The sequence below is a fragment of the Oryza glaberrima genome, chromosome 7 (assembly GCF_000147395.1).
Source record: "Oryza glaberrima chromosome 7, OglaRS2, whole genome shotgun sequence".
In the NCBI taxonomy this organism is placed as follows: Eukaryota; Viridiplantae; Streptophyta; class Magnoliopsida; order Poales; family Poaceae; genus Oryza; species Oryza glaberrima.
In genome coordinates, this window is record NC_068332.1 from 17,084,764 (window position 1) to 17,225,251 (window position 140,488).

Here is a 140,488-nt window from a genome sequence, read left to right on the forward strand (position 1 = left end):
CTCTTTAAAACACAAAAATACTACAAAATCCATATGTTACAAAGAACAAGTACTTTCTCCATCCTTAAATACTAGTAATATACACGTGCTAACGCCACGGCAGTATTTGATAATTCAATCAAATAATAGAAAAAGATATATGTTTGAGAATGAGATATATACTCAAGATTGATTGAAAAAAGGAACAATATAGAATTTTTATACATTGTTAATTACATAGCAAAGCAATATGCATGTGCTAACGCTACGACAGTATTTGATAATTCAAATCAAATAATAGAAAAAGATATATGTTTGAGAATGAGATATATACTCAAGATTGATTGAAAAAAAGAACGATATAGAATTTTTATACATTGTTAATTACATAGCAATTTTTTTGTCTTTCAAAACCCAAGCTGTACTTCTCATGGAATGTGTGTTAGGCACTCGGAAATTTTATCCACTGCAATGGGGACAACTCTACAAGGGGCTCAGTTGCTCAGAACAACTTCCTAAAACCATTATATTGGCACTTCTCTCGGTCACGGAATATATTTGTGAGTTGGTTCGCAATACTGAGAGCCAAAGCACGGTGTATACTCTTCTCCTGCTTCTCCTGCATGAACTAAAAATAGCAGAAATTTGATGGGATTCATAGCACAAAAACAAAGGAAATCCTCTTATCCCATATGCCATCGTTTGTAAATATACTTCCTAATTAATCAGGAAACATAAATAAAAATTATTCCTGCTTGGTTTGTTTAAGCTGTTCTTAACAACACGTGATGGACAAACATATCTAAGTATGATATGCATTTGTAGTCTCATTAGAAGTACTATTAGCTTGCATGCTAAATAATTGTAATTGCACTAATAACTATAAAGAAATAATATATGGGCTATCACAAATGCACCTATTTCCATAAAAGTAATTTCCATCTAACATAGCTTGAATATATTACCTAACCAAGGTGTTCAAAGAAGCAGCCTGGTTGCTGGCAACGCCCTTCGAGTCGATCACCTTGTTTCTCAAACACGCTGTGTTTCACCATCATCGACTATGCTTCTCCTCCACCCCAGTCCACACATCTGTCTAGAACATCCCATTGAAATCGCAATTAGGGCACCACTGCAACACAACATCATGCTCAACAAATATTTGGCACTGAAACAGAACTCCAACAGCAAAAAAAACTATAGTAACTTTGACTTGAATAATCTACAGTAATTTGCATCAGACCAGCATCCCAAGCCTAATAACAGATAATCCATTGTTCACAATCTCATCCTGCAGAAATAAATGACATGGATCCAACATCCCAACCATATGTACCGGACAAGGAATAAACCTCCTGAGGCGGTGTGTATTGACCTAAATGAAGGCCTTGGCCCCCGCCTAGGTCTCAGCCAGCACAATCAGTATGAGCATTACAGTGTACTGATAAGGCGTCAGGGATAAGGATGGACTGATATAAGAAGGAATCAAGATTATTGGCCAGAACATACGTCCAAACAATATAGTTATCAAGTAAATTTTCTGTTGCTTGTCCATCAGAAGAGTTCATTGCATCATTATTTACTTGATTTATTGATACACCAAAAAAACCAGATTGTCAAAGTTAATATGGTACCAAGATGAATTTGCAATACGGAGCAATAACTTGGCAACTTGCCTGACCAATCAAGCAACAAGGACACATGAAAAAATAGCTACATTTTTTCCATTCGTAAAACAGATATGCCGTAGCTTCTTAGCCAAATTTTATTCAGCACATAAATGACCTAAACTTATCCAAAGAATAGGCCAATGCTAACCTCTCTCTAAGTCTGAACTGCCAAAAATGGACAGCCTTCCGCGTGGATTCAGTCATCGTGGAGCAATTGCAGGAGACTACCATTCTACTTGATTCCATACACGCACCAAGATCATGGCAAATTGGCAATTTGATGGTGTCCATTTGCACTACCAAACATGCAAGAAAACCATCTTAAATAAACATATCAGGATAACAAGTGATGCTGTATCCATTATGTACACTTCACTACCAAAAATACATTGCTTAGTTGCTTATATAACCATTTTTCTCCATCCTGATGTAGAGAAAAAAACAGTGGTTCAAAATTCATGCGTATTTGGTAACTATATTAATGCACAGAAGAGGGAAATTTGGCATATCTGGCATAAAACCATAGGATATGCCCAATAACCCAATACAGCACACAAAGCTTTGTGTTGTCTACCTTTAAACCCAATGGCTGAAAATGCTTACAAAGTAAATTTGCCGTTCACATGTAGTACCAGATGAATAACATAACAAAGAAAAGGAAGAAACATAATTCAATGTATTTTTCAATAAACACTAACCTTAACCCCAATAAGATGCACACCAACTGCTCACGCTGCACGCATGTCCTTGCAATTGATCCAATATTTCCTAGGATATATGTTGTACAATTATAATGCAGTGACGACCAATGATTCTCAAGTATGCTATCTACTCTTTACATTGCAGAATATAAAATATAAGCATCCAGTAAACTGAGTTATTGACTAAATACACAAAAAGCATCTGTGTTCCCTCCTGCTGTTCATAATGAGAAGAAGCTGGACATCGTTAGTGTTATCTAAAATTTTTCTACACACATAAACTCCTAACTTTTTTTTCCAAACTACCAACTTTCCCCAAACTTCTCATCAATTTTAGAAACTAAACACAGCCGAAATGGCGGTTGATATCATTCTTTTTCTCTACTCTTCTTTCTGTTACGTGGTGATGCCTTGCCTTGTCTTCTGGTAACATGAAGCCATCTTTCGCAGTAGATCTTCAAAGTGAGCTTCAAACGGTTGGCGATCAATTTTTAGCAACTCTCCATAATCTACTCTACTAATATGTATATAATATTTCTACAGGGAATTAATATGCACGATAGAATCACTAAAATATTTGATCAAATATCAGTTTTTAAGAACTCTTTTAGGATATTTAACCAGCACAAATTATGACCATCTAAACTTACGGGGAGACACATATTAACATGCTCAGAATTTTAGATAGAACATTGAGAGGCATTTTGTCAAGCAGTTCATGAGCAGCAAGGCATTTTGTAGCATTAATACAAACCACACAATGCTAGCAGTGAACATGTACACCATGGTGATTTTCATCATCACAAAATTCAGAAAAGCCACCTTACAATCCGATTGGATGAGTGTCAAGCATGCAAGGAATGTCAAAAGCCAGAAACATTGCAGGCATCAAGATGCTTGACTCCGTCAGAAGCACTCAGTTGGCAGAGGTGATCCTATCAGGATTCAAGACATACAACAAACTGAACGAACTATATTTTCAAACACTCAATCAAACTCTGCAGTACCTTCCAGAAATATTTGGTTTGCACTTCTTCATCATTTAAGCAGCAATTGCTACACTACAACCAAACCATGTGATACCAAATTAAACAGAATTTGCTCACCTGGCGCTGAGGGTAAGTAGCACCTGTATGCTGGATTGGGGAGACCGTGCACTGGACGGATGGCCGGTGGTGCCCTGAACGGAGGACCCGCGACGCCCTAAATCATCGATGGGACGCCAGGCCCTGGGTGGAGGGTCGCCAGCGCGCTGGATGGACGGAAGGACGGAAGGGAAGACGGGGGGAGGAGGGGGGGGGGGGGGGGGTGTGCTGAACGGAGGGGATGGCAGAGGCGGCACGAGCGAGGAGATGACGCGGAGGAGACCGGCGCAGAGTAGACCGCCGAGGCTGCCGACGGTGTTCTTGCGGTGGAGATAGGGGACGGCGAGGTGAGCGACGATTCGCGGCGGTCCCGAGCGGGTGGAGACGGCGGAGAAAGACCCGAGCGACGAATACGGTGGTGGCGGCACGGGACAGCGGTGCGTCGGCCCGGCCCTGAGCAGCGGAACGATGGCGGCGGTGGCGAGACGGACCCGAGCCGCAAGCTTCGTGGGGGGCGGAGACGGCGCATGGTGGCTCACGGGTCACACGGCGAAGAGAGGGTGCGGTGGGGTGAGGGAGGTGGGAGCGACGTGGGCCGTTGGATTGATACGGAGGGAGCTGCAGGAGAGGCGCGATCTGCGTGGGAGGTGCGGTGCCATCGGATGTAATTCATCGGGTGGTTTTAGATAGTTAGATGTGTCACATAATGAATATGAACTATATGATAGATTAGATATTTCGGACCTCTATATTTTACCTTGAGTTTAGAGTATATTTATTGCTCATTGATAGTTTGCATCGCTAGGAGTAATCTATTTTTGGTTAAGTAAATTCTGAATAGCATGAAACTAATTTCACCTTGACCTTAAATTCTGCTAAATAATTTTGAGCCCATTATGTATGCAGATGGATGGGTACTAAATTAACGTTCTATAGGCAAACGATCAAATCATGCCTAATCTCACAGCCACGATGTCTCGTCCCTCTCGTCGAACTTTCCGCCGCCTCATCTCACAACCACGACGGAGGCGTTTCGTTGTCCAGTGTTTTGTGTGTTCATGCGGTGGCCGCTTGATGGCTGCCATCGGCTTCCATGTGCGTTATGCGGCTATATTTGCATGCATGAGCGGCTGGTTTGAAATTCAGTTTCCGATATCTTTCGCTTTGGTTCGACGTCAATTATAGACGGTGATGTGTGCAAGTTCTAATCAGTAGAATGATTGGACTCTAATTTTGAGGAATTTGTTTTTCACTACTAGAAAAGGCATTTTTGGAAGCGGCCAAAACTCATTTTTGCAGGCGAGAGAGAGGTCCGCCTGCACCACAACGACTGCGCAGTTGGGGCAATGGCCCGCCTGCGAAAATGAAAGGAACGAACAAAAGAAAATCGCGCCAGGAGCCGCCGCCGCCGCCGCCCGGCCCGCGCCGCCACCGCCCGGACTGCACCGTCGCCGCTCCATGCCGTTGCCGCCGCCGCCGGCCTCCCCCCTCCCTCCTCCGGCCAGATCTGGGAGGGAGGGGGAGGGGAGCTGCCGCCGCCGCCCGGACAGCGCCGTCGCTGCTGCCGCTCCACGCCGTTGCCGCTGCCGCTGGCCTCCCCCCTCCCTCCTCCGGCCAGATCTGGGAGGGAGGGGGAAGGGGAGCCGACGCCGCCGCCCGAACTTCGGCCGCGCCGCCCTCCTCGGCTGCGCCTCCTCGCTGCCACCGCCGGGAGCACACGCCACCGTGCCGCCCTCCTCCGTCGCCCTCGTCGGCCGCGCCGCCTCGCCTCCTCCGCCACCGCCCGCCGCCGCCGCCGGGAGCACACACCGCCGCCTCCGGCCGGCGGCTGGGGAGAGGGGAGAGGAGGGGAGGAGAGGAGAGGAGGAGAGGTGAGGTGAGGGGAGGGGAGAGGAGAAGATCTGAGGGGACTTAGAAAAAATTTAGGCCCGCCTGTCTATTTATATTAAGTCTATTTTCGCAGGCGCACCACTTAAGCGGCGCCTGCGAAGTGGTCCGCCTACGCCGCTTAAGTGGACTGCCTGCGAAAATATTTCACCCCGATTTATATTTTTGTAGGTGGTTATTTGGCTCTGAGGGTCATGTCCGTCTTCGAAAATAAGATCCTCTATGTTAGGAGAAATGGTTTTTATAGTAGTGTTTATATTTGAGGACGACAAACATATAGTGTTGTCTCTGTCTTTAGGTATCGTATTTGAGGAGGACAAACATATATAAGGTGTGTTGCAACCCTCACTCCATAGCAAGTAAAACGAAGAAGCGTTAAGTCCATGATTAATTCAGTATTAATTAAAATAAATTTGAAAGGTAGATTAATATGACTTTTTAAAGTAACTTTTATATAGAATTTTTTTTTAAAAAAATACCGTTTAGCAATTTGAAAAGCGTGCGCGCGGTAAACGAGAAAGGTGAGTTAGGAAAGTAGAGGTGTGTTATCTTTGTATGTCTTTAGGATGGTGTTTCAATTAGGTTTCTTATGATCCATAAGTTGTGATAAGTAATAAGCGTTCGTTCAAACTACAAACTTGGTACTCCCTCCGTCTCAAAATAAGTACAGCCATGAGTTTTTTTATCCAACTTTAATCATTCGTCTTATTTATTATTTTTTTGAAAAAACTAAAAAAAATAGTCACGCATAAAATACTATTCATGTTTTATAATCTAATATCAATAAAAATACTAATCATAAAAAAATTTCAAATAAGACGGACGATTAAAGTTGAGCACAAAAACTCATGGCTGCGCTTATTTTAGGACGGAGGTAGTAATAACGAGTTGTAGATTGGATGAAATAAAGGACATAATGAATTCTATTATCTTTTTTTTAAAAAAGAAGTCAAATCATGTGCTTGAACAATTGTAACAGTGAAAGGCAAATGAAACCCTGGAAGAAATGACGTCTTCAACAGTTGTGTCCTTAACTTCATTTCCTTTTCAAAATTCTGTAAAACATTGTGGCCAATTATATGATACGCATGCCAGGAAATGCTTGCCAGCTATGCATAAACTGTTTGGATTCTATTGACGCTTCAAAACCCTCTCGTGGTGATCTAAATTTTGGTTAGATTGCCATCTACATCAACTATTTGATTTATTGCGATTTGGATTTGCTATTATAAACCGTCTCTATCAAATGAAAGGCTACTAGAGTACAGCATAACTACAAGTTGGCTGGACCTTTAACATCAGAAAAAGAACAGAATCCAATGGCGATAAAGGCCATCAGAGTGCGGGACAAAATTTGCATTCCTCAACATGAATTTCGTTTGTTTGTCGGAGAATCTACACTCCTAGCCCAGGTGAAGGAAAAAACTGGTATTGATCGTAGACGCAAAATTAACCAAATCGTTATCGAGATTGTTCTGGGTTACTCCTTATGAGATGAAGGGAATTAAAAAGAATTAATTTCACACCTCGATGGATATATAATAAATCTTTCTCAATCTTTTTACTTTTTTAATGAGGAATTAACTAAACAAAGGTGGGTTTTAAATCCTGATTTCCGCGCTTGAATGATTGAGTTAGTTCAAGTCATTTGAATTCTCTTTTGTCGTAATATAATACTACGAAGAAGATAGGACTCAAAATTGAACGCTGACAGAACGTGGGACTTACACTCATGCACATAATGACACACTACAATCTGAACCGTGACCCCCACGCTCTAATATAATCTAAACTAGTCTAACATCATTTGATGCATTAGTTAGCTAATTTAATTTTCTTTCGAACTAAGTAGTTGGTTCTTATTAAAACCTACAAAATAAATAGCAAGTGGTGATGTACGTACATGCATGGTGCCGCATTATTGATGTGTAAAGTATCCTTATCTGTTTAACTAACTAATTAAGCAACGATGGCTTGAGACACTACGCGTATTAATTAGTGTGGGTATAGAAAGATCAAAACCAAAATTTACGATATGTGACGGAGCGAGCCTGTAAAAAGCATTGGCTGAAATTTCATGGACATATAAAAAATATATATTATTTGTTTGCTTATATATGGTGAGCATTTCATACATGCAATGAGGTGAAGCACAATCATTCGAGAGTATAACATTACATTTATTCTTTTTTTTTTAAATGATGGACATACACACACATCCACACACACCATCAAGCATCTCTCGCCAATTAAAACATTTGTCCACGCCTTCTTCTGATGGCAATCCTAAGAGTAGATACAATAGCAAACTACTATAAACTAACTATAAATATATTTTAAAAAGATAAAAAATACTCCCTCCGTTCCAAAATATAAGACACAACCACCCTTAACCTAAAGACCAAAAATAATTAATATCTCATTGTTGTCATGAATCACCCCAATTAATACAATACATGCAACTAATAGAATTAAGAATCTTGTGAGTATATGATTTAAAATAATAATAATTTAGGGGAGAGAATGTGCTAATTAATTACATGCATGCATACACGCCCTATATTATGAAACCACTTTAAAAATTAGTTGTGCCCTATATTTTAGAATGGAGGGAGTAAGAGAGAAGAGCAGTGGACTACATATTTATAGCCAGCTATAGCACGGACTACAAGATATAATATGTATATAACAGGTGGAACCAGATATTAATAGTATAATATATGTTTATAGGTAACTATTGTATGAATTAACTATTAAATTAATTATATATGTTTTAGAGCTATTAGTTAGCTATACTATTAAAATTGATCTAAGTCACCCATGGATGTAAATTAAACCGAGTACCTGGATCCCAACTCCCTAAGCTTTAATTATTTTGTGGATATATAATAATTTCATAAAACCTCTGAAAATGCAGAGGTGATGAGATGGTTGGCAGCCAATACGTGTCAAAAATCCCGTCATCGGTTGGGACGATTAGGAGGAAGATCATAGCCGGCCGGAATCGATTAATATTAGTAGTACATGTTTGATTGTCTCCTTACTTATTACAAAAGAAAAGAAAACACTTGAAAACGACTACTCGATCGTGACCCTGCACTTCTCGACGCCACTTCGACCCAGATTTTCGCTTGTAGGGCGTTTTCAGGCTAGAACAAAGATGCCGACCTGATTAAATTGCCGTGTCAGCATAACTCTATGATGATGATTAAGCTGGATAAATCGTAAACTTGACACAAGTGTTTGTAGCTCGTATTTACGGTTAATTATTCTTTTAGTGATAGATGATATACCCATCGATAACAAGAGGAGACGTTTATAATGTTTTTATCAATCGTAAGATAAACCGATCTAATCTCTTGAAGATGTAATATATAAGGGTATGGTGTATATTTGAGCGTTTCTAAGGGTTAGTATACTATCTGTGTGTATATATGCAAGTTGTGAGCTCGTTTGAACAGTGTTTTAAAGAAAATTCCGGTTCTTGTTTGCGAATTTTGTGCACAAAATTTCTGTTTTTGTGCGTAGTTTGGACGTTTCCTTTTTGTAAATTAATGACGTTACAGTACTAATTAATCAGTTGGTTTTGTGGAAGACAGCAATTGGATTAGCTGTGTTTGTGCCGTGCTGCTTAAATATTCGCGCTACGTACTCTCGTACGCGACAGCGTGTCGCTCTCGATGCACGGCAAAGCTATACTTGTCCGTCGTTGGTGCAGCCATATCTCTATCTCACTCCTCTTATCTGCACAATTAATGATCATTTAATTAATGGGCAGTAATTCCCAAGAGAATTTTCTACCGGCCGCAGTGCCAATATAATATTATTGTACGTTTTTATTTATAAGAGCACCCGTAATGGACATGTACATTTCAGCAATAGACTAGATTAATAGTAAACCACATCAATAGTATGTCTATATGGGTATCTACAGCTTTCTCATCCATTGCCTCGTTTTTCTCTATAGACTATCTCCAAGTTAGTAGATAGCTTTACTCTCTCTCTTCATTTAATCTGTTCCAAGTAGGAAAATATAGTGACATGGATATCTTGTAGAGAGCCTATAGATAACCATTGCGGGTGCCCTAAATCCTTGACAAGCGCGCATTATCCATACCACATCGTACTTTAATTTTTAAAATCAACAAAAAGATTTTGACCAATAATTAGTTACTTCCTCCATTTCATATTATAAGAATTTCTGGCATTGCCTACACTCATATAGATGTTAATGAATATATATATATATATATATATATATATATATATATATATATATATATATATATATATATATATATATATATATATAGAGAGAGAGAGAGAGAGAGAGTAAATTTGTTTGGTGCTCCATGGTGCCCGGGCACCATGATTGAAATTTACTATATACTCAATTCAAATGAGTATAAAACTTTTTCAGATATCTAGGTATTAACGTTAACTACTTTACTAACTAGTTCAAAGCAAGTTTGAACTAAATTCAAACTTGCTTTTGTTAGATTTTGATTCTAGGTATATAGCATCCAAACATATAATTAGTTAGGTATGTAATAATGGATTGTGAAATAAAGTTAAATTTGAGTTATTTTGTTGCTAGGTATATGCATGAATCGAATACTTATAACTAGGTATATACTCATAATTTGAAAATTTTGAAAAATTTGAACGAATTTGTGTATTTCATACCATGGTGCCCGGGCACCATGGTGCCCCATATGAGTGTCCTATATATATACATATATATATATATATACATATATATATATATATACATGTATATATGTGTGTGTGTGGGCGCGCGCGCGCTCGTTTAGATTCATTAATATCTATATAAATGTGAGCAATGCTAGAAAGTTTTATAATATAAAACGGAGGGAGTAGCATATAAGTACTAGTATATAATATATAAAAAATTATACAATTAGGTTCATACTCCTTTCATCCTAGTAGTAAAATATACTCATTCCATCCAAAAGTCTAATGCTCATTTCTTTAGTTACCAAGACCAAAAAAAAATGAAATCATTCACCATGTGATCAAATAACTATATGCATGCATACAATCAGTTAGTTTTATGATTGTTCTTTTGGGTTCTGATCAATAACTTAATTTAGCACATAGAGATTACAATTATACCTTACTCAAAAACCAAAAATGATATATGTCTTAAACTTTTGGATGGAGGGAGTACGCACTTTTTGACTTTTTTATGGATTTAGGAGATAAGTGAAATTAAATGTGGGGGTTGTTATTGGGACGGATGAGGGAGTAGCTAGAGAAACTAAAAGAGAAATTATTGTGATTGATTGAGATAAGAGAGTACGTCAAAAAATTGTTATATTCTGGAACAGATTTGAAAATGGGGAAGAAGTTATTATATTCTTTAACAAATTTGAATGTTTAAAGGTGCTATATTTTAGGATGGATTTTACACAATATTAGCTTTATCGCTATTAGAAATACATTATATGATGCATTAATGATTCAAGTTTAGTCCTAAATTTTTTTTGAGGTTAAAATACGACCCTCTGAATAGATATTTAATGTTTAGAATATGAGCTGGTCATATCTTTTGAAACTTTGAACACAAATAATTTCTCAAATGCTTACTATTTTTTAAGAAAAAAGGGTATGCGTAGAATCTATCTATCTATCTATCTATTATAAACTAAAAGTCTATTAAACTTTCTACAAACGCTCTCAAGCTGCCATGTAGCACAGTCTAATCTTACTGTCGATTTTCATTTAAATTGGTGGACCCATTATTTTATACCGTTAGATTAGATCTATACATGCCGTCGATTTTCAGTTAATATATTATATCTATATATATATATATATATAATAACTTTCTCTGTACTGTTTGCCGGAGGAATAGAACGTATGTACGTACATACGACAACCAAAATAAAGCATACATGCTTAGTACTATCAAAAAAGCAAATATCGCTCTACAATATAAAGATATATTGGCCCACAAATATACACATGCAATTGAACGATTTTCGATCCATTATTTTATCCATATATGTTATCGATTTATAAATTATTGGACCTGTTATTTTTTACTATTAAATATGTAATACCTTTCTCATGTGCATAATGTTTGCCGGAAGAAAAAATATATATGCACGTACTTACTATAAGCCAAAATAAAATATAAGTACTTAGTACCATCAAAAAAAATCGACGGTCTTTAAAATAGAACTATCAACGATATAAAGATGAAATATATTACTTCATATATAGATGCAGTGTTAAACTAGATCTATAATATAAATATCAAATCAACCATCTTTAAATGTTCATCTTTTCAAATTATTTTTAAATTATATATCCAATTTATGATCTACAAAACAGTACTAAGTCTTCATGTGGCGTTCCTACAAATACTTCTAAACCGCCATGTGGTACTATATAATCTCACTGTCGATTTTCATTTAAATTAGCGGACCCGTTATTTTAAACCATGAGATTAGATGCATATATATACTAACCGTGAAAAAAACATAAGTACATATACAAACGTACGTTAGATTGAAAAAGAAATAAAGCTTCGGTACTACTATTCGCAGCAAGAAAAACTATTATATACTAAACGTTCATTAAACTTTATATGAATACTCCTAAGTCGCCATATGACGCTGCTACAAATGCTCCTAGACCATCACATGGTACTATATAATCTCACCATCGATTTTCATTTAAATTAGTGGACCATTATTTACCCTCTAACGTGGCATACAAATGGCCCAGTTGAGTGGCTGTATGATGCCATTGAATTTTGATATGACATCTTACCATTTGTATTAAAAAATATAAATGATATTTGTTTTACCATGACTTGTTTTATGATCAACAATCTATAATCTCAATTTATAATTTTACATTTTTATACAACTTTTTAATAAGATAAATGGTCAAATGTTATAAGAAAAAAAGAAAGTAATATATTTTAGCTTTCTCTAACATGGAGTATCCTAATTCAAAGACGGTTGAATTTTCTTTTCCAATCATACTAAGGAATATATATAGTGACATGGACAAATCTCATGTGTTCATTGTCAGATCCAACAGTAGTTCTAAGGTTTCCATTACTTATGTGATTTGTACTATATATTTTCCAACATCCTATATATAGGTATGTTTGTTTTGAGTTTTTTTTTTCTTTCGGCTGTATCTTTTTCCCGATGAACTGTACGTACCTGGTGAACTTTATGTACATACATTTTTCCTAGTGAACATGACGAACGTATGCATTTTCTCTCGCACGTGGATGGGGATTATGACGGGAAGACAAATTACATTTTTATTTTTTTAAGATCTAATATAATGGTATAAAATAATAGGCCCATCAATTTAAGTAAAAATAAATACTACATATTATTTTTTTCTCCGAATATCTATGATTTTCTCTAATTTATTATAGCGTCATGTGGTGATGTAGGAACGTTTGTAGAGTACCACGTGATGGCGTAGTAGTAGGAAATTTAATATATTATTAATATATAATAGATAAATTATAATATGTGCTTCGGGCTGATCTTGAGAGGACACAGCTACCTAATTTTTAAGGTAATAGAGAAAGAAAGTATCTACGGCTATGACCGGCTTCACCCGTTAGTGATATTTTTAGAATATTTATATGTGGATTTGGAAATAAGTGAGACATAAACACTTAGCTAAGTAGTGTATTAATGATATATTAGGCTTATTTTATTATGCGCAATTTCATGTATTGATACTTAGTGAGCTTTTAAAATAGTGATAATGAGTTGTTACGATAATAGGAGAATTTATATGTAATCGTGACAAAGTGTTTTTAATTCTGGGAGACGTTCTTATAATTTAAGTATATTGAAGTCTACGATCTATCTCACGATGGTGAGATATGACTTCTTTTAGCACTATTTCATAAAACAATAAATAAAATGCCCGCGCATCCGCGCGGGCTTCCTTCCTAGTTGCTTGAAAAGTGCTATCATAATATTACAAACTTATTAGTAGATTAAATAACTTGTTTAATATAAAGTTGTTCAAATTTTTCAAAAGTTTGATAGAATCTTTGTCCTCAACTTTCATGATGAGAGGGAGTGTTTTTATTAGCATATAAAAAGTACTCACTCCAGTCATAAATGATTAAATTTTAGATAAGATTTAGTCAAACTTATATATTTTTTTATTATTTTTTTTCCCCGCAAAAAAAACTTTTATATTTTTTTTATAAATTAAGCACTTGAGAAGTTATCTATGGTCAGAGATCAAATCTAATTTTTAACATCAAAATCAAATATTTATGACCGGAGTTCCAAGAAGTACTTTATCTTTTCTAAGGTAGTAAAATGCATTAATTATCATACCAACCCCAAATCGTGATGGTTAGCTCATATTTTTAGCGGCTGTTTATCATGTATCTTTCTTAATTTTAACATCTCCCAGTGGGCAATTTCATGTAGTACCTTTCTTAAATTTAACATCTCCTAGTCCCATTCGAGTTGTAGTAATCACCAACCAATGCAGGCTCAAGTTTAAGCTGCTAAATACAGCTGAAAAACATATATATCTCGATATATATACAGTCGAAAACTCAAAATGAGCCTTGCACAACATCTCTCTGTATCCTGAGAGCAGGGAGAACAGTAGTTCACGACATGGTCAAGATCAATCAGGCTCGAACGGAAAAAAGACATAGAAAAATTAGGGAGTTTCAAATTTATATGAAAAAAAATTCCTAAAAGCATATTTGAAACAAATAATTAAATCATCTCCTTTCCATTGAAACTCTAATATAATGGACGATACTACAGAGATCTTTTTTCTAGGGAAAATACTACATAGATTTTGGAGGAAAATTCGTAAAAGCTACAACTTTAGAAAAATTTCCCTTGAATCTGTCTTTTTTATTTAATTATGTCAGTGTCAAGGATAAGACATACCTCCTATACACGGATTCATGGAATACCGCAATACCATATACCTGATTATATACGACAATGTATCATTTGATTAGGAAATACGACAGATAAAGAAGAAAATTACCTTATCGGAATAGAATGTGTTAGAATCCTGTCGGAGGGTGAACTCCTCAAGCAGGGGACAGTGAGAGCCCCTTGTTGGTTCGGCCGGGGGCAGCAGGTGAGACTCAAGGGCTCGGTGGATAGTTCAGTGCAGAGGGGGTCGGGCCCCTCAAGGACGATAAGACAAGAGGGGTTTATATAGGTTCGGGCCGCTGAGAAGCGTTATACCCTACTCTTGTGCTTAGCTAATTGTGGGAGAAATTACAAGATCTCCTTGTTGGAGTAGAAGGTGTTAATAATGAGGGGTAGGAGAACTCCTCAAGTGAAAAAGGGCTCAACCCCTCCCTAAGTAGGCCTGGACCTCCTTTTATGAATAAATGGATAGAGCCTGGCTCCAATTCTGGTGAAACAAAAAGCAACGAGCTTAACTTCTTAATTGGAAGAACTCCCTGATCTAATTAGACGTTAAAAATAAATTAGTGCCTGATATAGGGAAAGGCTGATTTTCCTATGAGTAACCCAGTATCGAATACTGGTAATAATATCAGCAAAAGAACGTTCTCCCGTGCTTCCAGACACGCTGAGCTCCCCAAATTTTTGTACGTTCAGAAAAGGAATTGATGCCGTAAAAGATGGGATCAACCAGTAAATAGAAAATTACTGATATTTCATCCTTGTGAGATTATCAATTTTGTACCAAAGGTGTATTTTGAGTATAACGAATTAGATATGACCCAAAAATAACAGGGGCCAAGGTCGGCCAGTGAGACGATGGGGGATAAGCTTTATCGTCGAGAGGGAAACAGCCCGGATCACCAGCTAAGGCCCCTAAATAACCGCTCAGTGATAAAGGAGGTGGGGGTGCAAAGATAGCCAGGAGGTTTGCCTAAAAGCAGCCACCCTTTAAAGAGTGCGTTATATCTCAAGGGGTTACCACATGGGCCCACCGAACCTATTCAGGGAGGATAATCACATTAAATGCATGTCTTGTTGCTTGCCTTAGAAGTCTCTGGCATGCCTTGCTGTGGCGTGGGGCCCGTCAAATCTATCAGTCTGACACGGGGACACGCATGTCATTCGGCATTTAATGAGTGAAGACTTTTGGGTCTTCACTTGCGCCGGGAAACGGAAATTCTACCCTAACCGGGTTAGGCAAGCCGTCTCCGGTCTTGATGAGAGTCTAAGCAGCCTCTCCACATCACGACGTGACGGGGGGTGTCAGGCGGCACACCGCCTAATATGCAACCAGTGCGCAGGCGCACTACCCTGGCCACATCGGTCATTCGACCGGTCACAGTCCAGTCAGGTGCACCATGCGCCGCATTTAAGGCGGTGTGCATTTAATGCGCCATGGTGTGCTCGCTCATACCGCCTTAAATACGGTTAGGTGGGCGCTGGGGGCGCCCACCTATCCCAGCACACGCGGCACCACGCGAAAGGGTGTCGAGGTAACCCGACCCCAAGGCATGGAGGGGGCGGTCGCCACCCTGCCTTGGGCCCGACCCCCCCCCCAGGGGGAGGGCCACGTGGCTACTGGGGGCAGCCTCCTCTCTATGGCCCTGATACCCCTGGACCCATATCACCGACAAATCCTATTCAGGGAAAAAGATGATCTACACTATATATATACAAGACCCCCGTATTCAGGGAAGGGCATCGAATTACAAGCCATAGCCAAAGCTACATTGAGAAGCAATCCAGAGGAAGGCATAGCCGTATTCGCCGAGTAGATCTCCTCGGGCCGTCCTCGACAGTTTCTAGTCGGCAGATTAGTCTAGTCGTGAAATTCCTCATTGTAATCTTGGTGATATTCCATCCATAAATCCATATAATCTAGATTAGGGTTATTACTATCCTTGAGGGTCCAAACGAGTATAAATCTTTTTCCTTGTCTGCTCGATCCGATCTCACGTCTGCAGGTTCCAACGATTCCCATACTCTACAAATCCCGTCTGCGGGTATAGCCCGTCGACAAATTCCTACTTTTCTTTCTATACAGTATATTTAAGCACTTATTTTTTCTAATTCCTACTCTTTTACACATTATATTCAAACATTCGTTTTTTATTTTTCTGTATTTTGTAATCTGCATATTTATTGTTAGAATTAAATGGGCTAGCTCTGATTTAATCATACTAATTTCAAAGGCACACAATTAATGTTAAAAGATTAATCCCACCTTGGAACCAATGAGAATGTATATCAACTTAAATAAGTTGCTAAATGAGAGCACATGTCGAGTAAGATGGTGGTCGAACTGCCACCGCGCGCTCGTGCGCCGAGTCGAGCCAACCGGGCCGAGTTAGCGGAGCGGAGCAACGGGGCTGGCGAGCCAGCCGCTCGTTTTCTTGTCTTTTCTGTTTTTATGAGAAAGCGGAACCGATAGACAATAAGCTCTCTACACTGCTTCCTCTACGCCAGGTTCTTCTTCCTCTACGTCGAGCAGCAATGGAGGAGAAGACGCCAACAGCAACGGTCTTCCTCTACGTCGACTAGCAATGGAATGGAGGAGACGCCAATGGCAACGGTAGCGACAACACCAACACCATCGCCTTTGAATCCGGAGCGTTCTCCGCATATCACTCTATTCACTTTAGTGTTAACATGTTACTAGATGATATTATTCTTGTTATTAGCATGTTTATGTTTAGTACTATCACTTGATCATCCTCCTGTTATTCACATGTCATGTTTAGTATCTTGTTTTTTATTAAAATATGCCGAATCTATCTATCTATTATATTATTAAAACAGCTTTAAAAGTAGCCACCACGTTCGCTCTGGGAGCTAGAAATTCTCACATTAATCGGAAAAAAGAAAAAGAAAGAAAAGGAGAGTTCAAGTAGAAATACAATTTAAAAATAGTTGAAATTAGGAATTAAAATAAGCAATATTGAAAGAAGTTTTCATATAAGAACCCAATACGAGATTAATCAAAATTCGAAATAAAAATAAAATAAAATCCAAAATTAGAAAATAAAAGGAGAGTCTAAGTAAAAATACAATTTAAAAATAGCTGAAATTCGGAATTAAAAATAAGCAATATTTAAAGAAGTTTCCATGTAAGAACCCAATACGAGATTAATCAAAATTTGAAAAAAAATAAAATAAAATCCAAAATTAGAAAAGAAAGGATAGTTCATGTAGGAATACAATTTTAAAAAAGTTGAAATTCGGAATTAAAAATAAGGAATATTAAAAAGAAGAGTCCATATAAGAACCCAATACGAGATTAATTAAAATTGGGAATAAAAATAAAATAAAAATTCGAAATTAGCAAAAAAATAAAAGAAGAGTTCAAGTAGGAATACAATTTAAAATTAGCTGAAATTCAGAATTAAAAATAAGCAATATTGAAAGAAGAATTCATATAAGAACCCAGAATAAAAAATAAAATAATATCCAAAATTAGAAAAATTAAAAGAGAGTTCAAGTAGGAATACAATTTTGAAACAACTGAAATTAAAAATAAAAAAATTAAAAAAATTAAAAGAACACAATATGATATTAATTAAAATTTGAAAAAAAATAAATTCTGAAATTGGAAAAAGAAAAATAAGATTTCAATTAGGAATAAAATTTATAAATAACTAAAATTTGTGATAAAAATAAAGACTATTGAAAGAAAAGACCATCTAAAACACATAACGAGATAAATTAAGTAACATACCTATAAAGGAGTAGAGTGGTGGCGGTTGATACGACATATAAAAACTGTTGATAAAACACGTAAGGGCCAGCCTATCCAACTTTCAGGCATTAGGATACGTTTAAGGCGTGGATGATTATCATAAGAGATTCCCACCATATCATAAGATTCGCGTTCTTTCTTGAAAATCGGCACTTCTCCAAATCCAGAAGACAGATGGGATTCTAGGATTATCCTTTTGGGCAAAGACTTTTATGCATACTTCTTCTGGGTTATCTATACCATACTGTATTCTCGTAAGATGATACACGCTAGCTAAAGATCCACCGGGTGCGACGTCATAAGCACATTGGGAACGTAAATAATTGTAACCATATACATATAAAATGACAGCAATGGAATCCCAATCCTCTGCTTTTATTTGTAAAGTCTCTATTCCTCGATGATCGAAGCCCAAAGATCTATGAACCACCTCATGTTTGACTAGCCAATTAGATAACCAACCCTGCTGCATTATCTTGATCTCTCCTCCTTTGAATAAATATTTCGCAGTTCGAATGCAAGTTTGAAATATTGCCCTGCTCTTTCTTTTTCTGCATAAAGAGCCCCTCCTAATTCACTAATTTGTAGGAAGATACTGGACTTTTGGATTTTCAAAAAGTTGAAGAAGATATGTCTAAAGTAGATGGTGATTGATAGAGCAATTCTTGCTCGTAAGTTCCAGTATGAGTACTGCGCTTGTGACTGGTAGTAAAACATCGATTTCTCTTTTGAGATAGAGTTCGATCCTCAACTATTTCTCGCGATATCTTCTTATGAAGTTTATAGATCCTAATGACGATTAAAAGGAGGGACGACCGGCAGGCCATGAAGCAAACGAGTAAGGCGGTTGCCAGGACTTCTAGATAGTAAAAAAAAATAAACCCCACTGATTATCATATTCGATTTTTAAAATCTCAATGACTATAAAAAGGAGAAGCAACGAGCGGGGTGTATAGGAGTATAGTTGTAGAGCAGCCAACGGTTGACAGGACTTCTAGAAAATAAAAATAAATTCCAACGATAGTTATGTTTGATTTCTAGAATCACAATGACAATAAAAAGTAGGCGGCGGACGGGCCGTAGAGGAGCATAGTAGCATCGTTTTACGGGACTTCTAAAAATTATAAAAAATTATAAAAAATTGAAACCCTACAAGAAAATAAACTCTATAAACTACTAGGTCTAATTTTTAAAGGTTCGGAACTTCTAAAATGTAAAAAAAAAACAATGATAATTATGTTCGATTTTAAAATCTCAATGACAATAAAAAAGAGAGGTAGCGAGCGAGCTGTAGAGAAGTACAATGGCAAAGCCGCTAACGGTTTGGCATGACTTCTAGAAGTAAAAATGAACCCAAACGATAATTATATTCGATTTTTAAAATCTCAATGATAATAAAGAGAAGAGATAGTGGACAGGCCATAGAGGAGTATAATGGCAACGTTTGACGGGACATCTAGAAATTATAAAAACGAAACCCAACGTGACAATAAACTTTTAAAACTATAAGATCCAATTTTTAAAGGTTCCAAAGAGAATGAATAGAAATAGTGGTAGATCGAGCAAGCAAGTAAAGGAGGAGATGACATAAGTGGTAGTAACTGGTGTGACTTTTAAAACTATATAATTAAAAACATGGGGATGATAAGGTTTAGTCCTTCGAAGTTTTAAGACAATTAGATAGCTATTTAATAAATTTTAAGTAAAATCATATTAAAAAAATATATGATTTTGTTTGGGTGCTACCCGCGCAATTGCGCGGGTCACCCAGTTAGTTATGATTATATTTTCAACATTTGCACTATTAAGGGCCCCTTTGAATCGTAGGAATGAAAAAACGGAGGAATAGAAAAAACATAGGATTCTGACAGGAATGTAAGTGTAAAACAGAGGATTACAAAACACAGGAATGATCGTTTGATTGGACCACAGGAAAAACACAGGAATCAGATGAGAGAGATAGACTCAAAGGATTTTTACTAAGAGGTTGGACCTCTTGCTAAGTTTCCTCTAAAACCTATATGCAACAAGCCATTCCATAGGAATTTTGTAGGATTTGGAAAACTTCAATTCTTTGAATCAAAGGGCTACGTGAAAAAATTTCCTATAGGATCTCAACCCTATGAAATTCCTTCATAATTCCTTTGATTCAAAGGGGCCCTTATCATTGTTAAAATACTGTATTTTTTTTCTATTTCTCAGTTTTTTTTTCATCAAACCCTTATCTCGCGTGAAAATGCCACATCGAAGCCTCCATTTCTTTCTTCTCCCTATTGAGACGCCACACCTTTCTTCCTCTCTCTTTTTTTTCAAGTATTTATTTTTCACACTCCTTTTGTACTCTCCAACCTCGCGGTTTTAAATAGGCGAGGTAAAGGAGGAAGAGTAGGAGGAGGAATCCAGCGGGTCGGGTCTCGTGTATCGCGCCGCCTCGCTTCCTTCCGGCCGCGGCTCGTCACGCTTCTCGGCCTCCTCCGGGAGGTGCGTGTGCTGCTGCTCCACTGCTCTTCTTCTCTGCTTGGATTCATGTCCTGTTCGTGTGGACTCTGCCTTCGCTTCTCCCATTTCTTGGTGATTAATTTGTGGTGGAGGGGAGCGTGTTCTGGGATTTTTGGTTTTCTTGATGAAATCTTTCGGGTTGATTTGGGTGGTTTTTGAGGTGAAAACGATATGCAATGCTTGTTCTTGGATTGGCCCAGTACGAGCTAATCCATCTGATGGTTGTTTTCTGTTCATTCTCCATGGATGGCAGGTAGGATGGTTTCTTTCTTTTTTTTTTCTTTCTGTTTTTGTTTCTTCTCTGATTAGATGTGGATGCATTGGGTGAAATTTTGGCTCTGAATCTCTGATAGAGTGATAGGTCTTGGTGCCGGGATGGTAATTTGGTAGGATTTGTAAACTTTTTTCTGGGTGAGTTCGTCGCACACTGATAAACTTCTGAACTTGAGCTGAATTTCATGTCTCGATCAAGGAGGTTTTGTCTCACGGTCACTGGACTGTATCAAGTTGACTTTTTGAAGGCTTTTTGATTGTGTTCTTGGACGGACAAAAATACAAAAGCTGCAACAAAAATAAATCCGTTTCGTCTCCTTTTTTTCCTTTCTGTGTGTTTGGTTTCTTGTGCGACCATGAACTCATCGAATTCCTGCTTTATTAATATAAGAGGCAAAATTTCTTTCCTTTTTCTTCAGAAAAAAAAATGAACTCATCGAATTTGGATTGCTGAATAGGAAGACAGTGAGATAAGCAGAGAGATTGAGGCGCAGAAGCATCGGCATTGAGCCGAATGGTGTAGAGAGCTCCAGGGATGGATCGCCGGAGCTGGCTATGGCGGCGGAGATCGACGGAGAAGAGCCCGGCCGAGACCGAGAGCTCGGTTTCTTCTCCATCCGAGAGGCTGTCTGATGAACAGGTGAGAAAAAAAAACAAGTCACTCTCTTTCTTCTTCTCCCTGTATACTGCATTCACATTTCGGAAGTTTATACATATTTGCACAATTTAAAGTCAAACAGTAGGTACTACTTGCAATATTAGAATATCACGATAATTGGGCAGTAATCTTTTCCTACCAATCCAAAGACACGCAGCTCTTCTGCTTGTTCTCGGAAAATAAAGTTCATATTTTTTTTCCGAAATCGCGGTCATTTCTGCATGTTTATCTCACATTTCTCAAACTACCAATGGGTCCAAGGAGCAGGAAAAAGTAACTGGGTAACAGTAAAAGAGGCTCAAATGTTGAAGAATGATAATACCTGTCTAGTGTCTAGGAGTGTTGTGCAAGCATGCTCAAACGAATTGATGATTGTCAATTGACTTTGTGAGCCCTACGCTCCTTCCATTGAACAGATCATGTAACATGTGCAGTACAGAGAAAATAAGGGTCCATCTGATATGGCAAACATGTGAGGTTTCATCCGGTTTCAGATCTGTAGAGGCTGGAAGCTTTGGTAATCTACCACCATGTTGCAGATGTGAACTCTTTAAGATTTGAAGCTCTGATGGCATTAGATAAAGATTTTGATGGAGGATCAGAGTTCCTCTGCATAAAAACAGCTCAGTTCTTCCTGACCAATCCTAGTTGTACCATGTAGGGTACAAGAATTATTCTTTCTGTTTGATGATTCATCCATCCTAGCAGGTTTATTCTCTTGTCTGGTGATATCGCGAAAATCGCGCGTTTGCAACATCCTCGTAGACATCCACATAGCAGCTCCCAATCATACTAGCCACATGACAAAATGAGGGGACTGTAAGATAGATTCAGTTTCCCTTCCTTTGTTTGGTAGGTGACACTGGCAATTAGTCCATGATCATATGTCACAGTTTTTGGGTAGGCCTGTAAACTGAAGGAGAGAATGAGAGAGAGGGGTCCTGTTTGTTTCTATACCGGGAAGGGATTATAGGACAAGCCTTACCTATCCATGGACAACAAGGATGTGATGTTAGTTGGGACTAGCTTTTCTCTGCAGGAATTATGGCTTGCATGAGGGCAAGATGCATTTTCTTTGGTGGCCACTCCATCCATCTCCATGTGCTGCAGCATCACCCTTTGGCCCAACCCAAATGCCTCATAATGTGTCTGCTGGCACAGAGCAATCAAGATGCCTCTCTCTCTCTCTCTCTCTCTCTCTCTCTCTCTCTCTCTCTCTCTCTCTCTCTGTGTCACCTCTGTTCATGTGCAACATTTACTTGTGAATTCCTGATCTTTGACCATCAGCTCTACCTGTACCTCCAAAGAAATGTCTGGAATTCTGATGGAGTTGTGCATTTAATTAGGGGTGTCCTATTGTATAGAAGTTAATATGATGATGATTATGGAGTAATGGTGCTCAAAGTCCTAAGAATCCCCTTAATCATTGTGCTTCTCTGAGCATAATGTTGGGAATCATGCAAGAACATGATCTCAGAAAGTACCATGTCGTACTTCACGTGCTCATTTGCTTTTGTCCAGAAAAAAAAACAGTATTTAATACTTTGATAATTGATTCTTCCAAATTTTCAGATGCATCCAATAGAGGTTTCTTATTGTTACTTCAGCCACTCCCTTTGTTCTGCAATACTGTTGCATGACTAATAGCTGAAGTTCACAAGAAATTTTGCATGAATAGCCTCCTAATTTTGCACTTTCTAGTCAGGACAATGTTTGATCCTGTTTGTTCTTGGTTAGGATACTCCAAAGAGTTCTCCAAGCTCAGTTCAATCACCGGAGATCTCGTCGAAGGAAGCGCAGGATGACAATGTGAAGGTGAAGGTGTTGAGCGAGAGACTGTCATCTGCAGTTTTGGACATACGTGCAAAAGATGATCTTGTGAAGCAGCATTCAAAAGTTGCGGAGGAAGCTGTTCTAGGTATGATGTTAAACATGACTGAATCGTACAGTTTCAGTACATGAAGCAAAAATTCAAACAAATTATTGTTTTTCGCTGGGCCAAAAAATTTAAGAAATGACTCTGTTTGGACCTAGATATACTGCATATGCATATGCAGATATGTTCCTTGTCTCTTGCTTTTAATTTTTTGTACTGATCATGTGGTCCAAGAGCTCATTTGTAGTTTTATCAATTCCCTGACTTAGAAAAAGAACATTCTTATTCTAAGGTCCTCTCAACCTAATCCTTAAGTTTTATGTACTAATATTTTTTTCACGAATAATGTACTAATGATTTGAAGCAAAAGCTTAATCCCCTAGAAAGAGTTCTTTTTTTAATCTGATCCTAGAAACAGTGTTATTTCTACACATGCATAAATAGAACTGACAACTGACAAGCCAGATCTTCATAACAAAAACCTGCAATTCTCCTACTAGGATGGGAGAAGGCCGAGAAAGAGATAGCATCACTGAAGACCCAGCTGAACGCTGCAACTGCCAAGAACTCAACACTGGAAGACAGAATCGTTCACCTCGACGGCGCCCTCAAGGAATGCGTCAGGCAACTCCGGCGTGCCAAGGAAGAGCTGGATCATGGCATCCAGGACGCGCTAGCGCAGCAGTCGCGAGAATGGGAGTCGGAGAAGGCCGACCTCGAGCTGCGAGTAGTCGAGCTGAAGGCGAAGCTGGAGGCGAAGTCCGAGTTCTCGGTGAACGCTGAAACTGATGCGAGCTCAAGGCTGGCCTCCTTGGAGAAGGAGAACTCTGCTCTCAAGGTTCAGCTGCTGGCCATGTCGGAGGAGGTGGAGCTCAGGACCATCGAGAAGGAGCTGAACAGGAGGGCAGCAGAGACGGCCAGCAAGCAGCAGCTTGAGAGCATCAAGAAGATAGCCAAGCTCGAAGCCGAATGCAGAAGGCTGCAGGTAATGCCATTTCCTCTTTTTTCCCCCAACAGCTCTGCATTTTGGACAGTTCCCGTTCTTTTCTGATCAGAGATCGTTTTCGATCGTTGGATATAACAATGCCCACCCTACCTAGCTAGATTTAACGATCGAAAATGATTTAGTACCGCGAGGAACCATGCACCAGGACCGAAGCAAATCTCTTCTGATTAGTACGTAGATTCTACCTTGGTTTCCGTTAGCATGCTTTTTAAACTGCTAAATAATACTTCCTCTGTTTCATAATGTAAGTCATTCTAGCATTGCATTCATATAGATGCTAATGAATCTAGCTACACATATATGTCTAGATTCATTAACATCTATATGAACGTGGTCAATGCTAGAATGACTTACATTATGAAACGGAGGAAGTAGGATATATTTTGCACGAAAACTTTGTATATAGAAGTTACCCTAAAATGTCAAATAAATCTAACCATGCGCTAAGAGATTTCTTGTTTTCCGTGCCCTTACTTAATCTTCATTTTCATTAGTTTCACGTACCAACTCAAGGCCCATGAGTCCGCTAATAACTCTCTCTAACACTAACATCTGTGAGAATTTTTGGCAGGCCAATGCACGGAGAGAACTCAAGCGTGCACCAAGCTCGGTCTACGCCGAGTCAGTCACCGATTGCCAGTCAGACTGCTCGGACTCATGGGCCTCGATTCTGATCACCGAGCTCGATCAATTCAAGAACGACAAGAGCATCACGAGGAGTGCGAGCCTCGCGGCTGCAGACATCGGCATGATGGATGACTTCCTGGAGATGGAGAAGATCGCGTCGGCGAACAGCCCATCCAAGAGCGAGGCCGAGGACGCCGCTAGCGTCCAGCTGGTGAAGCTCGAGGAGAAGATCAAGAGGCTGGCAATGGAGAAGGCGGACAGGGAGAAGGCGCTGCACGAAGCTCAGCGAGAGCTCAGGAACACCCGGCATCGGGCGATGGTGGCAGAGGAGAAATCGGTCGAATTGCAGAGGCAACTGAACCTTGTCAAGGGAGTGAAACATTCCATGGAAACCGAAATGGAAGCCATGGAGAACAGGAGGAATGAACTGGAGGGGAGAATTGAGCTCGCCCATGGCGAGATCACGAGCTTGCTCGACAAGGGCCGCATTCTGGAGGAACGGCTCGAGTCCGAAAAGGCGCTGACGCTGGAGCTGGCTGCTAAGTATCAGCAGATGGATGCACTAGAGGCAGAGAGGAGAGAGCTGCGTGGTCACCTGGAAGCATCACAATCTGAAGCCAAAAATCTCGGTGATAAGATCACTCTTCTAGAGAAGAAGCTGGAGGAGGAGAAGGCGTTTTCAACCCGGCTCGCAGTGAGGTGCCATGGAATCGAAGCTCTGGAAGAGAAGAAGAAGGGTACAGAGCATGAATTGGAGTCGGCACGAGAGGAAATTGCATCTCTGCAGAAGAAAGTTAGCATCTTGGAACTGAAAATCCAGGAGGAGAGGGCACTGTCTGAGAAACTCGCGACACGGTCTCGTGATCTAGAGGCACTGGGTGTGCAGACAAATGAGCTCAGATCTCAGCTCCAATCTGCAAACTCAGAAATCGCTGGCCTGAATGAGAAGGTTAAGATGCTTGAAGAGGCTGAAGAGAAGCACAAGCCATTGACTGCAGGATTGGAGTCCCAGCTCAGGTTGGCACAGGCTGAAGCCATGCGCCTGAAGGATCATGTCAGTTCGTTGGAGAAGAAGCTGGAAAGCCAGAAGAACTTGTCATCTGCCTACATTACTGCATTGGATGCTTCTGAAGCCCAGAAGAACAAATTCGCCAGTCGGTTTGAGCTCAAAGAGGCGGAAGCGGAGGAATTGCGCAGGAAGATCCGTTTGCTCGAGGAGGAAATTCACAAAGAGAAAGCACAATCTTCTGAACTTGGAGTGCAATGTCAGAATTTGAAAGAGCAATTTACCAGCAGAGCTCTTAGCCAACCAATGAAACCTATGGCAAGTAAAGAACTTCACATTAAAAAGGTGAATTTCATAGTACTAATTGTACATTTATTCAGTGATTTATCATATATATTGCAAAATCAAGCCTTGTGACAAACACTAAAACTTTTAGTTTGTATGCTACTAATGAGATGTCACCACTTTCTGCAGGAGAAAGAGCTAGCTCGTGCAGCAGGGAAACTGGCAGACTGCCAGAAGACAATAGCTTCACTGAACAGGCAACTTAAATCGTTAGCAGATTTTGATGAGTTTGTCCCCGGATTCGAGAACGACAGCGTAATAGCTGAAGGCTGGGAGGAAAATGGTCTGAAACTGTTGAACTCTGCAAATTATCCAGCACAATTGGGATGTTTGGCGGTCAAATGATTGCTGTTGTTGCGAGAAGACTGCCATTGTTTTTTGTTCTGGCTGTCATATGATCACATGGTTGTTGTGATGAGGAGATTGCCAGGATCCTTCTGAAGATGCTATATATATATGGAGATAAGTTAATAGTTTATAGATAAGCAAAATGTTCATACGGAAGCGATGTTAATAAAGTTATTCAAGCCTTGAAGGGAACTATGTAAAGATTAATTTTGTTCCCCTTGTACCACTCATGGAAATGGGCAATTTTCTTTTCCTGGCATTAATAGTAGGAAACTGGCGTGCATCAGATTTCCACTAAAAACTTTACAACGAAAGAGAGATTAACAAAGTTACCATTGGTGTCTCGCTATCAACAAGTATATTATCTACCACTGAAAAAATAATTAGCCGTAAATACGAGCACACATATCAAATATAGGATACTTAGGTGGGTAGTTCCACCGCAAGGAACTTAACCAGTTCAGCTAAGCTCATTTCACTCCACTAACTACTTCCATGCCATTATCGATTGGAAAAACTCCATATTTAATCCCTTGACCGCTCGGTCCAAATTTAGTCCTTCACTATGAATTCGTTCAAGGCTTCAGACCATCTTTGAAACAAAGAAAAAACCACATGAATTTGAAACAAAGGAAAAACCATAGTAATACTGATTTTATCCTATCAAACCCTTTAAAACAAAATTGTTTCCTATCCATTCCTTTAAAATTTTTATGGAATGGATCATTCTAGAGCAATTTTAGAGAAAAATAAACATGAGGTCTCACCACATGCTTTCCTTTTCATGTAGAATTTTTGGGTTTTTTCTATGTGCTAATCAAAGACAATTTGAAACTTTCCTATGCTTCAGAATCTTATAGGAATTCAATGAGTATGACATTCTATTCTTACTTTTTTTCTACTCCTATGTTTTTTTAATACTGCGTTTTAGAGGGTCGTCATTATTGATCTCTTTCAAACCACCTCATCTTTCGTAGCTTTTGGTGATGTGGCTCCGTGTGACATGACAATCTTAATTAGAAATTTCTTAAATAATATATAGCTTCTTTCAAAAAGAAATAATTTGAGATATGGGAAAGGAAAAGGAGGCAAGGTTTTAGTATTTGTTCAAAAAGAAATAATTTGATATATGGGAAAGGAAAAGGAGGCAAGGTTTTAGTATTTGTTCAAGTTTTTGTTTCACTGTCGTTCATTATGGTTGCTATATTCATACCGTTACTATTTGCTCATGTGGACCCAACTCAAGCGCCATGTTACCGTACCCCCAGTTTAGATGTAGGATGAAATGTGGACTGTTCCAAGAGTCAAGGAACTATAATGAACGGTTTTATAGCTTATGGACCAAAATTGGACTAAATGTGCACTTCTCTTATCAATTTATATAGAGTAAGGAAACACTATGATCAAAACTAAACTCTTCAGCTTGATAAGAAAGGACGGACTAGCACACAAAAAAGGGGTGATAATACACCATTTCTTTTATATTGCTCAGAAGGCATAGTAAAATACTTAATTGGCCCGGCAAGTATTTGAAGAATTGAGAATCCAAATAAGTGCTATTGTTCGAGTTCGAATAAACTCTAATACAAATGATATTCATTGTACAAAATCGAGTGAAGGGCAAAGCACCTTAGTCAAAAAGTCAAAACTGGTCAACACTGACTCCAGTGTTGTGTGTCCTATCTATGCGACTTGCTGCTTCTTGCTTTTCTTTTTCATTCCTTTGCTTTTTTCACCAGATTTTTTTCTCTTTGAGGTGTGCATTTCAGAATCACTGTCATCATGGTCGAGCATTCTAGTTTCGTCTTCATCCATTTCACTCGTTCTGTTCTTCTTTTCCTTTCTTTCCTTTCTAACTTCTGCCCCAACTGGATCTGGCTGCTTGGATTTAGTCTCCTCAAGTTCTGAACATCCAACAAGAGCGTAAGTAGATGAACACGTGGAATTCTTCATGAATCAATTCGATATGGCAATGAACTTCGTTTCAAAAAGTTTGAAGAGTAGCACTACATCTTGGGCTTTGGGGTCCTAGGGCTGAAAGATGTAGATTACTATCTTAACTAGCCCTTCTATTCAAGATAATAGAAGCACTGCTCTATTAAGTCTCACTATTATTTAAGGTGATGTGTGCTGGAATTACATTGGTAAACAAAGAACAGTAATAAATGGAATGGTACCTTCAGTGGAGAAATGTGAATCAATAACCACAGCTGTCAGGTGCTGCTTGAGGAAGACCTGTTACGAAACAGGACAGTGAAGAGCATTAGATCGTGCAACTACAAGGATAAAATGTTTAAACCTGGACACAGTTTCAAGTTGCACAAGAATCATGGTACATTATAACTTCACTGTGAAACACGTAATTTCCGAAGGGAGATATATCTTAATTTTAAATAGAATGCAACAAACTAGCAAAACAACCACCAAAAGGCAATTAACTAGACAGCAAAAGGGTGGCCAGAAGAAAAATCAATACCAATACCAATACCAATACACTTGCGCATGCCAACCAGTAAAAGAGTACCCCAAGGTTAAGTCTAAAATGTTTGACTAGCCCATGATGTCTTCATGACCACAATAATTCACTTATATGGTATGTCCAAAATGAAGCAATGGCAAATAAAAGTAGAACTGAAACAGTATCTGTTAATTGCATGGAAAATATAGTATTTGAATACTATGAAATTAACTGTTAAACATACCGCAGAGAGCAGCTGCCTTGTATTTGTGTCCCAGATGCGTAAGTAACTGTCCAGTCCTACAATAGTAAATTGGTTTCCTGAGTTAATGCAAACAGAATAACCTAGACTAGTAAAGGTGTGCAAGACGAATACATGTAACCAATAAATTTGCGCTCAAAATAAATGAATATGAAATAATTGGAAAAATATTTTTTCAAAATATGCAGCCTTACCACAAGATGCTATCAAAGGTAGCTCTGGATGTCTAACTATAGATCTAATACTTCCACTGCATTTACCAACAAAGCAACCAAGTAGTTTTCCTGGGAAAAGGGTGCAAGCTAAAGTTAATTCTGTAAATAGATACATTAAAAAGAACAAAAAAGTGAATACCGATCGCAAAGTGTAAGGAATTTACATAGAATATAATCTAGAATGTTGTAAGCATACAATAATCAAACATCTTTTGATATCTGATAAGGGACATGAACAAGATATCTTTCTAACGCCTGAATTGAAACCAATTTATCTGGTATTTCAATATCACTCACTGATAGTTTAGTAGTCTCAAATCCCCTGAAAATTTGTTGGCATATTTGCTCAGGTTAGTACAAGAACCATAACAGCACAACTTTATTCATGCTATAGTTGAGGGATGTACACAGGAATCAATTGAGGAGGTGCATTTTTAGCAAGAATATTCAACCGAAGGTTTCGATTCACAGTTGATGTTCCTGGAAACCCACAGAGATGCATATTTGTTTTCTCTGTTCCTCCAAAAAAGTGCATGATGCATAAGCTCATTGCAGAATATTAAGTTAAATTTAAATAAAACTTCTCCAGGCAGTTAAATGTATCCATATAGCACATGATGAACTAACTATGAATCGATCAGGAAAATAAATAAACAACCAATGTTGTACCACCTATGTAAGCATCAGAGCATGGTAGCCAAAAAATAGTACAATGAAATACACATGCCAGAGTGAACTTTAGAGTACGAAAATGAAAAGAGATTTTTATTTGAGCTATAGTATACTAGATACAAAATTCAAACTAAGCTACAACTCTGAAAATATAATTCAGAATGTATTTTGACTTCCAAGTGCCATCAGCAAGAATTATCACACACCAGCTACTATCATATAATACCTGTTCTCATGTCAAAGGAAGCAAGGTCCCCTCTTCCTGTACCAATGTAGACAGCATGTCCATTTGGGTCCTCAGCAACTGCCTTGATTGGTGACTCCCTAAAATCAACTGAAATTACAGGCCTTCTTTGGGAAGCAGTGTCATATAAGCGAACCTAACAATCAGAAGAAGCACCACAGGTACAAATATTGAGAAAACCTCATCAATGCAGTGTTATTTTGAAAGATGAAAACTGATGTATGAGAACATCCTATTTAGCATAATCCAGTATCAGTTTCATGATTTATTATACGAGGAAACTATACAGCATGACAACTAACTGGCATGAAAAAACTAATCAATTGCAATCATTCTGCTTTGCCATTATAAAGTTGGATCAGTTTCAATGAGACAACAATACAGAAACAGAGCAGTTTGACCAAACTAGTTGAAAATGGATCTTTTTTGTTAGCATATCAGAAATACCTGATGATTATTTGTGCAGGCTACAATTTTACGATGGTCATCCTTGCACAAAAAAGTTCCAGCAGTGAACCAAGGTGCAGTGAATATCTGAAGACTGTTGCCTCGAGGCTTCAGGTAAAAAAAAGAATGAAGTAGTTAATGCGTGGCAGTCAGATATAACATCAGATAAAAGTGCAAGTAGACCCAGAAAAAGGATAAAAGGTGTGAGTCAGTGAGTGCTTACAGACTTGGCAGACCATATCTTACTACAAGATGTGATATCCCACAAATTGACTTCTATTCCTTTCCTAAAATGAAATATTATTATTAGCGCCTCAACCTTCATAAAAGCTACTCATGTTTCCAATTGAGTAGTTAGTAATCAGAAGCAATATTTTTTTATAGTACACTTAGATGCTACATAATGAATATAAAGATTATTGTAAACCCACCCTCCGAACATCGCGTAGCTTTCACCAGCATCCACTGAAGAAAATTGCACTGTACCCGAATTGCTCACATCCCATGAGCTTGATGGCCCAACAGCCATGTCAGAGGATGCATTTTCCTTTGCGACAGACTTGACATATGCTTTCCCCTTCTCTGTACAAGCAAGAAATGTGCCTAACCTGACATATGCAATGAATACATCATAAGTATGCCATTATCTACAAAATGAAAGAACACTAAAGCATGGAGACCACAAATGCAGGTGGATTCATAACCCATATCTACATGGCAAATTGAGTGTACACAATAAATTGCCAAAGAGCATCAAATGAAAATTACATGGATGAGTCCAGCGCATGTCTTCTGAAGAGATGCAGCGTGGCTAAGGGGTCCTCTTCTGCAGAACTATCAGCCGGTGCCGCCCGCCCAGCAGCAGCGTTGACGCCTGCGAGAGTCTCCCCATTCAGTGGATTCAGCAGCTCAACCTACACACAAAACCCACAGCAATAAACAACCAGCACAAAAATGCTCAACGAGTGCTTCAGCTCTCCAAATGCAAACGCGTTGCTCACCACGCCGTTCTTCCGCGCCACGGCCAAAACCTGTAGAAGAAGAGAAGAAGCGAGGAACGCAGTGAGGATCATGCTCTGACCAATTACCGCGGGGAGGAATAACGGGAGGTCGCGAACACTCACGGGGTCGACGGCGCGGTCGGCGAGCGAGGCGGCGAGGACGGCGCGGGGCGCGTCGGGCGCGCCCCACGTCTCGACGACCTTGGCGACGCCCGCCGGCTTCGTGCGGGCCTCCACGACTGCGCGGTTGAGGATGAATACCACAAAACATGATCAGCCCTCTCACCGGAGGAGGCAAACCAGCACGCCGCCGCCGCGGCGGCGGCGGCGGCGGCGGGAAGGGTGGGGACGGGCTACCTTTGATGAGGCCGAGGATGTCGGTGGTGAGGGCCCGGAGCGGCGGGCAGCCGGGGCTCTCGACCACGCTCGTCCGCGGCATGCCTTCTTCTCTCCGGCTAGAAGCGGCCGCCGGCGATGGAGGGGGAGGAGGCGGAGGCGGCAACGTCGGGAGGAGTGGAGAAAGGGCGGTGGTTTTTTTAGGGTTTTCGACGTGCGACACGGCGCCCTGTTTCTTGGCCCGCGCGTATTCTAGTCCTGGGCCAGGTTTGGCCCAATGGGCTCTACTGCGGCATCGACAGAATCGATGGCTTTTTCAAAAAAATAAAATTGTATTATATACTTCTTCTCTATGGAAAAAGTGTACCGGAGGTCCTGAACTTGTCACCAAGATACGAAAACGTCCTCCAACCGCAATACCAGATATGGGGGGTCCCCTAAGTATGCAATACCGGTCACCCGAGGTCCCAGGGCAGGATTTCTCCCCGATTTGTCCGACGTGGCAGCGGTTTTGTCCATCGTGGTGCTTTGACCTCGGTCGTCGTTGCTGACTCAGCAGCCCGGTAGTTAGGATATAATGAGGGAAATGTTTGGCGCGGTTTGCTTCTCCCCCAAACACCGAAACCCTAGCGAGCGGGCGGCGGCGATTTGTAGAGCGGCGGCGACTTGGCGAGTGGCGGTACAGAGATGTCGAGCTCGATGAGCGACGGCTCGTCGTCTTCCCATTAGTGGAAGCCTTCTCCCGTGCCTTACCGGGTTGGTCCTCTGGATTACCAACCCGCGGTGATGTGCCGATGCCGATGCCCGGCGAAAGCGGCGAGGTGGATCTCGTGGAGCACGGACAACCCTAGGCGCCGATACTACAAGTGTCAACATGCTAGGGTAAGTGAGGGCTTTTGGTTGATCTGTTGTTGAATTTGGATTTGGACGGTTTGGGGTTTGAATGTAGAGTTGTGGTTTCAGGTTGGGGGGTGTGATTTCTGGGCATGGTGTGACGACCCGACTTCCAGTTTCATCAGTGAGCTATTGAATGACTTGCAGGACATGGTGAATTCGTTGAGGAGGGAGAAGGAATTGTTGCAGAAGGAAGTTGAAGACAGTCGGGCTAAGGGGGAGCGAGAGAGGAGAGAAATAGATGATGTGAGGGCTATGGTTGCTGTGAAAAAGGAAGAAATTAGAAGCTTGAAGGCTAGGAATCAAAAGTTAGAGAAGGAGAAAACAATCCTTGTAATCTGTATGCTGTCATGTATTTTTATGCTGTTTGTGGTGTTAGTTGGGAAGGAATGAGACATGTTGATGTGTGGACTGATGTGTGGTGTTAGATGTGTGTTGTCTATATGCTATGTGGACTGAATGGTGTGATCAAGTCTTTCCTTTGATGTGTCAAAATATGTATGTATCAGTTGTGCACTTGTGCTATCCAGTTGGAATTAAATTTGTGAATGAGTGGGTGTTAAGAGCAATATGGAATCTGAAAGAAAATCAGCATGCAATGTGTATCAGGTTGTGCAAATTTTGGTGTTTGTTCAGGGAAACAAAATCAAGCGGTGTATGGAAAATCCATTTGTGCAGTGAATGAAACATGTCAATTTCTGCAGCAAATGTCCATGTCAGCAGGAAATGAAACAAATACAAACAGTGTATGAAACCTGCCAATTTCTACAGCAAACCTCATGACAATGCAAAATGTGACTCCATATTTGGCTTCCAGCAGTAACAGATAAGCAAACATTCATTGTCTGACATTCAAATACACATAATAAGTGACATAGCTAGCCTAACAGTCTGGCATGACAACATAAATAATTTGTCTTACATCACTGATAAGAGAGCCAAATAGCTTGGCATCATAGAGATCACATAGCCAAACATTTTGGCATCACAGATTACTTGGCTAAATAGTCTGCCATTACATCACAAAAGAAGTTCAAATATTGCACTAACATTACTGACAATGGCACATTCAAAGCTTCTTTGCTTCCCAGGGCAGAAGAATAAGTGATCCTCCAGCTCTCTTCTTTGGCTTGTTTTTTGTAGGCTCTTGAGCTGAGACAGTGACAGTTGCCTTGCCAGATGTGAGCCTCACAGATGCAGTAGTAGAGCTGTTTGAATGGGGAACTATTGCTTGAAGATCTACTCTAGCAGATCCACCCTGAGCTGTTGAAACCTTGGCCTTTGCAGCAACCCTGACCACTTCCTGGCTATCCATTGCTGCCTGTAGTGAGAAAGTATGGCAATTAGGTAAAGTTAGCGAAAGTGAAAATAGTGAAAAATTGTTGCCATTTACCTTGCTCTTTGATTGGTTGCTCTTGGAATGTTCTGTGGTGCTTGTTGTAGTAAGGCTGACAGCTTTCCTCTTCCTGCTTTGAGCAGAACTGCCTGGTGTGATTGATAACACCATCTGTTGACTTGGTGATGGAAGCTGCTCAGAACTGCCTAGGTTGCTAGAACTTGCACCATGATGCTTTGCACAGGTAGATTTGTTGTGCCCAATTTGCTTGCAGCTAGTGCATCTATTGACAGTACCATACTTGGACATTTTGGTAGGCTTGGGTGGTTCATACATCTCCCTCCTCCTTTTAGTTCTTGGCCTTCCTGGCATCTTTATGTATCCAGGAGCATTGAGTGCTTCTCTATCATCCTCCGGCCAAGCACTCATTCCCTCTACTGGCTGAAGGCAGTGCACATATGTGCTTCTGAAAGCATCCACATAGTAACAAGGTGCTATGTACTCATCTAGCTTGTTGGTTCTATAGTAAATGCAAGATATTGCATGAGGGCATGGTAGTCCTGATAGCTGCCAATACCTACAAGAGCATTCCTTTTTGTCCAAATGTATTGTAAACCTATGGTCATGGTGCTTAACCTCAAAACTATCACCTCCATTGCAAATTGCATGGCAAAAGGCTGACTCAGCTATGTAAACATTTAGTTTTTTCTCAATCCCTGGCATACAACATTTGTCCACTTTGCACCATTTGATTTCTGATCACTAATCCTAACCATGACCTTTCTCCTAATAGTCTCAAGCATTGTGATGATTGGATAGAATCTAGATTCTAAAATCCATTTGTTGAAAGATTCACACATGTTATTGTTTACTGAGTCACAGTTAGAACCTAACCTGAACCAGGCTCTACTCCAATGCTCAGGGTGTGTGTTCAGTATGGCTTGAGCTCAAGCTTGAGTCACCTGAGCAAGTTTTGCCCTAGCAAGATTGAATAACATCCTGCAGGGAGCCTTTGCACACCTCCAGAACTTTTTCTGGAATTGCTTGTCAGGAAAATGCCTCTTCCAATTGGCATAAATGTGCCTAGCACAGTTCCTGTGCTCAGCCTCAGGTAGGGGTGGAAAAAAAGCTCGGGCTCGTGAGCTCAGCTCAGGCTTGGCTCGAGCTCGCTTACCTCGGCTCGGCTTGAATGCCAAACGAGCCAAGCCCAAGCCTCCTTTTCAGCTCGTTTCTAAAACAAGCCAAGCCCGAGCTGGCTCGCGAGCCGCTTGATTTGGCTCATGAGCCTAGGCCATCATATATTTATATGGATGATTTTATTTTGTAGTGGAGTTATTACTTGTTAATATGTAATTTATCGTCTAGATCTTGATGAATTGAATATATAAAGTTATTTTAATTTTACATGTTGATGATTTGTTATTGCTTTTCTTAATGATTACAAATTATATAGCTTCAACGGAAGGCTTGCAAGCTAGCTCAAGCTGGCTCGAGCCAAGAAACGAGCCGAGCCGAGCTCATGTTTTAGCTCGTTTCCCTAACCGAGCGGAGCCAAGCCTAGCCTAGCTTGTTGCGAGCCATTGCAAGCCGGGCCGAGCTAAGGTTAGCTCGGCTCGGCTCGTTTCCACCCCTAGCCTCCAGTGCCCACTTCTCAACAGCATTTAGGATACCCTGCATGGAAATACAAAAAATAAAGGTTCAGTGACATGTGATGGAAATTTACAAGTGAAAAAAGCAGTTTGTAATGATATTATCTTCTGCTGATCTGAAATGAATACCCAGCTTGCCCCTGTCCCCACTTTCAAGTCCCCACAAAGCAAATCAAGAAACCAATCCCATTCCTCATTGTTTTCTTTGGCAACCACTGCCCAAGCAATAGGGTACATTTGGTTGTTAGCATCTCTGCCCATTGCACACAGCAGCTCTCCATTGGTTGCCCTCTTGAAAAAACATCCATCCAGTCCCACAACTTTCCTACAGCCAGCTATGAAACCTTTCTTCAATGCATCCAAGCATATGTAGATTCTCTTAAAGACTGGTGGAACCATGCCAATCTCTCTGTTGATAACCACAGTGCTACCAGGGTTGCTTCTGAGAAGCTCTAGTTGATACCTATACAACTGCTGGTATTGCCCCTTAGTAGCCTCAAACTTTTTCTTTTGCACAAGCCATTTTGCTCTCTTCAACTTAGCCACAGAAGCATCTGCAAACATTTCCTCTTGTACAATAGCTTTCATGTGAGCAAGTAGCCAAGAAGGATTAGCAGCTATGAAGTTTCCATACTTCTCTGCTATTCTAACAGAGGTAACTAGCCTACTATCCCTCCTAGGTGGACAAGCATGCAAATTTTCAAATGTTACTATTTACCAACTGTTGGACCTAGAATTTTTGGATAGCAAACATACCCAGGGACAGTTATGCCAATCACACTTGGCCCTTACCCTTTGCCCATCATCCTTAATAAAGTTAATCACTTTCTTCTCTGCAAGAGCATATTTTGTAATAGCCTTCTTGAATTGCTTCTTACAGTTGAACTTCATCCCTAGTTCAAACTTAGGCACACCTTCACTCTTCTTGTACCTTGGTTCCTTACTTCTCTTAGTCCTCACCTCCCCATCACTACCAATCTCATCTACTGAGTCCTCCTCATCGCTGTTTGCATAAGGGGTTTCATTCCCTGCATCTTCAACACCACCATGCACACTTGGTTGTCCCCTCTCTAGAAAGAAGTCATCCAGGTTCTCTAGCTCAGCAGCCTCTTCATCTTGACCTTCACCTTCACCTTCACCTTCCTCTTGACCTTCTGGTAATGTTTCTCTATCTCAGCAGCCTCTTCATCATCATCTGACTGAGCTTCATCCCCTGGAATATAGTCACTGTCTTCATCACTATCAGAAGGTGGATCGTTAGCTATGGGTTCAGTGTCATATGTTGGCTGATTTGGAATGGGTGAACTGTCTAAAGGTTCATGGCTAGCTTTGGGAGCACTACTAAAAGGTTGATGGCTAGCTAGAGGTGCTGATTCAGATTGGTACAAAACTATCCTCCTATCAGTTTCCTCCTCTGCTATTGCTTTACCCTTGTCAACTTCTTTCCCTTTACTTTACCCTTGTCAACTTCTTTCCCTTTAGATGCATCTACATGTACATCCCCTTTTCCCCCATCTTCTTCACTCTCAACTTCCAATTCCATCTCTACCTCATAATCACTCTCATCATCAGACTTATCACACAAATCCACAATTTTAGGCTCTTCAACATACACATCTGCCACCTCCAATTCTCTAGTACAATCACACATCAATTTGCAAGCCTTATCATCACAAAGAGCCCTTAGACCTGTTTGCAAATCCCTACCAGGAAACAACCAGTGGAGCATTGTCCCTGACAACATATTGCAATGCTCCTTCAGGTGTCCAAATAACTCCGACAAGGAAATCTTATCCCTATCTACATATGACAGAGCCTCAGATCCACCGCAATACTTCTTCTCACTCACATCTAACAGAAAAACCCCATTCATATGAAACCTAACCACGAGAGTGTCCAACACGTCCATCCCCCTCATGCTAAACAACATATAAAACTGATTTAGGGTATATTATAATTGACCTACACATGCATACCATGTCCAAATCGAAACTTTTGCACAGAGGTAAGCCTAAATAACCTCTAATCAACTACATACCTAAATAAAAAACTCCCAACTTACACCAAATCCCAGATAAAAAAGGCATCTCACAATATAAAAAATTTCACTTCCCAAATCCCACTGGTACCATGCAAGCACACACAGTTAACTACGAAAGGTAATACTTGCCAGATTCGGATTCCCGATTGGAGGGGTACTCGCCGATGCAACCTCGAGGTCGCCCAAGGTGGCTGCTGGTCGCCGCGCCTAAGCCGCCCCCATATCCACCTCGAGCTCGAGGTAGTCGACGGCAGAGGCACGCCGGTCACCGCCTCGCTTGCACGACACTCCGCCCGTCCGCCGCAGCCTGCTCCGAATCGCCTTCGTCGCCAGCTGCGTCGCCCTCGCCGATCTAGGGTTTCTAGAGGAGGGAGAAGTGAAGTGAATGCCCCTTCAGTGCGCCACGGGTTGTCCTAACTACCGGGCTGCTGAGTCAGCGACGACGACCGAGGTCAAAGCGCCACGGTGGACAAAACCGCTGCCACGTCGGACAAATCAGGGAGAAATCCTGCCCTGGGACCTCGGGTGACCGGTATTGCATACTTAGGGGACCCCCCATATCTAGTATTGCGGTTGGAGGACATTTTCGTATCTCGGTGACAAGTTCAGGGACCTCCGGTACACTTTTTCCTACTTCTATACTCCCTTTTTTTCCACGCTAGTGACTAGTGTGGGACCGTGGGTTCTACACTCTCTTTTTTTTCACGCATATGCTTCCTAAATTATTAAATGGGGACACGACTACGTAGCACGAAGTCGCTTCGTTGCCTAAACACGCAACTCACTCTTCTCCTAATTAGCATATGTACGAAGGCGCGCCTCTTTCCAAAAAGGGTATCTCGTAGTTACTTCTATTGCAGAGCTAAGTTACTTCTACGATTCAAGTACTTCCTCCGTTTCATATTATGAGACTTATAATATGAAACGGAGGAAGTAATTATTTAAAATGTTTGGATATATTCAATATTAGACTCGTTTTATCGTATATTTTGAGTAGAGCATAATGGTACAAACTAAACTAAAATAACAATGCTAGTGTAGCCAATCTTTAGTTTTGATGATTGGTGGTGTCCTTTGTAGCAATACTGGACGCTATACAGATTCCTCACTTTGATGCCATTGCAATGGAAGCAATCGTGTCTCTCCAACAGCACGAAGACACGGATGGACGGCTATAACATGCGTCGCGCGATAGGAGGAAACCGAGAGCGCTCTTGATTTAACTTTTTCAATTATTAAACATGTGTTTTATGAAAAAGTTTTCTATAGAAATGTTGCTTGAAAAATCATATTAATTTATTTTGAAAAATTTTAAGCATATAATTAATTAATTATGCGCTAATTCACAGTTCCGTTTTATATGTTGAAGGGGAAGGATTCTAACTCCCTTGCTGAACTCAGCCTTTAAAGCCACTCTAAATTTGAATTTTTTAGTTTTTTTATTATAGTTTATTTTTCACCGTTTACTTTTAAATTGCTAAAAGCATATATAAGTCCTATCCATAAAATATTTTTTGTTTGCTGTTTTAAGCCAAACGTTGTGCTTACATTTAGACTCAGCTGGTAATCCTTAGCTAGTTCCCCATGCGAGCATTTTTTTTTTCTTCAGGCCATTCAATTTTTGTTGCATGTTTGTGTTATGCATTTGTTTCAGAATTGAGATAAAAAAATTCAGCAATTTATTTTTTTTTCGCGTTGAGAGAATTTTGATAAAGAAAAAGTGATAGGGCAAAAGGAATTAATGAACCATCCACTGGAATTGTAGGGATAATATATGAACATGTCCCATTGGGGCATTCAACAATCGGCAATGTTCGACAAGACTTGATCCATTTGCGGACTTTTATTCCCAACAAGAAAAGATTAACCAGAATATTCAACAAAAGTAACAACACTGAAACCATCAGATGGTAGCAATTGTACACTTGTATGAGACTCTGTTTCTGCTAGCAGAGGAATTTTACAACGATGCAGGAGATGTCGTCTTTGCTTTTCCGGTTCACGGCCTGCTCCGTTAGATGCTTCGCAGCTGCCTGAGCATCCTTGAAGTCCTTGATTTCATCCACCGCCTCTTGGTTGGACATCACCTGGATATGTATGATCTTGAAATTATAATCGTTGCATATGATAAAAGAACGTCGCTAATGCAACTTAGCAGCTCATTAAGGCTGGGAACCCCTCCTCCCCGGCACGCAAAACGAAGCACGTACTATTGCACAATTAATTATGTATTAACTTTTTTTTTGAAAAATGGATTAATATAATTTTTTAAAACAACTTTCGTATAGAAATTTTTTACAAAAAAACACACCGTTCATGCACGTGGAAAACGAGTGAGGTGAGTTGGGAAAACTAGCATAAAAAGAGTAAAGAACTCAACTAAAACAAAAAAAAAATAATCATGCAATAGTCATAGATGCAGCTTAAGAAAATAGAAAAATCAATGTTCGCAACTCATGAGTCAGGATGTGCTTATGCATGCCAAATTACATACTTCATTCATCCCAAAATATAAGCATTTTTAGAATAGTGCCAAATCAAACTTTTTAAATGTTGACTATTAATAGCAAAATAATGAAAAAGATCAATCATGTAAATTTGATATTGCTAGATTTATCATTAAACAAACTATCATAATATGCAACTCTTTTTATTTAAAACATATTACTTTTATAGACATTGTTGGTCAAAGTAGCATCTCGAAGACCGTGTAGATATCTAAAAATGCTTATATTTTGGGACGGAGGAAGTAGCTGAAATGTAGGAATAAGCACTTTCACCTGTTAGACAAAACTCAACCTCCAGTACCTCATGTTCAAAATTAAATAATGTAGTGCATGCATGTATGCATATTCTGAGATTTGGTGTGTATATAGAATTAAATAAGGTAGGACATGGTCTCCAGTTTGTTGAGCTTAGGTTAGGTATGCATATAGAATGCAAAACAATAAATTTAGGTGTAATCTATCATGGATGGTTGGTATGAGCTTTATAGGCATCACCTTCCATAATCCATCACTTGCAAGAATTAGAAAATCAGTATTCTCGTCTATAGGTTCCTCCACCACATCTGGCTCTGAGCTGAGGTGCTTCTTTAGGCTCCGGTCTCCAAATGCCCTTGCAACCGCAAGCTGACCATCAACACGCGGTACATCTCCTGCAAGTAAAAAATTTTTGGAATTGAAGCTCGATAGATTGCATCTCATATGCTGTGACAGTAACAGCATAGAAGCAGTTAAGAGTAGGGTCTGTGTACGCCACTGCTGGTAATTACTAATGCAATATTGGCATAGGTATGCTTAGTGTTAGGGTGTATCCTGGACCTAGGATCTGATGCAATGTCAACCAATGAAACGGGCTCAAATAGATGGGCAGTATTGAGGGCCACATGGCTAGTATATAGTCATACAAGGACATAAATCCAAATAAGAAAGCGGTGTGGAACTAAACATTAGATACACTAGATTAGCAAACAAAAAAACCTCAGTAAAAAACATCTATAACTTTAAACTGTTAATTACAATGACTAAACCCCCCCCCCCCCCAAAAAAAAAAAAAAAAAAGGAAAAAGAGTTGACAAGAAATGGTCATTTACCTGGTAAGTTTGAAACAAAGCCACCTTTTTTCTCGATTGAATGCCGCTCCTTGTTTGGTTCATGATCAACCGAAAGCTGTTTTGCTACACCACTCTTGCTAATAACTGCTCGTGAATCTCCAACATTTGCAACTACTAGGTTCACAGAATTTTCACTGCTTATTAATATGGCAGTAACAGCAGTGGAGCCTCCTCTGCCCAACTCAGCTGCGCTTTCCAATATTTTTGCATCCGTAAGTTGATATGCATTTCGAATTGCAGCTTGTGGGTTGCTCAAGAATTCTGGCTGAGGTTGAAGGAGTCAATAAATAATCAGCACAGTTGTGAATTCAGTTGACTATCTTCAATTGCATAGACATTATCTATATATTTAGGTCACTCCATAGTTATTCCTAGCATGGTTCTTGCAAGTAGATTGTAGAACAAGCACAGATAACACTTGTAAGCGTAACAGAAGTACAACTCTTCTTACCCTGTTTATAGTTTACCATATGCATTATAGATTGACTTGCTCTTTCTGTGTTCTTGAGGATAAGTATAATACCTAAAAGAAAAAGAGTATGATGCTGGTGGTAAATCGCCACCCCACTAACTCCGCCTTGTTTTTCTTTTCTCAAAATGCTTCCTACATTTCTTTAATATTATGCAATCTTCATTCCATATATTCTAATTCCATTTTTTTAAACCTTCTAAACTCAGAATTTAACACATAAAAGTACATAGCGAATGGGTTATTTTTACTGTAAGTACAGACACTGTCAGATGCTCCTTAAAACGACAAAAAAAATGAATGACACAACTATTTATTGTGAACAGCATTAGAACTTGGATGGTTCATTTTTATCCATAGTAAATCAAAGGACATGTAGCTAGTAAAAATACAATATTGGAACAATTGACGCATGATGACAAAACAATCTTACTATCTGAGCATGTAGGCAATGCAGCAAGTATTGAGGCTAAGCCTATTAACAGGACATTGAATTTGAAATATTACCTGCTTTAAGATATTATCAAAGAGATGTGAGCGCAGGAAGTCTGGAACAGTGTGGCCCAAATGCCCATCAAATATTGCAAACAGCCCCAGATCATGCTCTCCTTCTTGCCTGTACTCTGCCACTAGATAGTCCTCCATCGGATGATTTGATTTTCCCTTCACAAGATGGTAACCATGCTTGACACGCTTGCCTGACAATTTTGTTTTTCCTTTCCCTGTTTCTGGTCCTGACGAACTAAAAGCATCTTTCACCTGTTAAACAAAACATAATCGTTCGTCAAGCATGTTAAGTTGCTAATAGTACAACACTAAGCAAAGCAAATATATAAGCTTGCGGAAAACATCCAGCACAATGGAGCAAAAAAACAGTTTTCGCTTTTTTGACATTGGTTGCATCACAGCAAGAATAAACACAAAGAAGGTGCATAAGGTAGTCTACCAAAATGAATTTAGTCTGGATTTAGTGATGTGTGTATTCTACATTGAGTAGAGTATAACATTTCAAGATAACTTCTAGTTTCCAGGCTGCAAACTCTAAAACTCCCAAGGAACAACGTCAATCAAACGAGTTCTTGAGTTCCAAAAGCTTTCATAAAAAAGAATATCCAAAAAAATCTAAGCATAAAATAAAATTCATGCTTAACCGGCAAAAGCCGGAGATCGTGTTCTTGAAGTTTTATGGTGAAATGGACCAGATTCCCATAACCAACATATTGAAATGCTTGTCTCTCTACTGGTCTAGACGAGTTATGTTTTGTTTCCTCAGTAGTTATTTTCTCCACTGATACATGTTTCCTGCTTCTGCTAGTTGGAACGAGAAACATGATAACTCCAAGAATCTAACGTCAACACGGAGTTTCATGGCATCGGGACTCATTATGTTTATAGAACCACAAACCATTGGATTGTCGTAATTAAGCAACAGATTTGGCCCAAAATAAATAAATAGACACCATAGCCTAGCATCATTCCAAGATTTTTAAGACATGTTCAGACTTCTAGCCTTCGCCATTTCAAGATCCCCTCAAGCTAATATGAAAAGGAAAAGATTCGACACAACGGTGCACCTAAATATTACCCCAAAAATAGCACAGGAATAGCAAAAAAAAGAAAAAAAAAACAATAAACATGAAAGGGAAATGGAGGCCAAAGGAAGAACAAACAAGAATCCCCATCCTCCAGTCCTCCATTACTCAGTACCTTGTCCTTCATCTTGTGGTAGATTTCCTTGCCAGCCATTGTTTCCCTCTTACAAAACCTCCAATTCCGACTTCTTTAGCCTCAAATTCAACAAGCACCAACCCGGACAGCAGCAGCAGCAGAAAGATGGTCCCTTTCTTGAAAATTCAGAGCCCTCCCTCCCCCTTCTGCACCTCTCTGCACCACAACCAAACTTCCCTTTCTTGGATCAGTCTGAAGCAATCAGCAGTAGTTGTAGGCTTATAATTGAGGGAAGGGGGTTGGTGGGGAGTGGGGCTTGATTGGGTTTGGATGGAGCTGCTTTTGGGAAGAAGATTGGGGGGGAACAATGAGGCTCGAGGAAGGAAGGAAGGAAGGAGAAAGGGGGACTGGATCTTGGATAGAATCGGTTGACCTGAGAAAGGGGAGATAGGGACAAGGACTGGTCAAGTAGGGACAAGTGAGAAAAAGGAAAAACAAAAGTTTTTTTTTCTGTTTTTCTTTTTCTATTCAGGATGGATTTTTCTTTTCATATATCAACTGTGGACAGAGATGCGACAGAACTGACAGATGACCCTGTGAAATTTTCCATCTGAAAATTTGAAGTTTCACGAGAATAACTAAAATCCAGAGTAATTGAATTATGTTTTAATAGCTAGTATTGCCTATTTTCTTATTTCTTTTTTTTCAGAAAGAGAAAGCTTTACTGATGAGAATAAAGTTATTACAATCGTTGAGAACAAGGCCTTGAATGCAGGTGGGAATATGCTCCCACCATAGTGCACAATGCTTCGTTCTACTAGTCAGCTGCACTAACTTATGAGTACCATATTGCAACCTCTTTCGACATGACGATATTTCACCTCTGCTAGCAACTCCTTTGTACTTTGCACATCGGCGATAATGTGGTACCATTGGGATCGGTTCTCTTGGTATGGCTTTAGTGCATTAACTACAAACAAACAATCAGTCTATTTTCTTATTTCGAGTTTTTATGCTCTCTTCCCCGCTCTCTGGTCATTATACTTGATGTTCATGTAAGATTTGGATAATTTTTTAAATCTCAACCATCTGAAACGCTTAATTTTCAAAATTAAAAGAGGTGCACTTAAATTACCTCAAAAATATTACCATAATATCATAATTCTTTTCCATCTGAAATTTGAGGTTTCATGAGAATAACTAAATAAATCTAGAGTAATTGAATTACTTCATCCGTTTCACAATATAAGTCATTCTAGCATTTCCCACATTCATATTGATGTTAATGAATCTAGACATATATATCTATAGCTACTATTGTCTATTTTCTTATTTCAGATCTTTATACTTTCTCTCCGCTCTCTAGTCATTATATTTGATTATTGGGCAAATTTTTAAATCTCAACCATTTGAAACACTTAATTTTAGAAAGTAAAAAAGTGCACTTAAATTTACCTAAAATATTATTCATAAATTTATTAGATTTTGTAAAAACTTATTTTGAAATTTCAAAAGTTTGACTAAAGTGTCGAATATTTATGACCGTATGTTATTAAAGCAGTTCGATGATAAATCTAATGATACAAATCTATAGTAAAAAAAAATATGAACCGTCGAACTTTTTCATTGTTTGCTCGTTGCCTTACCGGTCTTTTCGAATTTGAGTTGTAGAACTTAATTTATAATTGATCATGGGTTGTTTCATTATTTTCTTTTTTAAGCCCTCTTAAAATTACTTTCTTGGATGATTTCTCATATAAGAACTAGTTCTCGCCCCTAGTTCTCATGTATCAGAAACTTCTATATGTATTAACTATTTAGTACTATTATATTATGGATTTTAAAGAGAAAAACACGTGCACAAAGCATTTCCTCAGAACCTGTTTTTTTCTATCCCACTACTATACACACGAGTACTACCGCAGGACGACGACGGCCCTACTGCGCAATGACGATGACTAGCGCCGGCTGCGTCGCTAGCTCGCTGCCCCAACCCTCCCCTCCCAGATCCAGCCGGAGGGGGGAGGGAGGCGGCGGCAGCCACCCCATACAACGAAGGAGTTCGCCGGCGACGACGACGTGTTTTTTTTTTAAGTTTACATGTTCATTGATGTTAACTTGCTGTAGATTTGAATCCAATGATTTTGTGTTGCAACTTTACAATGTTTGTGATTGGATTTTGTTTCTTGGATGAGATTTGTGAGAATTTGTGGTTTGTGATTTGAAGCCCCTAGGGAGGGGTGGGGTTGGCGGGAAAATTTTTTTTGGCGCTGAGGGTATTTTTACAAGCGGGACTACTGTAGCACCTACAGCGTCTGGGAAGATTCAAACTGCCGCCTGATTTTTACAGGCGGTGCTTTGGTCCACCTATAAAAATTGGGGATTTTTACCGTCGTTTGGATATAGGCGGAAGGTTTTGCCGCCTGTGAAAACATGTTTTGACCGCTGAAAAAACATTTTTTTCTAAGTAGTGTCAGTAGCAAATATTTGCCCTCGTTAAATTACTATTGAAAGCGCAGATAGTATTAAGTCTTGCACTCATGGGTGACAGCTTCACCGGTCACCACTACGCCTACTTTTCCCATAGAACCCATTTTTATTCTTGTTAAAAGGTGGCTAGGCATGCAAAACGTCCATAAGTTAATGAAATGATGGGCAATTTACATCTTAAATAGAAGCCGACGACAACCATGATAGCTAAGGTTAGTTGCCACACACGAGATTCTGGTCGAGCTACTTTATATTAATGGGAAATGCACACAAGCACATCAACACACATGTATATAACAATTACATATATCCGTAAATGTGTGTTTTTTTAACGCATTAGATGGATGGAGGGGGCCATGGATAAATTCGTGAACCCCATTGAAACTTCTACACAAAGTGAACTCATGGTCCCATGTGTTCTTAATTGTGGGGATCAGAATTTGAACCGAAAAGGAAGAAAGATATCCGTGTCACCCACGCACAGGCGGCTCGAAGCGAAATCCTAGCCACCCGCCGCCGTCCCTCCCACCCTCCTCGATGCCTCGCCGCCACCGGAGCTCACCGCCTGGAAAACCGGGCGACAAGCAAGGATGGCGGCGGCGGGGCCAAAACCCGACGACACTCCATCTACAGCGCGGGGCAAGCGACGCAAAGCTCAAGAAGTTGTCGGTGAACTTCGGCATGGGCGGCGTTGGCCTCAGTAGAAGGCCGACGGCTACAGGCCGACAGCGTCGACGGCTGCGGGACGCCTGCGTTGGCGGAAGTAAGAGGCCGGTGCTGGAAGCTACGACAGCGGATGAGAAGGAGGTTGACGCAGCCGACTACAGCGGGCAGATGACGACATTTGGAGTAGGAGGCTAACGTGACGTGGTTGGCGACAAAAGCAAGTTGCGGCCAGCAAAGGCCGATGCGACGCAAGCTTGGTGTGTCCGGCGGTGGCAGGAGGCCGGCATGGTGACGAGGTTGAGAGCAGCGAGGCACAGGCCGGCCAGCGGCAGACTGAGCTGGTACGGTGCATGGCGAGGACAAGGTGGCAGTGATGCGGATGGGCGGCCTGAGGTGACGCTAGCAGTCTAGCTGTGGCAGTGACAACGGTGGCCTTGTGAGGTGTGCGTTGCAGGCCTACCATAAGAAGGCCACTTGTGGCGACGCCACCATAAGAAGGCCTCGTTGGCAGATTAGTGCAGAGAGGAGATCCATTCTTCTCTCTCGCCCTCCAACCTAACCGTGTGGATGGATTTGGAATGTGTCGGATGTCGAGCTTCTACTCGATGGCCAGCTGGCAGCAAGATGCTGGCGCGGTGGCTGTGCGTCGAAGGAGTGTGGTTGGTGGTGTTCTCTATGACCAGCAGAAGATCTTGACACGAGGAAGTAGGAAGATTACAAACGAAAGCCTAGCCTCTTTGAGCTAGCAAGGGCGACGCTTGCGGGCGCCACTTTTCCCCTTAGGGTGTTATTGAGTGATCTCTTTTGCCCCTTGATGGATTCCTCTAGGTGAAATGTCTTGAACCCTAGGATGGACGGTGCTGGCATCTCAGTGTCATATCGTTCTTGAAGTCGTCGTTTGGAAAATCCTTTTCCTTCGAGATGTCGTGTTACTATCTCATTAGTAGTTCATTAGTAGTGGGGTCTGATTGTAAACGTGTGATGTGGTTGCTTTTTTTTTCCAGGCTATAGCCTCCCAAGGCTATATTCTTGTTTTTTTTATTGTTCTATCCATACGAAATGTCGCACTATACCTATATGTGTTGTTTAAGAAAAATTGAACCAAGTTCACATGAATCAACGGTGCTTCCCAAGCTATAATTAACCCAACTAAATTTAAGTTTAATCATCCCTGCAAAAGAAATATTAAGGTACCATGTTAAAACAAAAGAAACATTAAGGTTAATTACCCGGACTGCCTTAAGGCTTAACGTTGAACCAAACGCGGTTTGGACGAAGTGCTATCACCTCCGTCTGATAGTAAGAGGACAAAAAGGCACAAAACGTAAAGGGATATATTTTGTCCGAAAGCATGTGGCTTTTCGAAAGAAAAGTTTGACAAAAACAAAGCGAACTTTTCGCATAGAAAGCTCAAGCGCATGAGCGGATTCACCTATATTTTCAATCCAAAGAACATGTCAAATGCTAGGGATTATAGTATCATTATTTTCTGCTACACATGCATCGATCAATCTTGGAAATGGAGAGAAATACTAGAATTACACGGATGGGATTTGTGTCCAGATCCAGACCACCGGCCTATCCAAATCGTAGTATCTTTGGAACGAGTCTACGCTGCTGAGTGGATTGATTTCGTAAACGAAATCCCCCATTGGTTTTGCGCAAGTCAAGAGTCGTCGGCTCGTCGCCCGTCAGCAGTAGTTGGGGGAAAGCATGTGACAATGTGATTGACGTACTATCAACGAACAGAATCGCGAACCGTATTCTGGGAGAAAATTTAGATGAAATACGGGCATGTGTGATCATGCATCTAAGTTTTTGACCGGTCATTTTTACATGATTCATGATGAGAAGGATGTGAATTTGGTGGACAGGTTTTCACAGGATTCGTCAGATTTATTTGGTCCACATATTTTCTCGGGAGAGTTTTTCAAATGCCCAGATTTCTGCTTCCAGCCGCCGTCCTTAACTCCTTACATATTGTTCAACGTTGATAGAAATCTGAAATGATAAACAAAATGAGTACAACTTCCATATGTCCAAATGAGTAAAACGTTGATACTCCCTCCGTTTCGAAATGTTTGACACCGTTGACTTTTAAGCACATGTATGACCGTTCGTCTTATTCAAAAACTTTTGTGAAATATGTAAAATTATATGCCTACATAAAAATATATTTAACAATGAATCAAATGATAGGAAAAGAATTAATAATTACTTAAATTTTTTGAATAAGACGAACGGTCAAACATGTGCTAAAAAAGTCAACGGCGTTAAACATTTCGAAACGGATAGAGTAGAATGCTAGGTTGTTGACATGAATCAGTTTTTCTTGGTACATATGTTTCTCACGAGAGTTTTTCAAGTGCCGAGATATGAATTAGATTATTCAACATCGACAGAACTCCAGGATAGTTCAGAGATGATAAACAAATAATGAATACAACTTGCATTCGTCGAAACAGACGAGGAGGACACTGACAGGGTGTCATCCTATTGTCGTTCATCGAACAGCACACACACACAGCACACAAACTGAATTTACAATAATGCAGTCAAGCATCAGCAGAACCCTAAAGGAGCATACACACGCCGTCAGCTGTGTTGACTGACTATATAACAGGATTGGATCGGCCTATTTATGTATTGGTCAGAAAGAATCGCTGCGAGAATTGGGGATGATCTTGACGTCAAGAACAGAAGAGAAAACAGCAGCAGCCAGTGGGTAACCGATAGACGACAACAAGATGAGCCGGAGAGTTGGATCATCTGATGAAGGCGTGCCTTCTTGCCCCTCTTTGGTCGACCTGAAGCTGTGGGGACTTCGGCCTCGTCACCTGCTTGGTTGATCTGTGTGCGAAACAACGAGTTCACGTTTGTGAGATGAAACGGAAAGGTCGATGACATTGTAGGCAAAAATCTTGGCCGTTTCTGCTCTTACCTCTGGGGACGAAATGGTCTGTCAAACTTCGGGAGAGGCCGTGCTTGTGGCACCAAGGTCCTCCTGAGCTGCTTCAACGCTTTCTCTTCCTCAATCTTCACATGAAAAGATCACAGCAAGTTAGTTGCCAGAACAGATGAAAATGCATCCAACAATGTAGGGATTTTGAGAAGAAGGCATAAGAAAATAATAACCTTTTGTGCGAATTCATTTTCCTCTCGCAATCTCTTGTAAGTTATTTCCTTTTCCTTCACCTGCACGACAACGAATTGCTCAGTAAATTCAGCCAATTTGGCAGGCTCCTCCAAACCAGATAATAGAACAAGCTTGCTTTGCTGACCATATTGTCAAATTCTGATCTTTGGACCGCCCTTTCATCAACATGTAACTTAAGTGGTTGAACTTCAGTGAGAGGCTTCCTCTCTTTCTCTGGAAGAGGAATGGGATCCCTGCAACAAAATTAACAGTATTAATATGCATCTTATAAGGGAAACCAGGAACTGTTGGGACAAGAGAAACCGTAATGTGAAGGCTTACTCTTTCATTATGGGGTGTGCCTTCACTACTCTCCTCTGGGCCTCTTCCCTCTCCATCCTCTCTCTTTCTTCCATTATCCTCTGTTGCTCCATCTCATGCCTCACCAAACTCTCTAACTGAAAGCCTTCTGGCCTCGTGCATGGTTTTGGTTCAGGCTTCGGTGGTATCTGAAGAGAGAGAAAATGTTAAGGCTAGCAGAATATGAGATGGTCAGCAACCAGGACATGTAATATTCGGTATGTTACTTTGCACGTACCACTGGATAGTCAGTTGTGTAGGGATAAGGATTAGCCTTCGGAATCCTGGCTTTCTCTTCCTGTAATTGCTTTTGCAGCAGTTGTGCAGCTAGCTGCCTCTCTTTCTCATGCCCTCTTTCCTGTAACATGGATAACAAAGTTATTTGCCTGCAACAGATAGGTAAATGCAATGTGTTGGGAAAACAAATAACTTTCATACTGCTTACATCTGTATGTAAATTGAAGGGGTTTGGTATTGTCAATCTGGGCACATCTTTCTTGCTATGATATGAAGATTCTGAGCAAAGAGAGAGCTACAAAATAGAAAAGGACTTAGAAGAAAGGTTTCTGGAAAAAAAATAATGAGCTTACTAGCATGACTTAGAACCCTCACCTTATCAAATAGATCCACAACTGCAGGAGGACCCAAGCGATCATCGGTAGAGAAATGGAATTCCTTGGGGGCTGTTGGTTGAGCCTTTAGATGTGGAAACACACCAATATCACCCTTGCTCTCGAGAATCTGCAAGAAATGATGTTCAGACTGGATGTTTTGAAGCACAATGCAATCAATGTATCAAATGTACAAGCTTCAAGAAGATAAGGAGACCTTTTTGTTCAGTGGCTTTGCCTTGAACTTGGGAGCCTTTTCTAATTCTTCTAGTTCCAATTCCTGAGAACTTTTCACCCTGCAGAAAGATGATGTTAGAGTAATCGAAAATAATCAATAACATAAAATGGCTTGTTTTCTGAATGATGCAAGTGGCAAAGGGAAACCTTGGTGGTCTAGCTCGTAATGCTGTCTCAAGTTGGGGTGGTTTTGGCGCTGTCAAGGTCAGTGGCTTACTGCTCTGACTCTGCAAGATTTGATTAAACTTTCAGTAATGCCAAGAATTTTAATTTTTAGGAGACTAATAAGAAGAAGAATTTACATACTGATATTAGCAACCAGGTTAAGTGAAGGGAGCTTACCCTGATAGTCCCCACGGAAGAAGCTTCGGAACAGGTGTCTGCATGTCGTGTAGCTCTCTCCATCGTTTTAAGATGAAACTCCTGTAGGTGTTGGAAAGGAATAACTGAATCAGCCAAACAAAGCTGTGGAGCTCATAAATTTCTGAATCAGCCAAACAAGACGTACATTAAATTCAGGAAGCTGTGGAGCTTTCCTTGGAAGAGGAGGAAATGAAGGGGCCTCCGCAATCTGAAAGGAGAAGCAAACAAATAGTTAGTCTTCAGATCCTGGATTGAGCAGTTAGTATAATCAAAACCAAAGCAAACAAATTTCTCACTTTTTTGTTAAACGGCCGTGCTCTGAACTTCGGAATTTTGGCTAGCATCTCCTCCTCTAGCTCAGCAGAGCTTTTCACTCTGACAGCACGGACCCTGTGGGAGGTCTGGAACTCAGGTTCCTTTGGCCTTGTTAGCATCAGCTTTGTTCTTCTTTGTAATGCGGTTGCTGCATCCTCCTGCATTGTGCACAAATTGCAATATGTCAAAATTCTTAGTACTAATAATGATTTCGTCGTCAACGGTTCAGATGTAATAACTGTGCAATATTTGATATGCAGATATCAGTATCACAAAAAGGACATCGGTCTTTGTATGGAACCAAATACCCACAACAAGACTGAGAAGACATGTATATTAATAAAATTGGAGAAATGCACACAATTTAAAATTAATAATAAAGGGAACATGAGTGCTAACATGAGAAAGCGATCTGTTGTGAGGGATGGCCAACTCTCTAGTCCCAGACTCGAACTTCTTTACCATCTCTGCTGCCGATATATAGTGAGTCACTTCCTGCACATGGCAGAAACAAAAGTTGCTAAGTGCCAAGCTCACAATAACAAAATCACATTATACTTGCATTCTCACAAGAAACATTACAATTAAGTCTATCATTTAAGAGTCAGAAGAGCAACTTGGGAGCTACCTTGAGAGAGTGTGAATCGTCACGGTGCTTCCTCATGGCCGACAGGCTCATCTCGGTGCTTCCTGCTAGACCACCTCCTCTCCCCTTGTGAGGCAGGGTCCTTGTCTTCACGTTCAGTATCTAACCACGACGGCAAACACAATGTTTCTCAGAAATCTCGCGCAACGCAAACACATGTATTTGAAGTGCCATCTTTAATCTCATCCCAGTATTACCTGTCTTGTCCTCCCATCATCAAGCTTCTGTCTCTTGACAGCTTGATTTTCTTGTGCGATTTCATTCGCAGCAGTAGCGGCCTTCCCAGCCAGCAACTCACGAGGGCATCTGAAAAACCAACAATTCAGACATTAGTAAGAAAATAATCTCCAGATTAATATTTTTTTTATGAGTGAGCATGACTCTTACTTGATCACACTCCTCTTGACGCTCATCGACTGCTTCAAAGCAGATGGATGTGCCCTTGAGCCAGTCAAGGGTGCAAGACCTCTGGAGGAGTTCGTTGCCTGCACCTTCGGAGTGAAGGCTTCTGTCTTCACTGTCAGCTTGGGACAGGTAGGCACCGTAGTGACAGCTTTGACGGGTGGAGGCCTCTGAATCTTCGGTGTGCTAGAAGCAACATCTGCTGCTAAAGCCATGCAACATTGATATCAAAATCCAGGGATCAGAGTTCTTCCCCACTGCCATTGCTCATATATAACTAGCAACTTACATTTTGCATTGGAAGGGACAAACTCGAAGGATTTTGGCGATTCCTTCTCATCCTCCTCTGCTGGTGGCGACTCCAACATTGCATCACTGCCCAAAACAACCAAATTAGTCATTCACATGCCAAAACCAGCAAGAAACGGAATGAACCAACAAATTGAGGTCTTGAAATGCACCTTTCTTGGTGCTTATGATCGCCGTCAGTGACACAATTTTCACTGGGATTTGCTTCATGGACCTGAAGAATTCAGGATGTGAGCTGCTAGAAACCCAACACTAGTACTTACTGAAACTGAGAACATAGAAAACATGAAAACATCAAGAAATCACGTACAAGTTTGATGGAGCCGTCCTTATTCTGTTGCACATTCCTGAACATCCAAAAGTGAAGATGAAAAACACACGAGAAATCGATTAACTTCATCAGATCACAACGAATCATCATAAACAAATTCTTTAGTTCTCCAACTCTTACCCATCAGAATTCTGCGAGGGATTGGCGGCGCTTCCTGCTGCCTCCTCCACTGCTACCTCCTATCATGACGAACGCAGAGGCCAACGGACAATAAGAAGGGGGGAGATTTACAGAAATTAGGGCAAAATTGTGGGGTTATTCCCGCAGCTTTCTGCTTCGTACCTTCGGAATCGGCTCCGCGTCGGTGAAGTCGCAGAGGCTCTCGATCTTGACCTCCGCCCTCGACTCCTTGATCCTCGGAGCGAACGCTGCAAGCAGGTAAAAGAAGAAGAGCCCTAATCAGCGCAAAAAAAAGCAAAACACGGGAGAGGGGGGGGGGGGGGGGATGATCGAGGCGGCGGGGTGGGGATTGGGGAGCGTACGGGAAGGGGCGTGGCTGGCGGAGGCCTCGAACCAGCGCTCGGCGGCGCGGATTTCCTCCTCCGTCTCGTCGCAGACGAAGTCGAAGAACTTGGGCGCGCAGAACTCGTAGCCCTCGTCCACCTGTAACTGCGGCGGCGGCGCCGCCGCCTCCGGGTTCGCGTCCGGCGCCATCGGTGCTTGGCTGGATAGCGGGCGAGGCTTAGGGTTTCTCTCTCCCTCTCTCTCTCTCTCTCTCTCTCTCAAGTGCGTGGTGGTGGCGTCGAGCGGAAGAGGAGGAGAAGAAGGTGGTGGTGCTTGGATCGGGGGAAGAGGAGACGAACGTTGGGGGGATAGAGGGGGAGGTGGCTCTAACGGTCGGGAGAGTTTTAAACTGTTTAACAAAGGGAGGTGTGCGGCGCTTGTGTGTGAACGGGTCGGCGGCTCGGAGCCGGCGCGGGGTCGCAACGGCTATTTTTGTGGGGTGTGACTGACATGCTAGGCCTAGGGAGATTAGTGCCACTGTGGGGGAGAGGCGAGTCTTACTAATTACTACTCCTACCTGTCATGTTCTACATTATCTCAAACTGGAGTCAGCTCACATTCTCATTTCGGTAAAAACATTCTCAATCAAATCAAATATTATTCTTATAGCTGAGAAGAAGAATCTTAAGTTTGGTCTGTTTAAATAAATTATCTCCTCTTCGTCCTAATATAAGTGCGGCCTAACATAAATGTGACATTCAAAGACAACGAATGTGCCATATATCTACTTAATTGTACAAAAATACATTAGATTCATCTTTCTATCTCTTCTATATGATAAAAGTTTTACATTGGAGAATAAAAATCTTACATGCCTTATATTTTAGGAGGGAGTAACAAGTTAAATTGGAAAAAGTTTAAATAATTTCTTTTTGGAGGAATAATAGTTTTCAAAGCGTGACACAAATATTCCGGTTCTTGCCAGCCTGTTGCCTATTAAACAGGGCCGAACAGATATAGGAGGCCAGATTAATTCATAAATTCTCGGGCATCAGAAAATGGAAAAAAATTGATGTGTTATTAATGTTCCTCAGGTGATATACAGGTACAGTGGGTGCAAAGTTACATTATAAAATGGGTAGAAAATGTGTTATTCACCGCGAACACAAACAAATGAAACCGGTAGCAGCACAAGCTGCTGAGAACAGCTAGCAACAAAGAGATTTCTAACCATAGCGTTATGTACACTCAAAATTAATTATACATTGAATCATGACGGGTTTTTTTTTTTTTTGTATTGTCTTCAGACGGAGTTAAGATCTTGGGAAACTTGGTTTTGCCACCTGCACCAATGGCATCAACTCACTCTTTGTTGTGGGAAAGCAATAATATGAAAAGTAAAGGGAAACAATTTCTCTAAACAAACCTTGTAAGAAGGAACCTCGCCAAAGGGCTTACGGTAGGGGCAGCCAAGGAAGGTGTATTAGCCATTTTCTTGTTACTTGGAGGTTCAGAGGGAGGTTCAGATTTTTTTGCGAAAACTGATGTCGCCGTCTCTTGAAGACTTTGCAGCGAGGACTCCTTCGAGCTGCAAACAAGGAGGTATCATGAGCTACAAGCTGAGCACAGAGGTAAGGTAAGCAGAGGAGAGCACAGGGGTAAGGTAAGCAGAGGAGCGCATAAGAGAGAACACAAGTGAAACTCAGACCTCCCTAGCCGATGGAGCATTCTGCCAATCAGCACCTCACAAGATCCAGGTAGCTCTTTTTCGAGATGCATCAAGGAATCAAGGAATGTATGAACAACTGGTCCGTTAAACTTGTCACCAGTAGCCTGCAGCATGTCATCAATACAGTGAAGAGTTTGGCATGTCTCGAGTTGTACAAAGATCAAACTGATAAAATGTGGTGATGACACAACTCATTCGAGATTGGATTATCCAATATTAAGGTTAAGGCTTCATTCGTTTCAGAATGTTGGCTGAAACTTTCCCCCGTTCACTGTGCGCATGCTTCTCAAATTGCTAAATGAAGTATATAGAAGTTTTTCTTTAAAAAAATCATATTAATCCATTTTTCAAGTTTGAAATAATTAATGCTCAATTAATCATGTGCTAATGGTTTATCTCGTTTTACATGCAGCTGAGTAGCTAAGCACAAATGTCCTTCAAATTCAGCCTAATTCTTATAAAAAAATGTTAAGAGCGTAAATAAATGTGTTTTTGGGCTTATAAAGAATTTTCAAGAAACAAATGTATAATGAGTAGTGTCAATGTAGCAACTAATAGCAAACACAGTAGATTGAAAAGGGAATGAGTTAAATATACTGTACCTCTTTTAGAGAAGGAATTATCAATGACGAGAGTGCAGGTGAAGATACAGAACCAGAAGCTTGAGGAGCTGATTGTCCATCATGTATCTGGCGTGGTTTGCGACCTTTTTCCATGTCAGCATTCTCACTAGGATAAAAAAAAAAGAATCTGTTAAGAAGCGTTACAAGTAATGGACAGAAAAGTTTCCCGAGTACAAAACAAAACTAAAACCAAACTAGCAATACCTTGGGGCATCATGACTGTTTACTGCCGAAATTCTGGGTTCATGTGATTCCTTTTCATGTTTGCTGATAACATGTCTTTCACGAGCATTACCCTTTTTAAACGCAGCCTGGAGAGCAGCCTTTGCCTGCATTAATTACCCAAATATATGAATAAGTATCAACCATTAACCACAATTGAGAAATTTGCCAACAACATTCATGTGCATCACCTCTGCAAGGTTAGTTGCACTGTCCTCCAGTGAAGCATTTGGTGACTTTTCTTGGATTCCCAGTCTCGACCTTGAAGATCGTGGAGTTTCTGGTTCTTCAATTTGATTCCGAACGACTGTCCCACTGATAGACGTGTCTTCATACGAGGAGAATCTACTGGGAGGCTAATAAATAAGATGTATCAGACGTTGTTGCTTACTCCCTCTGATTCCAATATTAAGTAGTTTTAGACTTATGCCAAGAATGAAGGAAACAGCACAGATGACATTATTGCCCTTCATTTACATTACATTGAAAAGACTAGTCATTTATTTGTGAGTACCATTTATTTAGCATCTGTAAATAAAGAATCTATATAACTGAAAATGTTAGTAGTTGTGGTGTCCATTCCCACACCACCCCTACCACTAACATCTGAGCACTACAACAAGTCCTCCCCCATTTCACTATTAGCTTCCCCTATGTTTCAAAATCCTACTTGTTCAATAAGAAAAATAATAGTATTACTTGGACTAAATAAGTGCTTATAATTGATTTAATAAGCTAGAAACTCAATTTGTTTTCTGTTGCAACGCATGGCCTCTAGGCTAGTAAAAGATGAAAAAGTGCTTAAAAGTACCAAAACAACATACATTTAGAAAAGAATTGTGAAGGCTAAAATGACCTATATTCGGAATCGGATTGGGAGGACATACTTATCTGTCTTGTTTTGGGGGAAAACTATGACATTCATATTAGGAATCTAAAACACACCTTGGAACTGTGGTTAGTAGCTGCAGGGTACACCTGAGATGCTCTTGGCGAGCGCAGTACAACAGTTCCAGACCCACTTATAGATTGGTCATTCTGGAAGATAACCATTAGTTAGAAACAACACTAACAATTAGACAAATAGCATATCTAAAAAAGGTCTTACATCTTCTGTAGAATTCTCTAGTCTTCCATATTCACTTTGTGCATCTCTCTGCGACGGGTTTGTTGAGATCGACTCTTCAGACCCCGTCCATGATGTTCTCCATTGATTTTCTCGATCAGCTGTACGTTTTGGTGTGTTTGGACTATGAGAAGCATCGGATCTACTATCCTTGGTGGAGGTGACTTGTGATGGCTTTAAACCACCTCGAACAGTTCCTGTGCCCTCTGATCTGTCTGGAAGATTCCAGCCAGCAGCTTTCCTAACAGTTCCTTGACTAAAATAGAATCCCAAAAAAATAATAATAATAAGGCACAGGAAGACAAACACGATAACGCTTACAAGTTATTTTCTAAATTCACCTTGAAGGAGAGACTACATCCCTTGTAGCCCTCTCAACCTTGATAGTACCAGTACCATCATCTTCTTCAACATGTGTTCGACCATTTTGTGTGGCATCCGCACTGCTTTTTACTGGAAACTTCGGTCGCTCTCTGCCAATAACAGCAATTGAGGAACAAGGGAATCAGATAGGTGTTGAGATGTCTCAATTATCAGCAAAAGACTGCTTTTAACTCTTCTCTCTGTTATGAACAGAAGTACTATACCACATACCTTATTCTATCCAGAAGCTTTGGAGATTTTCTAGCATTTCTTACAAAGCGGTGCTTAAGAAGATCCTTGGCACTTAGCCTCTGTGAGAAAGTTATAAAGGGAAGGCGTTAAGGGCAAGGACTTAAAACACAATTTTTTGCAGGTTAGACATCAATAATTATCAAATGAGATTGATAAAAAAAGCATAAAGCATTAAAATTTCCCCCAAACATTACAATATACCAAATTTGTTGGAAAAACGGGCATATGATGTTTTGTCCACAATAGCATGTTAAATATCCAGAAAGCTGTTGTACTGTCCCTGATACTCATTCTGTACAACATATCATAAGATTTTCTTTCTGTTCCCCTTCTAGTCACAAATCATGATCTCAACTATGACAGGTGGAAGTCCAAATTTAATTTAGTATCAAAAGGAAAACATCGATACTGTGTATGTTTCACTGTAATCAAGTCCTACGACTAGTCCTAAAGTCAGTCAGGGAGCACGACTTGACTTATGGGCAGAAGATGCAATGCAGTGGAGCAAAGGCAGCAACGGTAAGGCAAATCAGGTAACAGTTGGCATCAACATTCTTGTTTTCATGAATATCTTTGGGAAACAAGAGCAAATGACGTGATTAATGGAACAGGTAGAAGCATGAAAGAAGAATATTACCTCTGCTGGATTCTTCTTTAAACATAGTGACACAAACTCCTTCATCGGTTTAGAGAAATGCTCATCAAGCTGCATGTTTTAAAAATTAATATACTATATTCTAGTGGATCAAAGCAAATGCTTTGCGTATATTGCAATTAAGCATTAAAGAACAGGGATTGAAGATTAACCAAGTGACCTGAGGAGGATTTTCACGAGGTATCATGAAAAGAACTCTCATGGGATGGATATCTGCCAAAGGGGGTTCACCTTTTGCCATTTCAATAGCAGTTATACCTAACGACCAGATATCTGCCTGCATCAGGACACAGACTTGGGTAAAAAGTTCAGTAAGCGGCAAACTGTTTAAAGAAAAACGCACAGCTACCTTTTCATTGTACCCGTCAGAGTTTTGAATAACCTCAGGTGCCATCCAAAAGGGAGTTCCAACAAATGTCTACACAATTCAAAATTAAAAGCCATTAGCAATATTACCTTCCAAAAGCAAAGGTTTGTCCTTGAGCTAAAAACACTACCGAATGATACTAGCAGAACAGGGAGCTTCCATCTTAATTAATACTGATAAGTGCTTATGGCTGTATAATTCAAATTTTGAATTGCGCTAAAGCATAAATAATAATCTTGTGATATGCTTGATTAGATTTATCACCCTCCAAAAGTTTTCCATTTGAGTACAAGTAACGTATGCATATAGCCAAAATATGATTGTAGATGAGTCACTAGGTTCCTGGTGCACATATACAGCAATATCGAGTAACTTGACATTGAAGAATCATGGTTAAGATCGCACCTTTCTCCTTGACATTGTTTTAGTCAGCTGCGCAGAAACACCAAAGTCTGCAACCTATGGAATAAAAATATAAACGTTTGCATAGATATTGTAAGCTAAGAATTAATAACAGAACTCAGGACCATCCTGACAATGGAACATAAAATCATTGAGAAATCGTAGAAAGGTTATACCTTCACATCTCCACTTTCAGTCAGGAGGATATTTGCCGCTGCAAAATATCACAGAATGTGTATATTAGAATGTGTGGTATACTTCACAGGTTCACATTAGTAAAATAGGAAAGAAAATAAATGAGTCAAAGATCATCAATATATCAGGACTAATCAGTAGTCACACAATAGTGGGGTCATTCGTTTATGTTCAATCAAATGCTATGAAAATACTAGCATCAAATGTATTGGTATGTAGTGAAGAACAATTTAAATGTGCAACCCATACAACTGCCTGCTAACTCTCCATTATCTTTTCATACAGACTCTAATGGTAGACCTATTTGACCCTATTTGACAGTGATCTTCCACATCATTGTACCTGTGGAAGTGTGGAAAGGCATTGCAGACTTTCCAGCACTCAATCTTATGTTTAAGATTATGCAAGGTTTGCTGGGGTTTTGTTCTCCCTCCATATCCACCAGCAACACTAAACTTTTCAATTCATCTAGCGCCAATACTAATGCAATGGCGAATGAAGGTTTTCACCAGCCCTTACATCTTAATCTGCCAGATTTTAATTAAACAACAGCAAATATCTAATTGTTCTGTGTATCTGAGGATTCCCAAGTTAGTGAAAAAGAAACTTCACTTTAATAAAAAAACAGTGAGTGACGATTTATCTTGATAGAAAATAATAGGTGTAAGTATGCAACGTAACAATAGTGGATGGGGTGAGAAAGAGGTGTCGCCTCTTGAACCACATCCTACTAAACCATCCAACTTAAAGATGGGATAAATCAAGAATAATAGTATAATACTAGTAACATGATATAATTGACCTTTATCAACATCTTTTGAGTTCTGACAATAAAGATAAATGTGCAATTGGTATTAACGCATTAGTTCTCAAAGAAAGGAGTGTTAGCCCTGTCCAGAAAGCCTCCTTTATAATGGTTTTGTGGATATTGTACTTGGTGGACAGGACAGTAGATATGAGGGTTATCTGGCCCGTAGTTATTAGGAACACAGCACAACCAACCAGGGGTTGAGGTACTGCAGTCAGAATATACCAGTATGATAACAAATGCTGTACAAAGGGAGGTATCGACTGTAGAGTTCTTCAGGACATGTTACATGGCCCCAATTTTTCCAGTTTGATGACCCAAATGCTTTATTAAATGCTCATATTCAATATAAATCCAGCAATAAAAAGGGAAAGGGAGAGAAATAATCAAGACCTTTAATGTCACGGTGAATCTTTCCTTCTGAATGAAGATATTCAACTGCATGTAACAAGTCCCTCAGAATGCATGCAATAGACAATTCATCTAGAGGAGGGCCAGTTTGGAGCTACAGATGAAAACAGAAATCATACCAACTTCAAATTTTGAACCAATTGAATGATTCTTGAAACTGAAATGATTTATTAACTTGTATGTAGATAATATAAGATTTTGCCGTGTCAAATAAAATATAAAAAATAAACACATACTAGGTCAGCGACAGAACCACCAGCCATATATTCCATTACTATCCACAGTTTCGTTTGATGAAGATATGAGCCATAATAGTCAGTTATATATGGACAACGGCATTGTGACAAAACAGATATCTCCTGCAACATGAAATTAATCCTATTAGGAATTAGGAAATAAATTATCCACATTCAATTTGATCTCATCATATCCTGTAATTGATACAGCGTATAAGGCGAAAGAACAACCTTTTGGATGTCTTCAATGTCATCCTCACTGCATAGAATTAAAGGACATATAAGTAACTAATATAAAATTCTGGTAGTGTAGAAAACTATATCAAAAGAACCAGGCAAATCTAAAAGAGCAAACAGAATACACCACTTTGTTACTGGTACAAGAAATATATTAGCACCAGTACACAATACACCTTTTCTTCTTGCAATAAGCCAATAAAAAAAGGATATCATGATTGCAAATGGCAAGAAACATGTTGGCTTATATGCCATAAAACCTGATATAATATGGTAAATAAGGAGTCAGAGGGAACTTCAGTGAAGAGACTCACGCTTCTTCTAAATCGATAACTTTTATTGCAACTTCCTTATGCAGTTCCTTGTCAAACCTATAGAATAAATGACAAGAAAACATAAAGTAAGAACTGAACTTTACTGTCACAGAAAAAGAGGTTAGATTAGAAGAAAGGTCATGGAGAAAATATAAGGTAAATCTTTAATCTTTAAAAAAGCCATGCACAAAATGAGGCATGAGTTAGAGCATCATCATCACATTCACTCCTGATCGTTGGATTCGAACACAACAATTGGGAGTGCAGAAAGAAATGTACTCAACAAATCCTATGTAACGACTATAAAAATATGTCAGTAAATCAAACATCCTATAAGCTAGTACTTACTATAAAAACGAGAAAACTAAAGTTCCAAGTATATTGTGTGATTGAAACTTTCCACGCTAAATTGCACAAACAAATTACATCAGCAAGGCATGGAATTGATCCCGGTATCAACTGATATGTGGAAGAGATAAAGATTTAAGTGCATCTCAGATGTAACCCTCTATGTGTGCACTGTGGTACCAACACAAGTTTCTTACTTTGAGATGCTTACAACTCAGGAAAGAGATTTTTTTTTTAGTTCGTCCCATACCAGATTTATGTACTTAAATTAAATAGCATATAAACTTGGCCACATACCTATCTTAGCCCAAGCATCATGCGAATAACAAATTTTTCAGGATAATCCATATGATATTTGGCATAAGTATCATGGAGATCTGTGTCTCAAACAATAATAATCAGTGTTGTATAAGTCGGAATACTGGTGTCGAACGGGCAAGGTACCACTAAGCAATTAGTCATAATACAGATAATTATTCGGAATTATACCGAAATTTAACATTCATCTATACTCCTTTAAAAGAAGAGGAGTGGTGGTGGCAGTGAATATGCCACCCCATCTACTCCGATTGTAAATTTTGCAAATTACCCCCTTGAATACCCCTTGGACTTCTTAATATTAGAAAAATCAAATCTAAACGGATAGTCACATATAAAATCAAATTAACGTCAGTATTCCCTCAGCAAAAAGTTGGGTAGCACATTTCATAGAAAATATATATTTATTTTAGGGAAAATTATAGTTTATTTTATTTTATTTATAGCAAAGCACAGGTATTTATCTAGTACAAATAAAAATATATATGTGCCCAGTTGTTCATTTTTGGAGATATTTAAAAACATTGTGTTGAACTATACATTTGTACGGTGACAAATCAAATAAGGAAATATCATCTTTAATATGTAACTAATGATGATTTCAGTAGGTAGACATGTGGATCATACATTAGCTTTGCAACCTTCTCAACTGCAAAATTCATAAACAAGTGTCTGCTACACATCATGCTATCATCGCATACTAGCATACAAAGTGGAAACTCAAAAGCAGCACCATATACCTGAAACAAAGTGCAAACTAGACATGGAAACAACGTATCTGCAAGCATGAACTTAATTGGGCCAACTGCAAGCTATGGGCACATGCAAACTAGAGAAGATTTGTTGGTATTAACACAAGATTGAGCAGCTCAATCAGATAATTAACCATTAATTGACCAATTAATCGGTCCAGCCGGCCGTTTTAACGTTTGTATAGCAAAAAACCATACCCAGTTACATGTATGTGATACTTTCCTTTCCGTGTACATATAAACGGATGATTATACAGCCGGATCATAATAACACATAGTCATGATACAGATTAGTATACCTAAGCTATCTAGTCTAGTTCCTCGTTACTAATAAGATTCTGACCAGTTTTACCACCAGAAAATACAAACTTTCCACGAGGCTGGAAAAAAAAAACAAGTTCCGGTCAAGTGGAAGGAACTACCGTAGCATATTCCCTACGCGGACATCTTTTTGCACCAGATATAAACCACAAAATCAAGGTATAGAACTCATGGCACGAACCCTGCCACTCAGCTAACACGGAGAAATTAAAACAGATTTATCTCATTTAGGCACTAAACTAGCATTTCTTTTGTTTCCCTGCCACACACTCGAACCGCATACCTTTCCTCGCAGATCCTGATCGAACAACCAATGGCACCTAACTAGCCGCGACACCCAAATTCCCCCCCCCCCCCAATGAAATGCGGAGAAATGCAGAATGCTACACCGTCTCGAAGCACCCCAAGGCTCGAAACGCCCAATGCCGCTCGCCCCGAGAGCGAAACAAGACGCCACCATCGCCCCTCCCCACCTCCTCCCCCCAACACACATCATCGTCCCGAAATCCGCGAGCGTGAAACACGAGAGAGAGAGGGAGAGGAAGGTAAATCCGCGAACCAACCCTTTGTAGACGTCGCCGAAGGAGCCGCGGCCGATGAGGTCGCGGCCGCTGAACCGCGCCTCGATGGCGGCGGCCATGGACGCGGAGTCCGACATCCTAAGATCTGCACCCCCGCCGCCGTCGCCGCCTCCTCCCGCCGGGGCTAGGGTTTTGGGGGGGCGGAAGGCGGAGGAGGAGGAGGAGATCGAGGGATTCGGCGTCCTCGTCGGCGGCGGTTGGCGCTAGGGCTTGGATTGGATTCGGGGAGGGTGGTGGTGGCGTGGAGCTCGCGGGTTACGCGCTACTCTCTCCGCCCCATTTCCGTCTCGCGTCGCGCTTGGTTTGCTGTTGTTTGTTCATCTGGGCGGCTGGACGGAGGAGGGGGGGGGGGGGGGGGGGGGGGAGCGGGTGCAGGTGGTGGGGGCCGCGTGGGAGATCTGGAAGACTGGAAGGGGGTGGGCCACGGGGATCGGGGGCAGGGAGGGAGGCACTGGGGAGTAGGGACGGCCTAATGTTATGCGGGACTCCTTGTGGCAAATGAAATGGGCTCCTCCCATGTTGATTTTGGGTAAGGTAATTTTACAGCTGTTTCACTCCCTTATCTAATGTTTTCATTTTCATTTAAAAACATATATGTTTGCTAATTTTACATATTTGGAATATCCTATGTCCTCTTTTCTTCAACTTCGGTTTCCCACTTCCACCGCTTAAAGCTTGATGGATAAAGTGGCGGTCTCTCCTAATTATGTTTGTCCATCATGCCTACTAGCAACTCAGCAATAAAATGCGTCAAAAAAGAAGGAAGTCAAACTCATGAGCCACAAGAGCATAGGTGAAGATAAATGGAGCTCGAGCTTGAGATGGCACTCTAGGCAATGCAAATAGAGATCGAGCTCAGGGTCGTATCGATGTCATTAATCTTAGTGCATGGAGCGGATTTGGAGGACAGATGAGTAGAAATGTAAGATGGCAATGACAAGCTCATGAAGAAGCATGAGCAATGTGGTGCAACCATCTCTAACTCCAACTAAACAGATATGGGTGGGTGGATAGCGCCGATGTCTCATGTGGAGGCGAGTAGGATGGCAGCAACCTTTTTCGAACTCCAACCAGCTGGATCTAAGAATTAAATAGGAACAACATGGCAACACCATAATTTGTGGAGACTCTCGGCTGCAAAATTCGAGAACCCGTCGTTGCTTTCCTTTATGGAGAAGCTTGAGCTCAAGCCTTGGGTGGCACTGGCAGAGAGGCTCGAGCTACAAGTATGGTATAGGTAGATCTTGAACTTGATCTTAGGGGAGGTGATGAGTAGATTAAACTTGATCTTAGGGGAGGTGATGAGATGTAAATGATGGTGGTGGTGCTGCATAATTGGAGTTAGAGAAGAGAGATGGATTAAGGATGATCATAGTATAAAATTGACAAACATACACAGCTTGAAGTAATATCGTTAAATATGGGTGGTTCAAAATGAACATTGGTAAACATACCATAATCAACCAAACCTAAGGGGAATTAGAGGTGACTTTGACTCAAAGTACCTCTTGCAAATTTACAACTTACACTCGCAGCATAAAAGTTCGATATTAGATGGAGGCTCTAAAAAATGATTCAATGTGTATATTAGTATATTTTAAACATTAGCATGCCAGGAGGCACAGGTGGCTTGCCCCCCGAAAGTGCTTGTACAAAAATCCATTAAAATTATATGAAGAAGATTGGCTAGCTCGATCGGTGGTTTGGTTTAAAAATGCTCTAGTAACAACATTTCCTTTAATCAAATTAAGATTTGTTGATTTTTGGACTGGATCGGTTCTTTAGCTCCTTTCTGAATTTGGTCTCAACTAATTGTATAGAAAAAAAATGAACCAAACTAAACCATTTCAAGCAAAGGTAAAGAAAAAGTGAAGCTGACTTATCATCAACCCCTTTAGATACTGAGTAGTTGGATTGAATTTTGAATTGTACAATGGTCCTCCTTTTGTGGCTGGACATAAATTGCACCTTCAATGATGGATTTCTATTTTCCAATCCATCCTATAAGGTGGTAAGCAAACAACAATTCCAAATACAAGTTGAGATGGACTCAAAAGCTAAGATGTGATTACATGACTTCATGTCTATATATCGTGGTTGTGCATCTAGCTTATAAAGATTCAAATCCGATTTACCACCGGTATATATCAATAATCTTTGAGTAATTACACAAATGCATGTTTGGTAGGTGAGTACATGTGCCTCAAACAATATTTAAATGTGTGTAAATTACACGCACGACACATACGTGCGTGTATATCGTACAACAGCGTTAATGTGATTACAACCGTATAAAATAACTCCCTCTCAAGGGAAAAAGAGTTGAGGAGATACAACAAACTTAAGGCACCTTTGGATTAAAGAATTTTCATATGAATTTTGAGAATCCATATCCTTAGAATTTTTTCTTATCTAGGTTGTTAACGTAAGATTGAAGTATGGAAATTCCTTTGAATCACATTCCTATACGTCAATTCCATATGAATTTAACCCATGACCTCAAACCTCATTTTTATTTTTTCCATTGATTGCTTTTCTTTTTCTAATCTCAGGTTTCCTAGTATAAACATATCCTCTACTTTTCCTCTGTGATGTTTTCTCTTCCACATCTTGTGTAGCTGCAAGACGCGGGAGATGGGCCCCGGCCGCGGACGGGGTGCCGGAATGAACGAGCGAGCGTGGGCCCCGGCCGCGGACGGGGTGCCGGAATGAACGAGCGAGCGTAGGTGAGTGCCGATGACTACCACTAGTGGAGCTCTTATTGGCTGTGGTGGAAGAGTAACATGAGGGATTGTGGCCACCACCATCCACACTAAAGTCGTCGCCCCATTTGACCGAGAAGCTAGCTAGCACGGTGAAAAGTAGCAACTTGATCGATCAGTCACCTACACCCACACTAGAAGAAGAATGGCAAGAACGAGTGAGCTATATATGTGGGAAGGCGAGAGCCACGATGCCGGCCATCACGACAGTGTGGGGGATACAGGTGTGACGTTGGGCAAGGCGGCGTGGTGATTGGGTTTGGGTTTGAGGCTGCCCCGGTGTTGACAGCAATGACGGAGGTCGGGATCGACTGGAGCGACATTGAACTGCCAGCTGGGACGACCGGTGTCGATGTGAGAGGGCGGGCGTCCAACGTCGATCTACTGAAGCCGAGGCAATGATTTTTTTTTCGTACGCCAGAGGAGCGAAGAGGATGGCGCACATCAGGGGCACCCATCTTGTGTGCGCCACATGTGGATCTGGCACAAGGGCAAAGTGAGACGAAGCACATGGGATCAAATAGGGGTGATGTGGGACCCACAAAACATGTTTTTAATCGCTAGTACTGGCTGCATGCAAGTTGTTTGACATGTGAAGTTGTGCTACCGCCCGGTGCCAGATTTATAGCTCGCTCTCTTCTCTTTCCTTAATTATCTCTCCCTCCACCTAGGAATATGATGACATTAAAGTTTTTGGAGCCTGCTGATTCAGCTTATTGTATATGCTCTTAAGAAGTCAATTGCGTCTTCTCTCTGTCTCTCTCTCCTTTAGAATCAATCCAAATTCAAATATTATTTTTCTGTTAGTCATTCAAACACATGATCTTTTGAATTATCAGGTGTTATCAACAACTATTGTTCCTGCAACAGTTGAAAAATAGCTATAACCTACCACGGTGTTCAATTGATGCAGTCGCAACAACAATCCCGGTCAATCAAGCCCACAATGTTTTAGATTCTTATGAGATTCGCTAGCAAACTACTCCCTCCATCCCAAAATAAACTAACCTCATACTAGAATATGACGCATCCTAGTATAAACGAACATGATGTCCACGTCCTAGTACGAAGTTGGTTTATTTTGGGACGGAGAGAGTAGCATTTAAATTCAATGCTTATTTTATTTTTAAATCTAGCGTAGTCATCAAATCCATAGTAGTCAAATCAAATGCTACATAACCTGAATTCAACGATCAACGACATACATAGGAGTAAGTACCAGTACCAGAGCTCTTCGACCGTCTGCCTAAGCCTAACACACATGACACATGGACACCGAACACAACCGTAGTTCACTGCAAAGGTAGCACTACTGGTAGGCTAGTAGCAAAGCTGATGAGAGCAGCGGCCGCAGATTCACAGCACGATGGGGTCGGACGACTGCGAGCCCTTCCCTCCCACGCGCCTGAACCTCTTCGCCTGCACGCAGCTCCGGCTGCTCCGCCGCACCGCGCCGCCGCCGCCGCCTGATCCCTTCGCCGCCCCGTCCTCCTCCTCCCGCCGCCGCCGCCGCCGCCACTTCTGCTCCTCCTCCTCCTCCTCCTCCTCATCCTGCTGCTGCTGCTCATCAGACCGCTCCTTCGGCAGCACGGCGTCGTCGTCGTCGGCGTCGCCGCGCACGATCCCCGGAGCCTCCGCGTCCCCCGTGCCATGCGGCGCTTCCTGCTCGCGCGGTGGCATCACAGCCAGGGGAGGGATCACCGCGATCACCTGGGGCTGGGGCTGTGGCGCGGCGTCGCCTCGCTTAAGCGGCGGAGCAGGAGGGGAGGCCTCGATGAGACCGCGGATCCTGGACAGGGACGTCGCCAGCTCGGCGGGGAGGCGGTGTTGCTCCAGAAACCGCGCGACGGTCGGGAGCTCCTCCCTGACGCCCTCCACCTGCATGAACCGATCCAATCGATCACAACAACGAAACGCACGATGCAATCACCCGAACTGAACCGCGATGACACGCTCACGTCAATGTGACAGCTTCCTCAGCACGAGTGTTAGGGAGATGGATTCTAATCTAATCACTCGGTGCATTTCCACACGTTTATTATACGTTAGCTATATGACTATGATTTTTTTTAAAAAAAATCACAAGACAGATTGATAACAAACATGCCAGCAAATTCGACTTCTGTAAGTTGTAACAATGATAACAAAGTTAATTGCGAATATATCTATACTAATTAAAATTTAATTTGCTACTTTTATTACAATTTAAATAAGTAAAATTTGAGCTTGCATATTTGTAGGATAACATATTATTACATATGAATCTACCTTGTTATTTTTTTTAATTTTTTTATAACCATTTAGTTGATAGTATGTAGCAAAAGGGTGGATGTCCACCTAAGTGATTAAAAGTGTTTCACCGACAGGTAGTTTTACCACGGATATCAGGCTGAGCCCAAGGGAAGCTCGCGCCATGGTCGCCGGAGTGAAAACATCTGCGGCGGCGGCGGCGGCGGCATCTGCTGTATGACCATGATCACCACCATCTGCAGCGTTGATCAGCTGCTGGAACCGTTCGATCTCTGAAGCGTACATCAGGCTCCAGTCCACTGCCGGGTTCCACAGCTGCCGCTGGAACGCGGGGACATCGTTGAGCGGGCGATGCTGTTCTTGCCCAAACTGGCGAGCGAACCGGTCCGGGGCGTAGATTTCCTTGAGGTTGAAGCTGACCAGCCATGTTCTGGAGAAGCAGAGGTTATCCGGAGCAGCGCAATGCTTCGGAATGGATGCAGGATCAACGCCCTTGTAGGGCTCCCAGTTGACCTGAAGTTGTTGTTCATATCATCATATGGTCTCAAATCAAATGGCAAGGGAAAGGATGAAATGCTGAACACAAAACTGTGGTGATGACTGATGAGAATCACAACTCAGATGGATAGACTTTTACATCAGAAACTTGAAGCAGGCTGAAGGCTTTCCTGATGTCTGAAACGTTCTTGGCCGGTTGAGAGATCGTGCTCCCTGTCCACTTGAGTACTCGTGGGAAGATGTGTTCTGGAGGATCATACATGTCAGGGCGCAATGCCGGAATATACTCATATATCCAGCCCTACAGACAGATATTCAGAATATATCAGAACATTTTCGCAATGGACACAGTGAAGGCACAAGTCACAAACTTGGTCTGTAAGGTAAAATTTTGTGAGAAACAAAAATGGAGAATTTTGTTATTTCCTATCATCTTTATGCCTTACTATCAATTACAATTCTCATGTTGAAGTTCATTAATCCTTTTCAGAAAACATGAACAGATCATAACAATCAAAATAGTTTTTTGATAGTTTCATAGAACTGGAAGATCATTTCCTACTCGAAATTCAAGTGATATTTTCCTATACAATGGTTTTGTTAAACATACCATGAGCAAAGCCGCGCTACCGAATAGCCTTTTTCTGGCAGAATGGGCCACGGCGATGGAGAGAGCCTTGTAGAGATGAGCAAGAGCAGCAGCACCCCAAGCATATTCCTGTACCTTGTCAAAGTCTGACAGAAGTGGCAAATACTTTGGTGAGACATAGCCCCTGTCCCTCTCTGGAAGTAAGGCTGATCCAATCAAGAACAGGAGATATGCCCTGGTGCCATACATGATCTGATCATTGGTGGGGCGTTCCGGGATCCGGCTAAACTTGGATTGCAGCCAAGAGAGCTTCACATGGCTGCCCCTGCAGTCCCTGCAATCAGGCACTTGCCCCAGATACTGGAAGCAGAGGTCTTCGACCGACTTGTTGAGCACAGCTCCGGCTGTCACCACACGGCCTGTCACCGGAATCCCCAGTATGTAGGCGGCGTCCCTGAGTGAGGGTGCCATTTCAAAGCCATTGAGCTGAGCAGTGTTGGTCTCCTTGCTCCACAGCTCGAAGAATGCCATGAGCGCGATGCGATCGATGACTAGGCCTGCTGTGTGTATCAGGTTGCCGAGCCCGCTTGCATCGACCAATTGTTGCTGCTGCTCATTCAGCTTCCATGTGTCGAGTCTCTCCGTCGTCTGGCATACGGTTAGTTCATGGGTTCCCTGTATGTTTGAGCATCAAAATGTTATGATTTAGGTACAAACTATATATCACAAGAGCCAAAGGAAGGTTCAGAAAATTGGTGTCGCTTGCTCGTTGTTGATAAATAATAATTACCTGAATGACGCTTTTGTTTGTTGGTTCTGCCTCTGCGGATTCCATCTGGTTCCATTAAGAGAAGGAATGTTATGTGGTAAGTGTGCATACAATCCAAGAATTGCTCGCAGAGAAATTTCAGTTTAAGCATCCAGGTTAAGTACGGCAAGAATTTGCATAAGTTTGATAACAACTTAACAAGTCCTCAATGAGCGGTCTATTGCTTATATGAGCAACTGAACATGTAATTGAGACTTTGTTCCCCTCAAGGAAATGAAAAAATTAACTAGCAAAGAATCTGGAAACTTTGACATTGGTAATCAAAAGGACTGTATATATCAGGCATGATGATAATAAGGCTGGGAAAAACTGTAGATACCAGGTTTGATTCACTAAAGTTCACCAAAAAACTGTTGAAGTTTTTAAACAGATGACGTGAGCTCTACCCTTAAGAGGAAGAGAACTGCAACCACAAAGAGCAAAAGCACTAGGAACAACTGCTTTAAATTTTCTTCAGAATAAGGAGAAAGCAAAATGCCAGGATTGGCCACATACAAGGTACAAAAGGACAGCAGCAACCAGCCAAGAAACCATCAAAGTTTACCTGAACAAAAAAGATACGTTGTGAAACAGGAACTGAACTACTCATCTAATCAACTGTAAAAATAAAGAAACAAAATCTGGAGGAAAATTAAATCGAAATGACGTAGATGAAGTTGGTTGTGCGCCTAACAGCAGCCATTTCCATCATCTTAAAATATTGCAGCAGATGAGGAAGAATACCAGCACTAAATTAACGAGTATACACTTGATCAAGAAGATGGTATACCATTTTAATCATAGAAAACATCACACAAAAGAGGGGGAACAAAATATCGAAGAAATACATCCGATAACCATCCATTTCCTTCTAAAACTGACTAGGAAGAGCAAAATAAAATTGACCGCTATCCTCTAAAACCCAACCACAAATATGGAAATCGGGACAGAAAACAAAGGGGAAAGGAGAAAAAAAAAACTGAAGACCATAGATGAGATGGAACCCTTACACAGAAGCTGGAGACCATCCATAGCAGTTGAAAAATTCAGCAGGAAAACAGAAACACACACCCCACACAGGCGATTCCCAGTCATAAGCACAAGGATGAAATGATGAAAGAATACCAAAATGCAGGAGCAAACAAAGCGATCCGGGATTCACCATGAACGAAGGAGATGCAAGGAAAAAAAAAATACTGGCATATCATATCACACGATGAGAGTGATAGAAAAGAGAGAGCAAACTAACCAGGATCAATGAGTAGCCGCAGCAGCGAGCGAGAGGCAACAAGAGCACAGCAAAGAAGGCGAAAGCTTCTTCTATGCAGGCGAGCGTTGGTTGGGCAATGAAAGGGCAGGCGATGGCGATTGCCTTCGTGGTTGCCTTGCCTCCACCGCTGACGTGTGGGGCCCCCCGTGCCAGAGGTCGCTGCTAGGGCGAAACGTGGCGCTCTCATCACTGGTAGCTTTCCTATGTAGAATGATCACTGATCACATGGTAACACTGTCCTCGGCTAGCCACTGCCTCGCCAAATATGGCTATAGGAGCCTTCAATGGTGCACTGCCAGCATATCAATAAGCTGGTTTTAGGATCAACAGCAGCAGGAGCAGCTGGTGCAACAAACAATCCAAGCGTACAAGGCTGATGAATTGATGTGATAGCACAGTAGGCTCTCTACATCTCTACTTGGATCATTCTACAAGCAGTCAAAGCTTAGCATCATTATAAAATCACCAATTCACCATGTTGCAAGAGCTGCAGATTAAACGGGAGAGGGCACAATCCAGTTCACGAGCAACACAGTTAAAAGGGTCTTGGTGGCATCATCTACATTTTGCCTAACTACATGGTAGAGACTAGAGAGAGATAGTATTAACAAGGAGATAAAGCTTGCAAGCTCTGCGCAGTGAATGGCAAGGCGCCACCAGCAAAAAGTCTACGACGCTACATAAACCAGTTAACTGTCAGCAGCCCAGGTTTTTCTGCTACTTTGTACATAAACCATGGATGATCAGAGGAAGATCGGGTTGGTCGCCTCGGCTCCCACCCCGTCCCTGTGCTTGAACATTTTCAGCTGCACACAGAGCCGCCCGCTCCTTCGGAGGTTCTCGGTGTCCCTGGGGAGCCGGATTTCGTCGCGGTCTTGCTGCCTCCGCTTCCTTGATTCCGGCGAGCTCGAGTCCAGTGAGGAACAGGACGGCGTCGTCAGGTGGGAGTTCTGCCAGAGGTCCATGACCCCTTGTTCCTTGAACTCCTCCGCTCCATCGAGCAGAGGGACGGTGCCATCCAGAACCATGTCGCACTTGCTATCCTGATAAGGTATCAGCACGGCTGGGAATCGGTCCGCCCTTGAGTTCGGAGGGCTTGAAGGATCTTGAAAGAATGACGGCTTCCCCCTCTTTCTTGGGTTCTTTGACCTGACATTGCTGTCCTGGCCCTGCCCTGCTTGATCTTTCCTTCGGCTACTCTGTGGTGGGGAGTAACTCTTGATCATCATACCCACTCTCTCTAGAAAGCTTGCAACTTCCATAGGGAGTAACTGTCCCTCCAGGTAACGATCAATTACTGGAAGATCATTCCTCAGATCTTCAACCTGCATCTCACAAACAGCAATTACAATAAGGACCACTATGCAAGCAAAAACATATGAAGGATTAGCTTCTTATTTGTAGCTTACCATTGAAGAGAAGTTCTGAGATGTGCTCCGACTACATCCTGCAGCATCTTGTTTAGTTATAGACTCAATTGGGAGGGAGTTGATATTGGTTTCTGCAGGAGTGAAACGACAGCCAACCAATTGATGGAACTCCTCGATTTCACGAGCATACTCAACCCTCCAGTCCTTCCACTTGCTCCAAGTTCTTCTTGCCCACATGGGCACCCCATGGAGGCGACCTTGTTCCCTCCCAAACTGCCTAGAAAACCGATCAGGTACATACACCTCTTTTATGTTAAAGCTGATTAGCCATGTCCGAGAATAGCAGATGTTATCTGCTGCAATGCAATATTCTGGAATAATTGCAGGATTCATGTCCTTGTAAGGATTCCAGTTGACCTGAAAATATAATTAATTAATATAAAATAACACAACAGCAGTTAAAATCTTTGTTATAAATCTATAAAATAGGTAGACTTGCACTTGCATCAGAAAATTGAAGCTCCTCGAAAACTTTTCTCCATTCCATGACTTTCTTTCTCTGTCCACGCGTTGCTCCTCCAAAGTTCCATCGACAGGCCCGGGGCAGCAAGGTGTTCTGATTCTTTTGTTGGGGTTGAGTTAATGGAAGATATTCATAAATCCAAGCCTTGAGAGAACAAAATAAATCTCATTAACAAAGATAACAAATATCATCGACAATCATTCAAATTTATTCAAACAAGAACAGTACCATGAGCAAAGTTGCACTGCCGAGAAACTGGGTAGTAGCATTCGGTGTTACAGCAACAGATAGTCCTCTGTACAAATGAGCAAGGGCTGCAGATCCCCAGGCATATTCACGTATCTTTCTAAAATCAGCCAGAAGAGGTAAATATCTTGGTGATACAAATCCCCTCATCGTGTCAGGAAATAAGGTGGAGCCAACAAGGTAAAGAAGGTATGCCCGGGTGCTGTAAGCAATCTCGTTGATAGTTGGATTTTCTGGCAATTGATGAAATTTCCTGTACAACCATGTCAATCTGATTAAGCCACACAGTTGCTCTCCATTTCCAGGGCTCTCTCCTAAGAAATGCAAACACATCCGCCTCACAGCTTCATCACCAATTGGCTCAGCAGTCACCACATGACCAGTCACTGGAATTCCAAGAATATATGAAACATCACGGAGTGATGGGGCCATTTCAAATCCCATGAAATGTGCAGTATTTGTTTCATTGTTCCATCTCTCACAAAAGGCTGTAAGCAAAGAACGATCAATAGTAAATCCTGTGGTGAGGGCAAGATGTCCAAGACCACTAGCATTAACTAGTTGTTGCTGTTCGTCAGTTAGAACCCATTCTTTTAGCTTCCGTGTCTGCTGGCTGGGAAGCAGAACACCATATCGCTGTGGAAAATTGAGTGTCTGCATGTAATTTTGTTCACGATGGCCAAGTGAAAACAAAGGGAGAAGCAGCTACATACCGTCCAGATTTGTGAGCTTCCAACCGGTCTCCGTCCACTTGGTTTTTGTTGTTGTGTTACCACACCTTGAGATGCAAGGTCCATTTCTCCTGGAAAACATAAGAGGGACAATAAGGTAATTGTTCTATGATGCTTGGTCCATTGTTAAACAAAAAAGGAAAAAAAGAAAAAGGGCAGTTGTAACTTGTGTGGATAATACTTAATAAAACAGTGTGTAAAAAAGGAACTATCAACACAACCAGAACAACAAAGTCCATAAATAACGAAGCAAAAACAAAAAAGTGCTCTCTCATACTTGTTTACGATATCAGTGATAGCTGATGATAAGTAAATTCACGCACACCATTTATGACCAACTATTTTGACAAGTTCAATTTTTTACTATATTTTGCTAAGATAATGATAGTTGTCAGCACAAAGAGAGTCAAGAGCAAACGAATTCAGGTAGTCTGTTGAATTATTTTTCTGCTTACTGCCAATCTAATAGCTGGATATAAGAACTAACCACACAAAAGTGTGCAGTATCTCTTGTAATAAAGAGATAGCCGGATTCTTCATGCAATTTGCAGGGCTAGATTATAGTCTATTGAAAGTAGAAATGCATTTACTATATAACTCTTAGGTTTATTTCTAGAAACACAATTGTAACTTTCATACAGGTATAGTAAAGAAAGCTCTAAAATATATCCAATAAATCTTCACCATTATAATCTGAGCTCATCCTGATGAACGGTGACGATATTTCTCCTTTTATTTGATAACGTTGTAATTTCTAGCCCTTGATAGAGAATATGGCGGCTTCTGTTCAGCCTGTTCTAATAGTAAATAAATGCTAGTGGTAGTCTGGTGGATAAGAATGTCGTGATGCTCACATCAAAGAAAAAAGGGGGATGCCGTGATGCTTGAAAAAATAGCATATGAGGGCAGTTCTATGTACCTCAACTGTCGGCAAATGAAGATCATGTAGTAAAATAGGAAGCCATGCACTAAATCATACTACATTATGGTGATATTTCCATGTAATAATGACAAAATGCAAGAGTATATAGTAAGGTCGATCGCTTAACACAAGGAAAGGGGTAAAAAAAGGAAAGCAGGAAAAACAAATATCATCCATTTCTAGTGTTTCCTTTTTACATTCTTCAGTATTGTACTCTTATTGTTTTATTAAGAAATGTAAACAGTGGCAGAGAGGTTTTGACAGAGTCATTGGCTTATGAATTTTACCCCTAAGTAATTGATAGTTGAGATCTACCAATGCTAATCCCTTCTCATCCTAATATCTGTCTAGCTATCCAGCAAACAAATTAGAAAAAAATATTCTAACTATTTATTTTCAATAAATGTTCCAGGATACACTTAAAAAAAATAGCTCCAGTTGTTATTAAGTGTGTATGGATTTCAGTTCAGTTCAGTGTGGGGTACATGGTACCCAGATACCCATAGCAAGGCGTTTTGGGCCATGCGGCATGAGGTGGGCCGAGTGCCCTAGGCCCACATGGTTAACTTGTAAACTAAGAAAGAGATAAGGGATAAGTTGGCCAATCCTATTCCTTGTAAATAGATGGTAGGTACCCGGATTATGAAGGCTACACTACCATATCTAGTCGGTTGCCTCCGCACCTATATAAGGAGCACCGGGAAACCCTCATTCTTCCATAAGCGCCACGTGCTATTCCTACGCCGTGCTGCGCACTCCAATACAGATCTAATCCACTCAACTGGACTAGGGTATTATCTCACGTCGAGGGTCTGAACCAGTATAAACAATTGTCTCCATCTCTCCTAGATCTAGTGCACCCTATAAATTATATTGCCGATCATAAGAATCAACATTCGGCTTTACAGCTTCAGCCTTATGAAAAATCACCGTGTAAAGATAGCACACAAAATCTCAAACAGTCCAGCACAAAGCCCACATTTTCAGACCATTGAAAAACCAAGAGAAGACCCGCACATTCAAGCATAACCACAACCAGAAAAACATCCGATCTTAGCCCCATCATGATGCTCCAGCACAATGAAAAGAGAAAAAAAAAAAGGAACCACTCTACTTCCATGAAAGTTTATCCCATGGCACTCTATTAATCGCTGCCACACATTCAGTGATCGAAATTAACAACAATCTATACCCTCAAGGCCACAACATATCCAGAAAAAAAACAGTACTAAGAACAGATGCTATGCGCTAAACGCACGCTAATTTCCCACAGCATTTCATTGCACTCCCCCAAGCCATCTACCACGGGCCACGTACCACGAAATGCTAAAAGAAAAAAAAAACCTAGACCATGGAACTCGCACAGATGCACCAAAACCGCTGGATGGATGGATCAAGAACCACCACCACCAACCCACCCACCAAGAACCGTAACCCGGGTTACGGGTACCCCTGATCTGAGATTGCAGGCCCTCCTCCGCTACTGTAGCGACGGAACGAGGCGTAGGAAGTGCGGGAGGAGCAGCCGGTCACCTTACTCGCCGGGGAAACGCGCCGCCGCCGACCTCCGCTTCGGAGCGGAGGAGAGGTTGGAGAAAGCGAGCAAAATCTTCGGGAGGGGAAGGAAGAAAGAAAGAAAGAAAGAGAGAAAAGCTTATCGAGTGCGCCCCCCACCCTCCCTCTGCCAGGTGGGCCCCACACCTCTCCCCCGCAACCCCCATGTGGGCCCCGCGCGTCAGCGTCCCGAGCACCCCGCGGAGCCAGCCAGCCAGACGGTTCGAGCCGGACCGGGTCAAGGGCTTCCTCTTTCCTCTTCCGAGTTCCGACCCCGTCGCGTTAAAACCCTAGCCACCACAACCACGCACTCCTCTTTTTTTTTCCCCTTCCCCACCACCACCACCGCCTCTCTCGCCGGCGAAGAGGAAGGGGGAAGCGCGGCTGCGGCGGCGGCGGCGGCGCGCGGCGGAGGTAGGGCTTGAGGTCCTGAGGTCTCTCCTCCGTCTCGATCTGCCTCCTACCCCCGAAGCGAGAGGGATTTTGCGCGGGGAGGGTGGGGGTCCGTACAGCCCGGGGTGGCGCTGAGGCTGCCATCAGGTTGGTTCGCTACTCGTTTCCTTGTCCTCGTTCCGCTAGGCAATTTCGGTGTGGTGGTGGTTTCGTGGAGTGGGGTTGGGGGGGGGGGGGTCTGATTCAATTTCTAGGGTTTCGAGCGAACAGGTCGCCTTATCATGAAACGGTTTCGTCGATTGGGGTTGGGATTATTGCGATTGGTACTGCGTAGGTGAGTTTATGGGGATTGCTTATCGAGCTTCGTCTTCCACGGGTAGAGATCCGGTGGAGATTTCGGGCGGGCCTGTAGCTCAGAGGATTAGAGCACGTGGCTACGAGACCACGGTGTCGGGGGTTCGAATCCCTCCTCGCCCACAGACTTCCAAAGGGGAATCAGGACTTGTAGGGTTAGGGGGGGATAAATTGGGGCTTCTAGGGTTTGGTCGCGAACTCACGATATTTGCTAGTGTTATGCTGATGTGTGTCTCTCTGCTCTGCTCTCTAGCTGCTAGGTTAATCGAGATTAATTCTGTATGTATGGATGCTCACCCTAGCTAACGGTTGTTGGTGCATCAAAAATAGAAACCAAAAGTGGAAACTGATCTTTTTGTTGTGAGTTATAGCCATTAATTGCTTCTGTTACTGTCCACATTTAAGTGCCTCCATGTTTTTTGTAAAGCCTCCATATTATTACACATGTATCACCATAAAAATGGAAATGAAGGTATCTTGGTAGTTACCTACCTACCATAGAATAAATCAAGTTTACACCGTAAGCATATACTCCCTCCATCCCATTATATAGGGCGTACCTGCTCTAGACGCACAGACCAAGGATTTTCAACTGTTCCGTTCGCCCCAATACGTGACGTTTTGCTTCATTCATGGACCTTGATCTTCACAGTGTGTATCCCAGCAGGCCACGCCCACGTATTGCTGGGAGAGAGAGGCCTTTTAACTAAGAGCAGGTACAATAGCAGGCTATAAGCCAGCTATAAACATATTTTAAGGAAATAAAAGAGGAGAGAGAAGAGCAGCGAGCTACAGATTTGTAGCCAGCTGTAGCACGGACTCCAAGACGCAGTGTGTATGACAAGTAGGACCATGTATTAATAGTGTAGTATGTAACTATTGTACGAATTGGCTATTAAATTGACTATAGATGATTTGGAGCTAGTAGTTGGCTATACTATTAAACTTGCTCTAAGCAAACTAATCAGCAATAATGCATGCTTGTAAACGGAAGCCGAGGAGGTGATGTCTTGAATGCTTGCATGCATATGAATGGAAACGAGCAAAACTTAAATGCTTGCATGCGAATAAACGGCTGTCGAGGAGATGCCGTCTTATATTGTGGGATTTGAGTAAAATACAGGTACGCCCTATATATTGGGGTGGAGGGAGTGGTGCTGAGCAAGAAAAAAAGAGATTGCTTTCTCTCATAGCTTTACTTGATTGTTCCTGTTCCTGTTCCTATTTTTTCTTTTTCTGAAAAAAAAGGAATTTTAGAATTAGCATGCAATATTTTCATTGCACGAGAAAAATAATAGGTGCTTAGTTCTTTGTCATCGGTTCATGCATGCCACATGACACCTCTTATCTTGCTGTATCTATATCTGCCCATGATGTGCTAGTTTGTGGTACTAGAACTAAGTTCAAGCATACATCTTTTAGGGTATGTTTGGATCCTAGGCAAGAGAAATCTTATCCTAGCTTAGCAAGGACAGCAGTTTGCTAACGACAATAAAAATCTTACTTCTGTGGGAAAGCTTGCCTATAACTGCCCAGGAAAGCTTGCCCAGCTTGAAGGACATAAGGCACTTCTGTGTGACAGTTGATGCATGCTAGGCTACAAAGCCAAATGTTGTGCTTAGTTTCTTTGAGCTATGGCATTGCTGGGCCAATTTGTGCTGGATATGTGATGCGAACTGATAATAAGATATAAACCTACCCTTAGTCTCGAGCTGTGTTGTTTCAATTAAAAGCACTGGTTGATCTTCCAGCCGGCAATCCTTGGTTGTCTGCCTGCGCCTGTAGGTGAACCATCAGCAAACCTTTTTGTGAGTTGAAGATAGTATTTTTCGGTAGCCTTTGCTAGACTTAACAAAGCTAAAAACAGGATTCCTCAACTGATCAAGAATTACATTTATGCCCAATATTGAGTTCACACCATGAGTTTCATTCACAAAGGATCCCTTGCTGCCCGCCTGCCATGCACTCCTCTAACCACATGTCAATATATTATTATTCCTTATTACAATACCCTAATTACTCGAATAAAGTAAAAAAAAAAGAACAAAGGAGCGAAGTATAGTGTAGTTACTCCTTCCCCACCGAACATATCTTGTTCCAATCTTCTATATCTACTTCTCTCCTGCTCACGTACAACAATTCCACCACCAATTCTGTCAACCATGATGGCGTACCTCGCCACCGGCGACCACTAGAGGCCTCTCTACTTGGGTTTTTGATTTTAGGCAGTTCCATGACGTGTCTTAAAAAAGAGTTGAGTTGATCTGGTGTTGTCCCCCACCAAGACCAGAACCGCCAGCACGCTGTTGGTTTGCCCAGTTTCGCTGCATCCCTTGCCTCTGCGCTGATGATGCAGGCAGATCAACTGCTTCCTATAACGTCTTGGCCCATGCATTGTTATCATCGAATGGCCTTGGCACAGCCAACATTGACACTTACCCAGCGCTGTGGGCCTGCGAGATATGGTGAGAGGTGTCGGTGTCCGATGTCTGTTAGGCAGGAGCGGATGTGTGGTGAATATTGACACGTGAAAAAAAATTAATGAGCAAGTCATATCTGGTTGCATGTATGAGAAGTTTAATGTTGTTGCCAGATTCTATGCAATTTTGTTTGAATAATACTCTCGAATAATTATGTACAATTGAACACCTCCTGTTAATTAATTGTACATAAGCAATTCTCATTATTTCTATGTTCTGTTCCTGTTTGTGTTTACTATTTTATTCTGGCATGTTAAACAGCTTGCCTCTATCTGAATCTTCTGGCCCTGAAAAGAAGCTAAAATTATTTTTCTTTGTCAAGACCAAAAAGTATTTATTCAAACCAAACACTATGACCACACAAGCTTGTAAGAAGAGAAGAGCAGTTTATATAAGCAGTGAATCAGAAGACTCTGGTACAGACTCTGAGGTTGAGGGAAGCAAACTCTCCAAAAAAGATGGGGTCACGTCAGTCTATACATGTGGTCACCAGCCAACCTCTAAGAATAAGGTTGATCCGATGAATACTAGCAAGTCAAGGCAGTGTGGAAGTATTCTGAAGAAGCTCATGGATCACAAAAGTGGATGGATTTTTAATACACCAGTTGATCCAGTGGTATATGGAATTCCTGATTACTTTGATGTTATTTGCAATCCGATGGACTTGGGTACTGTTAAAAGGAAACTCACAAGCAAGCAATATTCCAACCCTTATGAGTTTGCAGCAGATGTGAGGCTAACATTCTCGAATGCGATGAAGTATAATCCTCCAGGAAATGATGTCCACGCAATAGCTGATCAATTGAACAAAATATTTGATTCGGAATGGAAATTATTGGAAAGGAAATGGAAAGACAGAAATTTGGTACAAGAGCAGCCATCACTGAAGGTATTAAAGGCTCAGCCTGCTGTTACCCCAAAACCTGTGCTACCTAAGGGGGTGACTGCAGGCACAAATTCAGCTGTGAGCAAGACACTGGCAACTGCATTATCCTCCAAAGTATGATCACAGTCATGTACCCTCATTCAGTGATTTTTCTTCTTGGGACTTTGATCAAAGTACTGCTCTCTTTGCAGGTAAAAATTAAATTTTCTGTGCGAGGCTCTGAGCTGACCTCTTCCAAAGGTGTGAATAGAATAAACTCTATGCATACAATCTTTCCATTGTTGATTGTATTTGACAGCCATTATCAATGCTTTTCAATTCAGACACGCCTTTGCAAGCAGTTGGCAGAAGAGACGGCACAATTAACCAATCTCTCCCTTGCACCAAGGTTTTGGGCACGAGCTCCTTTGTTTATACTTGAGTATTCTTATCTGAGTCTTGGTATCATTAGCTAAACAATTGTGTGATCCCCCTCTTGTCTTGTCTTTTATTTTTAGGACAATGCTAAGACACCAAGGATACAGTCAAGTGAGGACAGATCTGAATCAACTGGTATGTTTATGATTTCCACGTAATTTTATCCCATACTGTTTTATTTTACTAAAGCACTCAATTATTATCTTAGGAAATGAATTGCGGCCTTGCGATGATGCTTCTACTTCACCTCTTGCTTCTTCCAGACAAGGTTGGACATGCTATCTATTTATCCATCTATTTGTGCATGTTAATTTGCATACTAGTATCTCTGTTCTCAAAAGGATGATGTCCTAGATTCATTGCAAACACAGTCAAACCTCAAAAATCTTAAATCATTAATAAATGAAAAAATACCAGGATTTAAAAATCATATTAGTAGATTTGTGAGGAAAAACTGTCATATGGTTATATTTTAAATATTGTTCCCGTACTATCATAAAAATACAAACTGATTCCATTTGTCATCCTTGAGTTTTCGGCCATGGCGCAATTCTGTCGATTTCCTGCACGTGATTTTTCGGTCGTCTCATCATCGTTTGTTTTTCATCTGAGTCCTGTGCACACTGTGGTCCGTTGTCTGCATCTGAGACCCACTCACATCCGTTGTCCAACGTCCCACGCATGACCCTGCCTCACCTTGGCCACATGCACCCCTCTTCCGTGTGCCCATGGTGCTCCCCTCCTGATCCATCCTTTCCTTTCGTCCATCTCCCTCTTCCTATGCTGCGAGAAGCAGAGCTGCCACAAGCAGAGGCAAAGCACAGAGTGTGATTCACTTAGCTAAGCTGAACATGATTCCTTAATTTTTCTCCATCAGATAAGCATCGAGAAGAAGTGGAACAAATTTCTGGATTGATTCATTGTTTATGTGAGTAGTTCTCAAGTCTGGTTTGGTTACATTACGTAAATGTTTCTGATCCACACCCTTCTTTTCGTAGGACGATGAAAAAGAATGGATAAAGATCCCAAGAATACATAGTTTGATCTGAATACTCATACCTTGAGAATAGCACATCTACAAGTAGGATTTCCTCTGTGATCGTACCAAAACATGAGTTCCATTTGGATTTTCTTTTTTATCATTGGATTTCTTCAATGCTATAGTGTCATTCTTCTGGCGCTTAATGCTATCTATTCCCAATTACAATTGTGTACAGCCCTACACCCATTGCAATGCACGGTCATTTTGCTAGTAAATATATAACTTGAGAAAGTAATGATAAAACATGTGCATTGGAGACTGCCGATGTCCTAAATGACAACCATTTGAGAACAGAGGGTAGTAACTTTATCATCTATTCTTTCCATATGTTCCTTTGCTAATATATTGCATCTTATGATGTGAATTTTCAGAAGAGGAATATTTGCCTGAAGAACCTTTATCACCAAGCAAGGCTCTTCGTGCAGCAATGCTCAAGAGTCGTTTTGCTGGTACAATTGTCAAGGCGCAGCAGAAAGCACTTCTGGATCATGTATTATTTCTGAAATGTGTACTGAAATTTGTAGATTTCAATTAGGCTATTCCTTCGCATAGGACAAGTTCTAGTCTACGTCTGTGTAGCTCTTGCTGATGTGCTTTTTTAATCTCCTAGGGGAAGAAAATAGACCCTGCAAAATTGCAGTTAGAAAAGGAGAGGCTGGAAAAAAGGCAGCAAGAAGGTAAGAATTTGCTTAGCCTTTGATAGCAGATGGCATGGAGCTGTTTGATTGGCAATACATTTTTTCTTTAAGTTCATCAAGCATTTTGATATTTTATATTCGCATAGAGTTCTCATCTGGACTTAATATGGGATGGCTGCTCTTTGTGAAAGAACTTTTAGAACACATTACGGTGAAACTTGATTGACATCTCAGGCTTCGAGAAACTTTGGGATCAAAACAGTCCGTCGAGAGACTTTGGGGAACATAACCCCGGTACATGCTAGAGAATTGTTTGAACAGTACAGTGTCCCACATAGACAAGTTTGTTAGTAGGTAGAAATTTTATAGCAAGGCATCATCAAGAGTTGTTTTTTAACAAGTCGATCAGGCTTCCGACCATTTTTTTGTTCCTTGAAGCAAATAAACTTAAGATTTGGATATATAGAATAAGAAAAAAGAGTAATCTTTTTACCAGTTGTCCCCACATAGACCACAGGTTGGCTAATTCAATACACTGCTTCGTAGTAACTTTTTGAGTCAATTCATATACTTTCACGCTGTGAATACTCCTGGTCACATTAGATCTATATCTATTTTGGCCAAACGTAGTCTTGTTTCAATATATCAAAACTGTAGTAATTTTGTTATGAAAAGCATGTCCATGATATTCCACATTATCACATTGTTGGAAAGTCTAAAAACAACTTTATTTTGTTGGAAAGTCTAAATTTACTTTGAAGTGTAAAAGGTGGCATGTTTTCTCTGATGGGGGAATGGGTTTCCTTTAAAATGGGAACGAATGCTCATAACTATAGTGGTAACTATATATTGTATGTATTATTCTTAGGTTATACTTTTATTTTGTATTGGCACGCATGATTTCAGTTGCATGGCTTTCTTTTCAATTTACCCATAATGCAGAGAAAGCAAGAATTGAGGCCCAGGTGAAGGCGGCTGAAGCTGCTGCACAATTAAAGCTAGACGAAGAAATGAGGATGAAGAGGGAGCAGGAAAGACGAGCAGCACGCCTGGCACTACACATGGTATTACATGCTGCCATTTTCTGACCAACTAGTTTGTATGCTTAATGTTGCACGGTGATTACTCAATCTCTTCTCCTACGCAGATGAAGAAGACTGTTGATATTGACAACAGTGACTTCCTTAAGGACCTGGAAAACTTAAGCAAAAAGTGGGAGCTGAATCCCCCTGGCAAACTTATTGTTGATTTTGTCGACGGGATCGATCTACCACCTGGCTTAGGGAGTCCGCTAGAGAGGCTTGGCCTTTTCATGAAGAAGGATCTTGAGGAAGAGGTCGAACATGAAATGGAGGACAGTGTATCACCATCTACGGAGATCGACGTGGAGGAAGGAGAGATCAGCTTCTGTCAATAGCACGGCTCTAAAATATCCATTGTTTCTTCCTTTTTTTTCTTTCCCCCCATCAGACTCTGAAGCAACATGCTCGCATGGCTTATAAAATTGTGCGCGAGTGCTGTGTTATTTATTCTGCCTCCAGACAACATCATAACGTAAGCCGAGTAAAATGAAGCGTTGGTTCATCTAGTTTGTGTTGTCTAACCAGAAAACAAAAATGTCAGCTGAACATTGAAGTGGAGTTATCGGTTGCGTGGACTTTGCCCCGATTTTGTCGGTTCTGTGAAACCCCTGTATGTTGTAGGTGTTCCACGTATGCAATTCTGTAAAAAAAGGAAAATAAAAAAAAAGTTGTATGTAATGTGATGTTAGACTGTTAGTATATAATAATATTATAGTTACTGATGAGTGTAGATGTTTGCTATTGCTGGTAGTCGCCTCTTGCTCTCAGCAGTCTACTCGTTACCGTGTGTTGATGTTGTGACCTTGTGATGCTGTTCCAGTTGAAACCCTCAGCGGGCAGATCCCTTCAAGCACGGCTCAATTGGATCAGCAAATCAATTAGAGTAGATACGTGTTGCTGATGATGTTCTTTTCTCAACAAAGTGGCTGTAGTTTAGTGGATTGGATCAGCAAATCAATTAGAGTAATATGTGTTGCTGATGATGTTCGTTCTTAACAAAGTGGCTGTAGTTTAGTGGTGAGAATTCCACGTTGTGGCCGTGGAGACCTGGGCTCGAATCCCAGCAGCCACATTTATAAATTTTGTTTTTCAATTTTATTTCAGTTTTGGATTCTAATATTCGTATTTTTCATCTCAGTCTCTTTTAATAAAATTCCTACTACATCTATCGCATAATAATTGTATTTCTATGATTTAAATGTCCCCAAATAATTATCCAATAGAGTACTAATGTCATTTCAATTTTGGAATTCTAATATTCGTGTTTTTCATCTCTGTCTCTTTTAATAAAAAAAATTACTAAATATCTATCCCATAATAATTGTATTTCTAGGATTTAAATTTATCCCCAAATAATTATCCAATAGAGTACTAATAATTCCATTCATTACTTCCCTTCCATTCTGACCTATACACTATTTAATAAGAGGCATCATAGTTTTTCTTCTCAAACCTTAACACTAACAATCTAGAATTATATTTTTTTTTTGGACGGAGATAGTATTACTTTATTTTTTTTCCGTCTATTTTCTATTGATATAATTTTTAATTAGATTTAATGGTATTATAACTTTTATGGTTTTAAAATATAATATTAGTATTCACCTATTTAAAGCTGCGTGCCATTATAATTTCAAGACCATTGAATACCATGCCAATATAAAACAAGCAGGTCTATAATGTGCGTTGAATTTCTCCCGTGGAATATGCTGTTTTGACAATAGTACGTTACTCCTGTAAACTTCAGAATGAAAGGTGGATATCCCTGTAAGCATATATTAGCATGATACTTCATTTTAACAACGCAAAAGAACCATAAACAAGGATAACAGTCTTCGTTTCAACAACACAGAAGACAAGGATCATTACAGCATTGCAGACTTGCCAAATGACCAAAATCAGCTAGGATGCCTCCTTTTTCCTTTGGTGGCGTAATCGTTACATTCATCCATATGTGTTATACATGCAGAATGGTACATACTACAATAGCTCAGGAGTCAGCGTAGCTGTATTTGTACAAGAGCCCTCGATATAACAAAATCACATTACATTGAAAACTTTCATCAAGTTTTCTCATCTATAGACCCATCCTTTTGGGCCTCAAGTATGTCGAGCCTTTCTTCAAGCCCGGCATAGAAACTTGCTGCTGCTGCTTAGCTCTCTTCTCTCGCTCCCTCTCCTTCTCAAGCCGTGCCGCCTCGGCTTGTTCTTGCCTCAGCTTCTCCATCTCCTCCTCCATCGCGGTCTTGTCCTCCTTCTGCCTCTTCTTATGGTCGAGGAGCGAGGTGTCGGTTTCCTTAACAGAGAAGAACATAGGGCCCAACTCTGCCAGCCACTGCGGGTCAACAGCGGTGACGCACTGCATGTACTCTTTGGTCGTCAGGACAAGCTCATGGTAGACAACATAGTCAGGGGTGTAACCAAGGCCGTAGAGTGCACTGCTGGGGTGGAGGTGGCATGGCATCCCGTTCCGGCAGTTGACATACTCCCCGACACCCTTCAACCTCGCGGCATTATGGAAGTATGCAGAGCAGATGGCTTTTCTCACCACATCCCATTCCATATGGCATGATGTCAGTGGGATCTTCAGGGTTTTCAGTATGTCCAATAGCTGTGACCTTACTTCTCGAGCCTTTCGGAGACCCTTGACATGGAGGAAGTGGTCATTACACCAGTCTCCACGATATTGGTTCGACTTCCATTGCAGGTAGACATTCAGAAGAGTTAAATGATCGGATTCTGGAACAAAAAATTTCTCCCTTGCTGCATCACTCTCCTCTGCTCGATCTTTGGGACGAAAGAAGACTGAGGGCACCGAGAGCATTGACACAATGGTCAGTACTTCATCAAGGCACTCCAGCTGTTCTCCCATGAGAAGCATCTTTGCTAAAGTTGGGTCCAACGGGAATTCAACCATCTTCCAACCTATTACTGTAAGAGCACCAACATTGTTCAAGGCACCCAACACCCAGAGCTGGTACATGGAGTTGAGGATGTTCTCCTGCGGGGGTGGGTCCATGAAGTCAAAGTCAAGCAAGTTTTCGACTTTCAGAGATTTCAGTAGCAGAACCACATTCCCCAGATTGGTCCTTTGGATCTCAGGCACTGGGTTAGGTAGCATCTCATTCTGGTAAGCTGATTCTGTGAACAGTCTGTAGCATGTGCCAGGACCAGTTCTTCCTGCACGTCCTGCACGCTGATCTGCAGCTGCTCGACTAACTGGAAAAACCTGAAGAGCATCCATACCCATCCGTGGATTGTACACCTTCATCTTTCCATACCCAGTATCAATGACATAAAAAATACCATCCACAGTGAGCGAGGTCTCAGCAATGTTGGTAGCAACAATGCATTTGCGAGTGCCCTCTTCTGCCTTCTGAAAGATTTTGGCCTGCAGGTCAGCAGGCAACTGCGAGTAGATGGGCAAGATGGAGAGCTTGGGTACAGTCTTGGTGGATGATGATATCAGCTGCTCCATGCGCTCAGCAAGCGCATAGCAGGTAGCCTCAATTTCCTCTTGCCCTGTCATAAATATAAGTATATCCCCAGGGCCACTGGTTATGTGGATTGTCATAGCCTGCTTCACTGCCGCTTCCACATAGTCTTCACATGGTGTTTTGCTGAACATGATATTTACAGGAAATGTCCTGCCAGGAATATGGAAGACAGGCACTCTGCGGATAAAGAAATGTTACAAGATTAGCAAAATAGAAAATGGATTCAAATCTTACTAGGAAAAAGAAACAGAGCAAGTTATCTTACCCTCCAAAAAATTTTGAGAATTTGTCCGCATTTAGGGTTGCAGATGTGACAATTAGCTTAAAATCTCGTCGACGTGCAACAACCTTCTTCAGTATGCCAAACAAAACATCAGTATTGAGTGATCTCTCATGTGCTTCATCCATGACAATAACACTAAAAAAAGTAAGGAAAGGTGCTTTAGCATTTGGGAAGCAGTATTTTGATACTGTATTTAGTTCTATCAACGGTAAGAGAGCTATCAGCATACCGATATTTGTCAAGGTCAGCATCTTTCAAGGTTTCCCGAAGCAGCACTCCATCTGTCATATACTGCCCAAAAAAAATCCCAAACAGAAGCAGAAACCATGTTAGATCTCCATTACTACAACAAAGCATCAATCAATTTTTTTAATTTCCTAAATGGCAAAACATTGTTCTGGCATGAAGTGTGTTGTGTTCATTTGATGTAAAATTCATAATGCTAACAACCTAATAGCTAATGCTGCACCCAAACTAGGCTACTAACCTAAGCATATTCTAGTTTTAGGAAACTTCCTACTACCAAGTGAAAAGACAAGTCATCAACCAAGGAGTATCAAAACACAAGAAGCAATATACCTTTATTATAGTGTTGGAACTAGTCATATCCTCAAATCGAATTGCATATCCAACTTTATCTCCCAACTCAGTCTCCATTTCTTCACTAACTCTTTTAGCAACACTCATGGCAGCCACACGTCTAGGTTGAGTACAGCCAACAATGCCGGTGGTGGTATATCCATCCTCATGCAGATACTGAGTCAGCTGGGTAGTCTTCCCAGAGCCAGTTTCACCAACCACCACAACTACTTGATTTTCACGCACAACCTGCTCAATGAAATCAAAACAAGGTAATCAAGAACTTGTACCACTGCATCCTTTTGAAAGAAACTAAAAATCAACATCTTCCAAAGGAAACTTGATTTTCAAATTAATTACAATTTTCTGAAGGGCAAGAATTATTATCTTGACCTTTCTCCTTGAGGATAGCTGCATAGGTGTACTACAATCATCAAAACCATATTCAAAATATTCTACCGATTTGTTTTTGAATAATTTACACTATAGAAAAGCAACATACCTCAAACATAACAAATGCTGTAAACTAGCATAGGAAAACAAAATGAAAACTGCAAATAAAATACTGAAAATGAGTTTATAAACTTTAGTTACAAACCTGTAGCAAGTCATCCCGTACAGTAAATATCGGAAGATATTGCCTCTGTTGAGAAAGAGATTTTGATTTTGCAAAGTCGCTAACAGCTTCTGCTTTTACCTTCATGTGCTGTGAAAATTTTGCTTCCTCTTTAAAATCAATCTCACCTTGGTCACCAACAGTAGCAGTATCTGCATCAACCTGATTTTTCAAAAAAAAATTAAGTAAAGCGTACCAGCTAAACACTATTAGGACTATATATATTATGGCAAATAATCTACCTGTTCAGCCGTTTTCTCAACACCCAAAATATTTCCAAGCTTAGATCCAGCGAGCTCCCAAAAGCGTTGGCGTGACTTATTCATGCTCTGTTTTTCACGAATTTCCCTGACCAAAGCAGAACCTTTGCGTGCAACTATTGCCATATCGGAGGTTGGGTCCTTCAGTGGCATTACAGGTTCTGCTTGTTTTGTGAATACAACTCGCCCATCCAGGAATGGGGGTTTTGTGTCTGCAAAAAATTATACCGTCAGCATTTTTAAGTTCAACAGCATCAATATATTGTAAACAAGTAGTAGTAAAAAAACTTTGTGAAACAAGTATGCAGCACGCTAGGTAATGTTCTATTCTCTTCAAAATTCGATACAATGTAGCATGTACAACAGAGAAAACAGAGAACATAGATAACTCCTAATGCAGGTTAGAAGTTTCAGACTGACATAGACAGGAAAGGTGGAAATATGTGCCCTGAAAATGGTACATAACACCTCTCCTACATATGTTCACAGCTCATAACCGCTATTAATTCAATATCTGCTTGTTTCATTCTTTCTGCGACATAGAAGTTCCGAGAGTAGATGACAAGAAGGATCACATGAAGCAGCCACATCTACTAGCAAATGCACGTAATAGTAAATGCATAATAAGATAAATAGATGCAAGGACCTCATCAGTTAATACAACTGCGAGCTTACCTTACCAACATAAATAGTGTCTATTATTTTCATAAGTAAAATTGCATATACACCATTACATGAGAAATAGATAGATGCTTTCCAAACATTTTCGTAGCTTGTTTAGTAACAACTATAACATCGATAAGAGGCTGCGATATTCGAAGAACGTACCATGAACAAGAAGTATTACTTTCCTTTCGTCCTCATCATCAAATTCTGTCTGCACCTCTGTTCCTCTGACAGCTCCAGATCTCAACAACTGTCTATCCTCCCATTGAGCATTATCAGCAGTCATCTGTGATAACTTCTTGCTCTGAGCAAGGGTCATCAGACTGCCATCTTTACGAGTCTGCACCCAATAAAAATAGTAAGAAATCAGAATACAAGACATTCTCTACAAGTTAAAGATATGAAAAATTATTACAAAATAACTATATTTACTGAAAAACTAAGTGGATAATTCTTGACCATCCAATTTTTTGCAGGTCTTGCTGCACATGGGTTTGGCAGTCTTGAAAAAAGTTAAATGAATACAATTTCCTAATGATGATGCAATTTTCATAATATACATAAGGAACTTGAACAAGGAAAAAACATACATCTAATTTGGTGGTATTCTCAAGCCTTACTTTACTTCTTACCGGTGCACTTTTACATGTCTGAGTACAAATTATCGGATGTTTACAGTAAATCACAAAATGCAAGACATTTTTACAAAGGCGGAGTCTTGCTAGAAGATAGAAGTATCAGATCCATACATTCAGTCCAGCGCCACAATAGCACGACCTTATCATTTACTAATTAATCAGATATATTCATGGTTTCATAGAGGCTGTAGCTGCAATAAGTTCTACTCGATTACTCAGAACAAATAAGAACTTATGAAGGCTAACACGAAGTGCATGGAAGCATGGGAGATGTAAACAAGCAAGGAACTTACCAGCCGCTTTGGTAATTGTGCTTCCCTCTTTTTGTAGGAACTATCATCTTCAAGATACATAGAATTATCACCATCAAACATGGTGTTGTGTTCTTCACAATCATACCTGGAGTATATTTGTAAAGGTTAGAAGAATGTGTAATCAATTTGTTGTTGTATAATGATAAGAGAATGTCAAAAATCATTGTACTCTCATATCTCTACACTACCATGTCTGGATAGAACTATGGCATAAAATCAGAATTTTGTTACAGAAATATGAAAAACATCATTGTGCCAACTTACTTCAGATGCCATTACCATTTTTAGCTATTATAAATGGAGCCAATAAATGCAACAGCAGCAATTGAAAGGCTTTGCTGATCACTTGGTTTGCAAATATATTTTTTTTCTATCAGACACCTACATCATCCTTTTGAATACAAAAACCAGGGAAATTTTATGAGGAAAGAAAAGTACCATGCACGATCAGCATTATAATCCATCTCCTGCATCATTTCTTCAGATATCTCATAGTTGCCATCGGCAGCTGAGGGGCTTCTATCAGATTCCCTGTCCTGAGATAACAGGGTAGAGGTTATTGTCAGAATGACCAGTGAAGAAACAAAATGAGAACTTGCAATATACTATAAAGTGATCCACAAACAACATGAAACTTAAAGTTAGTTAGACTTCTGTCAGTAAATACCAAATAAACTCAATCAAGTCTATTGTTTGATTGAAAGTACATGAAATAATTAAATGAATTACATAGTAGCCTAACTGTAATACTCTTCAGACAGAAAGAGGCAGAAAAATTAAAGCAACTTAGATCAGTCACATGGTAATTTCGTAACATTACTTCAGTTATAGTTTAAGTAATGCTTTACATACGTTCAGTTCATAGAAATAAATATCAAACATCCAATGACAATTATTCTAAAAACACAGATAGAGAGAAAAAAGTGAACAAAATACATGCTTCATTACATTTATCATTGTTTTGAGCACTGGTCTAAATGGTTGAATTAAATTACCAGCAGAGTTACCACTTCTAAAAATCAGCATTCCAGGAGATTCAACATTAAAAGACTGTCGTGCTAAAAGGAGGATTAATTTCTCAACTCAATAGATGTGATAGTGTTTAGGAATGTATGAATGGGGCTTCCAACTCTCTACAATGTATATAGCCCATAGGACTACAATCTTCGTCTACTCTACTTCACCTCCTGGGTGTATGGATGTCTTAAAATAATCATACCGAACTTGCAACATATGAGATGAATGCAAAAAAAAAAAAAACACCTGATTTTTCCTGTATAAAGGCATGTTTTGATTTTTCCTACATAAAGGCATGTTTTGTGAAAACAGAATCCTGACTTACATTTGATGCAGATGTAGACGAAAAAGTAAGCTGGTGGGATCTTCCACCAGAACGTGGATAAGAAGACCCTTTTGATGAACCAGAAGCGCGAATTGGTGCAGGTGATGGAGATACGTTATCCCATGGGGATGCTGGATATTCAAAACAACAATAGAAGTATGATTTATTTGATTTAAATTAAAGAAGAAAAGTGCAAACAACATTGAATAGCTGAGCTTTTGTTACCTGCATAACGTGGCGTATTCCCACCTAGCCAAGGAGACACTAAGCGTGCATCAGGGGATGCAGCTGCAAGCATAGGAGATGGTGAAGGATGTTGTCTATGGGAATTTGAGCGATCATCACGGTACTCCCGACGAGGTGTATCTTCCCATTCCCATCGGCCACTGTCCCAATCAGATCTTGCTAACAATTTGCAATCACAGCCACAATTTTATCAGCAAGTGACAAGCCAATTAGCCTAAGCATGAAAAGAATAAGATAACAAACATGATACCAGGTGTTCTTGAGCTTCTTGAGCTATGCTCATGCCGACTTCGTTTGTTCATGTAGTCAACGGATGTAGATCTCTCACGTTCATCACGCCTATTATGCGATTCTCTATCATCATGGTGTCCCCACCTTCCACTGCTACTATAGCCAATGGATGCAGATCTTTCCCGTTCTCCATGTTTATCACGGGATCCCCTATCCTCATAGTCATCATATCTACGAGGAGTGCTACGAGAATGGGAACCTTGAGAACTTCTAGATTTGTGGGTCTGTAAAACAACATGAACAGAGACAGACTTGGTTAGTAAGGTGAAGAGAAAATAAAACAGCCAGATTCTTTATGAAGTTCCCAAAGTAATATGGGACACAAGTAATCACTAACATCTTGTCGATAAGATCCATCTCGGTGACTGGGTGAAGGACCCCTTCCATCCTCATCAGTGATGGTAGGTTCTGAAAATGGCGATAACGCTTTAGTTACAATGGACAATCATTTGCATTTGTAACATACAAGAGTGTATATATATAGGACCTTTGAAAGAGGTTCTCTCATCAGAGTTGGCTCCTCGATAGCGGCGAGAAACACTGCCACGATGGCCACTGCTCAGGCTCTTCTCATCACTCTCCGCAGGTCCCGGCTTCTCATCTTCATCGATTGAAGTAGCAGCTGCCACTACCTTCTGAGGCGGCGGCTTGAAGGCATTGCCGCCTTCTGCTTCCCGTTTCCTGTGCGCGAGGAGGTCCAAACCTGCAAAAACCACATCTCAGAATCAGCTCACCCGAGCTCTAGATTTTGCAGGCCTCGACGATTTCTGAGTCAAATTCAAATTGGGATCTGCTCATCAAGTTTTACACACTAATCTCGCTCGCGGAAATCGAACTCCCTAGCAACTCTAGAAATTCACTTAAAATCAAAATTTCCTGAAGTCTCGTCAAATACAGAAGCAGAAGTAAAACCAAGCACCACCATACCTAGGGCGGACTTCCCCGGCGGCGGCCGGTACATGACCCTATCCCTGCTCGGCAGGATCAGCCCCTGCGCGCCCGTGTCGTCCTCCGGCCCCAGGGTTGTCATCGTCGCGTCCATGTCCCCCTGGAACAAAGAGAGAGGAAGCGCCATCTCGGCGTGAGACCAAAAGCTCGCTGACTACCCCAAAACCCCAACGCGCTCGAAACAGATTACTCACCTCCATGGTCGCCGGCGGGCGGAGCGGAGGGCGGCCTCCGAGCACCGGGCGGCGCCGGTTCGACTGGGAATCGGCGGCGGCGGCGGCGAGAGGGAAAGAGAGGGGGGGAGGGGAAGAGGTCGGCGGGTGGATTTTGATTTTGGCCCCTCCGAATCTGGAGAGGTGAGGTGAGGGCGTGGGGGATTTGGGATTTGTTGGTAGCGGGAGGGGTTGGGATGTAAAAATCCCAACGGGAGTTTTCCACTTGGGACCCTGTAGGTTTGATGTTATTACAAGCTGTGTTTTTACTAGGTCGGTTAGAGAATTTTGTACTCTAGTGCAAAGTAAATGGTGGTAACGGTTAAACATAATCTTGGATTCCGAGATAATTATTTATTTGCCCTTCTAAATTATTGAATGTATTCTCTACTAGAAAAAATGTCCGTGTGTTACAACGGGTAAAGTCTATTTTAATCTTATTATATGGTTTAGTTAAGATGAAATTTAGTGTGGGAGTTCGCTTGGATATATATATTTTTAGAAAATCATGAGCTGCAGTTAGGAATCCGATCGTCTTATGTTAGCATACGAGTTTTTTTAAACATATTTCTTATACGATTCCTTCTGTATTACCAAAAGTGAACGATCTTAAAAACCGACTCAAATATGGATATGTATTCCAAAAGTAAACATACTTAAAAACCGACTCATACACGGATGACGTACTAAAATACCGGCAAAAACATCTTTAATTTTTATAATAGTATATTTGGCCCTCATAAAATTGGCTCCCCTTTTATTGTCTCTTTTTTCTCAACTTTTTTTATTTGCCCTTGAGTGGTTCTTCATTTAAATTTTTCAAAAAATGCCCATCTTACCCCTGCATGAATAGTAGAATCTAATAAATTATTTTCTTTAAACGGAAAAAAAATAAAATTGGGATATGGTATCATAAGTATATCTTTTATTCGTTGCATATATGTAAATTTAAAAAAAATCGTAATAGTGTTATTTTCTTTAATTAACATGTGTCATCCAAACAACACATATTGATGAATAAAATTATGAACATACAGTTTTAGTTTCATTAATGAGAATTTTTTTAAAAAAAAGGGCAGATTATGAATTTATTTGGAATGTGTGGTACCCTCATACCAGATGGGAATAAAAAGGGTAATAATGAAAAAGGTGTTAAGAAATTCTTGAGATCATAATAATTAGTTGGTGCATCATTACCAGTTCAATTACACTCTTCATCAAGCATCATAATTATGAATTTTGTAAGTGATAACAAAATATTTGCCATGAGAGAGCACCTCTTGTGAACTACCAAGGGCAAAAAAAAATACTTTTATGGTTCTTTGGGCAAATAAAGAAGAATAGTTAAAAATGAAGGGTGATGTCACAATAAAGGGAAAGAGAGTTTCCGAGAGAAAATAAGGGACTAAGTCAACTTCCACGAAAAATAAAGAATTTACTCTTGGCTTTCCTTCCTTTTATTAATTTAACGTATAAAAAGTAACATTTGAAGCATGACGATGAGATAAATACTAAAACCATTTCGGATATTTTTGTCCTTTTTGGAACAAATATTGAATGTTGAGTAAGGATTGTATTATAGTCTTAGGCCCAGTTATTTTCTTCAACTCCAAACTTCAACTTACTCATTTTTCGTTAACACGTTGTTCAAACTGTTAAATGGTGTATATTTTATAATAAAAGTTTATATAAGTTGTTTAAAAAAATCAAATAAATCTATTTTTAAATTTTTATAATAGTTAATACTTAATAATCACATGCTAATGAGTTTTCTCGTTTCACGTGCGCTACAAATCTCTCTCTAAAGTCATGGAAAGAACGCTGCACAAACTACATGTAATATAGAACGCATTGCTCTATGTGTCTCTCTGTCCCAGAAACTCTTGCATGCATTCATAACTAAAAATTGTTACATTTTAGGATGGAAAGAACGGTATTTATTAAAAACTCAGAAAATATATAATATTTACTTTCTACTTTATAGAATAGTGAATTGATGTTTGTTTGACATAATTGTTCCTTGATTTACTAATCAAACAACTTTAGATGGGTGGGGATAACACAAATGAGAAGATTATGGTTGTTCAACATAATTGGCTAACATCAACCAGAGGGTGGCCAAGTACAAAAGGTTTATGGGTCCTAAAATACCTTATATTGCATATCTTAATCCATTCTTATTCTAGCACGGTACTAGGAAAACATTTCATGACTAACTACATCCTCAGAGGATTGTATAGAAGATTGATATTTTTTAGGTTAATTGGATACATGCCATTATAAATTTGATGTGTTTTGAGATATGCCATTATAATTTGTGTATTTGGATCAGTGCCACTACAATTTGCATGTAAGTTGAAACCTGCCACTAGTCTACGTATTTTAGCCGTATTGGACATAATTGCCCCCGTCTTCCTCCTCCATCTCTCCTTTCTGTGTAACACCAGCCGAAGCCTTCTTCCCCACCTCCGGCGGAGTGCTGCCTCGCAGTGACGTAGTCCCCGGCGACACCATGCGACCCCTCCGCGCGGTGAGACGATGACCAGGAATCCGGCGGCGGAGAGGTATTGCGCGGCTGCCCGCCGCCGGGAGACGGCGCCGGGGAAGAACTTTTGAAGTTGATGAGGCCGGCCACGATGGAGCTCCGCCACCGGTCGTGCGCAGCTACGCCCGAGCCTCCCTGTCACGGATCCACCGACGCCGTCTAGCCGGAGCAGTGGTGCATCCTGGCCCGAGCTCCGCCGCAAGTGGCTTCGCCCAGATCCAGATAAAGCGAGAGAGGGGGCGCCGAATCCACCGAGAGCTGGCCGGAGCCTCGTCCGCTCCGAGCTCCGCCGAATCTTGAGCTGGCGTCCGCTCGTCCACCTCGTGTCGCCGGCTTCGTCTGCTCATCCTCGTGTCGCCAGCGTCCTGCCGTCTTCCATTCGTCCTCGCGCCACTGGCGGGACCATGGCCGTGGCGACGTGGTGGTGGACGACCACTGCCGCCGTCTACTGCAACGCCACCACCGCCTCCTCCTACCTGCCCGTTGTCTGCCGCGCCTTGGCGACGCCGACGAGACTAGCCCCAGATGCTGGTGAGAGGCACCACACCAAGCTCCACCGGCAGCATATATCTAATTAACCCACAAAAGGATTAATTAGAGAGTGAGTGAGAAAGAGCTCCTGCTGCTCCTGCTCTACCGAGGCAACTGAGAGTCTGAGACTGAGGAGAGAGGTTGAAGATGAGGGTATTTCCGTCACATATATGTAAAATATGTATGTCAATGGCACCATTACAATTTCAGACAAATACCAATAGCATAGTTCTAAATATATGAATAGTAGTGGTAAATTTCAAAATTAAAAAATTTGTAATGTCATATATCTAATTAACCATATTTGATAATCTTTGAATGCGAACTAAGGGTAGAGCCACCATTTCTTCATCCATTATATCTATGGCATTAATCTCAATATATCCCGTGCCTCATGGGATCATGCTTGTGTCGGTGCTTTGGATCCACTGAGTCTACTTCTCTTCCTCAATGATATAACAGGACATATACGAGCTTTTGACAAAGGTAGTAAAATGACATGTCCCGCTCAAATGTTAAGCCCTTGAATATCTTGGTCATTGAAGTGGGGTAGGGTGCTTTAAGTTTCTTGATAATTAGTCCGATGATTGGATATCTGACAATGATTGTGACAATACTATGTTTAATAAAACAACCAACAAACAAGATAAATGATCAATGAAAATTTTCAAATACGGCAATCTGAAACAAGTCATATATAGAAGGAAAAATGATGAGGGTGCCTAAAGCAACAAGTGAACTTGACAAGATAAATGAGTATACATAGAAAATTTGAGGAGATAAATATAGACTGTGTTCGGCACCTCTTTTTCCCAACCCCTCTCCCTCGTTTTCCACGCGCACACTTTTTAAACTGCTAAACTGTGTGTTTTTGCAAAAAGTTTCTATACAAGAGTTATTTAAAAAATCAAATTAATCCATTTTTGAAAAAAAATAGCTAATACTTAACTAATCACGCGCTAATGAAACGCTCCGTTTTTCGTGTGTACCGTTCCGATTGGGAAAAAGGATGCCGAACACAGCCATAGTTGGCAAGGCATCCACCAAAAAAAAAATATTGGGCTTTCATGTTTTGGTGAAAAGTGCTCATTTTGATCGTCATATCCTACCTTAGTATAAAGTTGATATCTGCTAACTCATAAAGCTTAATATGCAAGTGTGCCAGATCATCACCCATATCCATTTTTTCTATAAAGTTAAGACCCAAAGCTGAAACCTCAGTATTCCACGTCATCGCTAATTCTTAGCCGTTCGATCGGTGGATGAGATCGCATATGAACCGGTGGATAAGAAGGTCCCCGGGTGAGATGTTGAGCAGTGCGTTTATGCATGAGTTAATTTAGAATGCATGTAACGCAAGCATGTATGGGTGAGATGTTGAGCAGTGTGTTTATGATTAGAGGCCATGGGCCATGGTTACTGCCATTTATTCTCCTTCTAAGTCTCTATTAATTCTTCTAGATTTTTTAATAATCACATACATGTAACTGAACAGAACCAACGCCATTTGAGAGGTTATTGGTTCGATATGGAAATGAAAATTGGTCACATATTGGTTTAATCTAAATGCAGATATATGCAGTAGACCCACCCGATTCCTTTTGAGCAAATACAATTTCAATTTACTAGGCATTTCCATCAGTTATCTATACACAAAGATTAGTCTTAGAATACTACAACAGAAAGTATCTCATGTATTTCCGCAGCAATATCAAACCACCTTTATTTTACTTTTCAACGATCAATCCAATATGATATAAATTGTTATAAACCCCACCATCTTAATTATTTGTAGCTTTTTTCAATAGTTGATTAAAACTGAAAATTATACAAGTGTAGCTATTATTTCTTCTAATATCATACAAAAACTCCCGCAACAATGCGCGGGGTTTCATCTAGTCTTACTATAAAGTTAATGCACACTAACTACTAAAGCTCAATATGCAAGTGTACCACATCATCACCCACTAGCAATTATTATCTAAAATGTTTTAGATCACATGCAACTGTGCCATATCATCACCCACTAGCAATTATTATCTAGAGTATTTTAAATATCATTCAAACATGACATATCATTTACAATTTTATTGTATTTTTAGAACTCAATACGTAAGCAATGTCATATCATTATCTCCACATTATTTTCATATTATTTAGACATATGCATCTAACATTTTCTATAATGTATAACATACATTCATCCACATATCTCGCGGTAAGATAGGATAAGCAAAGATTATTGCTTTCTTATGTCCTCCTTATTTTGACTTTCAATATTGCAAGCAATTTGTAGTAAATGAGAAAGATAACTATAACTTCGATGAGCAAACTTGTTTCATCTATGCACTAGTACCAACACTATTTGCATGGCTTTTTGTTAACAACGGATACCTCGTGCTCCACATGGCTGTTGGCCCCGCCTACCAGTTGATATGCCAATTTTTGTTGAGAAGTAATTTTTATGTACAAGTCATTTAAAGCCGTTGCATGTGAACCAATATATAGCCATCTTAACATGCAAGCGCAGTAATCCCACGTGAAAAACATAACGAACCACTACATTTCAATCGAATAGGGTATATTTAGTGACAATCAATAGCACATAATTCATTTTTTTGAATACGTCGATAAAAAAAGAATAGAGGGAGTATATGATATTATTGAGCTAAACTAAGATTAGTTCAAATACTCATCTTAAAACTCCTTAGAAATTAATGTAGAATTGATATTTCGTTTGTTCCAAAGTGCTATCGCGCATGGAAAGCAAGTCAAGGCGAGGGAACACCTGCTCCCATTCTTCGGAAACTCGAGGTTATTCGCGCAAAATCTCCTCCCGTCGGTCGCCCGAGCTCTGACCTAGGGTTCCGGCGACTCCCATGGCCGGCCGCCACCGTAACCCGCCGCCCCCATCCTTCCCTCGCGGCGGCGGCGGGGGCGTGGGCAGGGGCCACCACCCGCCTCCTCCCTCGCTCCACCACCACCGCCTCCCGCCGCCTCATCACCTCGACGACTTCCGGGAGCCGCCGCTGCTCCCCCCGCACCACCGCCTCGACGACTTCCGCGAGCCGCACCACCTGCCGCCCCCGCACCACCACCACCACCTCGACGAATTCGGCGAGCCGCCGCGCCACCACGTGTTCGCGGGCCACGGCGGCGGCGCCGGGCCCCCCCCGGCGCCGCACGTCGTGGCGGCGCTGGAGGAGCGGCTCGGCGCGGAGATCGAGGAGGCGCACGTGCTGCTCGGCCAGAACCAGCGGCTGGCCGCGACGCACGTGGCGCTCGTGCAGGAGGTCTCCGCCGTGCGGCACGAGCTCGGCCGCACCGCTCGCGGCCTTGCCGCTGCCCAGGAGGAAGGCGAACTCCGTCTTCGCGAGGTGCGATGCTTTTCTGATGCGCTGATTTTGTCTCTGTTTTTTTTCCCACTAAATCCTTATGAGAAGAATCGATCTATAGCACAGAATCCTGATGCTTATCCATTGCATATATTTGGTCTGTTTAGTTCGGCAAAACTATAAATTCCTCTTGCAAATTTAGTTCCAACTTTGACTTCCTGACTCAATTGCGCTAAAATTTTATTGCGGTGGGTCTGTTTGAAGTGATTATGCAAGCATAATAACCAATGTCGTCTATTTTGGAACCCTCTAAATTTTGCTTTGTGAAATACTAGGTGCATGATAATGCGGGTCTGTTTGAAGCGATTATGTTAGCATAAGAACTTATGTTGTCTATTTTGGAACCCTCTAAATTTTGCGTTGGGAAATACTGCATGATAGTCGGAGCCAGTGGTATACTGTATTTGCCTTGCATTGTGCCTTTGTTTGCAAAGGTGAGGGATTCAGTGAGAAGAAAATTGGAAAGAGGGCAGTGTAGGTACGGTAGGGTTAAGGGCTGGGCTTGCAAGCAGAGCCACTACAATCCATCGTATTCTTGTTTTGGTAGTCTTGCAAGCAGAACCACTACAATCCATCATATTCTTGTTTTGGTAGTCTTCATCCACCTTAGTGTTGTTTCCATCCGTCTCCCCCTATGCTGATAATGCACGGAGCTGAAGGTCAGCACTTAGAAGTGCAATGCCCGTAACTCCATAAGATGTGCGAATATCCACATTCATGAATCCTGGGTATGGATTTTATTCACATACAAGGTGAACCGTGAACTGCTCACTTCATTTGAAGTCATCTTATTCTTCTCCCTCTTGCAAGATTGGTAAGCAATGGAAATGCGGCAGGGAGGGAGATAATGACGAGTGAGAAACTAAGAATAGAGTGGAGATGGCAGCAAGCTAGAGTAGACAAGGCGCATGTTTATGCCTTTTCGATGCCAAGCACAATAACTTTCCCCTTCGGATGCCAAGTTTGCACAACATTTGTCCACAAGGGAAAATGTTCATTTTAATATTTGACAAATATGCAACATGTCATGGCTAAGTTCTAGATTTTCTTAGTGATACACTGAAATTTGCATATCATAATTAATGAGTGGATTTAAACAGCACAGAGCGTTCTCCCTATAAATCCAGAATTTTCTCTATGCATGTGTTTAGTTGGAGGGATTTTGGTGGGTTGGGAGGGGGCCAACCCATTTTTGTAGGTGTTTGGTTGAAGGACTAGGTGGAACGGGATGAAACCAAAAAGGAATATTCCATCAATATTTGGGATGAGACGGTCCGCCAGAAATGGCCGGACCGCGCCTATCCACTTCACCCGCGCACGTCACGTGACCCACACATACCTCCATCCATACGGTGACCTTATCCTTCCCAGCCAGAGTCTATTTTTTCCCTGTTTTTACCCACCCAGTGAGAGCGATGCAACAGGAGCGAGAGTGGCGATGGTAGCGTGCGCGCCGTCAGCAACGGCCGCCACTCCTTCCTCCTCCCTCCTCCATCCTGCGTGTGGCCGAGCCGGTGGCTGCCGCGTGCACGCAAGTCAGCAACGGCCATGGCTCCTTCCTCCCTCCATCATGCGTGTGGGCGAGCTGCCGGCGGCCACGTGCACAAGAGTCAGTGACGGCTGCGGCTCCTTCATCCTCCCTTCTCGCATCCTCTTGCTCGTTGCTGCTGCTTGTCCTCGCATCCTCTCTCGTCAACTGCTACGAGCTGAATTCTGGAGCTGAGGAGCAGAGCTAGCTTGGCTGTGATGCTTGATTCGTGATTTTCGATTTCTGATAGTGGATAGACATCACCAAAGAGAAAGACATCTACGTATATGCAAATTAATAGCTCTAGCAGCTCTACCAGTATATTCAACATGATATATAGTTGTGAAAATATGTGACGGTGGATTGACATCACAAAAGAGGGCATTTTTGTTAGAAAAAAAAAAAGCTCGGTGTGAGAGGTAACCTCACTAACTCAATGTGAGGAGGTATCTCTATCCAACTATCCCAACTCCATCCCTCCATCCCTCCATCCAAACAGGTGATAGGACCATTCCATCCCTTTTTATCCCTCAAACCAAACAAAAAAATAGGGTTCATTCCCATCCCTCAAACCAAACAGAAAATAAATGACAGGGATGGACCTAACCCATCTCACCTCGCCCTCAAACCAAACACATGTTATACGAAAACTCTGTTTATTGGAGCTGTGTAAGTATTTTCACACTGCTTGATATGATGTTTGAAACTTCTGGTCGTACAATGGCATATGTAATTCTTTCTCCCAAAAAAAAATCTTAACTGATCTGTTCTTAATATCTTATTTCCTTCTATTTTCCCCAATTATTTCCACATATCATCTTAATCCACTGCCTTTAAATACATCATACTTAAATGCATATTTTGTGTTGAGTATAGGTTCAAAGCTGCATATCTGAGTGAGAAAGGTTCATTGAAATTTTCAGTTGAAGAGAAACTGCATTGTTTGGTAATATTTTCAAATGTGGTCATGTCAAGCTTATGTCTCTTTAACCCAAAGCTATCTGACTTAGTGAGCTAGTAGGTTAGTTCTGCCCATGCCAAGTAAAATTGACTTGTGCCTTTTTGGATTGTAACATCAGAAATAATTTTAATAGGTCTATGAGAGGTCAATGAAGATGGAGGCAGAGCTGCGAGCAGTAGAGGAAATGAGGGCAGAGCTTGCACAGGTTCACCTCGACATTCAGAAGTTGGGTGCAGCAAGGCAGGAACTCATGGGTCAGGTCCAGGGGTTCACCCAGGACTTGGCTCGATCAGCAGTGGACCTGCAGCAGGTGGCTGCGTTAAAAGCTGAGATCCAGGAGATAAGGCATGAAACACAACATTTGAGGTAGAGCCTTGTTAATTTCATATGCACTTTCAGTGTTCTGAAAGAGAGCGATGTGTATTTTTAGTCTTTTTGCAAAAATATAATCTGTATATGCAAATTTGTTGGTGTTATCTATTTCCCACTGAATCATCTTAGCTATCTCCTTTGCACTTGTGAGAAAACAATCCATCGCTGTTTTGTTTTGCCATTCTCTTGGTTCTATGAACTCTTTTGGTTTGTCTGGTCAAGTTACGATCTATTATAATTAAAATTTGAAATGGAATGAGCTCTTTTTTTTTTTGTCCAAAATGAATTCCAGTTACCCCTGGAGTAGTAGAGAGAGTGAAATTCCAAGAATAACCTTATGTTTTTCAACCTTATATGGTTGTATTATTTGACCTGCAGATCTGGCATTGAGGTTGAGAAGAAAGGATATGCCGAGAGCTATGAGCAGGGACAAGAGATGCAGAAGAAATTGATATCAGTGGCTTCTGAAGTGGAGAAGCTTCGAGCTGAGGCCGAGAAGAGGTCACGAGCTGCTGTGTCTGGAGGCAATCAAGGTACTTAACAAACTCTGGATGCTTATTTTTCTCTAGTACTCTTTTTAGTGGTTCGGGACCATCCGTGTTATGCAGGGATACTTAATGTTTTGAAATCAGATCATGTCCACCAAAGGGCATAATTTGTAAGGTTGACCATGTAGTTTAAATCTCTTTCCGTGTTGCACATCTGGAATATAACTTCATCATGACATGGTGCTCCCATCCTGCAGTGTACGTCGGAGGCTATGGGAATCCTAAGGCCGCATATGCCGCAAATCCTTATAATGCTGGATACAACATAAATCAAGTATGTCTCTTATTCTTTGTTTCCGCAATACCTATTTGCATATTCTTTCATCCTCATTTCTTGCTACTTTTGAAGCCACATCCCCAGGCAAACACTGCTGATTCCGGCTCCCAGTTTGGGCCTGGTTCAACGCACGCTCCCTGGGGTGCCTATGACATGCAGAGAGCTACTGGACGGAGATGATTTTTTTTTTCAGGTGTGTTCAGCAAATTACAAAAGCATACTTTTCTGGGACAAACCTAACAGCTTTCATGCAATGGTGAATCATGAATGTATTACTTACTAGTATACTCTACTGTGAGTTGTGCTGTACATGTATTACCTCCGTTTCAAAATGTTGCAACCTAGGACGTGATCTATCCTAATACAACAAATCTAGACAAAAGTTCTATCCAGATTTGTCGCAACCTAGGACGTGATCTATCCTAATACAACAAATCTAGACAAAAGTTCTATCCAGATTTGTCGTTCTACGATGGGTCAGATCTGTCAAATCCCATGATGCTGATGGAGACTGCAGATTTGCGTCGATGTGCATTTTCCACGCTAGAGGCATCCATTTCTGGCGCAGCAATCTCTTTCGATCGATCTATGGACGAGTGCGGGCGAGATTCGTTGAGAAACATAATGGATGAATTGTGATGTCGGAATTCCTGTACAGGAACAGTCACGCTGCAGGAATTGGAGGAATTGTGAAGATTTGTGCAAACAATAAGGTTTCACAGGAGGAAAAAATGAGAGTTAAACTTGTGAATTATCCCATTAAACAACGCGGTGTTTTATTCTTCATCATTGTGACCATACGTCAAATTCGACAACTAATCTTGTGGGCCAAATAAGCATTTTGAATTCTGAGCAGACAATGACGCTACTTATGCATTCAACAGGAAAGCACACAAAGACGTTATGGAACAGAATCATCAATCAATAAGCACATCATTAGAGAAAGCACACAAATACGTTACGGAAGGGAATCATCAATCAATAAGCACATCATTAGCGAAAGAATTTGGTACATAAATAACTTTACATTCGAAAGGCATCATCATGAATGGCCAAAGCTTTTAGTCTACTGTCTAATCTGCTGCCAGGAAAACATGTATACTGATCACAAGTTACTAAAACATGTACAAGGTAGAACAAAGAACATACCAGTCATACGGCCTAAACAACTCCAAAAGGACCAAAAATCATGGCAGTCCCAAACCAAATTACAGATTTTAGCAGCGCAAATCTAGATTTTCAACTAGCATTTGGCGGTTTATGCTTGCGGAAAGACTTTGTTTGGCGGGATATTTTCACGCCTCTCCACGTAGGCAGCCGGGAACCATCCTGCCACCCCCTTGCATTCTCCTTCGGCCCAACCATTCGGAGCAATCTAGAGCAGATACAAATGAAAAGGCAATTAGATGGTAAATTTGGATTGAGGTCTTAATGCACTAGACAATTCAGCACCATTGTTTGTTGGACCAATCGATTCAACCCTACCCAATTTTGTACATCATCTGGTTATTCCCTCGTTGATTGACTAAGCTAATTTATTCCTGAGAGAAGGTCAATCACTAGCTACTACATGATCAGGACAAGCCTCCAGAGACTAATTGGTTCCATTGCCAGAGGAAGTAAGGCACTAATTGGTCATCTAGTCTAGAGACTATTGAAAATCACTTAAGATTCTTTCTGCGGGCAATGGGGGCAGTGATTAAACTGATTATCACACTACTTCGCAGATGAAATGATTATTAGGACACTGACCTGACGAACAACGACATAATCACCAACAATTAAACTCAACTCCTTTTCTGTGGTACCATTGAAGTTATGCACCGCCTGCAGCAACAAGAAGGTTTAATGCACATGACATGTAAAATATGGTATAATTGCTTGGTAATGTCAGTTACTCATGTTAACCTCAGCAAGGAAGTACTGGGCCTTCTCAGCACGCTTATGGGAATGAATAGTAGGCGGTGCAGATTCTCTCTTTTGCTTTTCAGAGGACATCTAGAAATAAGAATTATGCAAAATTCAGAAATGCAAGAGATTTTGACAGTTTACATGATAAGCAGAGTGAAAATTCTACCTCAGCTTCAACATCATCAAGTATAGCAGCTAACCTCAAATGAAATAACTTTTCTGCTTCTACCTTCAACAGGATAAGTGACAAAGGATAAGAATCAAATGAAACAACTCAATGGTGATAGATGAATTATATGCTAGAGGCAGGCAACATTACCATGCCAACCAGGCGCTGAAGAGTTATCCTTTGCTGCTGAGATTCAACAGCGGCAAGTGCAGCAGCAGCTTCCTTTCCTAACACAGCCATGCTTGCTTTGTGCTCTATCATTTTAGATTCAGACTGTTGAAGCTTCGTAGTGTGCTCAGCAAGTGGAGCTTCTCGTACCCGTTGCTTCCTTCTAGCAATTTCAGCAGACTGTATGACAAACAAGAGGGTTAAGATACATAATGGGGAAAAGTATTCTATTAAGCATAGAAGTAGCAATAGTAAGATTGCTTGCTTGCAATATGGAACAAGTTGCTAATACATACAAGGATCTCAGCTTCATGTCTCATCCGGCTATAACGTTGTGCAAGACCACGAGCATCTTCCAGGGGAGCGCCTGCAGCCATAGCCCTCAATGGATCTATAGTCTGAAATTCAAAATAAATGGAAGTATATTTGTAAAATACATTGAAGGACCAATGCAATGCTACAGATCTTAAATCTCTAGAGATCTTAAATTGAAGGCTAAGCCCCAGTATGCACTGAAAAAGAATGACAAAAACTGCATCTTCAAAATAATGGTGAATTGGTGATCGCTTGCATGACAACTATATAAATCACGTGCACCAAAAGGTAAAGGGAAAATGTTGTATGGTGTTTTATTTCCAGGCTTAGATCAATAGACCTAGAAAATTGTGTCTAAGAGAGAAGACAGGGAAAAAATTGGGACCAGCCGGTGAGACATCATTACTGCTTGGTTTTAATGCACCGACAAGTTTCCAATTATTGAATAGGATGAACCAGCATAAAAATTCGGATTCCACAATCATCAGCCTAAAGGACTTCCAGCATATTCAATATGCTGGACTGTAAATGAGATCTCTAGTGGTCCCTTCCATCAGTACACTTTTAGGATATACTCCAATGTAAAGATATGAACTGGATGAGATCCATCAGTATATACATATCTAGGCTTGAGTATGCATGTGCACTTCTCAGCACATAAACATTTCATTGCAAATTCCAGTACATTCTCTCTACTCCAGCCTAAGTGATTGAGTGCTAGGCTGACTGCATTATGTTGGTGATATAACAAAAAAAGGACAGTTATTTCTTGCTATGGCCCAAAAAGTCGCTAGGCGCCAGATGGTTGGAAGAGCAAGTGCCTAGTGAATAGGGGCACCAATATGCAGTCTAGGCAGCTCCTAGAACCAAGTTGACTAGCGGCTTCCAACCAATTAGCAAGCATATGACATACAAGAAAGATACTAGAACATCAATATAAAAATACTAGAGCCCTCAAGGCTGGGCAGCAGCATAATGCACCATCAAATGCCAAATTGAGGCAGCTACCCTGTGCCTAGCACCGACTTTTAGAACACTGGTAGTAGCAAGGCTCTTTTTGTAGACTAGTAGCTCCTCGTACAGCTACCGGAGAGATACACCTATCTATTGAGGCATACAAGAATAACAAAAGAAGGGTTCAAAATACCATATATATGTACATACTAAGAAAAACCACCGATTGACAACATAAATGAAGGGTACAGAGAAATAAACATTACTGTGCACAAGCCAGCAAAATTTGTCTGTGAGAGAACAGTACTAATTAACATCCAAAAAAGTTACCTGAGAAGATAAAATTCTATTAAATTCTTCGTACTCTTTCTCAACATTTCTTAGAGCACCTCCATACAGAGATGCTGCTTTTGCAAGGGCTTCATCACTAGCACTACTTTCACCTCCATATCTATAACAATCCTCTGAAAATTTTGTTCCTGTGACCAAAAGAAAGAAAAATGTATACCGGTATCACTCGTAAGATGTTGAATTTGGGGGGATTCGAGCAGATCATGCAATGCTATTCTTTTTGAAAAAGGATTCCTTGCATACATTTTTAACCATTGCCTTGTCTTCACAAAAAAGGTCTCAGGCTCAAGAAATTCAAATTTTTATTTGATAGTCATATTCTTTTGTCACATATTCATCCTCTGATTTTGCAAGTTGAGAGAATATTTCTCAATTCCCAAAAGCCCCTTCACAACATTTACTGGCAGCCCAATCAAAAAGTGGTAATAAATATTATCAAGTTAGCAGGATCCGATAATCGATGTTTCCATTCTAGTACATTTAGCTAAAGATAGCACCATTCATGATGAGCACGTCCTACTCCTATTATGATGTCATCACATGGTTTTTGTGGGCATTGTCATTCCTCGTTTTCCCATTGGTGTTCTGGCCACATGAAACATGATAAATCATGCTCTCAGACAAAGAAGGTGAAGTTTAGAAGTTTGGATCAGGTGATTTTACAGCCAGCTCATCCCTCAAATTAAACACCTCATATTCTGGAAGGTAGAGAGGTTCTATCATCTGATCCTCATTAATATTCCCACCATTCAAGCATAAAAATGATGGAAAAGCATGCAAATCCAAACATGCCATAATAAGCTAACAGAGGATGGAAGGCATGAACCACATACCCACTTCAACATGCCTGATTCCAATAGAAACCAAACCTTCAGCCGCTCGAACAATGTCCTTTTGGAAATCCTGTTAGCATATATGCACGCATTGAGTTTAATAACTGAAAATGGAATTCTTGGGAAGTATTTCACGTAATCATGCAAATATTCTCTTCTGTATTAATGTCTTAAAAACATTGTGTAATGAACTGAATAAATCAGACATGTCAAATGAAATACACCAGCAATATATCAATAACATAAATGCAAGATTAATTTGCTGCCAGCTGATCATATTACATAGGTATGTATTTTATGCTATCTGCAATTCTCCTTCCTTACCCTTCCAGAACGAGTAGAAGTGTACAATTTCTCAAGCTGTTGATGTCTCTGTAATTCAACTTCATCAATTACAACAGCGTCTGAATGTTCATAGCCCGTAGTACTGAACTGCTTTATCACAGCCTGAAATGTAAACATGTAAGCAAAGAAGACTTGACCATGAATATAGCACATGAAGCACTAGCAGACACTTCCAAGAAGAAAATATTTAGTCATTTACAGAGAGCGGCATGGTTTTATAAGTGACAACTAAGCCAAATTAAAGCTTCCCATGGATATAATTGCACTATGACAATTGTATCAAATTGTCAATTGGGCGACCGAGCCTAATAAAGGAAGGTTAACGTACGTGATGTCTTCCATTTGTAAGAATCGCGAACATACCCGACCGACAGACTGAGTAACTTGGATAAAAACTAAAATTACACATAATGTTAATGTATACAAGCATATGTTGCCCCTCATTACAAAATTACTCCTGTATTAAGAGTAAATTCCACAAAACTACATATACTTTGACCAAAACATCGCAAAAATACAGATTTAACACCAAATTTTTCACATAACTACAGATTTAATACCAAGTATCATAAAACTACAGATTTTAGAGTTTAAACCCTTAACACTAATGTTATCTTCAAGCTATAAAATGTTGTAGTTTTGTGATTATACTGGTGCTAAACTTGTAGTTTTGTGACAATGTTGCTATTAAATCTGTAGTTTGTGATACTTTATCTTAATGGTTACACTCTGGTGGAAAATATATTTAATCTAAAATCAGTAACAATCTAACAGCTGGCAAACAGAACGGGAAACTATATCTAAAAAGGATAAAAAATAGCTCTTAGTTTCACATTTCAACCACCACCCAGAGAACAGCTCAGGCGATACAAGAATAGTAATTCACAGCTTAAATCTGATATCCCAGGGACAATAAATTCCTGCAACAGCGAGCCATCTCGTCGCCATTTCTATTTGGTTTTCTCATGGCGCAGAACCCTCCGACTAAATCCAAAACGGAAACGGAGAAATCGCACCCGCTACAAAATTAACCATTCCTTCCCCCTAACAAACACTGAGACTGAAGGGCCCCAGATCTGGGATCCGAACCTGCTGCTGCTTGGCGACCTGCTCCTTGAACTTGCTCGCCTGTTTCCTCAGCACATCCATCCCTCTCCCTCCCCTTCCCTCACTGAAGCGGACGTCGTGCTGCGACCGAGACGAGGAAGAAGCGAAGCGGGGGTTGGGGGAAGAGCGCGAAGGTAGTAGGGCTAACCCTAATCCTCGCTAGTTAGAAACGGAGGAGGAGGAGGAACTGGAAGCGCGAGGGGGCGGCGAGGAAGGAAGAGGTTGGCCGTGTGGCGGCCGGCGACGCGGCGGGCGCTCGGCGAACGGAGGAGGCGGGGCGGCGGAGCGAGAGCAGAGACAGACAGAGAGCGAGCGCGAGAGCCGAGAGAGGGAGCGACCCCGATGCGAGAGAGAGGAGCAGTTGGGCCGGAGCCTGCCCGGATGGGTGGATGGGATGGCCACCAACCAAACAATTTTTCTTTTTTCTTTTTGGTAGAACTAGAAAGAAAACAAATTTTAATACTCCCTCCATTCCAGGTTTTAACACGTTTTTGATGATTTTAGTGAAAGTCATACTACTCTAAGTTTAACTAATTTTGTACAAAAAGTAGTACTCATATTTTTAACCCAAGACTAATATATTATAAAAATTTATTCAATTATAGATTTAATGAAACTATGATGATATTATAAATATTATTTTTTTCCTCAAATTTAGAGTAGTTTGACTTTGAACAAAGTTAAAACGTCTTATAACCTGAAACGGAGGGAGTAGTACTAAACCATTTACAGATATACTAGTAGTACAAAGTTATTGAAAATAAAGAAAATATTTACAAAAATTATTTGAAAAGGTGCTACTAGTACTTTAATTTTTAAGTAAATTGCATCAGCGGTACACGAACGTGTTAGGTAAGTGTAATCTAGTGTATGAACTTGTAAAATGCTCGTTTTGGTACATAAAGTTATCTTGCATGTGCAAACTAAGGTCAAAAGGACATTACATAACTAATTTTGTTGATTTATGTGCTAATTAGGATACTACGTAAACATATACTCCCTCCATTTCGCAATGCAAGTCATTCTAGCATTTTCCACATTCATATTGATGTTAATGAATTTAGACAGATATAAATGCTAGAATGACTTACACTGTGAAACAGATGAAGTGTATGAGAAGGTTGCTACTTAGACATACACATGTTCAATAAAAAAGATAGAATGAGATATAGTGATGTAAAGAAAGATATAAAAAAACCGAGCAATGATACAAGGATTAGAAACAAACAAAATTCAAAATAAAGTAGAGAACAAATTTATAAATATTGCATGTTTTATGTATACTCACTATATGTATCCATGCCACATCCTAATCAACATCAGCTATGTAAAATTAACCTTGCCAAGCTATTTTGGACCTAGTTCGCACGGATCAGATAAGTTTGTGTATCAAAACGAGCATTTTGCAAGTTCATGTACTAAATTGCACCTACCTAATAAGTTTATGTACCACCAATACAATTTACTCTTAATTTTTTTATCCCAATGTGAAATTTAAATTTTTAAAAATATTTTTTTATCGCAGTTTGAAATTTAAATTTTTAGAATACACTTCTCTAGGCTTTCGAAGACTGCAACTATTTTATTTTTAAAATCCGGATTTTTCAACCACACGATAAAACGTGTGTTATCTAATTTATATATATTTATTAATATGTATATTTTATCTTAGAGCATATGTAAATGAGTAAACCTAACTCTCACATTGTAGGATTGAACATAAAATATCAAGGCAGCCTTGGTAGAAACACCAAAAACCAAATTCTTTTTTCCGAAATTAAAAAAACCCTCAAACTTGATGGAGATGTGTCGGTCAAATAGATCAAAGCCGGTCAAACCGCAATGAAGTCGTCACGAAAATGCTCACCCTCGGACAACCAGCGGGGTGGAGAAAAATCGGACATTGTCTGCCACTGCAGCATGCCAGCATGCAAAGAATCTTTTCTTTTCTTATTTCTTCAAAATATTTTTTATCGTAAACTATTTATCTAATCTACGATCTGATTGCACCACTAAATTCGTTACAATTAAATCTTTACAACAAGACCACACATAATTATATTTCGACAAAAAAATATTTTAATTTTTTTACTGATTTTTTTAATGTTGCATGTGGTCTCTTTTGATGTTTCAACCAATAGTTTTATAATGTTTCAGCTAGTGTACTCATGATGTTTCACTGTGTATGGATCAAATGTTGCAGTGGAACGCGCCGTTGCAATAAATCACCCACATATTTTGGAAACCCTATATTAAGAGAATTTGGTTTATTTTTTGTTCCACAAAAAATGTTTCACCTAGTGCACTCACAATGTTCCACTATGTATAGATCTAATGTTGCAGTGAACTGAAATATTTCATTGCAATAAAAAAACCCACATATTTTGGAAACCTCCTATTAAGGGAATTCGTTTCATTTTTTGTTTCACCGAAAAATGTTCCACCTAGTGTACTTATAATGTTTCACTGTGTATAGATCTAATATTGCAGTGAACTAAAACATTCTTCCGCTATTTGCTGAAACATTGTTTTTATATAAGGTGAAACAACACCAGATTTAAACGAGTGAAACATTTTCGATCTACTTAATGAAACAATTCCGATATACCTGGTGGAACATCGTGCAACATTTAAAAATAATTCAATAGTAAGCACCAGGCGGTTTCCTGTTGCTCGATCTAGTGACGGTAGCGCGGAGGAGGAGGGAGGAAGGGGTGGTAGAGGCTACGTTTTGGGTCGCCACCTAAATCTCTTGCGCGGGGTGCACAAGGTTCTAGAGATCCTATAATCCACCACTCACAACCTAATTTACAAATTTCAACTCAAAAGTGAAGTTTTAATATGCTCAACTTTTTTTTTTGCTCTTTGCAAACCTTTTTGTGTTCTCTTAAGAAACACTTTCAAATTGCTTTGATATATTTCCGAACGAAACTCAAACAAAATTAAAACTCACACTACTAGAAAAATAATTTATCACAAAAAAAATCGTAGCATCAATGCTAAAATTGTGGCAATAGATACATGTTGCCACAATCTTAAAATCGTTACTAGCCGTGGTAATAAATAGCGTGGTAATAGGTTATTGCAACGATTTTTATTTAGTTGTAATAAATTTTGATATTGCCATAAAATGTATGTGACAAAAAATATATATTGCAACACTTCACATCGTTGCAATAAATAACTATAGCCACCACTCCATGTGTGGCATTAGTTCTACGTACCAAATTAAATGTTTCAATATTAATTTATCATTCTACCTATTTTTTTTTGATATCTTGTCATGGCTAGGATTTAAACCCAAGATCTCTCCCTCACGCGTGCTCTCCATGACCAACTCACCTACACATCAATTTTGTTTAAAAATGCATATAATTCTATTTGAGACTTCCTAACTGAGATTTGAATCATGAATTTGAGTATTTAAAAGATTTCGAATGAAAAATTTAAGTTGTAGATCTCATCGAGAGCTATAAATTTCATATAAAATTCGTCCTAATCTATATCCATATGAAAAGAATAAGTTAAATTATGAGATGCTAATTTTTTTATTGCAACGAATTTGTTGATCATGGCAATAGAAAATAGTGAAAAGTACCATGTACTATGTAAATTGCCACAAAAATTAAATTTGTGGCAATAGAACATGTTTTTTTTTTGCAATAGTAACGTTTTTTGTGGTGATAGCTCATTTCCTATTGCAACAAAAATACTAAATAAAACAATGGTTGTAAATCGTTGCAACAAAGTATAGTTATTTGCCACAGAAAAATTATCATTGTGATAGTACAATATATTGCCACAAATTATTTGGATCATGATTTGGATAAGTATCTTAAGAGAAAAATCAGTTTAAAAATAGTTTTGCACGTAAATCGGGCGCTGACGTCATGCTGACGTCAGCGTCCGATTTTTCCCTAAAGCATCGGACGTCCGACGCGTAGCCCTCTCCAAGTCGTCAGTCTCTTCGCCAGCTTGCTGTTGTTGTCACTACCTTCGGTCTGCCTGCTCCTATGGTGTACGCTAGACCGTTGGGATGTAAAGAAAACCACATTTATTTCATCAAATTGTGTTTGCAAAGTGCATCTAAAGCACTTCTCTCTTAACTCATGAATTAGAATTGAAACCCCGATATGACCGGAGAGGTATCGATCTTCGCTAGACTAAGGTGCCTTTTCTACGTTGAAATTGTCTTCATTAGATGAAGGGGACCTCAGTATTCGATGGTGCTGTTATGATTGAAAGATTCTTCTCTAGGTCTTTGATGATCGAACATGTCTTTAATGGTCAGGGGTTGGGAACACATCTCCAACATCCGGCAACCAAATTTTCTCTACCAGAAAGTCGATATATTCTAGTCTTAAACCCTCATCTGTTTATACCACAATGTGGCTTCCTCTAACCATGAATCCAACTAGAACTAGGACTTCTAATCACCAGCAAACCTACTAAACCAGGGAAGCAGTATCCCCATACAACTCCACACTCCAATCTTTTTAAACTTGGACTCCAATCCAAATTTAATTACTCTCTCCATACGCACACAACACTATATGTATGCCATATGAAAAACTTCACCTCCACACGCATTGTTCTCTAGCTTGAGCATCTAGCGTGATATTCTCGATCGTCTAGACCTCAACTTCTACCAAGTGTAGCCTCAATCCATCACCGGCTATACTCTCATAGCCTCAAGCAACACCTACACATGGAAAAAAACTTCATATGTGAGTACAATCTCGCACCAGCTTGACTTACATCAGCACACAATAATATCACATATGAATATAAACCATCTATAAGTCACAAACATGAAGAAAATCTATAAATTTCACGACATCAACCCAAAATCGACTCCAACCCAAAGTCTGTCAATCTGACTGTCGGCAACACGGTCAGACCATCCAATCACCACTGACCTGATCGGCCTCCTAGAGCTGATTGAACTATTCACCGTCCGAAAACTCGACACACCGTATTTTCCAAAACACTCACCTTTTGATAATTTGTTCAGCACATAGATTAAATCAACACCTTAATTTCACACGCATGACACATAAAAGTCAGTACTTCTTATTTTTCTTTTATCTATTCTCTCAATATATGTCTATTTTGCCGTAATTTATCTACTATTAAAACTGCTCTTGTAGTAAAAATAGAGCTGCGCGGTTGGAAACTTCAGTTGTGGTAAATCGAAGACGGCAACTGTTTAGATTTCTACCATGAAACATGTCATACGCTTGGCAAAAATGTATAGCAAGTGTTTCGTAATCTATCTATCTATCTATCTATCTATCTATCTATCTATTATATACTAAAAGTCCATTAAACTTCCTATAAACGCTCTCAAGCCGCCACGTGGCACTTCTACAAACGCTCCTAGGCCGCCACGTGGCAATGTCTAATCTCACCGTCGATTTTCACTTAAATCGGTGGACTCGATAATTTGGACCATTAGATTAGATTAGATGCATTTTATTTAAAAAGAAACTAATACCTTACTATTCACCGGAAAAAGAAAACAAATTAAACTGATTTTAGTCCTCCACCGTACCCCGCGCGGACATATGCATTCATCCCTGTATATACGTATGTACAGGTAACGTACTAACGTACATACGTAAGAATAGAAAACAATGAATCTTACCTTAGATTAGATGTATTTTATTTAAAAAGAAACTCATACCTTACTTCACCGGAAAAAGAAAACAAAAACACTTACTTCACCGGAAAAAGAAAACAAAAACACGAGTACTCCATATGTACGTACATACGTAGGAATAAAAAACAATGGATATATTACCTATTGTTTATTTAAAGAAAAAAACTATGCACGGACTTACTGTAAAAAAACAAACAAAAAACATACGTGTGTAGTACCATAAAAAATCGATTATCTTTAAAATAGAGTTTTCTAATATTTAAAGATAAAATCTATTATTATATAAATTTAAGAAAATATCACTGCTGATTTTTAATTAAATTGGTGAACCAAATAGTTTAAACCATTAGATATATTTTATTTTAAAAACTAATAACTTATTACGCTGTGTACGTATACGGGAGAACTATATAACAATTAAGCTAGAAAAAGAAAAAAAACATAAGTAATCCCTACGTGCATACGACTTGGAAAAATAAATAAAGCTTAACCGCTATCCATCGAAAGTTCGGAACAAAGAAAAATCTACTCACGGTGGTCTTTTGAAATAGTATTTTCAAAATCCTTTACTATAAAAACAAAAAAAAGTATCATTCGAAAAAGATCGATGGTCTTTTGAAATAGTATTATCTACTATTTAAAGATAAATATATTACTCTACAAATTTACGTAAATATACGTAGTTAAACTAAATCTATATTATAAATATGAAATATCCCATCAATGATCTTTGTTCGTTCGATCTTACATACAAGGCTGATATATATAATAATTAATGTTTTGATAATTTCTTATTTCACATCATATTTTAGGGTGTCAAATATCACTCGACAAATATACAATACTGATTTAAATTTACATTTGTGAAAATGAAAACAACACAATTTAGTTGTTTCATTTTACACCGTTAGATTAATTGTTTCTCCTGTATACGGATATATGAGAAATATATAACTGTTGACCGGAAAAAGTACTCCGTACGTACATATGGTTGAAAAAAATAATAATGCTTATTGTTTGCCGGAATAACATAAAACGTATTTATGATAAAGCCCAAAAAATCGGCAGTCCTTAAAAAATAATTTTCTACAATTTAAAGATAAAAATATAATAATCTTCAAATTTACACCAATGTAAATATAAAATATCCAATCAATGCTTTTAAGCATTCTATCTTTTAAATTATTTTAAAATTATATATCTAATTTGTGATCCGGTTGTATTCCTTTAAATAAATAAACTACTAATATCTATAGCCATAAATACATCACAAATATGGAGCTGGCATGTAATAATTAATGTTATGATAATAATTTCACATCATATTTTAGGTGTGAAAAACACTTGACAAATATACAACACTAATTTAAATGTACATATGTATTCTCCAAATTACTAAAGGTGTCTCATGTGATTAGAAACAATAGATGTGGAAAACAAACCGGACATTGAACGAACATGCACTACAGTATACATATTTGTCAAAATATGATACGGTACTTTGGAGATTATCGTGGTAATATTTAGAAAATCACTGTCTTGGTTACATATAAATTCTTCTATTGTTTTGGGATAAAATTTACCTCCTTCGATTTATGTGACAGGGGGAATATAAGTAATATAAGTCTATCTTTGATCAAATGAAGTAGTATCATTAGTTATATTTTTAATAGAAAATATATTTCATTAATATATAATAAAATTAAAATGTTACCTAAAGTCATCTATAGCATACAAAACAAAAAATGTTATATAAAGTTTGGAAACTCCAAAAATTTTTTAAAAAAATCACACACAATATAAATAGATATGAACTAACTCTATTATTGGGACATATTTTTCTAATAAATTTGAGGATATAAAGGTTCAAGTAATACGCCCAACAGTTATTAACAAACATACGTTTAAAATAGAGTAAAACAATATTTCAAAAATATCATCCACACATAAACATTCATAATAATAAAATTTCAAACAAGATTAAACAACATGCTCACGCGTATGCACGGGCTACTTCCTAGTTTCGTTTAATAGCCAAACTTAAGTATAATCACCATACTATAACAACAAGGGGTGAGATTACCTCCACAACCCTATACATATATTGAAAATACTAATTCAATAAATATTATATTAAATTAAGCAAGTACTGAAAAACACAACTTAACATATACATATCTGGATATATTAGTAGTGAGAAAACTAAAGCATATACACAATTTACTTGTATTACTATATACTACTTCTAAAAAAAAAGTCGTCACCACCACCACCACTGACATGTTAACCATAATAATATCAATATAACTCGTGAGTACTACGTTGCTTTATCCTGCAATGGTGTGGAGTACTCTCTCCCTCCCAAAATATAAGCAATTTTTGGTAGATATGATACTTCTTAGGAGTCTGTCCAGATTCATAGTCCTAGGAGTGTCACATCCCCTCAAAATCCCTTATATTTTAGGGTTAATTAGATCCATGCCATCGTAAATATGCCTTATTGAAAAAATGCCACTACTCTTCATATTATCAGTTGGGTGCCACTGAAAATTTATAAAATTGGAACCATGCCACTCCTGTCACTTTTTTTCGTCCTCCTATCTCACGTCGCCATCCTCCCCGTCAAGTCGCCATCCTCATCGTCACCTTTCCACACCAGAGTCGGAGCTCCTATCCCCGCCATTGGAGTCGGAGCTCCTGTCGCCGGAGCAGAGAGGTGCAGGGCCGCGGGGCGACGACCTTAGGCGCGCCGGCGTCAACGTCGGTGAAGGGAGGAGGGGAGAGACATCAACTCCACCGCGCCGCCGGCCATCGACCATCGATTTCCCCTTGTAGCCGCCGGCCAACCGCCAGATCCGCGTCACCAGAGAAGAGCTCGAGGTTGTCCACCACCAGATCCACGCCGTCGTGGTGGGTGGTGTTGATGGTGGTGGTGGGCCTGGTGGCGGCGGTGGCAGAGTGTGGGTGCTGGCAGGGCAAGACGGCAACGATCACGGCGGAGAACGGGAGCAGATGCTGGTGGATGAGACGAGGAGAGCTCTGTGTCCGCGGCCTCCAGCAGCGTTACGCGGCTCGGCCTCCTCCCTGGCACGGAAGAAAGAAGCGGAGGGGAGGTTGTCGCTGTGCCCGGGCAGCAGCTCCTCATCTCTCCCGTCACCGCCACCACGCCCCATGCTCCAACCTGTTGTCGCTTGAGCCCGTCGACGCTGAACGGGCAAGCGGCGGGACAGATGAATGACGGTGGGACCTCGGCGGCTCGGTGGTGGCTTCTCTCTCACCAGATCTGGACAGAGATCCTAACCCGTCATCGTCGCGCTCATCGACGAGCTTGAGCAGATGCGCGTCCCGCTCACTGCCGCCCTCGCCGAGGAGCTATCCTCCTATCCCGTTCCTTCCCCATCCGCTGTGCCCTCCTCCTCCGGCTCCCTCTTCGACTGTCCACGATCACCGCGTAGAGTCGTCGCCGTCCACGACCACCAGCTAGCCTTCCCGGAGCTCGCTGGTAGCCTCTGGCGTAGGCGTGCTGCTTGCAGTGGCATCTACCCGAAGTAGATGAAGGCACCATTGATAGAAAATATGACGGAGACGACAGAAATCATGATGGAGTGGCATTGTTCTAATTTTAGAAGATTGCAGTGGCATCTACCCGATTTCATGAATAGTAGTGACATTTTTTTCAATATGGCATATTTACGATGGTATGATCCAGTTAACCCATTTTAGGACGGAGGGAGTAGGTGTGTATTAATAGTGTTTAACTGCTCTTGCTACAAGATAGTCCTTTATTTTTCCATTAATTTGCTTCTTGCCATCATGATTAAAAAAACTCACAAACTATTTAGTTTCTTTTAGTTTAAAATGAGATAGACAACATAATTTAGTAACAAGTACATACTTTATAATCATATAACATCTGAAAAAAAAAATCTAGCAATGCCTTTTTTTTTTTGCCTTTTAAGATCAAGTCTTGTTTTTACCAAGTTGAAGCTAATATTTTTTTTTCAACGAGGATGCACGAGATATGTTTTCTATTTTGAATAATCCGTTACAACATATGAATATTTGGCTAGTACATTATACGATAAGAAAGATACTTAAATTGTGTTCTTTCCTTCCCTTTCCCAACTTCTACCACTCGTTTTTCGCACATATGCTTTCTAAACCGATGATTTTTTTTGCAAAATTTTTCTATAGAAAAGTTGTTTTAAAAATCATATTAATCTATTTTATAAGTTTTTTAAGCTAATACTTAATTAATCATATGCTAAAGGAATGCTCCATGTTACATACCGAAGGATTAGTTACCAACCTACCATACCGAACACAACGTTAGGCTGAGTTTGTTCTGACGGTCACTCAACACATCACTAATTAAGTATATTAATTTTTTTAAAAATAAATCAATATGATTTTCCAAGTAATTTTTCTATAATTATTTTCACAAATAATATATCGTTTAGCAGTTAAAAACCTGTGTGTGAAAAAAAGAATAATTAAAAGCTGAGAGAGGGGAGAAACGAACGCAAGATGTGTTTAGTTCGCGCCAAAATTAGTAGTTTGGTTGAAACTGGAACGATGTGATAGAAAAGTTAAAAGTTTGTGTGTATATGAAAGTTTTGATATGATGGAAAAGTTGAAAGTTTCAAGAAAAATTTAGAAATAAACTCGGCCTTACATTTGGGGCCATAAAATTGCATGTTTATCCATCCTCCACAACTCTTCTCTCTCCCACCGATCTGATTGTGCTGTGCGCTTGTTCAGCTGTGCTGCTCGGTTTTTGCTCGCTATGTGCACGAAAAAAGATCCCAAAAATTATATTGGTCCATTTTATATCTTCAACCAGTTGTAAACACTAAACAGCTGTAGTAATAAGTGGGCTTAAACCTCAAAAATGGCTACACAAGCCCAAGCGATCCGCATCCCAAACCATTCGAAATTCAAATTATTCCCCTTCCGCTCCACTCTCCTTCCCGTCTCTCTCTCTCTCTCTCTCCACACAGATAGCGCACGCATCCACCACCCCCCAACACGGGAGCGGAGAGCTCGCCGCCGGCGATCGCCGCAGGATTCCGAGGGCTTCTCCCGGCGGCCACGGGAGATGGTTCTGCTCGAACGCACGCCATTGGTGGTGCCCGAGGCAGCAGCAGCAGCCGCCGCCGCCTCCAGCCCGCTCCGGAGGCCGTCCCCTAGGGTTCTGAGGGAGGTGCCCCCGCCCCCCCTCGATCCCATCCTCCCCTACCTCAGGTAATGGCTAGATCAGTATCCATATCAGCAGCTGTTCCCTTCGATTTAGGTCCTATTTGGGGGCGTGGGATTCCGCCGTAGCGCTGCGTGGAATAATGCTTGGTTTCGCCTCAAGTTGTGTGGCGTACGCATCGTACTGGGATTCTGTCCCTTCCTCTGAGTTATGTAGTTAATTGGGCGTGTGATTTAGATTTTGACACTTCGCCTCTGCGATTCCTGTTCAATTGCTCAGTGGCAGTGTGCAGTTGAACTTGGACGAACGGAAATGTGAGAAATGGGGGCGTGTGTGTTCCGAAAAAAAAAAAAGAAAAGCAAAGGGTATGACCACCACTGTTTGAGTGTCTGGCAACGACAGAAGTGCATTTTGCCGAGACATTGTGATTGGTCACTCGTAATGTCCAGTGTTGGGACTTGGGAAGGATTTAGTTTTGGAGCTGATTTGTTTTGTGCAGCTAGGTTGATTTTTCTTGTGAAGGATTAGCTTGTTCATGTGGAGACGGTTCTCTTATTCCTTTATCAGTTCTTGAACTGTCAAGTAATGTAATGTGCCCACTTTCTGTGCTCCTTCTGTACTAATGTGCTGCTTTCTGATAGGTCCTTTTGGTAAAAACTTTGCATATATAACTTATTTTTATGTTCCTGGTACTATTATATCTATTTTATAAGGTAAATCTAATCTTTCATGCACATGCTGGTATTCATGCATAATTTATCTATGTATCACTGCGGTTTGTTTGTCCTGGTCAGGGCCCCAGTCCTGGTGTATGCATTCGTTTATGTTAGTTTCTGACTTGGTATTCAGGTCTATCAACAAGGCTATGGATGAGCTCAGGACAGGCCCAAAATTTGAAGCAGCAGCGCTTGATCGGCTCAAGATTTGTGTAACGGAATGCATTGATAAGTATGGTGACGATTACCAGTACTCCACAGACCCCCGACTCCTCAAGATCTGGATCCTCTATGTAATTGTTTGGCTTTGAAGTTTCAATTCTTACCTTATCCATTTTCTATCCTTTTGCTCATTTTCCCCCCACTTTGTTCTATGTTAGGCGGATGCAATAGGTGATTTTGATAAGGCGTATAAGCAGTTGGAGGAGAAAAGAATGTTTTTAGAGCATGCACTGCTCTATGATGCATATGCACTGTTTCTCTTCAGTAAGGGGAAAGTGCTGGAGGCTGGTAAGGTGTATGAAGTTGGTATTTCCAGGTTAGTATGACACTGAATTATGTTTTTGTTGAAGTGAACTTTTTGGGCAGCAACAATCTGATGTCAAATTTGTCATGTTGATGTGATCGCAAATCATTTCCGTGGACCAGAAAAGCCGAGCCATTTGATCATTTGAAGAAGATGCATACGATATTTTTAAAACACTTGGAAAAGATTGTAGAAGAAGCAGATGCCGATGCCCAGGTATGATAACTGTGTGGTGGAATGGACATTAGTTGAGTCCTTGAATATTTGTCAAATGATTCACATATTTCATATTCAATTGCATATTTAGTAATCAGGACATTGTGGCTGTGTTGTAGATTTGTTAGTATTTTAGCTATGGTCAGTTGGTCACAAGGCTGACACACTTGCAGCAGTAAGAACTAAGAACTGCTTTGATATTGTTTCTTACATGATATTTCTCTGTGGTGGAGCATTTGTTTTTCCAAAAAAGGTTGGCAAGCAATAGGATAATTGTCTTCACATTTCTGTGCATGTGAACTGTGATACATTCTACATAATTTATTCATTTATTTGCATGTTTGCATGTTGTGAACTTAATATTTATTTGGGGCTAATCACAATGATATCTACTTTGTACTTGCCGATCTTTACTAGCTCGAACATCTATAACATCTATTTCAACTAAATACATGACGGTTTATTTTACATTTTCATGGAAAGAGTTTCTGTTCTGTCATTCCTGCAACTCTATTTATACAAAAATAGCATGATTCTAGTTATTTAGAGTGGCTTTTTTTATTATATGTTTAGGGATATATTTTATTTAGTTTAATCATAGTTGGGAATGAATTTCAGGATGTACTTTCCACTGATTCTTGTGGTATATGTGTTCTATTTTGAGTTTGTCTCGGAAATATATTATTTATGCTATGTGGTACATTGATAGAATCGGGAGTGCATTTGCACAGCTTTACCATAGTGAAGTCAGAACATAAATATAGGGCACTATCAGCATAACAGTGCCATACAAACAATCTTCTTATACGGTTCAATTCATAAATAAATAGAGAAAATCGAGCAAATTGCAAAAGCAAAGAATAAAATGAAATATCGGGCTGAAGCCACATGATGTGCCATTGAAAGCTACATCCCTGCCCCTGCTTGAGTGGACTAATCATTACTAGATAAAGAAACATGAGACATGCAATTTCTATATGTTTTCGAAGAACAATATCTATATAACCCTGTTAAGCTTGTGAAGTAATTTATGCAAATACCTTTTTTTGTTTCTTTTACTTGTCATTACTGGCCATTATTGTAGCCAGCATATATTATAGTCGCCTAATGCTATTCTTCTTTGTGGATGATTCACCATACTAACTCCATTTTTTTTTTGTTACTGTCTGCTAGCCGAAACCATCGAAAATACAAAAGAAAGAACCTATTTTGCTGGATCCATGGTCTGAGTCTACTATGAATAATTTATTGGAGAACATTAATGTTGACCTGAAGAAGTTCGCTGTAAGTTGCATTTACTCTATATGATTCGCTAGTGTTTATCTTAGCTCTCATCTTGGACGGTTGCCCGAATCCTTGACAGGGCTATCATAAGAGCAATAAGGTCTATCATGGAAAGGTGCCATTAACTTCGCCTCAGAATGTTTTAAGAAACAAAGTCATTGAATTAGGTATAAACTATAATTTCTTGCTTGTCAGTCTTTTACCAAAACTATAATCATTTTTGTAGTTTGGCTCCTTTATGATCCATGCTCTGTAAGTCACAATGAATACATAATAATGCTCCTTGAAAAAAAGGAAGAAATATACCCTTTTTTATTTAGAAAAAGGCCATTTATATTGATGACATAACAAAAGTTTAGTTACAAATCCCTTTTGTTGCACCAAGGTGGTAGAAAGTACCAGCTCAAAGGTTCTCCTGGTACTGGTGCTTTTGCTAAAGTTTACAAAGCCAGTGTCGATGGTAATACAGAAGACCTGGTTGCTTTAAAGGTGAGTCGTACTTCCATTTGTCTTACTGAAGCCTGCTTTTTTCATCAGATTCCTCTACTGAACTTGCCCGTTTGCAGATTCAGAAACCACCATTTCCTTGGGAATTTTACATGTATCGCCAGCTTGATACGCGCGTATCTGATATTGAGGTACAGAAATTATCTTTAAGAAGACCATAACATTTGTAATTGTAAAATTATGATTCACACTGCAAAATAATTTTACTTCCAGAGACCAAGCTTTGGCTACACTCATGAAGTGCATGTATACGCTGATGTCAGTGTGCTTGTTTGTGATTACCTGCCATACGGAACTCTTCTGGTAAAGTACTTTATGTATTAATTTTTTTTTGAGATCATGATCATGCAAAACTAGCATTTTGTGCCCGGATTAGTGAATCTGTGTTTGATAAGATGCAAATCTTTTGCAGGATGTTATAAATTCTCATCTAGTACTTGAACGCCATATGGATGAAGTTCTATGCATATATTACACTATAGAGATGCTGCGCATGTTGGAAACACTGCACAGCGTTGGCATAATTCATGGTGATTTCAAGCCTGACAATATGCTTGTTTGCTACCCAAGGTAAGTAGAGGTAACCAGCTTAGCTTTCAAGTTAGAACACTTGATGGAGCTTCCTCCCTCCTCCTCTTGTGATCTCTAACTGAAATATGGGCAAAACACACACACACACACACACACTCTCTCACACACACAAAAAAAAAACTATCCAGTGACCATTGACATCTTACTTTTCATAAAATCGACAGATTTATTCTAGTTGCAATATTTGTGTGCCGTCCATTTGCCCAGTGCCCATATTCTCTTGCTATTTGTTTTGGACAGATCTTGTTACCATGTTTGTGGGTGATGATGTCTGTGCTGTAAATATTTTACTCCAAGCTTCACAACCATCTACAACTTTTATAAACTAGATGTTATATTTAAACTGATCTAATAACATAGTTTTCAATGAAAATATTTGACATGGATGGTCATAACAACAAGCATGTTGGTAAGTGGTCAATTTGTTGGCCCCAGATGTTGGGTTTGGTGGGGGCAAAGATCCTTGCTGATTTACTACTGTTTCAATTACTTTATATGAGCGGTTACTGGAATCTTGCTGGATGGCTCCATCCTCCATGTTTCCGCTGAGATGACGATTTTTTTTTGTCATTTTTGTTGGCCATTTGCTGCTATTGGCTTGTTTCGGCCAAAACTCAATTATAACCCATCTAGTACATGTTACGCCTGAAAAAAAAAGAAAGAGTAAACCTAATGCTAGTGTCTGTTCCTTTTTGTTCTCGCTATCCAAGTCTTCACCTCTTCAATCTTTAGCCCTTGTCTCGACATGTAATTTTCGTTCACCCGCATCTTTGTTTTGCGTGTGGTGGTCTGTGCAGTGGAGAAATCACAGACGAAACCTTCAAAGGCGAGACAAGATCCGAGCGGAATCAGGTCAGCTTCTCAATCCCAAGTTCCCAACACGCCGAGAAACTTGGTTAAGATGTTCTGGATATCTCCTGATGCTTATGGGATTCCCATTCCAGGGGCTCTGCCTTGTTGACTGGGGCCGTGGCATCGACCTGAACCTCTTCCCATCCGGCGCGGAGTTCTACGGCGACTGCCGAACCTCCGGGTTCAGCTGCGTCGAGATGCAGGAACAGAGAGCCTGGACGTTTCAGGTATCTGTACCCTCCCAAGCTACTTACTCAAAACCTCCTCTCACCTAGACATCTCTGAAAGCAACCCCTGCCTGACGCTGCCAGTTTGTTTGTTGGTTGGTTGATTGGTTTCTTCCTGCAGGCTGACACTTACGGCCTCTGCGTCATCGCGCACATGATGCTACATGGGACGCAGATGAGCATCCAGAAGACGCCCAGGCCCGATGGAAGCTACATGTACCAGCCCACAACGCCGTTCAAAAGGTGCTTTGATGCCATTGCCTATACACCTCTTTGATAATTTCCTCTATCCCAAAATATAGCTACTATGAGATATTTTTCAGTACTACGAATCTGAACATGTTTAGAAAATATCTCATCCTATGCTAGTTAGTTATATTTTAAGATAGAGGTAGTAGTAATTACCATGATTCGCAGTAGCGTAAATAAATCAGAGATTAGATTAGATGGCATATGTAACAGGAGCTGTTTGCTGCCATTTTGCCCCTTGACAGGTACTGGAACGTGGAGCTGTGGAAAAACCTCTTCTCCACGCTGCTCAACGCGACCTCCAACGGCAGCGACGCGGCCGTGCTCCGGAGCCTCCGGATGTCCTTCCAGGAGTACCTGTGCAGCAACCGGCAGCTCGTCGGCAAGCTGAACCAGCAACTGGCCAAGCAGAAGACCTCCCTGTGCCTATCCTGACCGAGACATATACGCATCTCGCGTTTCATCCTCATCATTTTTCCCGATTCCCTCGTGTTGCCTGTGTGTAAAGTGGTGGAGTATAAGATACCTTCCGTAACTTCGTAGCACTTCCTCTGTGCGTGCGTGTGCAGCAGTAATTAACGTGCCACATCTCCACTTTGAAAGCTGAAACATCTACTATTGGGCCAGATGGAAATTGCGTACAGTATCTTCTTCTCCAACTAGCGGCTACTAGGTACCATGCGTCTGTCACGTCTAGAGGAGTTTTTTCTTTCTTTCTTTTCTTTTTTTCTTTTTTTGCCATGGTGGTCGAGATCGAGTGAGATTTGTGGGCAGTGGGCGACGAGCAAGACCAAACGGAAACGGACGAAGCAACGAGCGTACGGCTCGTGAAGTCAAAGGGCGCGATCAGATAAGATGAGGCGGTGATGGTGTGTAGTAGGCCACAGGGGCTGGGCCCAATTCCAGCCGTCCCCGGCCCAGCCTGACGGTCGCTGCTGGCAGTTCTGTTTCGTGTGGTCGCGGAGGCCGGGCCGTCGTCGGTCGGGGTATCGTGGACGTGATCCCGTCGTCGGAGGACGTAAGGTGGGGAGCGTCATGCGCCGCAACTAGCTATTCTTACGACGTGTTCTAAACCACACTAGTGGAAGTACAAATTATTCGTGTCACGTTTTTATATTTCCGATTTCCCTAAAATCTTCTGGGAGTAGCTATATTTATGACGTCATATTTTTCATAAAAAAATAGTCAGCATGTATTTACATTGTAAGTACCTAAATTACATATGTAATTTTAGTGTATGTGTAACGTAAGTCATAAAATTACATATGTAAATCCGAAAATTACATATGTAAGTTTTAAAATTACATATGTAATTATAGTGTAAATAGTATGTAACTATGATGTAACCAACGTGTCATCATCCATACAGGAAAAATCCGATGCTAATAAAAAAAGACAAAGGATTAATAACGATAAAAAGGAAAGCTGCATCCCTCAAGCGTTTATCCACCGTACATCAAACCATCAACGGCCAGAGATCCGACTGTTTTCAGACAAAAAAAAACATGCGACACATAACTTTTTACCTCGGTATTGCTTAAAAATATACTATTTCCTAATTAAGCTATTTGCTAGCTTTATAATGGTTAACTTGTCGATATGAGCAATTTCCGTCTGGTTATAATCTATCTATTCATGTCATCCAGTTATAACGCTCAGGTTGGGTGAATATTGTTGTGCTGGACGGTTTCTTCCAAAACAAAACGTACTCTGCTAACAAAAAGTGGCTATAGAAGAACGTAGATGGTTCGCGTATTGCAACCATGCATCTACTAGTAACAAGTACACACCATTGTATTTAGTAACAGATCTCTGTCCTAAGTTAATTTATTCCGGGACACTGATTGTACTTCGGAATTACTTGTAAGTACCAGCTATCAGGTGTAGGGTGTGTTTAGTTCACACTAAAATTAAAAATTTGGTTGAAATTGAAATGCTGTGATGAAAAAGTTAGAAGTTTATGTGTGTAGAAAAATTTCGATATGATAGAAAAATTGAAAGTTTAAAGAAAAAAATTTAAAACTAAACCAGGCCGTAGTACAGATGGCTCGGTTTGACTTGCCGGCCGGCCAGGCCGGTTGAAGGATCACTGGTATATATGCGGCGGTCGTGCACGGGCGCGTGTGGTGCGGTTCGAGGAGTGGCCGTCATCGTGGCTACTACTTTCCGTCAAAAAATCGTGGCTACTATTATAGCCGAAGAATGATAAGGATGTTTGCTGTGTGTTTGACGCCCCGTTAATCCAACACCGTTTTTGCATATAATTGCATTGCACCCATGGACCATGGTCGCGCGCTTTGTGGCAGTCGAAATTTTATGCGTCTGTGTCTGACGATGAGAGGTACTCCTGTAGCTAGCTAGAAGCGTCGGAAGGGGTGAAATTAAAGATCGATTTCTGGTGTTGTACGTACGTGGTCGCTAGATCTGGTTGGTGCCTCTTGCTTTTCTGGGCTCCCCTGGAAAACTGTTACTGCTAATTTTAGCCCCAGTTATCGATCGGCCCGAGTTCCATACCATGTCTCAGCTCCTGTAGCCGACCTACCTCTGTCCTAGCTCTGACACGTCACAGAAACGTTAACATGGTCAGTTAGTCACGCTGATACATAGGAGTTGTAGTACACAGCCGCGCGCCGACCCGACCGAGCCAACCAACCTCCCACCAACCCGTCCATCGCACGGCGCGGCCCACGCCAACGCAGGCAAGTCATCAGTCAGGCAGCCGGCCGCCCGCGCGCGCCCGCACCGTAGCGTGCACCGAAGGTGATCCGGTTGTTTCCCCGTGATCAGCTGTGCCTGTGCACGCTGCCCCTGCTCGATCTGCATGCGCGCGCGCGCTGCAGAGGCAGAGCCCGATCACATGGCCAGCACGGGGCCTGTAGCTCTCCACATGCCGTTGACGGGATGACGGGTCGGCGCGCGCGATCGATCGATCACGGCGAAACGCATGGTGATCTCTGATCAAAAACCCGTACGCGCGATAGGGTTTGGTGGTTTGCTGCTGCTGCGGCTGTGCAGGGGGGCGCGACCACGCACGCACCGGCCACGCGCCTGCGGACCGATCGATCGGTCGATCGGCGGCGGTCTCGCGCGCACTCGAGCGAGCGGCAGAGCGCGCGGCACCGTTGGTTTGGTTGGGTGCGTGGGTGGTTAACAGCAGCTGGGTGGTTGTGATTGGATTGGATGGTCCCTGCAGCTGGAGCTGGGGTTTGTACGGGGTTGGGTCGTTGGAGTTAGCTGGGTTCGCTGCTGTTGTCGCCACGCTTGCTGGCTACTAGGAGGAGTACGTACTAGGCGTGGTCACCGTGGGCGTATTGTGCAGCGAGTAGTAGGGTTGTAGGGCATGCACGCTCTGGACAGTACGGGTGTACGGGTCTGTAACACGCGCGCGTGGTAATAATTAACAGGGAGGAACCGAATAGCTATAGATCGTAGGGGGGAAATGAGTTACTTGTCGTGATAAGAGCGCAAAAAAAAAAAAAACACGTACGACTACGTACGCCGGTATGTAATTTCACCTTACGTATTTTTGGCTAGATGATTTGGACCATCGACCAATCGATCGCCGCTAATATCAAACCTCAAGTATAAGAGCACACGATCGATTGACCACCAACAATTAATCTCCATGCCAAAGTAGCAAAATATCACATCACTCATCTTCGAAGATTGTCCTCCTTAAAACCAACAAATCTAATAAGGAATAATAGAATGTGACATCCTATAATATCTCAGATCTCATAGTAGGTTTATTTACTTTAGGATGAAGGCAGTAGCCGTAAACGGCATGCGTCCTTGCGATGCTTGGTTAATAAAGGAAAGGAAATTGATAAAGAATTATGAATGATCAATGGCACTATTTAATTCTCAGGATCAAATTAACCGAAATTGTTTATTACTCTCACCGTCCTAAAATATAACAACTTTTAGCCTTTAAAATCTATCCCAAAATTATATCTACTTCTCCACCGACATTTTTTTTCAAACAAATCACAACCTTCCAACATTCAATTTCCCTACCTACCTTCACTTCTCATCCAATCACAACCTTCATCACATTTAATTCTACCTATTTCTCAATGGTTGTGTCCAATCTAAAAATCCTTATATTCTAGATGAATAGAGTAGCATATTTTAGCGCGGATCAACTAGGTGGTTGATCATATGTCTGCTAGTTAGCCAAAATGGCCGAAAGTCATCTGCGCGTACGTGGGCCGACCATGGTTTGCATTACCATCGGTAACCACACGGTTACCGGCCTTATCGCGGGGTACGGTAATAGAAAAACCACAATAACCTCCTTAAATTTAAATAAATTTAAAAATAATTTAAATTTTTGACAAATTTTACACGGTTTTGTACGATTTTTTATGGTTACCATAGTTACCGCGTGTTAACTGTGCTTACCGTCGAGGCGCGATAACCCTATCCGGCTGGCCCCGGCGGTTTAGGAAACCATGTGACCGATCGGGCGAGTCGTGCCGGTGGGATCGTCGACTACACGGCCGCGCACGGGCATGCAGCGCACGGCAGCGCAGGCAATTTTTGATCGATCCCTCCCGCGCGCGGTTCGACTGTTGGAGATGAGATGAGTGCGTACGTACGTGCAGTGCGCAGTACGTACGTGGTCGCGCGCGCGCGCCATGTCAGGCTGGTGGTGGTTAACGCGCGCGCGCGGGCCGGCATGCGGCATGCCCCAGTAGCGATATAGATCTCGATGCCGAGACCGACCTGCACAGTTGCCTAGGTTTGCATGCAGAGTGCAGGCTGCACAGTGCTGTGCACATGCAGCTAGCTAGCTCTAGCTACGGGCGCGCTCGCTGATCAGTTGGTCGATCGAATTAGCGTTTCGCGCCGTCGGCCAACGATTCAGTTTCGAAACTCGCACTTGTCGAGAAATCGTTTTATACCGGTTCGTAACCTTCTATAGTCCCAGTTTAAAAACCGAGACTATGAATCCGGGACCAAAGATCCAGATCTTTACTCCCGGTTCAAATACCCGGGACTAAAGATAGGAGCGGGCAATAGTTTTTTTTTCATTTACTTACTATTTAATCTCTAATTTATTTTCTCCCAAATTAGGTGGGATGCATATTCCTTAATCAAACCCAAATATACAAATAAATCAATCATATACACTACAGATTATACATTCCAAATCAAACCCCAAATCAAAGAAACATCCCAAATACACAAATCATGTACATCTCAGATCCATACAATGAGATTCCAAAAAAGAAATTATACATCTCAATCCATACAATGAACCACAGATTCTTCATCTCAATCTATACATGGATCACAAATTCTTTGAAAAAAAAAAAGAAAAAAAACGAAGCACAGCCGCCAGCCGGCTGAGCCGGCTGCCGCCTCCCCTCCTCCCCGGCCGCCGCCGCGCCGGCCCCCGCCGCGCGGCCCTCCGCCAGCCGGGCCGCCCACCCCCTCCTGTTGCGCACACGGGATCGAGTTGGGAAGGGATAAGAAGGAAAAGAGATAAGGAGGAAGGGAAGAGATAAGGATTAGAGATGGAGGGAGAGAGGAGTTGGTGTGGATGAGAAAAGAGGATAAGTAATAGGGATTATATAGTGTGTTTTGATCTTTAATCTCGGTTCGTAACACCAACCGGGACTAAAGAGATTCGGTCTTTACTCCCGGTTCGTAACTCCAACCGGGACTAAAGATCCTGGAGGGGCCTGACAACACCTGACAGCATGTGAACCGGGACTAAAGATCATGTAGTCTTGTTCTACTTATAAACCGGGACTAAAAACCATCTTTAGTCCCGGTTTTTACTGCATCCGAGACTATTGTGGTTTTTAGTCGACTGGCCAAAGATAGTTTCTTTACTAGTGTCGATCCAATATATCCACGCGTACGTCTCGGTGGGTTATTCTTTGCAGTGTTACGTACTCTCTCCGTCGAAGTTTTAGTGTTGAACACGGTTATTAAGAAAGCAGGTAGAAGTGAGTGGTGAAGGGTTGTCATTGGATGAGTAGTAGAGGTAGGTGGGAAAAATGAATGGTGGAGGATTGTGATTGGTTGGGAAGAGAATGTTGGTGAAGTTATTATATTTTGGGATAAATTCTGAGGAATAAAATTTGTTATATTTTGGGACCGGAGGGAGTTTTTTTTTTTTTGAACTGATAACTCGGGAATTAATCAATCTGCTAGCTAGCATGCACTATATGCTTGTAGCAGCAACAGACTCGTTCTAATTAAATACGTGAAAAATAATCGAAGTCATTAGTAAGGTTGTAGATTCATGGGTTAGCCACATCAAAAAGGAAATCAGGAGAATATAAAGAGTACATACTACTCTCTCCATCTTATATCTTATAATATAAGACGCGCACATATTTTAAGATTCAACGTTTAAAACACTTGACTAACACTTAGTATAATATTAAATAAATTTTATTTATTAAAAAATATATTATTAGATTGAGATTTAAATTACTTTCATATGGTTATAATTTTGTTGCTACAAACCTTATAGCATATAAGAAATTATAAGTTAAACATTAGTTTTAGAGACCGTGCCAACTTTGACCATGCCTTATACTCCCTCCGTTTCGAAATGTTTGACATCATTAACTTTTTAGTACATGTTTAACCGTTCGTCTTATTCAAAAACTTCTGTGAGATATGTAAAATTATATGCCTACATAAAAATATATTTAACAATAAATCAAATGATAGGAAAATAATTAATAATTACTTAAATTTTTTGAATAAGACAAACGGTCAAACATGTGATAAAAAGTCAACGGCGTCAACATTTCGAAACGGAGGGAGTATTATGCCAACTTTGGAGATGATTGATTATTCTCTACGGCTAGCTAGTTCCAATTACTTAGTACTCTCTCCGTCCCATAAAAAAACCAACCTAGTATTGAATGAGATATTTTCTAGTACAACGAATTTAGACATGCTCTTATCCGTATTCATTATACTAGAAGATGTTATATCTAATTCTAGATTGGTTTTTTTTTTTTTTGGATGGAGAGATTACAGTAGTACGCATGCAAGGGTGGCAAATGTAAGAAGCAGCAGCTAGCTAGCAAGGCCGGGTTCAATTTCAATCGATCGATCGACCGATTGCATGGAAATTTCGAGTTGGAATCTGAATGTGATGATGGGCCGTGCGCAGGGTGCAGTGGGGTGCATCGCTCGCGCGCGTGCCGACATTCCTTTCTCGAGTTCCGAGCCAACGGATCGATCGATCGGGGAATCAGGGAATCAGATGCCCCTGCCCCCCTAGCTACCTTCTCTCCTTTAGTTTGTTCTTCCCATCATACTCTCCATGGCCATCACCATGATCGATCCCTCTCCTCTCTCCACAAGCTACCTTAATCAGCTTAGCTTAGCTATCCCTGGACCAGGAATAATATTAGTTTACGTGCTACTGGTGACCAAGTATTGGAGCACTACTACTACTCTAGTATGTAGCTACTACTAATTACTCTATCACTCTGTTAATCGATGCTGTCGTTTCCTCCTTTTAAGGCCGGCCGGCCAGCCAGCCAAATCCATCCATCTCTAACTCTAGTTAATTTAATCTCGAAACATGAACATGAGAATAAGGTTTTTATCACTATAAACACTGACATGGTCACTGTGACACTTGCTATTTGATGTTAATTACTATGTATAACAGAGAAAAGTTATAAGAGACATTAACAATCTCTTATAAGTATAAAAACTACAAAAATATATAGTAGAAAAGTTATAATCCATTTTCTAAAGTTGCATGAATTGAAATACTAAAAGAGATATTAACAATCAAAATTCAAACATATTGACTGCACTTATTTAGACTAGAGGAGTACATAAAAAAATATATGTATGCATCCTAAACGTAGAGACCGAGGATATAATTCATCTTTCCTTATATAAAAAGGTCAGAACCGATGACACTAGCTAGCTAAACAACATAGTACAAATTTGGCTAGAGGTTTTCCTGGTCTCACTTGGATGTACATCATGGTATGGATTCTTAGTACACTAGCTCGTAGTACTATACTACTACTATTCTTATATGTGATAACTCCAGCCCATACAGAGAGGAACATGGATGCATGCTTGCTAGCTAGGTATACATATGGTCCCAGCAATCAAATTTTGGAAGTACGTATACTAGCTTATCAACAAGCACTAAGTAATAATAATACTAGTATAGTTGAGAATTTTGACCTGATACATTCGCATGCTTACCCAAAAAAAATTGTATATATCCAGCTAACACGACCAATGCAAGTCATTATTCACGAGTCTTAAATATATCTCCATGAGTATGACTTGTGAGACGACAACTAAAAGACAAGGCCAAGCTTTCTTAATTTGAAAGCTCACCTAATTAATTAACTACCACCGATCGATGTATCCCCAGCCTTCTTAATTAGTGCATCAAATGTGGCTATGTAGGCGATGAAGGGTCGACAAATAACGTAACACCCAATTAATGCAACTTTCACACACATGAATGTGTGTAGGTATGCATGTGTGGGCTACTTAACTACTCCATTTCAACTCTACGTATGGTACTCCCTCCGTTTCATATTATAAGGCTTTCTAGCATTAATATATAGATTCATTAACAATTATATAAATGTGGTTAATGCTAGAAAGTCTTATAATGTGAAACGGAGGAAGTATATAGTACTAGTAGTACCTACTACTATCACATATGAATACATTGTGTATAAAACATCTCAATTCATTTAGACACACATGCAAGCTAAACCCTCTAGCTGCTTCAATTCCTTCATCATCAATAAAGTTCAGGAATAACACAGCAATGATACAAAGTGCAAAGAGACAAGAACAGAATGCTTAAACCAAACACCCACACAGCCCAATGCATGCTGAAGCCGGCCGGCCATGTAACCCTACCCATGATTGCTAGACAAGGCATCCTTCTCCAAGAAGCAAAGCCACAGACAGCAGTCAAAATCAAAAATCCCAAAGGCCTTTAAGAAAAGTCTGGTTAATTAGGTTTACTACCTCTCTCTATCCATCCATCTCTATCTCTCTTGTCTCTCCCAATAGCTGGAGTTACTAGAAGAATAGATGATCATATATATTCTACTTGCAACAGTAACCACTGCAACTACGACAACAAGATCACTCTTTTCAAAAAAAAAAAAAAAAACAAGATCAAGACACATGCATATGCTTCCCTGAAATTTCTTAACTGAATTTGCCCATCCTGTTTACAGATCTGGTGCCCACTGATAGATGATCATGTAGCTGGCCCATTAATATTTCATTTCAATTCAATTCTGGTCTATATTATTTTCTACTCTCTATGGCATCTTTGTTTCATCATCAGGTCATGGAGTTGGCAAATTGGCATACCCCATGTGATGGATGCAACCATCCAATTATATATGCGGCATATGCATAGCTAGCTAGCTTAGGGATGCGTGTGAGATTCTTGGCAGGAGCCAATCCTTTGTTTGGGCCATCCATTTTTGCTTGCAAGATGAGGATGACGCATCACTCGCCTATAAATAAATTAAGCCCCTGTCAAGTAGATTTGCCTGCTGTCCTCTAATTAGTGTACTTTTAATAATAAACATAGCATTATGTATTGTTGTGCGATTATATTCTCTTTCCACAATATTCTAAGTTCTTCTAAAGTTTAAAACAAACTAAATTATTGTTAACACGACACCTAACACTGTCCTGGAATATGTCTGCAGTAAACCTTGACTGACCACCGACTGAAATGACAATATTCATATATTTATGTCACAATTTAATTACTAATTAATAAAAACAGTGTGTTACGAAGAACTTTCATGGCCGGCCATGCATGTCCCATGCCCGTCCTGTATATTTCTATGAAACTGAAGACCACCTAATTAAACAACACATACAGACTAGATAAATGGATCAGATCGATTTCAACTTGCTCTTTTATTCGGATAGAATCGTCAGCATTACTGACATGTTTTCCTTTTAAAAAAAAGGAATTAGATTTCATGGTTATTTATTACATTTATATTAGGTTAGATAGATTCAATTAAACACATATAGATTGAGAATAAGTGCTGCAGCTAGCATCCATGCTTGGAATTTTACACATACTCTCTCTTTCTATAAAAGTTACACCTATTACTTTTGTCACTAAGATCAAGGAGTGTATGCACGCATACAACCAATAAGTAATAATATGACTTCTGGGGTTCTGATCAAACATTTAATTTACCTCTCCATTTAAGTCTTGGATGCATAAAGACTACAAATATGATTAACTTATTTGAAAATAAAATAAAATATAAAATATGTCTAACTCTTGTGAATGGAGGGAGTACAAGCTAGTGCGCCCAGCATTTTCTGCTGAAGAACATCAATAAATTCTAAGCATTTATTTTACACAACATTTCAAAACCAGCAGTCTCAGGTGGATGGCCCCAAACTGATTGTGATTTCCAATAAACATTCCACTAGAAAAACAAAAGGAACAGACAGACATTCCCCTCCGATCAAACAAGAAGAAAACAAACAACAAGTGACCGACATTCCCCTGGGATTCCGTGCCGGTTTAATTCCACAAATAATATATAACAAAACTATACATATCCGTGCATGCAATTTGCACCCAAGAACAGCCTAAACAATGCAATCCGCGTAATACAATTCCCACATAAACTATTAGCACGCGTAGGTGCCCCTCATGTGATTGTGCGTACATGTTCTTCGATCTCTTCCTACCTAATCTTTTGCAGTATTTTGGCTGTCGATTAGTACCCGTTGGTTTGTTTATTGCTTCACACAGCGCATGCACACTGCCCCAGCACTGATCTAATCCCTGCCATGACAGGGCAAGAGAGATAATTAATCATTTGCATCGATTTGGATTGGAACGTTAGGGGTGAGATATGATAGAGGGAGGGATTAAACAAATGTGCTTAGTTTGATGATGGAATGTTTTTGCAGGATTTGTGTGTGTATGGTGGTTGCGAGGAAGATCCACCTGTTCTTCACCTACATTCGATTCTTTTACTCTCCATCCGCTCTGCAGCTAGCGTTGTGGCCGCCATGGAGACCGAGATAGAGAGAGAAATTAAGTCCCATGCATTGTTTACTCCGATGTGTTAGGCCGGGCTGCACTGACATTCCATGGGTCCCATAGAGACAGCCAGCTGCTCTATCTCACCTTCTCCCTTCACAATCTCTCCCTCTTTTCACCCTCTTCGATCATGCGTTTGGTCAAACTAATCGGTTGTATATATGCACTCTTGATATAATGCAGAGGTCGGATGCATTATACTCTTTCATTGTTAACTAAAAGAAATACGCTATTAAGTGCTGTCCCTTTTACATGCCTCAAAAAAACTACATTTGACTCTTATAAGGGTGTATATTGGCTTGGTCTAAACTCTAGAATTAGAGACGTATTCGCCTCTGCCAAGTGTATTGATGTGGACAGTTTCATCTCCTTTTGGGCTATAGTTTCACAATTTGTGTATAATTTTTGTCTCGGTTTAGTGGTCACATCGCCAATTGTGAAACACGATGGATGGTGGAATGACAAAGACAGTTGGAGCATGCCATGTCGTTTGTTGCTCCACACAAATGAGGCTGCATTGTGTGGTTTGCAACAGAGAGGAGGTTAAAGAACACACATCGTCCTTTGAGTTTAGAGTGACATGGAACACGTACAAATTATGCTTTAGCCACCTCTACGACCATGCATGTCTTTTATGAAGTGATCAGTGGCAGAGCCAGCGACACCGTCGAGCCCGGGTGGGTAATTAATGGTGTTTCTCCATGATCTACCAATTTTTTTATACGTCGATCGTAATCCGTAGTGAAGATGGCAGTGACGGAGCATGGGCGGTCGCCCAACCTGTTCAGGAGATGTCCCCGCCGCTAGAAGCAATTGAAACGAACCAGAGCTTTGAGATATTTAAATAAGAAATTATCGAAGAAAAAACATATGAGAGTAGTCGCGTACACATGCTGCTCAGTTTCAACTTTTAACATGTTTTGTTTCATCATAAAAGTATAGCCAAATTCGCAATTATTTTTAACATCTGAATATCTAGCTTAGATGTTATACATACAGATCTGTATGTATAACATCATGGTATACTACGTACGCTACTGTTTTATCAAGTCAATATATGTGAGACGTGCCCCTTTATTTAGCAGGCGCCTTTTACCTTCAGTAAACAACAAGTGATCAGCCATCACAATGATTTGCATGGTTGAATCAACATTATATTCATCTCTGTACTCTGCATTATTACTGTTTTACAGAGTACTAATTCCACTAGAGGATGCATCAGAATTATTGCCTGCTGCCTGCATGCAGGAGGAGGTGCGGATGAGAACAAACAATGCATGCATTGCATGCTCAATAATCATCCACATTTTATATATATGCGTCGACAAAATACGCACACATCTCCATCCTAGTACAACGTAGGCTAGCCCATGCATGCATGCAAGCAGCATCCTCACATGCCAATCGATCGATCGATCGATCGAGCTGATGTCTCTTGTACAAAAGAGTGGACCGATCGATCGATCTAGCTTAGATGGAGCCACCGTGTTTTGTATTTCTGCGACAGCAATTCAATCAGAAAAAAAAATTTCATCAGAGCAGATCAAGAAGCAGCAGCTACGAGACACACACCTTAACGAAAAAGCCATATCACGCATCGCCATCCTCTACGTACTTTGCATCCATATATTTTCGTCAGAAACAACATATATACTACTCTAGCTAGCTTCTCTCTCTCTAACCATAGCCTTGTTCCATCCATCCATGCATGCATTGTCTGCCCTATCTAGCTTTGTTAGCTAGAGGTGGACCATGCAAATTGCAAGCAACAACAAGCACAATGAGAGAGAAAGAACAATGAGAGAGAGAGAGAGAGAGAGAGAG

The 140,488-nt window shown here is 40.7% G+C and overlaps 12 protein-coding genes, 1 long non-coding RNA gene and 1 other non-coding gene across 27 annotated transcripts; 5 read left to right on the forward strand and 9 right to left on the reverse strand.

Annotated features, from left to right (window-relative positions):
- Positions 1–319: 319 nt before the first annotated feature.
- Positions 320–4,016, reverse strand: LOC127780860 (uncharacterized). 5 transcript variants are annotated; one of them, XR_008018838.1, is made up of 5 exons: positions 3,457–4,016; positions 2,348–2,417; positions 1,798–1,945; positions 945–1,111; positions 320–607 (listed from the first exon to the last, which is right to left on the reverse strand). It is a non-coding gene; the product is annotated as an uncharacterized LOC127780860 (long non-coding RNA). The 5 variants fall into 5 exon arrangements; XR_008018839.1 differs by having other exon boundaries at positions 945–1,071; positions 3,457–4,014; XR_008018836.1 differs by having other exon boundaries at positions 945–1,075; positions 3,457–4,011.
- Positions 4,017–20,352: 16,336 nt separating this feature from the next.
- Positions 20,353–26,882, forward strand: LOC127779897 (filament-like plant protein 3). 4 transcript variants are annotated; one of them, XM_052306823.1, is made up of 6 exons: positions 20,353–20,511; positions 21,265–21,442; positions 23,198–23,378; positions 23,837–24,321; positions 24,914–26,320; positions 26,450–26,882. In XM_052306823.1, exons 2-6 carry the CDS (start codon positions 21,338–21,340, stop codon positions 26,663–26,665), a joined length of 2,394 nt encoding a protein of 797 aa, XP_052162783.1. In that variant the 5' UTR covers positions 20,353–20,511; positions 21,265–21,337; the 3' UTR covers positions 26,666–26,882. The 4 variants fall into 4 exon arrangements, with proteins under 4 accessions (XP_052162783.1, XP_052162785.1, XP_052162782.1 ...); XM_052306825.1 differs by having other exon boundaries at positions 20,384–20,511; positions 21,261–21,442; positions 23,210–23,378; XM_052306822.1 differs by having other exon boundaries at positions 20,386–20,511; positions 21,222–21,442.
- Positions 26,883–28,128: 1,246 nt separating this feature from the next.
- LOC127778272 (uncharacterized) lies at positions 28,129–32,506 on the reverse strand. The gene is made up of 12 exons (XM_052304851.1): positions 32,325–32,506; positions 32,091–32,206; positions 31,968–31,997; positions 31,735–31,880; positions 31,398–31,574; positions 31,190–31,253; positions 30,967–31,074; positions 30,502–30,655; positions 29,583–29,672; positions 29,371–29,426; positions 28,846–28,903; positions 28,129–28,572 (listed from the first exon to the last, which is right to left on the reverse strand). The coding sequence occupies exons 1-12, from the start codon at positions 32,404–32,406 to the stop codon at positions 28,352–28,354; spliced, it is 1,302 nt and encodes a 433-aa protein (XP_052160811.1). The 5' UTR covers positions 32,407–32,506; the 3' UTR covers positions 28,129–28,351.
- Positions 32,507–39,961: 7,455 nt separating this feature from the next.
- On the reverse strand, positions 39,962–44,402 carry LOC127779922 (probable protein phosphatase 2C 62). The gene is made up of 5 exons (XM_052306855.1): positions 44,016–44,402; positions 42,816–43,067; positions 41,819–42,104; positions 41,226–41,380; positions 39,962–40,310 (listed from the first exon to the last, which is right to left on the reverse strand). The coding sequence occupies exons 1-5, from the start codon at positions 44,052–44,054 to the stop codon at positions 40,170–40,172; spliced, it is 873 nt and encodes a 290-aa protein (XP_052162815.1). The 5' UTR covers positions 44,055–44,402; the 3' UTR covers positions 39,962–40,169.
- Positions 44,403–49,512: 5,110 nt separating this feature from the next.
- LOC127778992 (protein TPX2) lies at positions 49,513–54,673 on the reverse strand. Of its 2 annotated transcripts, none has more exons than XM_052305644.1 (23): positions 54,325–54,673; positions 54,125–54,210; positions 53,963–54,021; positions 53,822–53,858; positions 53,664–53,725; positions 53,492–53,577; positions 53,188–53,404; positions 52,998–53,106; positions 52,783–52,902; positions 52,554–52,649; positions 52,136–52,312; positions 51,985–52,047; positions 51,819–51,899; positions 51,624–51,703; positions 51,457–51,535; positions 51,241–51,369; positions 51,074–51,160; positions 50,867–50,986; positions 50,611–50,777; positions 50,414–50,522; positions 50,268–50,327; positions 50,074–50,168; positions 49,513–49,982 (listed from the first exon to the last, which is right to left on the reverse strand). In XM_052305644.1, the coding sequence occupies exons 1-23, from the start codon at positions 54,494–54,496 to the stop codon at positions 49,898–49,900; spliced, it is 2,376 nt and encodes a 791-aa protein (XP_052161604.1). In that variant the 5' UTR covers positions 54,497–54,673; the 3' UTR covers positions 49,513–49,897. The 2 variants fall into 2 exon arrangements, with proteins under 2 accessions (XP_052161604.1, XP_052161603.1); XM_052305643.1 differs by having other exon boundaries at positions 53,188–53,407.
- Positions 54,674–55,345: 672 nt separating this feature from the next.
- Positions 55,346–64,875, reverse strand: LOC127778993 (uncharacterized). Its single transcript, XM_052305645.1, has 20 exons — positions 64,529–64,875; positions 62,227–62,283; positions 61,907–61,934; positions 61,676–61,798; positions 61,422–61,533; positions 60,202–60,239; positions 60,029–60,082; positions 59,606–59,674; positions 59,417–59,533; positions 59,239–59,307; positions 58,581–58,660; positions 58,328–58,459; positions 57,969–58,242; positions 57,806–57,898; positions 57,052–57,216; positions 56,843–56,967; positions 56,618–56,744; positions 55,995–56,119; positions 55,713–55,874; positions 55,346–55,629 (listed from the first exon to the last, which is right to left on the reverse strand). The coding sequence occupies exons 1-20, from the start codon at positions 64,621–64,623 to the stop codon at positions 55,590–55,592; spliced, it is 2,085 nt and encodes a 694-aa protein (XP_052161605.1). The 5' UTR covers positions 64,624–64,875; the 3' UTR covers positions 55,346–55,589.
- A 3,414-nt stretch (positions 64,876–68,289) lies between these two features.
- On the reverse strand, positions 68,290–72,901 carry LOC127779705 (protein MAIN-LIKE 1-like). Of its 4 annotated transcripts, XM_052306584.1 has the most exons (7): positions 71,970–72,023; positions 71,436–71,480; positions 70,667–71,320; positions 70,196–70,357; positions 69,685–70,071; positions 68,825–69,186; positions 68,291–68,774 (listed from the first exon to the last, which is right to left on the reverse strand). In XM_052306584.1, exons 1-7 carry the CDS (start codon positions 72,006–72,008, stop codon positions 68,618–68,620), a joined length of 1,806 nt encoding a protein of 601 aa, XP_052162544.1. In that variant the 5' UTR covers positions 72,009–72,023; the 3' UTR covers positions 68,291–68,617. The 4 variants fall into 4 exon arrangements, with proteins under 4 accessions (XP_052162547.1, XP_052162543.1, XP_052162544.1 ...); XM_052306587.1 differs by lacking the exon at positions 71,970–72,023 and adding an exon at positions 72,579–72,634 and having other exon boundaries at positions 68,290–69,186; XM_052306583.1 differs by having other exon boundaries at positions 68,290–69,186.
- A 281-nt stretch (positions 72,902–73,182) lies between these two features.
- Positions 73,183–78,157, reverse strand: LOC127779703 (protein MAIN-LIKE 1-like). Of its 2 annotated transcripts, none has more exons than XM_052306582.1 (6): positions 77,938–78,088; positions 75,576–75,664; positions 74,845–75,498; positions 74,599–74,760; positions 74,133–74,510; positions 73,183–74,048 (listed from the first exon to the last, which is right to left on the reverse strand). In XM_052306582.1, exons 2-6 carry the CDS (start codon positions 75,657–75,659, stop codon positions 73,467–73,469), a joined length of 1,860 nt encoding a protein of 619 aa, XP_052162542.1. In that variant the 5' UTR covers positions 75,660–75,664; positions 77,938–78,088; the 3' UTR covers positions 73,183–73,466. The 2 variants fall into 2 exon arrangements, with proteins under 2 accessions (XP_052162542.1, XP_052162541.1); XM_052306581.1 differs by having other exon boundaries at positions 73,184–74,048; positions 78,049–78,157.
- Positions 78,158–78,374: 217 nt separating this feature from the next.
- LOC127779706 (transcription factor GTE11-like) lies at positions 78,375–86,091 on the forward strand. 2 transcript variants are annotated; one of them, XM_052306589.1, is made up of 10 exons: positions 78,375–78,609; positions 81,619–82,296; positions 82,374–82,422; positions 82,506–82,570; positions 82,680–82,734; positions 82,808–82,867; positions 84,013–84,131; positions 84,252–84,318; positions 85,222–85,343; positions 85,427–86,091. In XM_052306589.1, the coding sequence occupies exons 2-10, from the start codon at positions 81,649–81,651 to the stop codon at positions 85,694–85,696; spliced, it is 1,455 nt and encodes a 484-aa protein (XP_052162549.1). In that variant the 5' UTR covers positions 78,375–78,609; positions 81,619–81,648; the 3' UTR covers positions 85,697–86,091. The 2 variants fall into 2 exon arrangements, with proteins under 2 accessions (XP_052162549.1, XP_052162548.1); XM_052306588.1 differs by having other exon boundaries at positions 78,376–78,609; positions 81,558–82,296.
- Positions 86,092–86,361: 270 nt separating this feature from the next.
- Positions 86,362–86,433, forward strand: TRNAH-GUG (transfer RNA histidin (anticodon GUG)). Its single transcript has one exon. It is a non-coding gene; the product is annotated as a tRNA-His (tRNA).
- An 815-nt stretch (positions 86,434–87,248) lies between these two features.
- Positions 87,249–95,398, reverse strand: LOC127779386 (pre-mRNA-splicing factor ATP-dependent RNA helicase DEAH7). Its single transcript, XM_052306125.1, has 16 exons — positions 95,236–95,398; positions 95,021–95,141; positions 94,581–94,796; positions 94,431–94,501; positions 94,053–94,317; positions 93,782–93,961; positions 93,557–93,687; positions 92,653–92,750; positions 92,194–92,299; positions 91,425–91,602; positions 90,579–90,808; positions 90,319–90,498; positions 89,721–89,969; positions 89,371–89,432; positions 89,124–89,276; positions 87,249–89,035 (listed from the first exon to the last, which is right to left on the reverse strand). Exons 1-16 carry the CDS (start codon positions 95,239–95,241, stop codon positions 87,439–87,441), a joined length of 3,843 nt encoding a protein of 1,280 aa, XP_052162085.1. The 5' UTR covers positions 95,242–95,398; the 3' UTR covers positions 87,249–87,438.
- A 5,708-nt stretch (positions 95,399–101,106) lies between these two features.
- On the forward strand, positions 101,107–105,694 carry LOC127779492 (protein FLX-like 1). Its single transcript, XM_052306284.1, has 5 exons — positions 101,107–101,706; positions 104,347–104,579; positions 104,964–105,118; positions 105,331–105,407; positions 105,483–105,694. Exons 1-5 carry the CDS (start codon positions 101,209–101,211, stop codon positions 105,588–105,590), a joined length of 1,071 nt encoding a protein of 356 aa, XP_052162244.1. The 5' UTR covers positions 101,107–101,208; the 3' UTR covers positions 105,591–105,694.
- A 674-nt stretch (positions 105,695–106,368) lies between these two features.
- LOC127779493 (SH3 domain-containing protein 3) lies at positions 106,369–111,924 on the reverse strand. Its single transcript, XM_052306285.1, has 10 exons — positions 111,546–111,924; positions 110,436–110,558; positions 110,112–110,181; positions 109,258–109,406; positions 107,955–108,056; positions 107,641–107,838; positions 107,488–107,550; positions 107,319–107,408; positions 107,163–107,237; positions 106,369–106,785 (listed from the first exon to the last, which is right to left on the reverse strand). The coding sequence occupies exons 1-10, from the start codon at positions 111,603–111,605 to the stop codon at positions 106,669–106,671; spliced, it is 1,047 nt and encodes a 348-aa protein (XP_052162245.1). The 5' UTR covers positions 111,606–111,924; the 3' UTR covers positions 106,369–106,668.
- A 10,217-nt stretch (positions 111,925–122,141) lies between these two features.
- Positions 122,142–128,275, forward strand: LOC127778285 (mitotic checkpoint serine/threonine-protein kinase BUB1). Its single transcript, XM_052304865.1, has 14 exons — positions 122,142–122,469; positions 123,272–123,431; positions 123,519–123,676; positions 123,787–123,880; positions 125,054–125,164; positions 125,244–125,331; positions 125,550–125,653; positions 125,731–125,802; positions 125,885–125,974; positions 126,084–126,241; positions 127,060–127,114; positions 127,207–127,341; positions 127,463–127,584; positions 127,836–128,275. The coding sequence occupies exons 1-14, from the start codon at positions 122,324–122,326 to the stop codon at positions 128,023–128,025; spliced, it is 1,683 nt and encodes a 560-aa protein (XP_052160825.1). The 5' UTR covers positions 122,142–122,323; the 3' UTR covers positions 128,026–128,275.
- Positions 128,276–140,488: the final 12,213 nt, after the last annotated feature.

Excerpts from the sequence above, each read along its gene's own strand:
- LOC127779922 (XM_052306855.1), bottom strand. The coding sequence starts at position 44,054 with ATGGCTGGCAAGGAAATCTACCACAAGATGAAGGACAAG. Across the intron at positions 43,068-44,015 it reads ACCACAAGATGAAGGACAAG|GTGAAAGATGCTTTTAGTTC; the intron begins GTACTGAGTAAT and ends TTTGTTTAACAG. Across the intron at positions 42,105-42,815 it reads TTGATAATATCTTAAAGCAG|CCAGAATTCTTGAGCAACCC; the intron begins GTAATATTTCAA and ends CTTCAACCTCAG.
- LOC127778285 (XM_052304865.1), top strand. The coding sequence starts at position 122,324 with ATGGTTCTGCTCGAACGCACGCCATTGGTGGTGCCCGAGGCAGCAGCA. Across the intron at positions 123,432-123,518 it reads TCAAGATCTGGATCCTCTAT|GCGGATGCAATAGGTGATTT; the intron begins GTAATTGTTTGG and ends GTTCTATGTTAG. Across the intron at positions 125,803-125,884 it reads CGCGCGTATCTGATATTGAG|AGACCAAGCTTTGGCTACAC; the intron begins GTACAGAAATTA and ends TTTTACTTCCAG.
- LOC127779493 (XM_052306285.1), bottom strand. The coding sequence starts at position 111,605 with ATGGATGTGCTGAGGAAACAGGCGAGCAAGTTCAAGGAGCAGGTCGCC. Across the intron at positions 109,407-110,111 it reads AATCAGGCATGTTGAAGTGG|GAACAAAATTTTCAGAGGAT; the intron begins GTATGTGGTTCA and ends TTTTGGTCACAG. Across the intron at positions 107,839-107,954 it reads GACATGAAGCTGAGATCCTT|TCTGCTGAAATTGCTAGAAG; the intron begins GTATGTATTAGC and ends TTTGTCATACAG.
- LOC127778992 (XM_052305643.1), bottom strand. The coding sequence starts at position 54,496 with ATGGCGCCGGACGCGAACCCGGAGGCGGCGGCGCCGCCGCCGCAGTTA. Across the intron at positions 51,536-51,623 it reads TTACGAGCTAGACCACCAAG|GGTGAAAAGTTCTCAGGAAT; the intron begins GTTTCCCTTTGC and ends ATCTTTCTGCAG. Across the intron at positions 51,370-51,456 it reads CAAAGCCACTGAACAAAAAG|ATTCTCGAGAGCAAGGGTGA; the intron begins GTCTCCTTATCT and ends CATTTCTTGCAG.
- LOC127779897 (XM_052306823.1), top strand. The coding sequence starts at position 21,338 with ATGGATCGCCGGAGCTGGCTATGGCGGCGGAGATCGACGGAGAAGAGC. Across the intron at positions 21,443-23,197 it reads AGAGGCTGTCTGATGAACAG|GATACTCCAAAGAGTTCTCC; the intron begins GTGAGAAAAAAA and ends GTTCTTGGTTAG. Across the intron at positions 26,321-26,449 it reads AAGAACTTCACATTAAAAAG|GAGAAAGAGCTAGCTCGTGC; the intron begins GTGAATTTCATA and ends CACTTTCTGCAG.
- LOC127779386 (XM_052306125.1), bottom strand. Across the intron at positions 94,502-94,580 it reads TGAGAGAACCTCTTTCAAAG|AACCTACCATCACTGATGAG; the intron begins GTCCTATATATA and ends CGCCATTTTCAG. Across the intron at positions 89,277-89,370 it reads GCTGACCTTGACAAATATCG|TGTTATTGTCATGGATGAAG; the intron begins GTATGCTGATAG and ends TACTTTTTTTAG.
- LOC127778993 (XM_052305645.1), bottom strand. The coding sequence starts at position 64,623 with ATGTCGGACTCCGCGTCCATGGCCGCCGCCATCGAGGCGCGGTTCAGC. Across the intron at positions 57,217-57,805 it reads CTACTAACCACAGTTCCAAG|CCTCCCAGTAGATTCTCCTC; the intron begins GTGTGTTTTAGA and ends CTTATTTATTAG. Across the intron at positions 56,968-57,051 it reads GTGCAACTAACCTTGCAGAG|GCAAAGGCTGCTCTCCAGGC; the intron begins GTGATGCACATG and ends TAATTAATGCAG.
- LOC127779703 (XM_052306582.1), bottom strand. The coding sequence starts at position 75,659 with ATGGACCTTGCATCTCAAGGTGTGGTAACACAACAACAAAAACCAAGT. Across the intron at positions 74,511-74,598 it reads AGGAGCTTCAATTTTCTGAT|GTCAACTGGAATCCTTACAA; the intron begins GCAAGTGCAAGT and ends TTATATTTTCAG. Across the intron at positions 74,049-74,132 it reads CTCAGAACTTCTCTTCAATG|GTTGAAGATCTGAGGAATGA; the intron begins GTAAGCTACAAA and ends TGTGAGATGCAG.
- LOC127779492 (XM_052306284.1), top strand. The coding sequence starts at position 101,209 with ATGGCCGGCCGCCACCGTAACCCGCCGCCCCCATCCTTCCCTCGCGGC. Across the intron at positions 101,707-104,346 it reads GCGAACTCCGTCTTCGCGAG|GTCTATGAGAGGTCAATGAA; the intron begins GTGCGATGCTTT and ends TAATTTTAATAG. Across the intron at positions 105,119-105,330 it reads TGTGTCTGGAGGCAATCAAG|TGTACGTCGGAGGCTATGGG; the intron begins GTACTTAACAAA and ends CCCATCCTGCAG.
- LOC127779706 (XM_052306589.1), top strand. The coding sequence starts at position 81,649 with ATGACCACACAAGCTTGTAAGAAGAGAAGAGCAGTTTATATAAGCAGT. Across the intron at positions 82,571-82,679 it reads AATCTCTCCCTTGCACCAAG|GACAATGCTAAGACACCAAG; the intron begins GTTTTGGGCACG and ends TTTTATTTTTAG. Across the intron at positions 84,132-84,251 it reads AGAAAGCACTTCTGGATCAT|GGGAAGAAAATAGACCCTGC; the intron begins GTATTATTTCTG and ends TTAATCTCCTAG.
- LOC127778272 (XM_052304851.1), bottom strand. The coding sequence starts at position 32,406 with ATGCCGCGGACGAGCGTGGTCGAGAGCCCCGGCTGCCCGCCGCTCCGG. Across the intron at positions 30,656-30,966 it reads CCTGCACAAATAATCATCAG|GTTCGCTTATATGACACTGC; the intron begins GTATTTCTGATA and ends TCTGATTGTTAG. Across the intron at positions 29,673-30,501 it reads TTCCTTTGACATGAGAACAG|GAAAACTACTTGGTTGCTTT; the intron begins GTATTATATGAT and ends CCCTTTTCCCAG.
- LOC127779705 (XM_052306583.1), bottom strand. The coding sequence starts at position 72,008 with ATGGTTTCTTGGCTGGTTGCTGCTGTCCTTTTGTACCTT. Across the intron at positions 71,481-71,969 it reads CTGCTGTCCTTTTGTACCTT|ATGGAATCCGCAGAGGCAGA; the intron begins GTATGTGGCCAA and ends TAATGGAACCAG. Across the intron at positions 70,358-70,666 it reads GTAGCGCGGCTTTGCTCATG|GGCTGGATATATGAGTATAT; the intron begins GTATGTTTAACA and ends ATCTGTCTGTAG.